At 45.4% G+C, this 144,179-nt stretch overlaps 1 protein-coding gene across 1 annotated transcript; it reads right to left on the bottom strand.

Annotated features, from left to right (window-relative positions):
* Positions 1 to 65,110: 65,110 nt before the first annotated feature.
* On the bottom strand, positions 65,111 to 128,863 carry LOC138568903 (vomeronasal type-2 receptor 26-like; the record flags this gene model as incomplete). The annotated part of the gene is made up of 3 exons (XM_069646682.1): positions 65,111 to 66,018; positions 115,650 to 115,773; positions 128,819 to 128,863. Coding segments are annotated over 3 exons (1,077 nt in total), but the record flags the coding sequence as incomplete, so codon positions are not given.
* Between the last annotated feature and the right edge of the window lie 15,316 nt (positions 128,864 to 144,179).

The following is a 144,179-nucleotide window of genomic DNA, read 5'->3' as shown; positions in this document are numbered from 1 at the left end:
CAATGGAAATTTCACATGTTATGTGAGTAAATAATCAGGCGTTTTCATACCGGGATGAGGGAATGATGTATGGATGCATGGACAGATGATTTAATTGAGAGTTTACCATGTACATGGCTTTTTGGAATCTATCCACTTCCCCTGCGCTATGTGATGCAGAGCTGCCATAGTGGGACCATCGTCTATCTGCCCTTGTTGAACCCTCCCTGTCTCGACGCGCCTTCAAACACTTGTGTCTATGCACGTTACTAATCCCATCTAATGGATTCTGTTTTAACAGACGCATGCACACAAAGACTCGTTTGTAATAGTGTTTTCACCTCGATTTATATAGTTATGATTCGCAAGTGATTTTTGGGTGGGAATAATCCTTTTGAGTGGGCTAACATGCATATGGCTGTAGATTTAGTGTGATCATTGAAGTGAGTAATTCAAATTAAGTTCTGATGCCCATACCATTCTTTTTCATTTCATTTGGGTGACAGGTATCTCCTCCCCTTTTGCCGCTGCCATCTGTATGCCACTCCTGCAGATGGCTTTTACTCCCGACACCTGCTGCTTCGTGTTAATCAGTGGAGCACCATTACGATCTTATGGGACGATCGCCAATGGGCCACATGCCCTTACGCAGTGCTAGTGGCTAGGAGCAACATATCGACCTTTCAGCTGGACTAGTGCCTACCTAATGGGACGGCCCTGCGGTTCTAGGCGCTTCCATGTTGCCTTTTTGAACGTGAATGTAGCCCCTGTTTACCATGAAGGAACAGGGCGTCACACAAGAAGAAGCTGGTCATTTATTGCGGATGCAGCCCACAATAATGAAATATATTTTGGAGTTCATGACCTAATAGCTGTATGGGCTTGGTGATTTTGTTGTGCATTAAATTTCTATTATGATATTAACCGTGTAGCGTTATTCTTTGCAAGTAATGTAGCATATTCCTATTTGTGGAGCGATGTATTGTGAGAAGATCTGCATTGGGTTCCGGCTTCGGAGTATAGTTGCGTGGTACTGTACTTGGCGCGTTTGCCTACGAAGCCCAGTGAGGTCAGGGATAGGGGCTGCCATTATGACTGTTTTAATGATGTCATGCTCAGGGGCGGGGGATTAGCTTTTGTGTAACAGATGCCGGTCAGCCAGGTGGATTGGTGGAATGATGTGATTATCAGAATATGGCTGGTCACAGGTGCCTGTGTTTGCGTGCGTTTCTTGGAGGGAGACTGAGGTCATGTCCATTGGAATAGCTTCTGTATTCGTGCCATCTGTGCCCTGCAGCTCCCATTGGCCCCTCTTGAGATGGGCCTGGCTGCTCAGTCACTCTGCCAACTTGTGTGGTACATGCTTATGCTGATGGTTGGTTTGTTTACTGGCAAGAGTACAGGGCTGGTGCAGTCTCCCTCAGGTTACTGCTTTGAATGTTGCCTTACACTGGTGTCAAGCGATGGGGGCCTGTTGTTGTTTTGTCTCATATTTCAGTTCATATTGCTGTACTTGAACCTTCACGTGCCTGTGCTGCATCAGTACGGCAATGGTGACATGCCAAATATGGATGGCCACTCACAAGGCACTTGGAGCCCCTACATTCATTTGTTCGTTGGCATGCATGGGTGACTTGTACATTTCACTGGTTGCATTGTGTGACTTCATTGCACCTACGAGGAGTTGTGCAATGTGGCCAGGGAGTGGTGCACAGGCACTCAGTAGGGCCATTTACGGTTGGTTCGCGTTGCCGTACTTCTCACCATGGCGGAATAGTACTTTCCGCCATGCTTGATGGCGTTAGGTAAATGTCCGCTAGGGTCAGAATTCGCGTACCGTTGCGCCATGGTGGTAATTACGGTTTCGCATGGCGCGCGTGCGCGTACTTGGTGCAGTTAGCGTTGGCGTTCACTACGGTGTCGCTAATGGCATCGTACTTTACGGTGACGGGTCATAATCGCACCGAGCGCTATTCGATGGCGGTATTGCATTTCCGCCATCGTTTTTCGATTTCTGCCAGGGTCGTTATGAGGGCCATTGCATTTAAGTAAACTAAGCAGTTTTAAATATTTTTTATTTTACATGTCTTTTTACAATTTGCTGGTATAAGTTGATAAATGTTCTTATTGGTTATACTGATTTAGCTTCTGCCTTTGTGCTTGGTTAGTGAGTTAGATGTGCATTGATGTTTACAAATATTTTCCTACTCTACCTCATTTACTCATGCCTGTTAAGCATTATTAATATGTCAAAAAGGAAGACTAACACTGGGAAAGGGTCTAAAAGACTATATAAAATGTATAAACAAATCAATAATGTGAATGTCCTTATCACCGAAATTAAGAGCCTTCTGCAGGACCTGGATGGGGGAGTCCAATCTAAGTTGTTGAAGGGTGACATCTTGGGTCCCCCTAAAACTGTGTGATACAAGGGGGGTGGTCAGGTGATTGAAACTCTCTCAGAAGGTCCTATAACTATCCCAGATGCCACCCAAGGATTGTGCGTACTGCAAGGAAGCCTCAAGACCTACTGAAACCTTATGAAGTGTAGATGCATCCAGTGCAGGAATAAGGGAAGTCCTATCAATTTACCAGCAGGCTTTGTGGGTGCTAATGTTTCTCACTCACTATTGAATAAAGACTTGACCCACCAATACAAACCACATATGCCTCACAATATGGATTCACTCACCCACATCTGGACGGCATGTTGCACGATATAATAGATATAAATTCCTTCAATATTTACCCTCAGCAAGACCTGCAACAAGTTAAATGGAAGTAAGGCAACTCTCCCTCCCAACTACATGTAAAAAGTAATGCCCATGGGCGCCCTACTCACCATCAAAGCATAAAGTGCCCTGTGGGGAAACAGACTGGTGAAACCAGTTGAGTGCACCGCACCCGTAATTTAAGGTAAGATACACCGTATACATCCATATAAGTGTCAGGGAATGCATGGTCACAAGTGGTGGCCATCTTGAATTGGCTGAAATCCCTACATAAATCACTGCGTCAACGTGGGTTATGCCAAACAGGACAAAATTAAAACATAATGTTAGTGATAGACACTTACCAAATGAATGATAGGTGAAATCAGGCCAATATCTAATTTGAAAACATGACGTCATCATTGTTGGTAATGCAGAGGGGGAATTCAACAGCTACTCTTGAAGTTCTGAGACACAAACAAGACACGATGTGTTGTGTAGCCTTCTCCGAGCAGTGGGAGATACTTTTCAGCCTCTCTTGAAAGAGGTTGCGATCAATCAGATTGAATGCCGTGGAGAGGTGCAACCGCATCAGTAGTACTGGCTGACCTTTTCCCACAATGCTTATGATATTAGATTTAAGGTCTTGGAGAGCTGTCTCTGTCCCGTGTTGTGTTCAGAAGCCAGATTGGTAGGTGGCTAGTATGTTATTGTCCTCTATGAACTTCTGTAGCTGCAAGGACACCACTCTATCGATTCAAAGTGGGGGATTGATGTTAGCTGAGGTAGGACTTTTTGAATTATTAGGGATTTTATTGTGTGTTAGGTGGGATTGTTGGTCGGCGATGGTCTACTGGTGGACAGTGGTTTTGTTTGAAACATTTTTAGTATTGTCTGACACCAAGCAGAGTCTTTAATGATAGGTGGGAATGGATTTTTTTTTAATTTAGTTTCTTACAAACTTTTAAAAGGAGATATTTCTTCCATTTCTTATCAGTCTAGAGAAAAATGACAAAATTATTTTATCCTATTACTCTCTTCATAGATTGATAGATATATAAGTATTATTCCCTTAGTCTTTCCCTACTGTAAACTTTTTTTTTCCATTTATTTCAAGAATGAGATTAACGCAAACGTTATTTTGTTAATAGAGCAATCAAAGAAGGCACTCCACCATTCTTCATACTGCCATGTTGTTCTTTTCGTGCTTACAGATCTCAGGATTTTCTGCCTCTCTTCTTCCAGGCCAGGGCAAAACAGGACAAGGTGCTGGAGCGTTTCAATCTGTTGTCTGCAAAGCCTGCAAACTATGTTGTTTTATTTATTATGTTCAGGATTTCTTTTGTTTGAAATTGGTTCATCCTGAACTGTAGAAAGACTTTCCGTAATTATATCTGCATGGACATTTTAGCAGATATTTTGGTAATGTGTTGTAGGCTTTGGCCACAAGAGGCACTATTTGCATACATCTTTGTCGAGACCTTTGTTGTTCTGTTTCCCACCAATCCATCTGCCAAAGTTTCTTCTTGATTTCGTTGGGGTTTGCCCACAGTGTCTCCTTTGTAGTATTTAAAGCCTGTATGGGAGTGAAGGGGTCCCAAGGCCCCCTCGCGCCGTACACTCCTCAGTACAAGGCTTGGACCAGGTGCCACCAGTAGTGGGATTGCCCCTTGCCCTTATGTAAAGTTAACCACGGTTGACTGCTACATCGATGGGACTACTGAGCAGGACACGGGGCATCCATCTTTTGTGCCCCCTTTCGACTCCATCTTGGGTAAACAGGCCTCACTGCAATAGTACAGCAATGCTCAGCTCTCCTTCCACCGCAGCAGCCAAGGACAGAGACAGACACACACAAGGCGCGCAGGCAGCTGGCTGGCCCCCACCCTTGCACTCCCCCTGCGAAGGAAAGCTCTGCGCTCCCATTCTCACGCTGAAGCCGGAGAAAGTTGCAACAACCAATATGCTACAGTTTTCTTCCTCTGAGATCACTGCTAGCATGAGAACCAGCATGTGAACCAGGATGAGCTAAGCACTTTCTGCTCGTTCGTCCCCATAAACGTGCAAGCCACCCACCCCCATTTAGAACAATTTATTGCCATCATGACCCTGCGCTCCCTGTAAGGTATTTCTTTCAAGTGCCAGTGCTGCGAAACCCACCCGACACACCCACTACTAACCTTAAGCATTTTAGTACAATATATGTTTTTTCTCATACTAATAGGTTTGAAGTTTAGGAGATATGTGAAACACAGCTTGATTCTTTTTACATGCACAATAACGGTCAAGGCCTCTAATTAAAGCCACGAATGACCCAATTGTACTGATAATAATTATTATGTGTAACTTGTGTAGAAATATGAAAAGTAGCATAAAATGTTTTAGATAATTTGTTATTTAGTGTTTTTTTCGAATGCAACATATTAGCTTAGGTAGTGACCACAGTGACCGGACCCTGACCTGCATGGAGCACAAGATATTTGACGTCCGTCATCTCATCAGCCACTCAGCCAACCAGAAGGAAGAGATGCCACCCACACCTACAGCACCACACCGCCTGGCCAATCGGGTCCATTTAGCACTTTTTGTTAGAGTTACTTTAATTGATACATATATACAAGTATGATGTAAATGTTGGGTAGGGGTTTTTTGGGTTATTTCCTAGCTGGAGAAATAAACCATCCTTTGAACTCTTGCAGCCGGGTCTCAGTGCCTCCTTCCCCGACAGGGGTGCTTATTTTATTTTCTCTCACACGTAGTAAGCCGGGGAAAGGCACCTACATTTTTGGTGACCCCGCGACGTGATTTAGAGAGGTGCCTCGAGGCCTGCACCGCCCGGCAGCGAGATCCAGGGCGCCCCCAGCAAAACCATCACCTCTGCGGTTGACCAGACTGTGCACACCAAGAATAAAGGGTCAAGGGTTCCCAGTTGACGAATACCCGATCAAAAAGGCTGCTCGCCAAGGCAGGCTACGGCTTGGTTGGGGGATGGACCTGAGTGAGGTCCGGCTGTGAGCGGCGACCCTCGGAGTACCTGACTGAACATGTGGAGTCCCGGTTGCAAAGACCCAAAAGGAAGGTAAGGGGAAATACGGGAAGAAGGGAATTAACAAACAAAGGGAAGGTAGTTAAGAATAGGGTCTGTGTGAGTGACGGTGAGGCTTTTCTGATCTATCCTTTATATGGCCATTAGGTGTTGTGAGAAGTGAGAAGAAGAGAAGTGGTATCCTAGCCCGTACGGGGTAGAAGGCGGCGCCGCATAGCATTTGTCCCGACCAAGTGCAGAATAGAGATAAAGAGAAAAATAGTAGGGGGTCTCGTATATTGAGTAGAGGTAAGAAATCTTGAGACATTATAAAGGTGAAAGGGGTGGGGAGTAAATGCGAAATAGTAGCTAGAATAGGGAAGAAGAAAAGCCAGGGAGAGTAACGGGAATAGGGAAAGAACAAAAGCGCGCAGGCAGTGCATGTGTATGTTGCATGATTATATGTTTGTCAATCTGCTTTGTGTACATGTTTTGTTGAACACGCTAAAGTATTTCAGTACAAGTAACTTTTTTGATTAATAAATAATAGGCAAAGAAATAAATTGTGAGAGGTGACCAGGTAACACCTCTCAGAAAGAACAGCTAATGTGACATTCCATAATTGCGAGCATTGATAAAGAATGTATTTTCACATATTGTAACTGACATATCAAGTGAGAGGTGGGAGGGGACTCAAGGGTACCAGAACACACAAGAAAGGAAAAGAAGCATTGCCATGGGGGGAGTAACGCCACTGGCACATATTTGCCAACATCTTCCACTATATAGCGGCAGGATACAGAAGTATCACGATCAGTGGATCACTGAGATAAAAGGAGATGGGGTTATACCAATTTGGCCAGAAGGAGGATCATTCGACAAAAGAGTGTTGGACCTAGTATCCACACATTTGCTAGCACGATACAAAGGGAAACAGTTACAGAACCAGAGAGAAGTGTTAGATTTATGGCGAATGTTCGAGGAAGTTACCCCCAGGGCAGAGGTAGGTACCAGCCGAATGATAGAAAAGCAGAAAATACCTGAAGAAGTAAGCGGGACACCAAAAGGGGAGTGCTCAACAACTACATCCGAGAACGAAGTAACAAAAATCTATCCCTAATGGCCAGGCCAGCAGTGGGGTTTAGTGAGCCCCTGTATATACCACCCACCCCCACTGCTCAGGGCGGGGCATCAGCCCCCGAGCCTCCACCATATGACAAAGGAGGCCTGTACGGCCCCACAAGTGCGCCTCCTGTGGACATAGCACGTTTAACAGGTGATTTATATCGCCAGCTAGCACACGCACAAATGGAAATAACGCGGTTAAGAGCCCTATGTGACAAAGGGCAAATGTTGCCAGGGGGAGGGGAGGTACCCCCGCTATCACTGGCAGATCTCACACCCCCGATAGGGGCAGTAAGCAATGCAACCCCAGCAGCCTCGGTATCAGGGCAATCTATAGCATTGCAAGGGTCGTCGTCACAGCAAACACAAGAACAAAAGTGGCAGTCAGGACAGTTCCTGTTCCAATTAAATAACAAGCCAGTAAGAATTATACGCCCAAACACACCGGAGAGTCAACAAAGTGGAGATCTGGATGAAAGTCAAGGAAGCGAACCCAAGGAAAACTGGGAGGATAATAACGAGCTAGTGTCAGAAATAGAAGAAGTATGGGATGATTTAGATGAATACGAAGAGGCAGCTGCCGCAGAAGGTTCCCCACTGCCAAACTGCCGTTACCCAGACACACTATCATCACCATTATGGCAAGGTAGATTAAGACAACAAACAGGAAGGACAGGAAACATACTGGTAAGTAAAACGAAAAAAGGGAGAACGAGCAAAACAGGAAAGAAACAGAAACTACAAATGCCACTGATACATAAAGGAGCAGGTAGGCCAAATTATATTCCGTGGGACAAAATGGACAAAAATAACCTGTTAAAACTCCTCCCCCTGCTGACGGGAGGAGCAGGTAAGTGGATACATGTATTTGAGAAGAACACGGCAGGCGTGCCGTTAGCTATAGGTGATGTGAAAAGCTTATTAGTATCAGCAATCAGGGACCAAGCAGACACAATCTGGGAAAGGGCAGGGTTCCCGGGAGTAACAATGAGCTGTGATCGCCACGATGGAATACTATTCAACAATGTTCGAGCACAAGTGTGGGATGCATTGCGGCGTGCATTTCCAGATTTTCCAGATTTACATGCAGTGATGCAGTGCACGATGGAGGAGAACGAGGACCCTGCGCAATTCATTTTGCGAGTGCAAGAGTTATGGAGAAGTGAAACTGTTACGGCATGGAATCAATCAACAGCTTTATTTTATTTTATCATTAAAAAGGGGTTGCCGAAAGAGGTGCAGAAGGCCTTGGATAAAATATCTGGGATCGAAGCCAAAGGGTGGCCTGAAATTCAGAGCATAATTGTACACCATTGGAGGAGCATCAAAGAGAAAGAAAAGGAGGTCACGCAAAAGAGACTGGCCGACGAAGCAAAATTAGTGCAGACGAAATTAGTGAAGGTTGCCGCCATTACTGCCAGTGTAACCGCAGACAGAGGAAACGAAGGAGAGGAAAACGCGAGAGGAAGACCCATTGGGAAAGCAGCACAGTGGGTTGGAGAGGACCAAGGACAGTGGAACGGAGAGGAACAGCCATGCCAAGGATCACAGTGGCAGAACAGGCCGGCCCAAGGAAGAGGTGGGTACCGTGGGCAGAGGGGAAGATACGGAGGAATGGGAAACAGAGGGTATGATGGGCAAGGACCAAGAGCAGGACAAAAGGGGTCATGTTGGAATTTTGGAAGGTGGGGACATTATTCACGAGATTGTAGAATGCGACCATCAGGGTATTTTCAGGGGCAGCAGCAGCCCATGAACAATGAACAGGGGTGGGGCTGCCCACACCCAGGTAGCCCTTGTGGAGCTCCAATGGGGAGAGGGGGACAACAAGATCAGTAGAGCTATGACCCCCAAATGCAACAAAGACAGCCAGCCCCACAACAGCAGCAACAGCAGCAGCAGCAGCCACAACAGCAAAATGCACTACAGCCCATGGCGAGACAAAACTCAGTAGGGAACATAAATAATAACCCTTTTGCAGCTGCCGCAAACGGTGCCCCTGCACCATTCCGTGGCGTAACGGTCGTAGGTAACAACGTTTTTTCAGTGCCAGGTCAGCAAAGATACCAAGACTAGGACAGCCCACAGGGAGCACTTGCGTGTCCAGTCCTATCCATCACACAAAGTGCAAATGAGGGACCACTAGTGGCGGCAGAGATAGGAAACAGGCAGTTTATCTTTATGGTAGACTCTGGAGCAGAAAAATCATGCCTCACAGAAGTGCGGTTTCAGCTCTCGGGAAGAAATTTGGAGACCAGGGGTTCTCCGGGGCTATTTTAAAAGTTCCTTACACAAAAGATCTTGATGTAACAGTAGGGGGAAAAACCGTGCGCGCACCCTTATTGTATTACAAAGAAGCGCCAATCAATTTGATGGGACAAGACTTGCTCAGTAAGTTAAACATGACCATAGCCTTTACTGAAAGAGGGATAGTGTGCTTGACACCAGGGGTATGCCCTGTACGAGCACTCCTGATAATAAGCACGATTACAAAGGAAGTTGCAGTAAGAGGGATCCCCATTGACATGGACATGCTCGTCTATGGAATACAGGTATTAGCCCGAGTAGTGCCTGAAATAACACAAAAAGAGTGGAGAATACCATCCGACTTCATATTCCGCCCAATCACACCAACAGATGTAGTGCCAGGCACAATTATATCTATAGACATTGAGGCAGTTCAAGTTTCCAACAAACACATTGTGGTCTTAGGCCTGGACACGCAGGGACGCAAATGGAGAAGTGTGCTATGTATAGAGCCAAACATAATGCTAAAAGATATAACTGATGAAGAATTGTTTACCGATTATGAGGGGGGATGGAGAAATAATAATGGAAATAAGCATACCATGTGACATTATGATCCAATACAGAGAAATACACAACCCACTCATGGCTAAAATAAAGGCCCCATTGACAATATTTGAGGAAGACATGGCCCGGGTAGCACCTGAATTTTGGACTACAGGGCCACATGATGTGGGATTGTTGCATGAGGTGACTCCCATAAAGATAAAACTGAAGCCAGGTGCCCTCCCACCCAGAGTGAAACAATACCCAATATCCAAAGAAGGATAGGATGGTATTAGAGAAACAGTGAATTCACTCCTAAGCCAAGGTATCTTAGTGCCATCAACTTCCCCATGCAACACAGTGATTTTTCCAATTAAAAAAGCAAAAGGAGGGGCGTGGAGAATGGTCCAGGACCTCTGCCCACTCAATGACGTCATCCAAAAAGAGTTCCCATTAGTGCCTAACCCGGCATCAATATTGTGCAGTATACCAAAAGAGGCAACTTGCTTCACTATCATTGATTTGAAAAATGCCTTTTTCTCTGTGCCACTCGCACCAGAGTCGCAGTACCTTACAGCCTTTACATTAGGAAACAGCAGATATGAACACCGCAGACTCCCACAGGGGTATTGCGAGAGCCCAAGCATTTTTAACAGAGTACTACGAGAAGACATCGGCAACATAGATGTAGGGAGCACCATTATACAGTACGTAGATGATTTACTCGTCTGCAGCAAAACAGAAGAAGAGTGTAGAGAAGACTCGATAACACTGCTTAACATTTTGGCTGCCAAGGGATACAAGATGGACAAAGGAAAGTTACAATACTGCCTTGCAGATGTTGTATATCTTGGTCAGCAAATATCTAAAGATGGAAAAAGAATACTACCAGACAGAGCTGCTGCCATTCGGCACATTATCATACCAAAAACAGTGAAGGACATGCAGAAATTTCTTGGCATATGTAACTATTGCCGAGCATGGATTCTCGATTATGCAGCATTCACACGGCCAATGCTACAAGCACTGAAGGAAGCACAGAAGAACAGGGCCCCATTAAAATGGACAGCTGAGACAATTGCCCAATTCTCTCGATTAAAAGACCTTATTGCAGACGCCCCAGTCCTTGCAAATCCAGATTATGAAAGGGAATTTTTCCTGTTTTCACACAGCAATGGAACATTGATGACAGCAGTATTGACACAAAAGACATCACTCGGCCACAGACCATTAGTGTACTACAGTGGAATATTAGACCCAGTAATCCAGGGACATTTCGCTTGCGAACAGGCCCTCGCTGCAGCGGCCTTCGCCATTGAGAAAAGTGCCACGATCGTAATGGGATTTTCAGTGACGCTATATGCGGAACACTCATTATTTGCTATCTTGGAAAGATTAAAATCTACTCTCACAACGCAGAGAGCATCTGCTTATGAAATAATAATATCCAGTCCAAATGTACATGTGGTCAGATGCAAGACAGTGAACCCAGCCACATTCATTACAGAGCCATGCACAACTGAAGATTTACAGGAACACGATTGTAGCATGTATGAGGGAGAGGGCGATGACATTCCCAAAGCAAGAGAAAATTTCCTTACAGAAGGAGAAATCTATTTCATAGACAGGTCAGCATCCATAAGCTCAGAGACAGGAGAGAAACATGTGGGGATGGCAGTAGTGTGCATGGAAGAAGACACATACGAAGTGATTGTTCAAAAGCGCCTCCCCTCACATTACTCTGCACAAGCAGCCGAACTGACTGCACTAATCAGCGTGTTACACACAACCAAAGATTGTGGCATAACAATATATTCAGACTCAGCTTATGTCACCACCACAGTTCACTCAGGGGTATCACGCTGGCGAAGGAGAGGGTTCAGAAGAGCAGACGGGTCGCCCGTACAACATGCCACATTACTAAATAAACTAATAGAAGCTTTAGCAGAGCCATCGGTAGTGGCAGTGGTTAAATGCCAAGCCCATACCAATAACACAGACGCTGTCTCATTTGGGAACGCGGCAGCCGACACAGCAGCGAAGGAAGCCTCGTACTTCAATAAGACACCCACATCAGAGTACGTTGTAAAAACAGCCACAGCAGAACAACCAGCAGAAGCATACAGTAACATGCCCATAGCACAATTGATAGAACTCCAGAGAAGGGCCCCACCAGAAGAGCAGGAGTTGTGGGGCAAACGAGGGTGTAATCAATCAGCCACAGATCTCATTTGGAAACAGGAAACGACAGGCAAGGTAGTGATGCCTGTAGAATTATTAGAAGTAGCGTTCCAACAACTGCATTTCCCAGCTCACGTTGCAAAACAACACATCGCCTCAGACATTCAGGAGGATTGGTTTGTTCCCAATCTGCACGAATTCTTGTCTAAATTTGTGATTGAATGTATTGCATGCCAAACTTACAATTCAGGAATGAAATTACGAACTCTGCGTGGCACTTTGCCACGCCCTACAGGTCCATTCAGAGAACTACATATCGACTACGCCGATATGGGAGAAAGATGTAATGGAGCCAGATACTTGATTGTGGTGGTATGCCCTTTTTCACGGTGGGTGGAAGCGGGCCCCTGTCCCCATCGTGATGCAAAATGTGCTGCCAAGTTCCTTGTGCGAGAGGGATTCTCGCGGTGGGGAATATGAGACGTGATCCGTTCAGACAACAGCACGCACTTTGTGAATGATCTCTTCAAAGAAGTAACCTCCCTTCGGGGGTGAAACATAAACTATGTTCGATTTATCATCCAATGGACAATGGAGTTGTGGAGAGGATCAATGGGCTGCTCAAAAGCAATTTATCGAAATTATGCAGCACGTTGAAAACAAATTGGGTATATTGTCTGCCCCTAGCACTGTTCCAACTCAGAAATCAACCATGCAAGGATCACCATTTAAGCCCGCACGAAATCGTGACGGGGAGAAGAATACACACGCCGCTCTCTCCTGTTAGGAGGGCGTCTGATGCACACAGGGCTGCCACAGTGCTGGGGGAAGAGTTTAAGGAATACCTAGCACAACTAACGCGCGCAGTACGCAGCATAGCAAAACAAATTGCTCCGCCATTTACTGAAGATGTAGCAACAGACGCCTCCATGCCGGCAGCAGATAGCCCGGAGGGGCCATTAATGCCAGGGGAACACATCTATGTTAGAAGCTTTGTAAGTAGGTGGAATTCATCAAGATTTCTTGGTCCATACACAGTGGTGTACAGCACCCCAACCGCAGTTAAAGTGAAGGGACTGAAATACTGGGTGCACCTATCGGACGTAAGAAGGGCACACAGTGTCGCACTCCCCCAAAATGAAACAGACTGTGTGGATGGCATTGCTAACACGGTCTGAAACGATGAAAACTGCAACTAAGACAGGGAAAGAATAGTGAAAAAGCAAAATGTTTTTTATATATTCTGTCTTTCTCTCTCTCTCTCTCTCTCTCTCTCTCTCTCTCTCTCTCACACTCTCTTCTTTTATCTTTTTAAATCTCATATGAATCGTGTTATTTTTTCTATTTTTCTTCATTGTTTACATGACAAATGGAAAGAAATTGTTAAATGCCTAATTGAGCAAAAAAGTTAAAAAGAATGAACAAATGCAAATATGTTCCTTTTCATGATGACTTAACAAATTTGTCTCGCCCACATAGGTTCAACATGAGCCAATGCGATGAAACGACTGAGCAGGCTGAAATGTTAGATAGAAATAAGGATGCCACTATGGCCAGTAGATTAAGTAATGTGGAATGCGTTATAAAATATGCTGCCATACTATTTGCAATAGTGATGTTTTATTTTATTTGGTATAATGTATAATGTTGTTTTATTTGTGGCAAATGAAATGAACAAAGGGCGGAGTGGGGCTAATATGACAAAACCAGGGTCTAAACTAATATGGACTGGAGTAACAACCATTTGGAAGGACACTTATAACGTTGAATCGAATAGTATACATACAACGTCACCCTATGAACAATTGCATGTAAATAAAACTGCTATTCCATTGTTTAGTAATACTATGGCTAAGGAAATAGAGCTTGGATGGAATATAAATGACGATTACTATTGGTTGACTAACTCCAGAAATACAAGCATACACACACACACGGCACCACTACTGAATACACACATGTCTCCATGAACAACATTGATGATGCATGGTCCAGAATATTCCCGCTGCAATATCAACGAGTTGGTACCCAATTAAAAAACAAAAGAAGGAGGAGAAAAAGGGGGGTGGGAAAAAACAGATATGATATTTATCACAATCTGGGGTTAGATGAAATAGAGGACCCCCGACACCCTGACCAATCAAATAAATGGTATTCAGACATGAGCGCCGCAACAAAGCAAGCAAGTAATGAAAGTTGCTAAGTGTGCTCACTTATTCCTCATGCAACTGGAACCCCAAAAATGTTAGTTCCACAGAAAGTACCCTTGTCTGAGGCCCAATGTTTGATTCATCTGATGCTGTGTAGAATAAAAAAGACATTTCAGGCACACACAGTCACCATGGAAAAATTGGAAAACAAACAAACTTGCACCAGCAGACGACAAGGAGTAATTTGCCTCCAAGAGCCATTTTTCATCATAATAGGGACAAGGTATGCAGACAACAAGTGGCATTATGAAACGATTGAATACAAAGCTGAGGGGCTTCGAGGGCTGCCAGACGAAACATACGAGTGGGCAAAAGAAACGTGCATCCCCATCTGGTCACAGCATATCACCAGGCTGACATGGGTCACACCACTGGAGAGACCCATAAAGATTCAAAGGGAAATACCGCACAAACTTTGCTTCCATGGAGAAGTGAGGTGAATATGGGAACCGCACAGCAGTGCAATAAGACTTTAATAATACCAGATATGAAAAAAGGCACTGCTGCATTAATGGACATATACTGGATCTGTGGCAAACAAGCTTACCTGCATCTCCCAGCATCCTGGAGGGGCACTTGTGCCCTAGCCACACTTCACTCAGCACTAATGGTGATACCAGAGAGCCACGTTCAGTTTACAGCAAGGCCTTCGGCTGACAGATCGACAGCAGGCCAATCGGCTGACATATCGGCAGCAGGGCAATCGGCTGACATATCAGCAGCAGGGCAATCGGCTGAACCATCGACACCACCCGATGAGACAATCACGGAGCCCCCAGCATACAAACTATTGTCAGAAGAAACATTGAGAACCAAGTTGTCACGCAGCAAAAGATCCAATTATATTTCGTCCAAATCGTCAGAACTCCTTGCTGAAATCCCGCAGCAGTACAAGCTTTTCTCATCTGCAGAGACATTTTTTGCATCATTTCTAGCACCAGGCGTTCAAGCAAGGACAAACGCGAAATGGCTGCAGATAACACACTGGGAGCTCATCCAGCTGGCTAACGACACTGAAGAAGGATTCAACATCATAAAAATAGAGCTCCGTGCACTGCGCCTGATGACGATGCAAAACAGATATGTCTTATATCTTATCACGGCGATGGACGGCGGTGTTTGGAAAAAAATTGGGGGGGCGTGTTGCACGTTCGTACCAACTTCAGATGCTGATAATGGGACACTGTCACACGTGATAACAGCAGTGCATAATTTAGGAGAAGTGTTGGCGACATTTCTACAAAAAAAGCTAACCGCATGGGCAAAGGAAATAGATCTACCGGACGTCAGACAAACAGGATTCACTAAAGGCGTCGGTACTGAGAACAACCTAGCCTTGGTGAACCTGTTGAAGCTCGAAGCACTGAACAATAAGGAGCAGCTATTCATGGCCTTCATCGATCTGCAGCAGGCTTTCGACTCAATAAATCGAAACAAATTATGGGAGAAGCTGGAAAAAAGAAACTGCCCAAATGCTTTGTTGTCACCTATAAAGGCAATGCACTCCAATACAACAATTAAAATAAGACTAAATGCAAGTGGAGACCTGTCCAAATCTATCAATACCACCAGAGGGGTGAAACAGGGATGTCCACTTGCTGCCATTTTGTTTAAACTCTATATTGCTGACATCCCCACAGCCCTAGCAAGTGTTAACTGTTTCCCTCCTAAAATCAACGGACATCATATAAGTTATGCAATTTACGCCGACGACATAGTACTGTTCGACAAGACTCGGATAGGGCTACAGCGGCTTCTGTTGAAACTTGAAACTTATATGACTAACAATGACTTGTCAATCAATGTTAAGAAAACAAAAATCATGAAGGTTGGCAGTAGCCAATTTGCTAAAAACAAGAACTTTATATGGCGAATTGATAACAAACCCATTGAGGAAGTTAAAGAAATTCGTTATCTAGGAATACTGATGAACACCTCGATACGTGAGTGGAGTTGGGTTCGAGATCTGTTTCATCGGACCCGCATACTTGCCTTACAAGGAGCGAGACTACACACTCTATATGGAAAATTTTCTGCAATACCGCTCCGTATTTTTTGTTAATCATGCCAACTTGTACTGTTAATTGTTTACTTTTCCATCTTATTGCTCTTATATTTGGTTCATCATTAATGTTCGAGTTTATGATCACACCCAAATATCTACGCTAATGGGACCGTCTTGGTCCAAGGCCCTCAGGCCAACCTTCACCTCTTTGATAGACGCTTCCCTCGCCTCATCAACTTCCTTTCCTCCCCTGCTGTCCCCCCCCTGTCTTCGGCTACCTTGCCTCTACCCTCCCTCCCTGCCCCCTCTCGCACTCCTTCTTCACCTCCTTCTTCTACACCTCCGCAGGGCATACCTCTGATCTGTACCCCTCCCCGGAAGTCCTTCAAGGATGGCAACCTTCTCCACTTTGCCACTCTTAACTCTCGCTCTGCCATCAAGCATTCCTCCGATATCTGTCGCCTTCTTGAGGAACTGGACCTTGACGTCCTTGGTCTCACTGAGACATGGTTCACAGCCAGCTCTGTCACAAGCTTTGACACACTCCTACCTGAAGGTTACAAGATCCTCTCTGTGCCCAGGCCCAACCGTGCAGGGGGGGGTGTTGCCCTTATCTTCCCTAAGTGGATTCCTGCCACTGTCACTCCTACGCAGACCTACTCCTCTTTTGAATGTCTTGTCTGCCGACTCTCTCTCTCTCCTAGCCATTCCCTTACCGTGGCTACTATCTATCGGCCACCTGGTCAAATTTCCTCCTTCCTTTCTGAGTGGGCTGACCTCTCCTCCTCACTCCTGTCCTCTACCACTCAACTCCTCTTTCTTGGTGACTTCAACATCCACCTAGATGCCTCCTGTCCCCCCACTGGACTCTTTCGTGACCTCTGCGACTCTCTCTCACTCTCTATTCTCCCGTCTGGGCCTACTCATTCTGCAGGGCACACTCTTGATGCTCTGATCTCTTCTGACCTTCCCCTCTCTGTCCCTCTCTCCACTCCTCTCTCCTGGAGTGATCACTTTCTCCTATCCTACCACCTCACCCTCCCTACCCGACAGGCAAAGCCACCCTCATCATTGCCACCCACCTTCTTGGTCATCCGACCCATGAAGCGCGTGTCAGTTGCGGCTTTCACTGCCACCTTCTCGCCCCCCCTCCCCCTTCGGCTGACTCCCACCCTGACACAGCCCTCTCCTTGCTCCACTCTGCTATATCTGATACTCTTGATATCCTTGCACCTGTCATGAAAATCCGCCTGAAGCCCAAAGCCAAATGTAACTCCTGGTATGATTCGGATCTCGTCACCCTAAAACGCAAGTCCAGGGTGGCAGAGAGGAAATGGCGTGCTTCATGTTCATCCTCTGACAAGCTGGCCTGCCGCCTGCTCCAAAGGCAATACCGTCTCTCTGTTCTCACCAAGAAGAGAGCCCTTATCCAAGCCCGCATCTCTGCGGCATATAACAACTCGGCTGAACTCTTTAAAATCTGCAAGGAGCTTGCCAACCCTGCTGCAGTCTCTACCTCTCCTGTCCCCTCCCAGGCCCTCTGCACTGCACTGGCCTCCCACTTCATCTCTAAAACTCAGGACATCCTGTCCTCACTCTCCTCCTATCACCTCCCCCCCTCTCTTCCCTGCTCTTCCTCTGGCCCTTCTGCAGCCACCCCTCCTCCCTCCTTCTCTGCCTTTCCCCTTTTTTCTGCTGACGAGGTTTCCAGACAAGTCCGATCCATGAAAGTCTCGTCTAAACAGATTCACCCCTGTTCCTCCAAAACTATCAAGGACCACATCGACTCCCTGGCTCCTGCCCTGGCTGACTTTTGCAACCACTCCTTCGCCTCTGGAGTCTTCCCATCCCCCCTCAAGCACTCCCTTGTGCACCCTCTCCTTAAGAAACCCTCTGCCGACCCCTCCTGTCCGGCTAACTATCGCCCAATCTCCATCACTCCCTTCCTGGGCAAGCTCCTGGAGAAACTGGCCATCTCCCAGCTTAACCTCCATGCTGAAGCTGTTGATAGTCTACATGACCACCAATCTGGCTTCAGAGCGGCCAGAAGCATGGAAACTGCTCTCCTGAACATCCGTGAGGACCTGCTCTTGAACCTCGACTCCAACACTCTGTGTGTTCTCATTCTGCTCGATCTCTCTTCTGCCTTTGACACTGTCAACCATGCCATCCTGCTCAACCGTCTCCGTGATAACCTGGGTATCACTGGTCAGGCTCTGGCGTGGCTGACCTCTTTCCTTTCCAATTGACCCTCCCAGGTCCAACTTGGGTCCTTCCTCTCTGACATCTTTTTCTCCACCTGTGGCATTCCCCAGGGATATAATCTCTCTCCCTGGCTGTTCAACCAGTATCTGGCACTCCTTGCCCACCGCATCGCCGCCCTCTGCCCCAACTTTCAGTGCTATGCGGACGCTACCCAGCTCATTTTCAGGCTACCCTCGGCCTCCTCCTCTCCCTCCCTCATCTCTGACTGTCTGTCTGCTATCCAGGAATAGTGTGCTGCCAATGACCTCTGCCTTAATGCTAGTAAGACTGAGATCCTACTCATCGGCACACCCACTCCCTCCTTCCCTGCAGCTCTCTGGCCGGCCTCTCTTGGCCCTCTTCCTGCTCCTACCTGCAAGGCAAAAAACCTCGGGGTCATCTTCGACTCCACACTCTCCTTCTCTCCTCATATATCTGACGTCTCTAAGAAGTCACATTACCAGCTGTACCTCCTCAGAGGTATTCTTCCCTTCCTCTCCTTCCCCCAGAAGCTCACTGTCTCCCGAGCCCTGGTTCTCTCGAAGCTGGACTACTGTAATAGCCTCTATCTTAATCTGCCTGCCTCCACTCTCCGCCCTCTGCAACTCATCCAGAACAGAACTGCGAGACTTATCCTTGGCCTCAAGCCCAGGGACCGTATCTCTCCAGGACTGAAATCTCTACACTGGCTCCCAGTGGCTGCGAGGATTAAGTTCAAAACCCTCTGCATTGTCCACAAGGCCTTCTGGGGCCTGGGGCCTAAATACCTTCAACTCTCTCTTCCTAAATATCTTCCTTCCCGAGCCCTACGCTCATCCGTCTCCAACTCCCTCAGGGTCAGCCGCTTCTCGAAGCAACGAGCTGGGGGTAGATCTCTCTCCGCGGCAGGGGCCTCCCTCTGGAACAGCCTTCCTGCCTCCCTGAAACTTGAGGAGAACCATCTCCGGTTCCGGAAGCACCTCAAAACCTTCCTCTTCACTTCTGCTTTCTCTCTCCCTCTCCCCTGCTAAATTCTTCACCAAAACTGCACTGATTCTGCAACTGGGACACTCTCACCGACCTCGGTCCTGGGCCCAGTCACTCTTCACTTGCACTGCCTCCCTGGCAACCCCTGCACTGCGGGACTGTCTTTGTATCACTTACGCCCCCCCCCAGCACTTGTCTGCACTTACCTTGCACTTGCCACCCGCTGGCCCTATTTATTTATTATTTTATTTCTATTCTACTTATTTGTACTGCACTCCCCCCCTTCCCCTTGCACTTTTTCCCTTCCCGCTATCCCTGCACTTGCGTGGTCTGAATGACACCTGGCCTAGTAGGATCGTTGTCTGTCTTCCCCTTGTTCCCCCCTCCCTGCCTCGTCGCGCCTTGAAACACTTGTGTATAGGCGCGTTACAAATGCCATATCATATCATATCATAAATATCTGGTCTGAGTTACACTTCTTAATGGCTCATTACCAATTTTCCAGAGAAATTTTTTCTTGGACATTATCCCACTTCCTTGCAGATTCTTAAATTCATAAATCTCGGTATTTGCAATGTTTATTTGGAGGCCATTCATCATGATGTAGTTTTCCAGTGCCTTCAGTTTACGCTGGAGACCAATAGGCGTAAAGTCCAAAAGCACCATGTCGTCGACATAAAGGATCCAATCGATCAGATTTCCATTGATTTTAGGTGGGAAAGTTTGAGTCTCGATCAAGCGTTTGCCAACGTCATTGATGAAAAAGTTGAATAACACGACAGCTAGTGGGCAACGCTGTTTTACGCCTCGTTCAGTTTTAATTGCTTTCGAGAGTGTCCCTTTTTTGCCAAGCCGGATTTTGATAGATGTGCCGGAATAGTTATTTTATCGCTCTTTTTCTCCACAACAAGTTTCGATCTACTGCATCGAATGCATGAGCTAAGTCAATAAAGGCGAGATATATTTTCCTTTTCTTTTTAATTGTCTCCATTTTTATTAGATTAAGTAAAAATAAGTTGAGGTTGCACCCAACGCCCTTTACAAAACCTGTTTGACGGTGATCAAAAGAACCTGATTGCATTATCCATGCTGTTAGTTGGATTTGCAATTGTGTTGCAAAAATCTTCCCAACAACATCTAAAAGCACTATAGGCCTGCAATTCCCCGGTTCAGATCTTATCCCTTTTTTAAAAATTGGGAACTATTATAGCGCTTTTCCAAGAAATGGGAATGGTTTGTTCTCGTATTATGTTTTTGAATAAGATATAGCAAAATTCAGTCCATTCTTTAGGAATTTTTTTTAATATAAAATTCGTCAGTCCGTCCGGGCCGGGTGCTCTCGATGCGCTTAGCTTTTTAATATTTTCTGCTATGTCTACTTTTAGCATTCTGATGCTCCAGACCTCATGTTTATCGTTGTTTTCTTGCGTAGACACTGCCTGTGATTTATATAATGTTGAGTCCACTGCGCCTCACTTACCATATTGGTAGTGAGCGCTGTTTGGTTTGACTCTGTTTTATTCAGAATAGCCCAGAATTCTCTTGTTGTTTTATTACGCAGAGTTTGCATCATTTCTTCAGCATCTTTTTGTTGCATTAAAGAAGCCCTATGGGCCTTTATCCAGTTGTTATATTTTTTTTCAGTTTTTTTTTCTCTCATCTACCAGCTTTTGGACATTCCCCTGTTTTAATGCACAAATATTTCTTCGTAATTCGTGCTTCTTCTCTACTACCGTTAGATCATAACTATGGCAGTGGTGAAATTGACTTTTCCCGTTGTTTTTGGACAGCTCCTTATATTGGTCCAGCAGTGGAACATACTCTGGCTCCAAGTTGTTTTCAATACAGGTTGTCATAGTTTTTATTTTTTTTACTGTTTAGCCATAGTCTGTTTCGACCAGGTTCAATTATAATTTCATTTTGCCATTTGGCTGGGTTTGTAGGGCTCAACTCATGTTTGACTCCAATTGTGACAAGATTATGGTCACTCTGATCCATGTTCAGTACTTTTAAGTACACAATTGCATCTGCAATTCTCTCCGATACAACAAGGTAATCTATAACTGAGGTTAGGGTCCCATTTTTCCAGGTAGGGTTCGGTGGTACGTCTCCTGGTGTATTCCCGTTAAGTATTCTGAGATCCCTGATGATCATATCGTTAAGGAGATGTTATATAATTGAATCCGCTCCATCTGGACGTCTTAATAAGATCTAGGTTCCAATCCCCACATATTATCAGGTTTGCATTGGACTCTTGTGACATTATTTCATCAATTACGTCTCATAGCTCATCCAAGAATGCCCATGTCCCTGTTGATTTTTGTTGCCAGTATAAGTTCATTATTTGTGTTGGATGCTTCAACCAGCCTTTTTCAACGTCCTGGCCAATTTTTACAGTTTGTATATATGGGGTCACATTTCTTGACTCTAAAATCCTAAAACCACTACTAGTTTTTACCAATGTAATTGACCCTGACCTGGGCCTCCCCCTTTTCTGTTTAATAGCTGGATTCATTGCTATCTCATACCCTGGTCCTAGGGGTGCATCTACAAGCCACGTTTCCTGTAGACACAGGATATCCAAGTTCTGTAAGGCAGTGGTAGAGTCGTGGAAAAGATGAACATGCCGTCTTGTATTCCAGGATCCAACTTGGAGTACATCAGTACTTGTTGTCTTATAGCACTAAATTGATTTTCTCAAATTTAAGGAGCGTGCCCGCCAACTCCAGTCTTCCATTAATTCTGTTATTTGCATTGGAGCTTGTTCAGTTTGGCATGTATTCAATCTATTATTCTGTGGGATTGAGATCTTTATTTTCCTTTTTTTGTTTGTTTTATCAGCTAGTTCTGAGATGTGCTTTACTGTCGAGCTTCCAACTAGGTGAATGGGTTCATTACTAGGGAATGTAGCCGATCTTTGATCTTGATACCTGTAGATATTTCCAACTGAGTTCATTTGTTCCTTTCTCAGATTTCTTAACTGGTCCAACAGCTCATTACTGAGCTCTTTTAAGTTGAAGTCAAGCTTACTTAAAGCATTGGTTTGATCCACAATTTGATCCCTTATTTGTCTTTCATGAATATGAAGTAGGACCCGATCAGTCTGAAGTTCATTTACGAATTCAACTATTTGTATATCCTTAGATGACAAAGTTTTCAGCTGTGTTATATGCTGTAGCAAATTTAAGACATTTCTCCTGTTCAGTATTAGCCCATCATTTGTGTTATAAGATTTTTCTAATAGAAGGCAGAAGTTAGGATTGGAGTTATTTTTTGTTTGTGTGACATGTGTGTACTGTTGTGCGGAAGAACCCGCACCAACCGTCAGATTACAGCTCCTTGCAAGATCATCTTGCTTTGTTTACCCTGTTGACTATTCAGAAGAGTCTTCAACACTATCTCTGATTCACGTTGTTCGCTCTTCTGTGGAGTAGATTGTAATAGCTCTAGATTATTTAATGGAGTGGACCTCTCGTGATTCTAATGAAGAAAATGTCTTCTATCTTCAATGGTTTGGACCCTCTGAACCGTGTCTCCATTATTTTTCCATATAATCGGTTCCTTTTCTGTCTCGTCATTTACAGAGGTGTCCATTATGCATACTCTCTCCTCAGGGTTCGTTTTTACAGGCGGCTTCGTTATAATTTAGTTCTTGTTAACTGAAGTAGTTGTTTTTTTAGACGAGCTATGCGTTATGTTTACAGGCGATTCAACATCTACTTCTTCAGTTTCTTGGTCCTCGTCCATTATCTCGTACATTGACAGATTTGTTAGCTCCTCAGTTGGGATTTCATCATCAGTGCTATTCAAACATTTCCTAGTGTCTATATACATTTTATACAATTGTTCTCATAGTTCATTGTTTGGCAGACCTTGTTTCTTTACACTCGCTACTGTGTGTTCTGAGAGATTCAGAGGTTTAAGATTTCTTAAAAATGTTAGTGATCCTCTCCCGTGGCAATGTGTTTGATTTGTCATATTCTTGGTTTTATTTTTGGCTTTGCCTGCCATAAGGGTAAGCTTATTCGTGTGTTTATCAAATATTGAGTATACACGTGGACACACAGTTATCTTGGCCCATGTTCCTGCGATTTTTTGAGTTTCCGTCTCATTGTTTTTTTGCATTTTGTGTGTTGTCTCTCTCATTGATATGTTTGCATATGGCTTCTGCATCATTTTCTGTTACATTTTTAATTACAATACTCAAAGTGGTTGGGACATCCTGATCTTTCAGTTTAGGAGATGGATTTCCTGTTCTTTCTTTATCCACCGTGACACAGCTGTGTAGAATGTAGTTGGCATTCGTGTTGCTTCTCGTAGGTGGGAGCAGTCCTAAGAGAGTTGTCTGATTGTCTATGTTTTTGTTTGCCTCCGAAGTTATACAAATCTCCACTTCATTGAGTTGAATCCCGGTTATACACACCTGGGTGTCTTGTTTGTCATTTTTTGATGTCAGTTTACCCTCAGTCTCTTGTTGATGAGGTGTGATGCCTTGGGTTGGACTTAAGCTGGTCACTAGCTTCCCAGTTTTTATAAGGTTCCTTGACTGTGTTGGTTCTTGTGATCTCGTATTTTCTGCATGGGTTTTTTTCAGGATTTGTAGGGCTTCTCGAGCCACTTGTGTCAGCAACTTGTTATTGCCGGCATTGCACAACATTTGATCCTTAAGAAGAGCACTGGACATTTCAAGTGACTGCAGGTCATTGTGAGATTGAAATTTCATTTCTCTCATCTCAGATTCGATGTTTGTCATCTTTGAATATAGAAGAGCAATTAGCGCATTCTGATCTTTGTAGTTGTAGATAAATTGTTCATACATCTTAGTGAATGGTGCAGTAGCAATAGTTATTGGCGATGATATTTTGGGCACCAATTCAGAGCATAAGATGTCCATTTGGGCTCTATTTTCATCTCAATGTGGGTTTTGTGTTCTTTGCTTCCAGAACGTTGACCTTCTGATTTTCGGGAAGGGTCTTTCAGGAAGTGAAGAGTCAGAAGAGGAATCTTCTGATGATGAGAGACCTGTTTCATCTCTCAAACTCTGATTTTGTAGTGCAGACGTTGGTCCTTTTGTTACTTGTTTTCCAAATTCACATGTCAGTGTTTTCTGAGATCTATGTATTTCTTTTTCGGGACTGGAGTCAATCCTTCTTCTTTTATTTGTTCTTCCATTGTATGTCATAGAGCTCTTGAGTTAATTGTCGTTATTACATTGAGTTCCGATGTTGTCAGAAATATGTTTGTTAACAACTGTTGCGATGGGCAGTTGAGATCTTAATTCACAAATCTTTAACTCAGCCTGTCCATTCAGTTGTATTTGTTCGTTTATGCAGACCAGATCTTTCCATAGTTGATCGGCAACAGCTAGGGAGATGCGCTTTGCAGTCGATCCTGACACTTTCTTGTCAGGAGTAAGGTGCTCAAATTGTACTCCTATGTGATATGATATGATAGGTTATTTATAACTCGCTTAATACCCAGAGGTTTCTAAGCGCGGACCCAGAGATCGAACCTGTGTTGCTTCGTGTCATCTTGTTTCCAAGTCGAGCACGCTGCCACTGAGCTATCCTCCTGTGGAATCTTTCTTCTTTTACATCCTGCTCCTTGGTGGGGATACTTGATAGACATGGATCCAAAACAGATTTAAGAGGAGCTTCATGGCCAAAAACGTCATCTTCACACCATGGTTCTTTCCCTGCACATTCTATTGCTTCGTGGTTTGTTTTCTCAGACATGCTCGCATGGTTGTTTGTAAGATCTTTAGTTCTGTCTATCATGTTTGTTTCATGTTTCTCATGTGCATCTGTCTGATTCACGATGTCTGGTATATAAGTTACATTCACATGTAATTGATTGTGTAAATTGCTTTTGCTTATAGAACTTTCAGTTTCCGGTAAGCAAATTTTTGCTTCGTCCAATTTTTCACAGTTTGATCCATCTATATTCGTGTTGAAGTTTTCCATGAGGCAGCCTACGAGGAGAGAGTCCTCCCGGTCAGAGACCAAGGCTCGTCGAGTGCCGGTCTCGCACGCAGAGCCCAGAGAGATGCACCTCATCCGCAGGGAATGGCCAAGCAGGAAGCAAATAGTGCCACACCTTGCTCACAGGCCTCAGCGGGGCTCACGTCACTATCCCGTGCCATACCAGTGGCTGTGGGGAGCTCCAGACCCGACCGAGGCATCTGAACCTCAGCGGGAGGCGAAGAACATGCCCCACCCATCTCCCCATCAACCGCCCTAGGCACATTGCGAATAGCACGTCGGCTACGAGCAAGTTCTGCAGAAGCCCCATTTATCGCCAGTAAGTGAGAGGGTACAAATTGTAGAGTCGGAGTTTCACCATTGTTCGTTTTTTGAGCGGATTAATACTTCCCCTTTTTTGCATGCTCTGTAGCATTTTTATTACAAGTTAAAGCCTCACTGTGCTGGGTTATACAGCGATCTTGATCAAGATTGCAGCGTTTCGGTTGCGCCCACCTCTTTAGATTTAAGTTCTGTGTGGGGGTAGCCATGTGAGGGGAAGACATGGAATGTTGTGTGGTATGCTTACGCCTTTGAGACCTTCTTTCTGAACGTGTGAGTCCATAACTTGTATCGTGTCAGACTCAATGCTCAAAGTGTTCGAATGCCCACCCTTAACACTCACATAATTAGCTTCAGACCAATCCATTATCTCACTTTGTCCTTGTCTCACCACACAAACACCACAAACACTCTGCTTCACTCTGCTACGCTTCACACCTGCACAGCGGTTTTGAAGCAGGGACTCCGCCTCCAGGCCTCCAGGCAGTGGAAATGGAGGAAAGACTCCATAGCAGCAGCTCCTTAATAGAGAATAGGGAACCACAAACACTCTGCTTCACTCCGCCAAATTCCTTGAGTATTTTAAATAGTTCATTAGAACTGGACTTTGCGCTATTGATCCGAAGGTTGTAGTTTTTCGTTTTGGCTTCCATGATGGTGTTTTTAAATGTGTGCACAGACTCCTTGTATTTACTTAGATTATGAGGGCTGGGCTTCTCACACCACTCTTGTGCTAGTGCTCTTTTGATTGTCCTTGTCGGATGCTGTTATTAAACCATGAATATTTTATGGTTTCAGTTTTGACTTTCCTGATTTTTTGCAGGGCAAGTGTGTCGATGGTGGCATTAGTAGCGTGGGAGAGGTATGACACCTGATCTGTGGCATTATCAAAGGCTTCTATGGAGTCCAGTTTGGAAGCAAGCAAAGTAGAAAAGTTAGCGGGTGAGATATTTTTAAATATTCTACATTCTTTCTTTGTTCTTATTTTACTATCCTGTTTAGGTGGGGCTACATGTAGTTTCATTGTCATGTTGAACATAAAATGATCAGACCATGGACATGCCTGTGTAGTTGTGGGTGTGCTGAGTAGATTGTGAGCCAAAATCCAACACAGCGTGTGACCGCCATTATGGGTCTGGACCTTTATCATTTGAGAGAAACCAGCGTTTCGAGGGTGCAGAGTAAAGATGTTACTTGTGAGTCTGATTTATCTTGAGCCCATAATTGGGCCCCTACCACAAAAATTGGAGATTTGGGTTTTGTGATAGTGTTCCATAGTACAAGTAGCTGCTCTTCAAACAAGGGAAGGTTTTGTGGTGGTATGTGTATTATGAGTATTGTCAAGGAGGAGTTGGGGTTGACATTCATTTTAATGAGGAGGGTTTCGCATCCCTCGAGATTCAGGATGCTTGGGGTGACAGTCAAAGTGCAATTTGGCAATGAGGGCCACTCCTCCTCCTCGTTGTCCAATGCAATCTGTCCTATAGATTTTGTATCCTTTTGGCAATGCATGAGAGACTAAGATCTGGGCGATATTGTGCAGCCACGTCGTTGTTACTGCAAGCATTTGAAGATTATGCGTGGTAATGTGATCTGCGACCTCGATCCCATGCTGGACTAGTGATTGTGTATTGAGAAGAGAAATGGTTCGTAACTTATTGCATTGTGACACCTTAGTGCTAATTGTAGCATCTGGGTTGGTGTGGGGTGACTCAGAAAGGCTGGTAGGAGGCTCATCTCCAAAGATTCTTCATGGAGGTAACGTTAGGTGTCTTGTCTTTATCTCTACATTCCCTTTGGTGCTGGCTGGCATTAATACAAGAGACTGGTCTTTGTTAGGCAAAGTTGAATGTAATTGGGTTGGGGCGTTGTGACAGGAGCTGTTTTCCATGGCACACATGATTGTATTTTCTGTATCGTCAAGGAGAACAGTAGGAGCTTCAGTTGAAGTGTCACCTTCTTACTTTCTTATGGAGGCAGAAAGAAGTTCAAGTGATTGATATTTTGCTAGAATCTCAACCTGTATCAGCTGGTAGCGAGTACTCAGTATGATGGACATTCTGAGAGTGTTCATGGATACTTGTGTGGCATACAACACAAACAGGACAAACTACCTTGCGTGATGGCTAAGATATTTGAGAGAAGAGATTGCTTGTGGCAGAAGGAGGGTGCCGAGTGAGGCGTCTGCCCCTGCCTCACCTTGCGCAAAGCAGCGTTATCCAGCCTTACAAACGCACCAGCACTAACGTGCCACCGACATGGTTACAAGGCCTGGTCAATGCTGGGTAGTGTAGTTCTAAAGGACTACAGATTAGAGGTCAGATGACGGCATAGGAGCTAACAGGATCAGAAGGTAATTGGCAGCTTGTATGTGCTCAAAGGTAAGTTGTAAACTAAGTGGCAATTTAAAGTCTCAAAACAATTAATAGTTATTATATATGTGATCTCCTCTCTACATTATGTTACTAAGTTTGGTTATTTGTCACAGTAGTCATCCTGATTCTGCAGCTGTATCTGGTGCTCCTTCATTTGCTCTGATAACATCTTAAGAGAGTTGGGCCCGGATGGAATGAGTGCTCATGCGTGGCTTCTGAGTCTGCATCATGACTGCCATTACTCTGTTTTATTGTGGAATGGGACCAGAGTGCCCTTCGATTTGTAGATTACAGGGTAAGGAGATTACTTGGATGTGGCCCTAGCCACAAGGGGCTGTGTTCCATGTGACTGGAGGTGTGAGGTGTCTGTGGCAAACACTTCTCAATTATTGAGTAGCTCTCATGTGTGCTGCATTTTGGGGGGCCATTACAAGTACAGAGTGTGAAGTTGGCTGCATAAGAGGGGTTCTAATGCACATTTCATTTGATGATTGTAGGGATGCTGGTAGAGAATGCACTGGATTGCATCATGGCTCACTGAGATTGTCTGCTTAATCAGTGCTGAATGTCTACTACTGTCAGCACAGTACAGTGGGGGCTTGGGACCTTTGCTCAGGATAAGCCAAGGATAACACAACAGCAGCAACCTTGTACTGCAAAAGAAGTCCCAGGAAGCTATGCCACTCTCAAGGAAACACTCTCTGAACTGAGAGCTACACACAGTAATCTGTCCACAAAGAGAGAAGGAGTGGTATTTAGGGGAAATTGTCTGAGTGAGTGTCTCGGGCAGGCAACAAGGTAACATTGTGAAGCATTTGGAGTTGGACTTGAAGCTGTTCTTGAAAAAGATTGAAGATATGGAGAACAGTTCTAGAAGATGCAATGTCCATCTGCTTGGATTGAGAGAGGCTAAGTGGAAGAATTTCTTGAAAAGTTGATTCCTTCTCTACTGCCAGATGTGCCCTTGTCTCGCCATTTTGTAATTGAAGATGCCCATAGAGCACTTGAAGCCTGGCCTCAGCCAGGTGCCCATCCCAGAATAATAATCCTTCCATGTCTGAGTTATATAGATGAAGACACAGTGGTGCGTGCTGAGCAGAGAAAACGGTGTAATTTCATTCAAGAATACTGCTCCACATGTTTACATATAAAATCTCTGAACCAACAAAATAATAAATCCTTATTCCCTGTAACTTCTGGTCGAGCTGTGCTTTGTGGCGAGTGTCAAAGGGCACTTCTTTACAGACCAGAGGCGTTGCTAGGGGGTGGGGGTGCAAAGGGGCTATAGCCCCTGGTCTTTTGGTTGTAGCCCCGGATAGAATCTCAGGAGCTACAACCAAAAGGCTAGCTAGCCCCCAGTCCCGACAGTCCTGACATCAGCATAGCCCCGGGTCTTTTCCAGACCTAGCAACACCCCTGTTACAGACACTGACCATGCACTGAAACCTACAGAAACCATATCCAGGTGGCAATCCCTTGCCAGGAAGCTGGCCTCTAAGCATGCTGGGAAAGACAGCTGAGCTTCTGTACTTCTTCTTTTCAGTATGATGATTGATAAGGGGTCACTGGTGTGAAATTGACTTTTGTATTTAAACCGTATGATGATGTTGATTTGTGTTGAATTACCAGGTTTTAATAGTGCTAGGTTGCCACACACTAATATGGTTTAAGGTATAAATGAGCTGGGATTGATGGGAGTGAGTGTCCATTTTGTTTTGTCAAGATTGACCATGGAAAGGTCCCCGTTTGTTTTTTGTTCATGTTTAATGTTCATGTTATATTTACATTTTAGTATTAGTTGATACTGGGATTCCACAGTGGAATAAGATTCAGTGCAGGGTGATAGTAAAAGAGTGATGTATAAGAGCATGTGCTCATCTCACACTAACCATCACTGAAAGGAAGTAGAGAGGAGGGAGTAAGGAAAAAGAAGCCACACATTGCAATAGAAGTTCCCTTCCCCCATCATTAAGATTACAAATCCAGCCCACAGCCACTTATTGTACAATATATATTTAGTTCACACACTAAGACAATACACACTACATAACATATGTATGAGGCACTCACTAACCATTGTCCTAGCCATGCACACTCTATATACACTAAACTAGCAGACAATTGCAAGCTGGGGGTGCAATGGCATTCACAACTAGCCTAAAAAATAAATATGAGAATTGAAAGCTGAATTGCAGCGTGCTTCACAGTGCAATGTGATAGCAGAATGTGCTTTGTAAAAACAGCTCCTTTGTTCAAACTGAATGCAGGGAGGACATTCGGATGCTCTGTAGCACATTTAATCTGGGATAGATAAGAGTGGTATATAAAGGTAAATGTGGAGAAACGGAAATATGTTGGGAAAATTACTGGGGTGTTGTCTAAAAGGGGAGGTGATTCATTGATTGGTGACCTCACAGCAGAATGCCCAAAAAAAGGTTGTGAAATAATATGGAACTTTATGAAGATATAAACAAAGTGGGGTGGGGGGTCTTAGAAGCCAGAGAAGGAGGCTTGTTGGAGGATGGGCATGTGAAAAGCAAGGGTGAGCAGAAGGAGAGAGAAAAAGAAAGGAAAAGAGTGGAGAGCCGAACAAGTTCTGCTGGGAGCTGAGCTGAGCAGTGCAGAAAGGAGGGAGACAGGCCAGATCCTCGCTGAGCTTCGGCAGGCAGCTGACAGTGGGACGGAGACTGCTTGCTTCGTAGAAGACATCTCTTGCGGAAGCTGTACCCCACGTCATGGGGCTCTTGGTGAAAAGAATAAATGAAACAATTAATCAGGATAACCCCTGATCTGATTTGGGAAGTGCCCAATTGGGATAAAACAAGTATAATGGGAGAACACATTCCTTGTTAGATACTGAAGGGCAGTTGTGTTCTTCCATGCGAAAAGATAGATTTATGAGAAATGGGTATTCTGCAGAAGCACTAATGTCTGTTAGCTTAATTCCAAGGTTACAGATATAACAAATGCATGTCTTCTGCCAATTGTTGTTGTATACATGGTCTCACTAGGAGAAAAGAGAAATCTCTGCTGTGGGTTGGGGCGACCATCAGTCGCGCCTTGAAACAATTGTGTATAGGTGCGTTATAAATGCCTTATCATATCATATCATTTCCACTAAAGGTATAAGAGGGAGGAAATGTGAAATCACATTATTGTTGTTTTTTTTTCCTATTACAACAGGCACATCCAGGTTGATGCATTGATAATTTTTCTTTTTCAGGCTGTTTTCCTAATGTTGTCTCATATATGGTTCATGTACCTGTCTCATTGTGTGCAGGAGTTTTCAAACAAGCATAACGGTACATGATAATGGAAGTCTGTGAACTGGTCTGTTTTAGTGTGGCCTAGTAAATCTTTCATATGTTGTCTCAAGGCTTATCTGCTTATTTATTTAGCAACCCAATATAACGTGTTTGAAAAAGTAGTGTCCCTGGCTTAGCACTAGGTCTGGCATTACCCTAGCCAAGCATTCCATATAAAAGGGTAGAACAGTGAGCTCATTTACCATGCTTTAGTAAACGAAAATCAGAGAAACACATATTTGCCTATACAGTGAACAGGGCCTATATAGATTTCCCTACAGGGCTTGGGACCTTTGCTCAGGATAAACCAAAGATGACACGACAGCAGCAACCTTGTACTACAGAAAATGTCTGTAAGGCAGAATTACATGCAGTACCCTTTGGAAACACTACATACAATTAAGACTGCAGGTGTAAGCACAATCTCACCTCTGGTACAAACCTGTACTACAAAGTTATGTGGTAGCAGTGGCTGAGCAGCCAGACTTATCTCAAGAGGGATGTGAACAGTACAAGGTGTTACACAAAGGACTTGCAATCACAGTAGTTCAAACAAACATTTCCTCAAGGTTTCTTGGTAAAAGATTATATATTTATTTACACATTTAGTTAGTAAGTATTCCCCTAGAAAGAAGCAGCTCAATACCACACTGTAATACACTACAGTACACAACCAATACGTTTCTGAACAAGATAAGCTGCCCTGAAGTGGGAGCAAAATGGCACTTCAGTAACTTTCAAAAGGGGTAGAAAGACAAAGGTTATAAGAATCAAAACACAATTACTTTCAGAGGCAGGGCAAATAGTTTCAGTTCACTACAAGAGGCAATTCAATTCAATAGGCCCGGGCCAAAGGCAATGGTTCAGTGTCTTGGATAGATAGCACAGTTCTGGTAGTAAACGGTTAAGTCTTTGCCAATGTTCTTAGAAGTAGTTTGACAGAAAAAGAGTTATATATCGGATTAGGAGCGAACAAGACTCCAAAGTTGGGAAAGTGTCACAAACTTTCACTGCGGCAGAAAGGATTTCCACATCCCGTTTGCACAGTACCTTATTGATGAAGAAAAGTCCTAGCTGAGGCAGTTGTTCCTGGCAGTTGCTGCAAATCTCGCTGTTCCTGAGCTCCCATCATGGGGACAAGAGAAGGACGTTGGGAGGTTCCTGGACTGCCCAGGGAAGAAGCCACAAGCTTGGCTAAACGTCGGTTTTAAGGTGTGAGTTCCTTAAAGTCACAAACTGGTATCCTCACTGGCTATCCAGTTTTCAACAGCACTCTGAAGAAAATTTGACCAGTATGGAGATGGTGTCCAGGTGGCTTGCAAGTTGGTTGTTCCCACCAGCTCAAGGGATGAAGTCGTCCTTGAAGGGGCTTCTCTGTTGAGGGAGTTTCAGGCAATTCGGACGTGCAGCAAGGCATAACCGGGAAAACCAACAGTCCAGGAGTTGCAGCAGTCATCATCCTTCAGCTCGTCTTCAGTTCTTTCGTGCCAGTGGTCGACTCTGCCTTCCAAGTCCCAGAGACCTGCTTTTAAACAGTTTCCTCCCATTAATGCCAGCCTAGCTGTCACTCATCCAGCAGGGTGGCTGTCCTTGCTGGACAGCCAGCCAGCCAGCCAATCATGCATTCAGGTCTCCTAGGAGACTAAACACAGGGAGTTTCGGGCACCTCCCTGACATCCTGTCCACCCCAGACACTCAGGTGCCAGGGGAGGGCTTCAGCACTGAAGCCCGCCAAAGGCCATCGAACAAGGGCACCAAACCTGGTTTGGCGCACAGAGACAAACACTAGAAGGACCGTTCCTAAAAGTAACGGCAAAAAAAGATGACCGGAGTCTGTTTTTACAGAGGGGTCTTGAGCGGCATATTGAAAAACATGTCTGTCCAGATTTTTAGCTACTGGTGTTTGCGGTCAGGGGAGAAAAATCATGGTAGTTTGTTCTAAAACCACTGCCACCAGCCATTTTAAGAGGAAAGGGTAACATTTGACTGTTATGTGAGTGTTTAGACAGAGGGGATGCGAGGCAACCCCTCCAGCACTCTATGGGAAGATAGTGTGTGCTGGGTCTATGAATTTAAAAAAGACTAGCAAAGTCAATTTAACTTTACATGCTCTGGGAGACAGTAGTCAGTCCCAGAGAAGGTATTTACACCTTGGGGAGTCTGAAACACATCCCTGTGCCACTGCACTGAAGGTGCTGTGTGACACACAAGAAGAAGATGATGCCTATGGAGTTGTCTAAAACTCCATATCCAAAGAACACAAAAGTAAAACACATTGAAAATGAAAAGTTCAAAGTCTCAAAATATGGCAAAAGAGCTGGAGGGCTCCAAGGTAGAGGGAATTAGCATTTGGGTGAGGAAACACTCTCTGAACTGAGAGCTAGTCAGAGTAAAAAGAAAAAGGAGCGGTCTTCAGGGTAAATTGTCTGAGTTAGTGTCTCATGCAAGCAATTGTAAAGCATTCTGAATTGGACTTGAAGCTGTTTGTGGAGAAGGTTGAAGACATGGAGAGTAGTTCTTGAAGATGCAATTTCTGTCAGCTTGCATTTATTATTTTATTTTATTTATTGGATAATACAAAAGGAGTCGGAAGGGAAGTGGAAGTCAGAAGGGAAGTGCAGGTTAAAGACAGAGCAGGGTAAAGAGGAGAGAGTGCAATAGAGGAGAAGGGGTGGAAGGGGCAGAAGGGCAACATGGGCTAGTTGCAAACTAATGGGAGTCCAGGCAGGCAATTGTCAGGGAATTGCATGGGGGCTGCTGATGAATGTCCACATGCTAAGTGCCAGGAGTGGAGTGTACTGGGAGGGGGGCATTATGCCCTGTAGACTCAGATACAATCAGGCAGCCAATCACTGATGTGTTAGCGGGGGGCAGAGCGACAGAAGAAGAAAAAAAGAGGGTCTTGACGAGATTTGAGAACTTAAGGAGATCTGGCTGAAGCCTTTGAGGGACAGGAAAACCATTCCAGAGGGAGGCTCCAGCAGAGGAGAGAGATCTACCCCCACTCTCTGCTTAGCGGAGTGTTTGAAATGCAGAGAGTTAGAGCTAGAAGACCAAAGGTCTCTAGCAGAGAGGTGTTTAGGGAGAGAGAGTTGGATGTAGTGGGGTTCCAAGCCCCAGAAAGCCTTGTGGATAATACAAAGGGTTTTGAATTTGATCCTAGCAGCAACCAGGAGCCAGTGGAGAAATGTTACTGCTGGAGAGATGAGGTCCCTGGGATTGATGCCAAGGATACGTCTTGCAGTCTTATTCTGGATTAGTTGGCGGGGCTAACGGATGATTAAGGACGATTGATGAAGAGGCTATTGCAGAAGTCCATCCTCATGGGGGCGAGAGCTCAAGAGACATTGAGTTTCTGGAGCAAGGTGAGGAAAGGAATAATGCCTCTGAGGATGTGCAGGTAATAGTGGGCCTTCGTGGCAAGGACCGCAATGTGAGGAGAGAAGGAGAGAGGAGTCAAAATGGCACCAAGGTTTTTTGCCTCACAAGAGGGTGGGGAGGGGGCCCAGAGAGGGAGAAGGAGGGAGCAGGATCTCACTCTTACTGGCATTAAGGCAGAGATCATTGACAACACACCAGGCCTGAATATCAGTCAGTTAGGGATGACAGAGGAGGAAGAGGAGGCAGTAGATCGAGGCTTGAAGGAGAGCTGCGCGTCATCTGCATAACACTGGAAGTGAGGAGATAAGGAGGAGATTGGATGGGCAAAAAGGGGTGATATAGATGTTGAAAAGCCATGGCGAGAGAATAGAGCCTTGAGCGATGTCACAGGTGTAGAGTGTGATAGGGGAGGGAAAAGAGCCCAATTGAACCTGGGAACGACACACGGAGAGGAATGAGGTCCACCAGTCAAGTGCCAGGCCTGTGATGTCAAGGGTGTCACAGAGCTGATTAGTCAGGGTCTCATCATTGACTGTGTCAAAGGCAGAAGGATAAGAATGGATGGAGAGTTGGAATCGAGATGTATTTTTTTATTATTTTTATTTTTATTTGTTTGGTTGAGTTAATCAACCTTTCAAAACAGACATGCTTACATATGACAACAAAGATTCAATTATACACAACAATATGTATAAGCCTTAAAATTAGCAAAGGACAAACATTATTACAAGTCGTAAAAAGACAAAAACAAACAAAAGCCAAAGTGATCCTTTTACACTAAATTAAAAAGACTGTAGGGAAGAGGATCACTCTGCCTACCATACAAATCAATCAGCTGACATGCCAAACATCTGTCTCCTATAACCTAGGCTACTTCCAATTTGTCTTCAATGGAATAAAGGTAGTAACAAACTGAACAAGTGCAATTTCTGTTGCTGTTTTTGTGCTTGTTAAGAGAAAACTGCATGTTTCATCTTTGGTGTGCGGACAGAGAACTTTCGAGAATTTGTGAAAGTATCTTTGGCGGATGGCAATCAAAGTGGAGCAATCAACCACCAAATGACAAAGAGTTTCGATTTGAGTCTCATCTTTACAAAACCGACAGGTTGTTTGATCTTTAGGAATCATTTTTCTTCTAGCCATAATCTACCTGGTCAAACTTAAATTTAAACGGATGCGAAGCATTTGAGATCTCACGTAAGTCGATGGACATTTTACCAGATAGGTATCCATGGTGCTATAGGTTTTATGATCAAACATATTAACATTACATTGGTTACGTAGTTTTGCTTTGATATATCTGCATCTTGCAATGCATCTGATACACAGTTGCTTTCGGAAATCTGTGTAACGATGTTAACACATATTTAGCAAGGATGCCCAAAATGTTCGGTGTAGTGGCTCCTCTTAAACATTTCCTGTAAAGATTACTCAGTTTCCAAAGTACTTGGCTATGGATGGAAATGAAACCTAATTCATAACGCAATAATGGTAAGGGTGTACATTTTGGGATTCCCAATACTGATTTCCAGAATTTAGCTTCATAACAATCCCAATAGGATCTGGGTTTTGGTAAACCGGTGTCTGAACCATTTGTGATTATCGGCACGACCTACTGTTGGAAGAAGGTCATGTTGTGAGATGGTGTGAATTTACCATATTTATGAATCAGTATTTTAGCTTGTGAAATCAGCATTCAAATGTTTGCATCAAGAGTCACTGTGTATATAATATCACTCAATGTACTAGTAAATGGGATTCCCAAATACTTATATTGTGTTACATTTGATAATGTGTATTTTGCAAGGTCTATTTGTAATTCACTGTCATATTAGACTTTCTCTTATGACATATGACTATTTGAGTTTTATCAAGATTTATGGTTAGATTATTTTCACAGACATACTCGTTCAGTTTGTTCAGGAGATTTTGCAAACGGATAGGAGTTCGGGCAGTAGAACCATAATGTTGACATAAAGGAGCCAGGTGATTTTTTGGTTTCCCAGTTTGGGTGCATCTGATATTATATCTTCAAACTTGATACCTGTATCCAACAAAATAAAATTAAACAAAGTAGAGGCTAATATGCACCCCTGTTTTAATCCTCAATTAGTTGGGATAATGGCAGATAATAAGCCATCCAGTGTAAGTATAACTTGTATTGTAGTGTTGGAATGTAGTTGTTTAATGAGGGTAAGTGATGAAGGGGGACACCCATATCGTTGTAATTTAAAAAAAGAGCAATTCCCGATCGACAGAGTCAAAGGCTATGGGAAAATCGGCAAATGCTAAATATAGCATTTGGTTTTGATCTAAATATTTGCCTTTAAGCAAATTTAGCGTGAGCATGTTTGGCGATGTGCCCAATCCACTTACAAAACCAGATTGGAAAAGGTCTCTTTTTTTTTCTCGCAATGACCACTCATTAAGATCTTAAAGTGTAATGCGGCTGTATATCTTTCCCGGTGCATCAAGCAATGCCATGGATCTGTAGCTTTCTGGATGACGGCAATCTCCCTAGATTGGTATAATTATGGAGTGTTTCCACGATAGAGGGATGCATTGTGAGCAATTAATATGTCTGTCTAAATTTCGGGATTCTGTTTGAAGAGTTTGTTTGACAACCCGTCTGGCACTGGAGCTTTGGATTGGCATGTTACTGTATATCAGCTTTGGCTATATCTAGATAGAAACGTGCCTCATCTTCAGTTTCTTGATGATCTAAAGAAGTCCATGGCAAAGCATATATTTTTGTTAAATGGTTTATCCATACCAATTCTGAAACATTATGTACCTGGGTCAACATTTGTGGAGTTACTGTAGCTTTGTTTAGAGTTTGCCAAATATGTGCACTGTTTTTATTTTGCATAAAGGCCAACATTTGTTCACCATCTCTCTGACAAAGAGTTATACAGTGTGCACGAGTACAATTTTTATATCTCGTTTTAACTCTAGTCAGAGCAGCAGATCTCAGGTTTATGGGAAGTGTTAGGGCTTTACGCATCTGTGCACGATACTCTGATTTCTTAATTTTGACTTGTATGTCAAAAGCATGGGATCTACGTTCAAACTTCCTTTGTTTTTGCATATTTATAAAGTATTTTTGCATAAGATCGTAATAGGGAATGTTGCATCGTTGGCCACTATGTGTAGAATTAACAGGGACCGAGGACAATGTGTTAGCATAATGTCTTAAAGTCTCCTCTGTCTGCCTGATTCGGGTTAAGTTGTACATTAACAGTTACAACTCCTGGAAGTCATTTTTTGTTGTTGTGCCAAATGCTTACTCAGTGTAGGCTATTGAGTAATTAACATTCAATGGTCACTTCCTGCTACCAATAATATGGGAAAATAAGTTAATCCACAAAATAGCTTATAGTCTACATAAATATTATCAATGGTAGCTTCAGATCGGCCTTGTTCCCGCGTAATGTGAGTCGGGGTATCTTCCGGACTAGTACCATTGAGCATACATAAAGCACGAGAAGACATTAGATGTTTCCATTGTATTAGCTTTCTTTTTTCCTTTACATTCCCATTCTCAAAACAATGCAAATTAAGGTTGTCTGTGCGAACAGTGTGGACAATTCCCGGAACCATAGCTACATGATCTAACATGTTGGTTACATCGTACAAAAACCTTGAGTCATCAATTCCAGAAGGATTCCAGTATAAATTAATCAGAGCAAACAGGACTGACTTGACAGAGACAATGGTAAGTTGTCCATGAGCACTAGGCACATATGAGAGGACAATGCTAAGGCCAGAACTAGTCTTAATACAAGTGAGTAGCCCAGACATTGGCCGACCATTCACTCCTTGTAGAGCTGGGGTCAGATGTATTACATGATCATGCCAAATTGGAGCAGTGGTCAACCAGGTTTCTTGGAGCATAATTAGATCAAATTCCTTTAACTGATGATCTTTACTGTTAAACAAATGACGATGACCACACGTGATCCGTGATACCAATCTGAGCAGTCTTTCCAGGTGCTGTTGCCCTAGTTAACTTATATTCCCACAGTTGCAACCACATTTAGATACAGTTCATTGGTATTTACTAATGGATTATTAGTTTGCATTTGTGGAGTTGATCCTGTTTGGGACACACCTCCCTGTAGAGCATCATTTGGTTGAGAGGGGCCCAGTAAAAGTAGAAACTCCATATCAAATAGTTGTTATTTGGCTCTCCAAATTGTGTTTCGCACCATTCGTGATCACAACCATAAGCGCACTGTACTCACAGTGGTTTCATTGATAAACTGAACTTGTTCAATGTCTATGGTTCCTATGTCTTCTAGTTGATTGATGTCTGAAAACAACTCAAGAACACTGTGCCTATTTGGAGCATATTGTGGGAATGGGGCGGGCCAACAACCAAGTATTAATGCACCAACATTTGTGTCACGTATAGTGAAATTTGGTGGTAACTTCGAGACCTGTTTGGATATCTGTGTGTCTGCTTGATTTTGCAGTGATTTTTTATTGTGTTTATTGGGAAGGAGAGATTGTAGCATTGTCGCTATCTCTGGTCCATGAGTTTTTCAAGACAACTTCAGGTGTTTTTGCCTGACAACTCCACTATTTTTGCACTGGGCATTGGAATCAAGTGGGCATTTGAGGACATCAGGTGGCATCATAATAGGGGCACGCTGTCCAATGGACATTGATAGTGGGGCTCCTATATTCGGTAAATTAGTAGACCTGACCATATAGGCATCAACCTCCTTCCTAATTTCCTGCCACCTAAATGCCTTAATGGCTTGGTCATCGGTTTGGACAGTCATTTCGAGAGCTGGAGCAGAGGAGACTGGGGCTATTTGGGATGTTACGCCAGGAGGTATATTTTGTTGATTTTGAATCGCTTCTACAAGCTCATCCAACAGAGGATAAGATCAACTAGAACTCTCACTTGGAGTTGACATTCTACGTTTGAGTTTACGAGCCTGATTCAATTGCATGTATTTTTTTGAAACAGCTGCAGAAGCCAATTGTGTGTTTTTAAGCGGAACTTTTTGCGCTTTAATGAATTGCTTAGTGGTGCTTGTCGAAGTTATTTTGGTCGTTTTGATGTTCTTAGTTTTTTTGCAATTGGACATGCTTACTTTTTGGTCCCCCTTCTTTGGTTTTGAAAATATAGTGTAAGCCTTTTTGCCAATTTCATCTTGTGAGTTTATTAAAGGAGTAGCAGCCAAGTTCAATTGGACATTCTCTTCGGTGAACATACCTGTGATGTATGGTAAAGAAGACAAGTTTTCTGTGTTTGTTAACTTGGCATGCGTATGCTCAATAGAGCAACACAGATTCACAGGGGATGAGGCTCGATCTACAAGAGTTAAAGAGTGGGTAGAAGGTGGATTTGTTTCAATAGACCACACATGTTTTTCAAGAAACGCCTCGTGCATGGACTGCCAAGCAAGAATAGAGATTCAAGGTTTCAAAGAGTTTCACAATAGTGAGCATGGTCAGGTTCATAGCTTCCAATGCTAGTCCCATAACTTTTCCCATCCCATAAGGAGTGAGTTAGGGTTCTTTTACTGTTATTTGCCAAGGAGTGGCAGCAAGAAAAGAAGAAAATGAGGAAAAAGAAGAAAAAGAAGAAAAGAAGAAACCATATTTTATCTATCAGGACTGGCTTCAAAGTTGACGTTTGGGAAAAAGGATAGCTTTTCAGAGAATAATCAGTCTGCGTCGAATCCAGGTCAATAAGAGCTATGTCGGCCGGGAAATTCACAACATTGCCACCACCTCTTCCCAGGCCAGCCGCTACCGCCTGTCTACACTGTCTCCAAGAGATAGGTTGCAAACGGTTGATGAGCTGTTGAATTAACCGGATTGCACTCGCCCCTCACATGTGCTTCGGCTGGCTTAACAGCTGATAGAAGCCCAGAATGTGGATCAGGGTAAAAGAAGCATATGTCGGCAGCAGTAAGGACCTTCGGGTGGTGTGGGGCGGAGGTTGATGACGGATCGCATAGTTTAGGTGTAGATCATAATGTGCGATATGGATAGCTTTTAGAAAGATCCATTTTTTTTTTTTTTAGAGTACCAGTCTCAGCCTCTCTCAATGCCAGGGAGGGGCATGCCTGTGCAAAGTGTGTTCAGAGATGTTTTCATTTTCAGTAAGAGAACGTAGCTAACACTCGGCGTCAAGCCCTTCAGTAAGATCACAACACCAACCTTCAGTGCTGACACAATATGCCGGCCACGTAAGCAAGAAAACGAAGCACCAAGCAACAGGAAGGGACCGGGCAGACACTGTATAGCCACGCGGTGAAGCAGCAAAGCGGTGCCTCACCATTGCTACCGCTTGGTGTGCATGCGCTGGTGCTTCCACTTGTTGCACGCGCGCTGGTGTGCGCGGGTTCTCCCTTATATAATGTCACAAATAAAAGGGGCAGAGCTTCAATATATACGTTCTAAAAAGGGCAAATAAACAAAGAAAACAAAGGCAAATATGAGTACACTAGGCACTAAATTAGTGTCCACAATGTCCATGAAGCAGTTAAGCTGGTATAAGATCAAATACCAAAGTATTTCAAGTCCAGTAACGAGCAAGGTAACAGCAAGGTAACAGACAGGCAAGGGTCTGAGATTTGAGAGCAGGTTTTCACAGGTGTTAAGCAGAACAGTTTTAGTGCCTCTGGCTGCTCTGAAAACAGACTGGTGGTCATGGAGACAACCAACAGATTCAGTATGTTGAATCAGTTGGGAGATGACCAGCTTCTCCAGGTGTTTTCCCAAGAAGGAGGTAATGGAGCAGTAGTTAGCAGGGCAGGAGGGGTCCGCAGAGGGCTTTTTTAGGAGAGGGGGCACAAGGGAGTGCTTGAGGAGTAACATAAATGAGCCAGATGCAAAGGAGTGATTACAGAAATCAGGCAAGGCTGGCACAAGGGAGGGAATGTTGTCCTTGGTGGTTCTAGAAGAAGCAGGGGAGCACCCGTTTGGAGGAGACTTTCATAGAGAGGACTTGCCTAGAAATCTCATTCGGTGCTATGGGTGAGAAAGAGGAACGTTGGAGGTAAGGGAAGAAGGGAGGCAAGGAGGGCTGCAAGCAGAGGACATAGGTGGGAGGGGAGTAGCAGAGAGTGATAACTCCCTCTGTTAAGTAGTGGGAGGCCAATTAAGTACAGAGGGACAGGGATGGCAAGGAGGCTCACTGGAAGAATATCTTGGAAAGTTGATTGTTTCTCTATGGCCAGATGTGCCCTTGTCTCACCATTTTGCGATTGAAGGAGCCCATAGACCACTTGAAGCCCGGCTTCCACCATGTGCAAAATCCCAGAATCCTTACGTGTTTGCGTTACATAGATCGAGACACAGTATTGAGCGCTGAGCAGGGAAAACATAGCAATTTCATTCAAGTATACATCTCTACAAGTTTACAGATAAAATCTGTGAACTGACACATATATTGTTTATTCTCTGTTACTCCTGGCCAAGCTCTACATCATTGCAAATGTCAAGAAGCACTTCTTTACAGACCCTGACCATGCACTGACATTTTCAGAAGCCAAATCCAGCTGGAAATACTCTGCCGGGGAAGCTGGCCTCTAAGCATGCTGGGAAAGACAGCTGAGCTTCTGTACTTCTTCTTTTCAGTATGTTGATTGATATGGGGTCGCTGATGTAAAATTCACTTTTGGATTTACTATCTGGGATTGCTGGAAGTGAATGTCAATTTTGTTTTGTCAAGATTGACCATGGAAAGGTCCCCTTTTGTTTTTTGTTTATGTTTAATTGTCTTTTGTGTACACACAGTAATCTGTCCACAAAGAGAGAAGGAGTGGTATTTAGGGGAAATTGTCTGAGTGAGTGTCTCGTGCAAGCAACAAGGTAACATTGTGAAGCATTTGGAGTTGGACTTGAATCTGTTCTTGAAAAAGATTGAAGATATGGAGAACAGTTCTAGAAGATGCAATGTCCATCTGCTTGGATTGAGAGAGGCTAACTGGAAGAATTTCTTGAAAAGTTGATTCCTTCTCTACTGCCAGATGTGCCCTTGTCTCGCCATCTTGTAATTGAAGATGCCCATAGAGCCCTTGAAGCCTGGCCTCATCCAGGTGCCCATCCCAGAATAATAATCCTTCCATGTCTGAGTTATATAGATGAAGACACAGTGGTGCGTGCTGAGCAGAGAAAACGGTGTAATTTCATTCAAGAATACTGCTCCACATGTTTACATATAAAATCTCTGAACCAACAAAATAATAAATCCTTATTCCCTGTAACTTCTGGTCGAGCTGTGCTTTGTGGCGAGTGTCAAAGGGCACTTCTTTACAGACCAGAGGCGTTGCTAGGGGTGGGGGTGCAAAGGGGCTATAGCCCCTGGTCTTTTGGTTGTAGCCCCGGATAGAATCTCAGGAACTACAACCAAAAGGCTAGCTAGCCCCCAGTCCCGACAGTCCCGACATCAGCATAGCCCCGGGTCTTTTCCAGACCTAGCAACACCCCTGTTACAGACACTGACCATGCACTGAAATCTACAGAAACCATATCCAGGTGGCAATCCCTTGCCAGGATGCTGGCCTCTAAGCATGCTGGGAAAGACAGCTGAGCTTCTGTACTTCTTCTTTTCAGTATGATGATTGATAAGGGGTCATTGGTGTGAAATTGGCTTTTGTATTTAAACCGTATGATGATGTTGATTTGTGTTGAATTACCAGGTTTTAATAGTGCTAAGTTGCCCACACTAATATGGTTTAAGGTATAAATGAGCTGGGATTGATGGGAGTGAGTGTCCATTTTGTTTTGTCAAGATTGACCATGGAAAGGTCCCCATTTGTGTTTTGTTCATGTTTAATGTTCATGTTATATTTACATTTTAGTATTAGTTTATACTGGGATTCCACAGTGGAATAAGATTCAGTGCAGGGTGATAGTAAAAGAGTGATGTGTAAGAGCATGTGCTCATCTCACACTAACCATCACTGAAAGGAAGCAGAGAGGAGGGAGTAAGGAAAAAGAAGCCACACATTGCAATAGAAGTTCCCTTCCCCCATCATTAAGATTGCAGATCCAGCCCACAGCCACTTATTCTACAATATATATGTATTCCGCTCACTAAGACCATACACACACCATATACACACAATATCAGGGAGTAACATATTTATAAGGCACTCATGAACCATTGTCCTAGGCATGCACACTCTATATACATTAAACCAGTTTGCAGTCAAGCAAATGTACATATGTCAGGGCTCACATTCCTTCCAGTGCACGTGGTGTATATCAAGCTCATTTGTCTACTTATGCTATCAGGTCAGGCCGCCAATATTAAAATAATAGTGCTTTGAATTTGTCCACTTAATAGTTTATACAATTAAAAGTTGTTCTTATTAAACTAGCACAAGCAGACAGCCTAGGCTGAGATGGGATCTTCTGGAAAGGCCAAATTCCGGGGGATCCTGCCTGTTCTGTTCTGTTTCCATGTAATATGTGATCGCACCGACTCTATTTACTATGTTTTGATGAAATGTGGTGATGGACTGTCACATCTGTTGAAATAGCAACTTCTTGTTGCCCTTAAAATCCAGCTGACTCAATCACTGGAGAATTAAGTGCCTACATTTGGATATAAATCCTCTCCAGTATACACAGTGGATGTGGAAGAAATAGTAACAGTTTGAATGATTTTAACTTGTTCTCAGCCAAGTTGCATTATAACTGGATGAGGAGATTATCCATCACATGTAACCCATGTCACAGGGGTCATGTGGGTTTTAGAAGCAAAGGGAGCTTTGACTGGGTATGATCTCTGGTTGAAGGGAATTCTCTTTTGCTATTGGACGAACAGCATCCAAATCATTGTTGCTATTGCACGACTGCAGACTGATGTCAGCTCTGAAGGAACCTTGCCCTGAGTTTCCCAGAATGCCTTGCAACCAACAAGGGGGAAGATGCAGTGCTGGGGTCACACTTCACAATGGACTGATATACAGTGCAATCCACTCCTTTGGGATCCTAGGACTCTCATGTATTTAGATCCATGTGTTTCAAAGAGTGTTGAGAGGTAAAATAGGAAATAATCCATGGTGGTTAAAATAAGAACATTGGATAATTCAGCAGTTAGTAAATTCCTAATGGTATGGCAATTTTCTCTGTTCTCTTTGAGTTTAACTTTTCTTAGATGTTATACATGTGTTTTAATATGTTGGTAAATAATTGTTGGGTTTCCACACACACTCATTGGGTGTTAGGTTCAGATCCTAAAAAAACATATACAAATGTAAACAGGGTACATTTTGCTTCCTCAATATGCATTGGGCCAATAGGTGAGGCTGAGCCTTATGATTTCATGATTCTGCTTTGGAGCACCTTGTATAATCTTTGGAGATGTTATACAAGGCTTTTCCTATTAATAGTCAATTTTATGGCGTGTATTGAGGGATGAATTGATGTAAAATATGGATTGCATTCCAACAATCTAGTTTGTGAAGCACTACACTCTTTGGAACTGTATAAGGCACTACAAATGACATGTATAGGAAGTGTATATTTGCAAATTTAGGTAGACTACAAGTATGCACTTTACTAGCCAATAAGGCATGAGAATAGATATGGAAATGAAGTTTGCAATTTTGTATTTCAGGTGTCCTAGAACTATGCACTTTAAAACCAAGCAAGGCATTTTGATTGATATCAACATGCACAATGCACTTTTTGCAGATTATATGGCAATCAGAATGATATCCTTAGTCACCACGTCTCGATCAAACTGATATATCACATACGAACAGTGACAACGTGACTAGTCAATTCTCATGCCCAGGTAATCAGAATGTCGTATCATCTGAATATTACAACTCACGATTTGAAGGTATGTTTGTGCGAAAAAGAGTTAAAGCGCTATTAAGCTGAAGCTGCAAAACATTTTCATATCCAAATAACGGATCATGTCAAATACTGAGTGTTTTTGTGCTAATGTGTTGTTAGTGGCAATAACGATCGGTGGGCCACATTACAACTAAAAGATGGTGGCACCCCTGTAAGTACATTTTGTGTTAATTATCTAACAGGAACTGATAGAGAAGAGGAACAGTCCTCTCTCAATGGTAACTGTTGGTTGTGTGTGTGATTACTTAACGAGGAAAGTCACTAATGAAAAAACGAAGTGATCAAGCCACCAGAAGTGGCGATACGTGTCCGTTTTTTTTTCCTCCTGTTGAATTTTTTCTGGGTACTGGCAGTAATGATTTTTTAATGATGTATTGATGAAATAAAGAAACCTTTTCAATTGAAAAGTACTCTGGACCATGATGCTTTTGTTGCAAAGAACTGACATTACGTCTCAAAAACTGTGCGCTATCTGGCTCTGCTACGTGGACCCATTTCCCTGTTCGCTCCACGGACAGAAGTCTCATTGGCTTGGAGTACGCCATGATTTTGCCAAACTTTGGATGCAGCCGGTGGTTGGCTGGAGGGAAGCGTGCTGTGCGTCAACGTTTTTGGGAAATGCTGCCATGGTGTATCGGAGGACAGTGCAATGCCGAAAGGGACTGACAAACATAATATAAGGCATGTGGTAGTGGGAAGAAGGTACGGAAAGCATGGGGGAGAGAGAAGTGGAAAATATGATATATTTGTTCAGGTCGAAGAAGACGTGGTGTGCGAGTGGTATACAGGAGCACTGCAGCAATGTTGCCGCACCGGAAGGGGTTGTAAAACATGCTTTGCAGGTTCGGGTGGGTGAAGGAGGGGACGAAAAGTTTTGGGGAGGGAAAAGTGGAAAATATGAAACATTTGTTCAGGTCAAAGAAGACGGTGGAGTGCGAGAGGTGTAGGCGAACAATGCAGCAATTTTCGTGTAGCTCCTCAGGCGACAACATTCTGTGGTGACTGCAAGGACGCTCCATTGGAAACGCAGATGTAATTTAAAAAGTAATTGGCAACAGCTGAAAAGAGTTGGAGACTCGAAAGTACTTGGAGGAGCAGAAGTACTGTGCATTTGAACTGGCAGTTGGGATTTAACCCTGGTATATTTTTTGAACATTTTGGGAGAAGCAGAACAACTGTGCATTTGAACTGGCATTTGTGATTTAACCCTGGTATCTTTTTTTAACATTTTGTCAGATTTAACCCTGTTACCACTCATATTTGTGATTTAACCCTGTTTTTTTTAACATTGCTGGGTTCAAACCCTGTTATTTCTAGTTTAAGGATTAAATGACTGGGAACTAAAGTGTGTGCCTGACCTTTTCTTTTTTATTAAATGTTGCAGGAAGCCCGGTGCTGGAGACAGCAGCTCCAGGGGTTGTCATGCCCTCACTTTGGAGAGCCATAATCATGGTTTTCCCCCTCCATCAATTTTGGGTAAGATGTGTGTGTTTGGAGGGGAGTTAGTTCCTGGTCTCTTTAACAAAACATTGTGCCATCACTACAAAGACCATAATTCCTTGAGACTAATTAAAAAAGTAATTGGAACAGCTGAAAAGAAACACAGACTCCCTGAAGAGAGTTGGAGACTCGAAAGTACTTGGAGGAGCAGAACTACTGTGCATTTGAACTGGTAGTTTGGGATTTAACCCTGGTATATATTTGTAACATTTTGGGAGAAGCAGAACTACTGTGCATTTGAACTGGCTGTTGGGCTTTAACCCTGGTATATTTGTTGAACATTTTGTGGGATTTAACCCTGTTACCACTCACATTTGGGATTTAACCCTGTTATTTTTTTAACATTGCTGGGATCAAACCCTGTTATTACTAGTTTAAGGATTAAATGACTGGGAACTAGAGTGCACGCCTGACCATTTTTTTTTTTTGCATTGCAGATGATGCAAAGAAATTGACAATGTGTTGTGCTTTTGCCTAGGGGTGCCAGTGCTTATGTTGACTTTGTGGGTTGGGCTGTTGGTGGCAGTGGTACATTTGTGAAGTATGGTACGTGGCCAAATGTTCCTATGCATGCCTGCATTGCCTCATAGTGGTTGTGGGCAAGGCCTAGGCTTTTGGGTGCATCAGGCGACTACCTTCTGTGTCGACTGCCTGGACGCTCCCTTGGGAATGGGGACTGCTTTGCAGATGATGTAAAGAAAGTGAGAATGGGTGACAATGCCACATGGAAGGATGTTTTACCATCACAGTTTTGCGATATGGACCATTCACGCAGCTACTCACATATCCTTCATTGGCGGGTAGCTGCACAGATGACTATTATTGTTTGGTGAGTGCAGGCAGACTCCATTGAGGATGGGGAGTGCTTTGGTTAAAATATGAGGATATTTCCATTCGGTGTACTATGTTGTGTTGTGCCTGCAAAGCCCCTACTGCCTTGTGTGCATTGCTAGGGCCCTTGGAGCAGAAAGTCTGGCCAATGGTTGGAAGTAGGTTTGAGAATGTTGCCTTGTTCGGGTCCGTTACTATACCCATGCATACCTGTAGTCGGGAAAGCTACATGGCCACATGTTCCCGTGCGTGGCTCCAGTGCCTTTTAGTGGGTGTGTGTAAGGTCTAGCCTCTTGGGTGCATGGGCAGAGGCCGTAGGATGTTGTGGGTTCCCATTGTGTTGTGGTGGTGGTTAGAGGTGTCGGTGGCAGTGGTACGTTGGTCAAGTATGGTATGTGGCACCATGTTCCCATGCATGCCTCCATTGCCATCTAGTGGTTGTGGGCAAGGCCTAGGCTTTTGGGTGCATTGAGGCTAGGGCTTCTCCACAGCCTTGCTTCAGGAAGGGCAGTAAGACATTGTCACATTCAAGGCTACTCACATATAGTTCATTGGCGGGTAGCTGCACAGGCGACTATCCTTTTTTGGTGAGTGCAGGCAGCATGCATTGGGGATGGGGAATGAATGGAGACACTATGAGGACTTTGTTGTGTTGTGCCTGCAAAGCCCCTACCTGTAGTCAGGAACGCTACGTGGCCAATGCTCCCATGCATGGCTTTATTGGCTTCTAGTCGGAGTGTCCAAGGACTAGGCTCTTGGGTGCTTGGGCAGAGGTCTACCCAAGAGCCTAGGCCTTGGTCACAAGTCCTGCAACAGAATGCAACCATGTATGGGACTACTGTGATATTGGTATGTGGATTGCACACATATGTATAACGAGTGCATTCTCTTTGCCTTAGCTCATTTGGATAAGTTATTATAACCATACCTTGTTCCATCCCACACGCTTTTCAATATGTGAATGTCCTATGGTACTCGCCTTTGTAGAATCCTTGTGGAGGACATGTTAGACTTGCTACAGCAGCAGTAGTGAGACATGCCACCATTTGCGTTTGGAACCGTGTGGCCGTGAACAGAGCCTTGCTTCAGAGAGTGCAGTAAGACAGTGGGACATGAAAAGATATTTTTACCGTCACACTTTTGCGCCATGGGACATGTACGCGCTACTGACATATAATGAATTGTCGGGTAGCTGCACAGGTGACTACCTTCCGAGCCCATTGGGAATGGGGAGAGTATTGCATAAGATATCAGGGTATTTCCATACAGTGTAATATGTTGTGTTGGGAGTGGCAAGCCTCTACAGCCTTTTATGCATGGCTAGGGCCCTTTGAAGTAACATTCTGGACACTGGTTGGAAGTAGGTTTCAGAATATTGCCTTCTTGGGGCCCATTCCTGTAGTGATATGTAACGCCAGCGTACATTCTTGGAAATATGCATGTCTCCTGTGGGTGCTGACCATTACAGAATGGTTGTGGAAGACATTTTGCAGTTGGTACACCACCAGAGGTGGCGTGAAGTGCCTGCACTTGCATATGGTGTACATCATTGGACTTGTTGCCATTCACAGACTGACATGCGACCATTTGTGTTTGGTATGGTGTGCCCCGGATAATACTCTGTGCTTTGAGAGTGAAGGAAGATATTGCAACATGACACAAGTTACTAAGCATTACACATTTAAAGTGTGGATAATGTACAGAGTGACCCACATACATTTGCACCGGACAAAATCATCAAAAGCATTATGTCCCACCATATACAGGATGGCAGGCCATTTTACTGTTAGTTTTATTTTTGCGAACTTGGTGAGATGGCCAATAAACGCGGTTGGCATTCCTATTGTGTGCAGTTGTAATGTGTGCATCGCTTCCATTACCTATACGTGTGGGCAGCATACATCATCGCAACAGTCACTGGCATAGTTGACTTTAGTTGTGGAGAGTCGTTGCTCATAGCGAGCACTCCTGGTATTTTTGTTACATGTGTGTCAAGCGTAGGGCACTCTGTCATGTGAGCACCTACCTCTGGAAAGGAACAACATAAACAAAAGCAAAAGCAGACATGCGCACCCAGAAAATTCTCATACTTTACCAACAACACTGTGAATTGCTGCAAGTGCTTTATTTTGTCACAGAATATTCATGAGAATGTGTAAGGTGGCAGCAATCACTGGTCTTCTTTTGCAAAACAATGCAGTGTGCAAGGTCGTCTGTGCACTTCTGTAGTTCTTTTGTCATCTAGCAAAGTGGAAAAAATATTACTTTGTGGTCCTTGGTGGGCCATGTGGAAGAACACCTTTTCTTTGCAAGGTAGACAGGGTAGCTGCTTTTGCCTCTGTAATGCCTTACATAATGAACATTTGCAGGTTGGTTCGTATTGCCGAAACCGCAAATGGACATACAGGCCCATATCGAGCTGGCCCAGATAACAACGACAGAAAACACATCGCTTCTGGTAATCTTGCAATGCTTGGTCCACCACCCGTCTGTTGGTTGTGGAAGGGGTGTGACGCACAGTAAGGTGCAAGGTAGCTGAGAAGAAATCGGACTAAGAATAGATGTAAGTAGCTGTTATTAGTGGCAGAGTACAGGCCAAGAGTTTGCGGGAAGGATGTCGTAATAGGTGGCTGCCTCATGGACCATGTAGTGTGTGTTATTGAGCGGCGTCATATGTTAACCCACTGCTTAACCCACGGCATAATGTCTCTGTGTGTGACCAAAGAAAAAAAAGAAAAAAATCTTCATGGGGTCCCCTCGGATTACAGGCGAATGCAGGAGCTGGTTTGCTAAAAAATGCAACATGGAAATGTGAGCTGTTGATGCTGCATGCACCTGTGGCCGTTATTACTTTCAATACAATGAGGGTGCGTATAACTGGTAATTGTTTGAGCGGGCACAGTAAGGGCAAAACAGGGAATGTAGCACTGCACGAGTGAGCATAAGGTGTGCTGTTTCACTGCACGAATTGCGTTCCTTTTTCATCTTGTCCTTTATGTCTGGATTTCAGGGGCTGGGGAAGAATGGCAACAAAAGGAAGTACAATCACAGTTGCAATTTACAGGGAATGGTGGAGAAATGGCACTGTAATGGCGCATGATTACTGCCATCACAAACCTCTGTACAAAGCACACAGAGAAAGTATGCAGTAAAGTAGGTTAATAATTATGCATAAAGAACTGCAGCTGAATACATTTTAATCGTAATACTCATGTGTTGTACTTACATACTTCGGCAAATTCCATGCTTGTATTGGGTGGGCGACAAATTGCATTGTGTTGCATATGAAATCGTTGCAGACTACCTTTGGGGCACATGGGCAGATAAAATGCACTGTAAGTTATGTATCCTTTTTTTCTACAATTCCATACACTGTCTTCCCTTGGAGCTAATCATGCTTCCCACTCAAGGCTTTTTTACAATGAACATTTGTCCTGTGGAAGGAGAGATATGTTAGGTTTCACTTTCCGGAGAGGATGCTAAAAAAAAAAAGGATTCAGCCGGCAACGTGTTTCGATTGTTGGTAGTATCATTATGGTGAAATGTGAAAACTTTCATTTATGAGTATATTTTTCCTTTCCAGTATTTGTAGTAAGAACATTAGAAAATCGTGTGGATCTTCTTGTCGGTTTAACATGAATTCTACCATTCCAGCATAGTATTGCAATTGTTGTCTTACGCCTGAGACACTGTAAATGTTGTTTGGATCACTTACTGCATTTCTATGAAGGACAAGCATTTGCAAACACAACTGGTCTGCGCCATTTAAATAAATGTGTTCCACAATTGCTGGCATTTTGAATAGAACATTAATTGTTATATTAGCATAGCAATTAACACCTGTTGTATTAGAAAATGTGAATGGACCAGGTCCTTCTGTGTCTGAGTACTTTAATGAAAGGGTCCGAAGTGTGTTTGAAGAGGCACGTTTTTATGCATGGAGTTGGGTAGGTCTTGTCTCTTTTACTCCTGTTGTCTGTGTTTTTGGTAGTTGATGTAGTATGAGTTGATTTTAATTTCTTTGGTGGTACTGTTGGGAAGTTATTTAGCACTTTTGATGGAATACACTTTCTTTTCAAAACTTTGGGTTTGTGAAGAACAAGGTACATTTTCAGATGGGGTGTGTAGAGTGCACATAGTCTATTGTACTCTATGATGCAAGGAATGTCTGTGCTGACTGCAGCTGCATCAAATTTCACTAGGTATAGTCCCTCCAGTGTACGTAGCCATGAAAGTGCTACGTAACTCATGCCTTCTTTAAAGACTGTGCTGCCAATATCAATCAATGCTTGATCTAAGGTCAGACCTTGCTATTTATGAATTGTTACTGCATAAGCTAGCGACAGAGAAAACTGTTCTCTGCGTACATACATGTCTTTGAAAAGAAGGAATCAAGCCATTGTACGTCCTATCTTTTTAACTTCTGAAAGTTTGTCAAACTGGATGTTGACAAACTGAATGCTGTCATCCCGTGGGTATGTGTGGAAGCCAACAACTGCCGGCCTCCTCTTCTCCTTCCCTCATCTCTGACTGTCTTTCTGCTATCCAGAAATGGTGTGCCGCCAACGATCTCTGCCTTAATGCCAGTAAAACCGAGATTCTACTCATCGGCACACCCACTCCCTCCTTCCCTGCAGCTCTCTGGCCGGCCTCTCTTGGCCCTATTCCTGTTCCTACCTGCAAGGCAAAAAACCTCGGGGTCATCTTCGACTCCACACTCTCCTTCTCTCCTCACATTTCTGACGTTTCTAAGAAGTCACACTACCAGCTGCACCTCCTCAGAGGTATCCTTCCTTTCCTCTCCTTCCCCCAGAAGCTCACTGTCTCCAGAGCCCTGGTTCTCTCGAAGCTGGACTACTGTAACAGCCTCTATCAAATCTTCCTGCCTCTACTCTCTGCCCTCTGCAACTCATCCAGAACAGGACTACGAGACTTGTCCTTGGCTTCAAGCCCAGGTACCGTATCTCTCCAGGACTGAAATCGCTACACTGGCTCCCTGTGGCTGTGAGGATTAAGTTCAAAACCCTCTGCATTGTCCACAAGGCCTTCTGGGGTCTGGGGCCAAAATACCTTCAACTCTCCCTTCCTAAATATCTTCCTTCTCGAGCACTTTGCTCATCCGCCTCCAACTCCCTCAGGGTTAGCCGCTTCTCCAAGCAACGAGTTGGGGGGAGATCTCTCTCCGCAGCAGGGGCCTCCCTCTGGAACAGCCTTCCTGCCTCCCTGAAACTTGAGGAGAACCATTTCCAGTTCCGGAAGCACCTCAAAACCTTCCTCTTTGCTTCTGCTTTCTCTCCCCCTCTCCCCTGCTAAATCACGGAAACGGTACTGAATCAGCAACTGGGCCACTCACCAATCTCGGTCCTTGGCCCAGCCACTCTCCCCTGCACTGCCTTCCTGGCAGCCCCTGCACTGCGGCACTGTCTCTGTATCCCTACAGCCCTCCTTCCCAGCACTTGTCTGCACTTATCTTGCACTTGCCACCAGCTGGCCCTTATTATTTATCTTGTTTGTTACTAACACTGTACTGCACTTTCCCCTCTCCCTTTCCCCCTCGCACTTTTCCCGTCCCCCTTACCCATGCACTTGCGCGATCTGAATGACACTAGGCCTAGTAGGATCGTTGTCTGTCTCCCCTTGTTCCCCCCTCCCTGCCTCGTCGCGCCTTGAAACACTTGTGTATAGACGCGTTACAAATGCCATATCATACCATACCAAGTGCTCTATTAGCTAAACCTTGCTCAACGTCAAGGTTACGCTTTAGCATTACTCTACAGTTCACACATGTTAAAATTTTGTCCAAACCAGCTTTGTTGGAGGTAGAGTTTTCTAAGGTATTTAGTCATGCTATGGCTTGTTGACACATAGGTATTGTCATCCCGTGTATGTCTAGTTTGTCTGTGGCATGGATTTTCAGTAGTGGATGGTTTACATGGTTTCCTGTTTGGGAACTGATTGGCTCTTCACGAATGGGTCCGTGCTTTGTGAACTTTTCAAAACCTAATTTTCAGCTATTTAGGAAGTTTCAAGTTGAAAATGTACCCTTGTACAGCTCCTAGACCTAGTCTTCCTCATTTTCAATCTGCAAACCACAAGAAAGCACATGCCTGGAACAATATTAGCACAACTATTATTTAACTTAAAAAATGCCATCCGCCATGCCCATCCCACCGCCCCAGAAGCCACCACCACCTGGAGGGTCTCCACAACGGAAAAAGTGCAATCATGCACGAAACAATCAAGACGAACAGGAAGAGAATGTAGAGGAATTGCCGACCACCAGCACCCAGAGAGAATCCTTGGCGTGGCACTTTTTTACCACTGTTGGGGATGTACCGAAAGCTAAGCTACAAAGGTTAAATTCACTGAGTGCAACATTGTACTGGGCAGTACTCCTATGGGACCAACTCCCTGCAATGCCACACAAAATCCAGCCACTGAGATGCTCTCAGAAAAGCTGTTCCTTTCTCAGGACGTAGTCGGCTCTCTCCCTCTACCTCATCTTCCTCAAGCGTTACTGCCACCACAAAGGCCACTCCTGTGGGGCAGAAGATACAAACAGCTACCTTGCAAATCATAAAAGACGCTGTCGATGCATATATTTCCAAGACATGAGTACTCTCTCTATATATATATATATATACATATATATATTCAGTAAAAAAAAACTTTGTTAAACGGATGTTATGGTTAAGTTGCGCTGCAAAAAACCTATGAAATTCAGTAAAAAAATGTTGTTAAAGGGGCGTTATGGTTCCAAGTAAAACCGGAAAACCCCTGTAATTTGCTAGTTATGGTAAACTAAGCAACCATAACTCGTGCCACCACCGTGCATTGCTAAGACTAACACCCAGGACATCAAAGATGACATCACAAATGACATTGATGACATTTTAAAAGCACTTTTTTGGACAATCCAAAATATTTTACAGTAAAAGTTCACCATTGCACATGTTCCAGACAATGTGCCTGGCGATCTACATACTTTTTGGAACTTGTTGAGCCTTTTTTTGGTGTTTGAAGTGTCCGCGGACAGCGCAATGGTTCGCGGAGCACTCACCTGCACCCCTATAAAAGGCCACACCCCCGAGCTCATCCTCATTCTGTCTTTCTACTATTTGCAGATTTACCTGCTTTTGCTGCCTTTGCTGCTCTTGCTGCGATTGCTTCATCAAACCTGATGGCCTCCATGGCTGCTGCTGCTCCTGTTGGTGCTACTTCTGCCTCAGTACCATCCCCACCCCCTCCACCACCACCAACTCCCCAAGGGCATGCAGAGGAGAACATGCATGAGGATGTAGAGGAAGTGGATGAGGTAGTGGAAGTCCCTAATACCAGCACTCGCCGTGAGTCTTGGGTGTGGCGGTTGTTTACCACTCTTGAAGGAGTGCCAAAAGCACGTGTGAATAAGGTCACCTGCAATCAGCGCCACATGGTGCTGAGTCGTGGGAGGACTGTTTCATACAGCTTTGGTACGACATCAATGAAGCGACACCTAAGGTCGATCCACAGTGGGACTATTTGCAAGGTTGTACCTTGTGATAAACGTAGTAGGTTGAGTTCCTCTAGAGACACTCCTGTGGGACAGCGCATCCCTCCAGTTGCCTCACAGGCCATTCATGATGCTGCTGACTCTTACCTTCTGAGGGTCACAATATTGTGTATGTACTGCGATGCAGTACTCTGCAGGGGGGGAGAATCTTTGGAGTGCTTTCGAGACTGCGGTCAAGGAGCACAAGAAGGTCTGCCCACTTCCTGAATAAGGCCAGCCCTACATCTTCCTCTCTCCACCTGGCCTTTCTTATCCCCATGGTTGGTGTCCATTCCTTCCCCTCCTTTCCCCTCCTTTCCCCTCCTTTCCTTGTGTGTCTTTATTTAAAAAAAAACAAAAAATAAAACAACAAAAAACAAAAAATAAAAGGCTCTTTTAAGAGCCGCCTTTCACAGTTTAAAAATAGAAGTGACAAATAAATAGTGCAGGGCCCTGTGCATTTTTTGGGAGTCCGCGGACAGTCCGTGGACATTTATTTTTTTGGGGGTGCTGCCATATTATCACCATTGTACTTTTCTATGGGAGGAAGTGGTAGCTCTGAAAAGAGCCTTTTGGTGGTGTTTTTTGTATTTAAAAACTTCAAATGATTAACACCTACTAGAAAATGTATTCATATAATTACAAAAAAGGTTGCAATGCATTTTGTATATTTCACAGAAAAATCTGATTGCCAGCATAAGTAAGATGTACTCCATCTCTGCGAAAAATGTATGTGCTACGAAACATAATATTTTCATTGTGAAAAGAGGACATGCCAACATCTCTTAAAAAGGCACAAACAGCCTTATTGATATTGCGTCTCTCTTTCTCATGTTTTTGGACCAAATGTAGAAGAACACAGCCACATTTTTCTCTGCGCAATACGAGAAAAAATTACTTGGGAATTTGGAAACATGTCCATGACCTTCCCAAGTCCTTCTTTCATTGCAAATTGCAAAGAAATTCCAGACACATGTCCTAAACTTTTCCCTCCACAATGAATTATAATTATGTCTGGATGACGTTGTGTCTCCAAAGTAGCACAGAGAGGTACCAAATCCAGCCACTTCATTCCACGCACTCCATGCCAGTGCACTTCTACATGAGGGAATCTAAGATGTGAAGCCACATACAAAGCATACAAACAAAAGCAAACAAACACAATTGCCATACATAGCAGTGGACGAGGGTATGAAAAACTTAATAAAACCATAATGGAACAAGAAATGCTGCTTACAAAAATATCCCCAGCAAACTCAGTATCACCTCTCCATCCGACTGAACCAAAATGTCCAGTGTACAAATGGCTGTGCAGGTCAATGTGTAACATTGACAAAAAATCTTTCAAATCTTTACGCCAGTTCCTCAATCAGTATGTGGAAGGCAAAGACAAATTCAAAATGGAACTACTACAAAATATGGATACCTGTCCAGTGCGCAAATATACAGTACTACAAGGACATTCATTAGTCTGCATTTCAGGACCTATTTGCAAAAGCACCTTCCATCATATCAAAATTATATCAACACATCATTCAAGTGTAAGTAATCTAGTCCATAAGCTGTACTATGCACAAAGTCCAGCTTTAGCAATAGACAATTTAAATAATAATCTTCTTTCTACATGGTACAGCCAACAACCTACTCGAAGAAATAGAGCATATCCAGAGAAAATATTTTGGAAGTGAAAGCCACTTACAAAATGCAATAGCTTTACAACAGATTAGGAACAATTCTACAAATGGCAACCTTCTACTACACACATACAAAAAAGAAATACTAAAATTTAAAAGTACATCTGCTGAAGTGATTTTTCTATTTGTAGACAAAATAAAATCGAACGCATCCACATTTGTCTCTAAGCAATCCAAGAAAACATAATTTTCGAATTTGAAACATTTTTGTCAACTTTGCAAATGTATCCTTCATTGCAAACTGCAATGAAATTCTGGCAAAGTGCCCTAAACTGTCACCTCCATAATGAAAAACAATAATGTCCACATGTTTTAAAAGAACCATATTCTTACAAAATGGGAGTAAGTCAGTCCACTTCATTTCTCGCACTCCATACAGTGACACTTCAAATTTATAATCCACGATTTTCAGCCAATCCACAGTGCTCAGAATAGACCTTCAGCCAAAAGATCCAAGAGTCCCCCAAAATTCATGCTCTGGGCCTTCTCAAACACACAGCCATAGCCATCTTCAGTACTCTCACCAAACAAAACTACTGCTATCCCCTCTTCCTGTACACTGCACCCAAAAAACCTTATTGGCTGATCCCCTGATGTCCGCGGATATAAACGATTGTCCACAATCTATGCAGTCCCTTTCCATGCCTGGCATCCTTAGACCCAGATGTGGCAGGTGCCATCCGCGGCCTACCAAGATATCCACAGACAACGCAGCACAGGCTGTAACTATAATTACTATACACATATTCCTATAAAGGTTGTGGCCAGTGGCAAGGTTATTGGGTCCATGGCCTTCAGCCATGCCCCCAACAATCTGGCCAATCGCCACAACTCTATAATAAGTATATAACAAAACTTGCCCATAACCCCCTGCTATTCATATGATGTCTGCGAACACCAATAGTACTGCGGACAGTATGGCATCTGCACACCCTTTTTATATTTATAAAAACAGCCCAATATCATCAGTATTGCACTCCCCACCCTTTCCAAACCCTCCTTCAGGCACCAAATAACCCAAAATGTGTTTTCCATACTTTTTCCCCACCGCACTGTCGGAGGACACTGACCGCTGTCCATGGACCCAACATGGCAACTGTTAAGAAAAATATGACACATGTCACGCTTTTCACCACCCAATCAGGGGCATGTCCAATGTCTGTGGACATCACGCCTCCTTCTGATTTCCCCTGGATAGTGTTCATGGACCGAAAAGGGAAGTAAGTCTGTGGACTGTTCCCAGATATCACTCATTTTGTTTTACCAACTGTTTGCCCATTTTTAGATAACTATTAGATGGATTTACACCAAATTTACAAAAGCATGCTTTGAGGACCAAGCCACCACTCCCGCGCACCTTTGGTGAACATCCGTCAAGGGGTTTGGGCTGTAGGCATGAGCAAAACATTTTTTCCATTGAGTCTATGAGGAAAACCACACATATAGGAAGACCTCCCTATGACTTTGCCCCCCACACCCTGGATGAAACCACACCTAACTTTGCAGAATCAATCAGAAGAGGCCATATACTTCTTTTGCAAAGTTTGGTGAGGAATTGTCCAGGGCGGGCCAAGTTTTAATCTGCCTAAAAAGTATTCTTTCTATGAGTTGAGCAACTTAACCATAACGACAGTGCCGCTACCACAGGCCCTGTAATATATACATATTCAATAAAAAAACTTTGTTAAAGGTATGTATGGTTAATTATTGTTTGTGTGTTTTCAGTTTATATTCGTTAAGAACAAACTTTTGCACATTTAATAAAGAAAGTTATAACATCACATTTATCAATCTAAATAATAAAAGTAAAACAACAGAATGTCAAAGTTGAAAGCAAGAAAAACAAATACTATTGTCTTTGATTAAGGATGTGACAGAGGCCAAGGGGCAGGGAAGGTTGTGGAGGGCTGAAAAGGGTTTTTCGGGGATGGGTTTAGGGGTTTGAGCACAACTGTTGATGTGGGGTCATATCCCTTGTGTCCTTGTTTTTTCCTTTGCGTCTGGTGCCTCAAATACCACAACCCTGATGAGGCAACCAGAGGCTGACCAATCCTTTTTTGTTTTATTGTTACACTTGATAATGATAAAAATAATCAACCTTTCAAATATTAACATACATCTTTTGCATAGAATTTGTAAAACTTTAACAAATAAAATAAAATGCAAGATAATAAAAATTAAAAGAACATAATGGGACTTACACTGAAAGTAATGTTCAGGGGAAGTTAGCATTTTAGAACCAATGTTAGGAAAGTCACTCAATTTGACGATCTGCCAGGCACAGAGTTTTGAAAGTTAACCCAAGTTTACAGACATAAGAAATTTCACAATTACAATTCTCACTTGCAATAACCTTGTGTCAAACTATTGGTTCCACAGTGTGTCTGGTGTTAGTGTTCTAACATTTTTGAGATAGGGTTTAAAATAATAATTTTGCTTCTCCAGTAATGTAGGACAACCAGTCAGCAAATGTTTTATATCTTCACATTATCTACATGACAACCAAATCTGCATGCATTATGACCATCCTGAGTTTGTTTGTATCTGCATAAAACTTCTTTTGATAGCCAAAAGTTCAGTCTAAAATGTAGAAAGGCGCTTCTGTACACTGGGTTTGGAAATTTCAGTAAATATGATTCTGTTGTCCGCATTTTCTTAGGAGTGAACGTATTATTGTTAAATGACTTGTATTGTGAGCAATGTTTGATTGTAAATATACAGTCATGCTCCCAGAGTTTGTGCTTTGCACAACTTGAAACAGCTAACCATATGTGTTGTGAGATGTCTGCACTGTCCATGATAGTTCCAATTTGATTCCTCCATTTGGTTGCCAAAACATTGTTTGAACATCCTCGATAGTTTGAAAGTGTCTGAAACAACCAGTCTTGTTTCTCACTAAGAAATATACAAGGTTAACAGCTTCCAACTATACATTCTAGAAACTGATAGCAGGCCGAGTTTGTATCTGAGAATACACATCGGTTGTGATTTAGGCAGAGTTAATACATGTTTCCAAAATGCACCCTCAAGTTTTAGCCAGTGTGATTGAGGTTTAAAGCCTTTAGTCTCCGACCCATACAAGACAAATGGTATAACCTTCGGAGTGTAGAATGTTAGTAAGGATGAGCAAGAGAATTTCCCATATTTGTAGTTACCGTTTTGATTTTGAGATCTTTTAAGTTGGGTTGATCAGAAATGTGGTCATTAATATTAACTCCCAGATACTTATATTCTTTAACTACCTCAATTGCGTTCCCATTCAGATATCATTTTTGAGACTTGTTGAGTGTTTGACGAGGGCCACATTTTATGATTTTTGTTTTATCTATATGTATTGCCAAATAATTGGTGGTTGCATATACTTCAAAGGCTGTCAGTCTGACCATTGGGCGATTTTGACAAAAGGACAGGCTCGTCAGCGTAGAGTAACCACGCAATGGGTTCTCGGCCCAGCCTTGGAGGATCGGAGACAACACCATTACATTTATTTTTCATGTCTGATATAAAAAAATTGAATACTGCTGAAGCTAATACGCATCCCTGTTTTAAGCCGCGGTAAGTGTTGATGGGCGTTGTCAGTTTGCCTTCTGATGTTGATCTGATTGATTTGAATTGAGGTGTGAGTGTGTAGCTGTTGGATTAAAGCTACGATGGAATCCGAGAAATCTGCTTCGATGACTTTGGAGATAAGAAGATGTTGTGATACTGAGTCGAATGCAGCTTTGAAATCTATGTAGGCTATGTAAAGCGGTTGTTTTGTCTGAATAGCTTGCGCATTGATGGTGGATAATACTATCAGATTAATGGATGTGTCAAGTTCAGCCACAAATCCTGTCTGATGAGGATCCTGCAATTGGTTGGTTAGTATCCATCCATTAAGATCTCTGAGTAAAAGTTGCACAACCATTTTACCTGGCACATCCATTAAGGCTATAGGACGATAGTTGGACGCCATTTGTTGGTTGCCCTTTTTGAATATCGGTATGATAATAGAGTTTTGCCGTGATGATGGAATCATTTGTAACCTCAGTATGTGCTTAAATACTGTGCATAGAATCTTGGCCCACTGTTCTGGGTGCGCTTTGAGCATCACGTTTGTGAGACCATCTGGGCCTGGAGCTCTGGAGGAGCTAAGTTTAGAAATATAAAATTGGATGTCATCTTGATCAAGGTGTAATACAATAGGAAAGGAAGATGTAAGGATTTTCAGAGGCTCATCTGTTTGAAGTTGTGCATATAGAGCTGTAAAATGCTGTATCTAAGTTTGCTCCGCAACTGCGTTTAACTGGAGAGACGCTTGATGGAGATGAGTGGTTTGATTGAGCAGATGCCGAATGTTGCTTGAACATTTTTAATGAAATGAAATTCATCATTTCTTTACCATCTTTCTGATATATGAGAGCTTTGCGTGATGTTATCCAATTCTTATATTTGGTATTGAGCGACTTCAATTGGGCAAGTCTAGTTGGTAGAGGTAAGCTGTTGGCTAGCTTCCTAGCTCTGCGAAGAATAGCGTTATGCTGTTGGATTGTGCCATCATATGCATGAGCGTGCCTAAAGGTTGGTTTTGATATTTTGAGTGAAGTCTCCTTGAAAAGTTGGAGAGCTTTAAGATAGCATCCCCCGACCCAATTAATTGGGAGATTGGTCTAGTCATGTGGGATGATATTTTGGAGATTTGTGAGTAGGTCAGGGGACCACCGGAGGCGATTCCGTCCTCCCGTGGCAATTAGGTTGGTTCTGTATTCATCTACTTGGACAGATTAAGGTGAAACTTGCCAAGTGCATGTCACAGATATTTGATCATGATCGCTGAGTGATTGTCGTATGATTTAAACATGTCAAATGACAGAAAATAAAGATATGTCTACATAAATGTAGTCTATGATTGCTTCGTATATTTGATATCTCCATGTACTATTCGGAGGGATGTCTCCATGTATAGCTCCATTCGGCATAATTAGGTCATGACTAGCCATGAATGCAATCCATTGTTTTGTATGTGCATTATAATTTGAAGCAGCTTTGGTCAGGCAATGAATATTTCGATCACCAGTCTCAATGGTGTGCTCTATTGAGGGCTCTAGCATGAGTAGAATTAGTATCAATTCCATGGCTTTAAAAAAGGAATCAGCTGAAAGAGCTATGTGGTTCCAGTATAAATTGACTAGGGCTAATATTTTATCAGATGTAGTTATCTCAACTAATTGTATGTAACTATTAGGTGTAGCCCAAGCCTTTATCTTTAGGCTTGTCGAGTTCTTGACAGCTGGTAAAGATCCAGCCATTGGTCTACCTTTGGCCTGGGTTATTGCTGGAATGACTAAAATCGTGCGATCTTCCCAGATTGGGCAGCCAATAAGCCAGGCCGCTTGAAGAGAAATTATGTCATATAAGTTAAGTCATTAGTACTTGAGTTCATGAGGTGCTTTTAGCCTCTTGTGTTCCAGCTAAGAAGTCAGTACGACTGTGACTCAAGGTTCTTTGATTGCTACTGTTCATCAAATGGTCATAAGCACGAAAGCTGATGTCCCTGCTCGTTGACTCGGATTAGACAGTGATGAGTCAAAGCTTGTTGAGAGCACATCACAGTGATAGTTTGAGAGTGATGTATCTAGTTTATAGGTTGGGATTGAGTATTGAATAGACCTGTGGGGAATTCTGTGTTAGTGTACAATTCATGACCAAGAGAGAATCCCAGGTCAAAGAGTGAGTGCCTAGTTTAACATATGGTATTAAAAAAACAATACCAGATTTTAACCAGAGTCTAGCTGTAGATACATCAGAATCGTCAGCAAATTCTACACAGGTAATATCTGAAGTAGAGAGATCATCTAAGGATGGAATGTCATAAAAAATATTCAGGCCACAGGTCCTGTTGAGGTCATAGGCGGGTAGGGTCTCGATCTACAGTATATTATCTATTCATACCAATACACTGAATGGAGCCTTTTTTTGCCAAATTTGAATCAAAGGTAGTAATATTAGATGGAGGTTGATTCTGGTTTGTCGTATGTGGTTCATAGGATATGGATGCGGACCAGGAACTCGTTGTCTGGTCTTGAGATGCAGAGATTCCCGTAGCGCCTTTTGTTTATATTCAGTGACTTGTCGATATTGTGCCACAGAGTTGGCTATGGAGTCTCTTCTCTGTTCGAGAGTAAGATATTGATTTTCAGTTGCCGAGCTATTATTTTGTTGAAGTTTGGAGGTTTGTGAGAAATCATTTGAAGGTTCCTTATGAGATTTCAAGGCAATGATTTGCAATAAATCATCAGTTGGTTCTTTGGTACCGTTAACTTCAACAGTCTGTGCTATTTGAAGACATTTCAATTTATTGCTTAGGACTAGATTTGTGTATTTTTTGGTGATTGCTGCACTAGCATTTTGTAGTTGTTTCTTGGGTAGAGACAGCGCTCGTCTGAACTGTTTCAAACTTGACTGGTTTTGTATGGCAGCTGAGTTTATGTTTTTTGGTTTTTTTTGTTATACAGATTTTAAAGTTCCTTTCTATTAAAATTTTTCGGAAAATTGTGAAATTGTATTTTTGTAATGCTATGGAAGAAGTTGCGCAGGAGCAAGCAGGGGCTTCAGAACTGTCTGAATCAAGATTGTAATTTGATTGCTTTTCAATTAACATTACAGAAGACTGAGTGTCTGGTAATTCCACCGTAAGCGGTTGGCTAAGGGATGCAGAGTTTATGAGAGGTTTTCCAGATATGAAGGCAACGCCTTCCAGATCAACATTGATGGATTTCACGTGGTTCATTGCTTTTGCATGGACCTCTGTGGTTGTTAGATCGACCGTATTGTTTCGTACGGAGCCGCTAGAGCACACAGCAGCTAGGTTTGTTATGCAATAGGCTTTCAAGGTTTGTGTTATGATTCTCTAGCTTCACGTCTATCTATCCGCACAAAGTGGTTTCATGACTGTAAGTGTGATGGGGCGTAGTGGAATTATTCACTGTTAATAGTTTCTGAAGCATGCCGGTTTGGCTTGAGGCTTAGTGACTCATACAGTTTTGCAAATGACAGCAAAGTTATGTTCATCACTGTTAGTGTTGATTCTAATAGCGGCGGCACTTGTGATCCTACAGCCAAGTGCTGTTGGGAGGAGCGACTCTCTGTTTGCTTTCTGGGAGTTGGTTGTGCAATGGGCCGATCCTCAGGCCTCTGTACAATCTCTTTGCATATAGATCATGACTGGATTCTCATGGAGTGTGAGGGCCATTACAATGAGTGTAGAACAGTTGTAAGGCTTGTGGAAGCATTCCCAAAGGTCATACAAATTCAAGGTTACAAAGGATCCTTTTGAGTCTCAAAAGAATAATTGCAAGGTGCATGGCGCACTTGTGTCCCACAGGACAAAGCCACGATTATATGGAAAATTCAGAGATATTATCTTGGATTTCAAGAGTCATGGGTGACGGGCACTTGAACTTCTGGTAATAACTGGGAATCGGCTCATGTATGATTTTCTTTTTGGTTAAGAAATACTCACTGTAGGCAGGAAAATATATGCTTTGGGGCAAATTCCAAAGTGAATTATAAGTGATCTGGAGTGGATTTTGACTCTGCTTCTTTATTGACATGTGGGCCATTGTGAACATCACTTTCTGCACGCACTGTAAAGTCTGCTCCTCTACGTCCAGAAAATATTGAAGCCTGTGACATTGATGCCACAGCAAGTCTTGAATCCCTATGGATTCCACCTGTTCTTCCACCTGTTAGAACCATGTGGAATCCATTGGTATAGTGGCAATGCCAAATGATGTGCATGTACATGGCCGCCAGCATTACCTCTTCTCTTGCATTAGGAGTGTAAAAAGCTACTAGAACTCGGGATGGTGCAAATTGCTATGCGTTTTTCGCAACGCATGCACAAAAGAGTCAAAAATTCATGCAAATTTCATGCAAGTGTTAACAGCTGTTGTCTATCCAGCTAGATAAGGTGTCATTTAAAATAACCCTGTTAGTTTATCAATATGCTGGCTGTTCAAAAATAACTAAAGAAATGTAATGAAAAAGGAGCCTTGTGGAATGATGCTCTGCTCTAAATAGGGTGCTTGGTCATTAATCAGCTGGGTCATATCATATAGTACTCGCAGAGGTCTCAAGTCTTTGTGTGTTTCCCCATTAGGTACTGTTTGGTGTTCCGCTCAGGCCTCAGGATAATGACATAGCACTTGGGGATGAAGATACAGCCCAGGAGCCCAGCACTGGAACTCAGGATGGCAAAGATCTCCATGGCCACCATGTACCTACCCTTGGTGTTCATGTACGCTGGGATGAAGGCGATCCAGACACTGCAGAACACCAGCAAGCTGAAGGTGATAAGCTGGGCCTCGTTAAAACTATCTGGTAACTTTCTAGCTATGGAGGCAACAACAAAGCTCAGAAGAGCCAGCACTCCCATATAGCCAACCACAGAATAGAACCCAATGACGGAGCCTTCGTTGCACTGTAAGATCATCTTCCCAGTCTCTGATGTGGTGTCAATGTCTGGGAACGGGGCAGCGTGAATGAGCCACATGGTGCAGATCAACACCTGCACCAGCGTGCAGAGGAGCAGCAGACAGCTCGACACTCGGGTGCCCACCCACTTCCTGAACTTGCTGCCGGGCTTTGTTGCTTTAAAGGCGATGATGAGGGTTATGGTTTTTCCAAGAACCGTAGATACAGCAATTGTGAAGATGATGCCAAAGGATGTTTGTTGGAGGAGGCAGGATATCTTTGAAGGGCGACCCATAAACAGAAAAGAGCAGAGGAAGCACAGCATGAGGGAGAGGAGGAGAGTGTAGCTGAGATCCCGGTTATTGGCTTTAACAAGAGGGGTCTTGCGGTATTTTATAAAGATTCCCAGCACACCAGCAGTGAGGATGAAGAAGAAACTTGCAATGGAAGATAATGCCACACCCAGAGGATCCTCATAGGCCAGAAACTCTGTGATCCGTTGAATGCAAGCATCTCGTCTCTCATTTGACCACTGGTCTCTTGGGCACGGTATGCAGTTTGCCATATCTACATAGAAAAGAATACAGTTCAGTGTCAGAAACGCTTATTACAATAAAGAGTAAGGTAAACAGGAAGAAAACAAGCGCTGAAATGGAAAAAATTAAGATGTTCTGTAACAGCCTGTCAAGGAAATCTTTACCTCTCTGAAATCTTTAGCCTTGGCATCTACTCAATGATTAAATATGTCCACATAGAAAGTGTCTGGTTCCAGCATGCTCAGAGCCATGAGAGAGAACCACGTCCCTTAGGTGTTCATGGAAAACCCTTTGATGAGGAGTTTTAAAGTGTGCCCCAGCTTTTAATATTTGCAGTACCCTGACCCGGACCTTTGTGACTTAGAAAACTTCAGAGTACTCCATAAAAATGTGATTTCTCCTATTTTTAATTTCTTTAACAACTCTTCTAAATGTGCAAGAGCTGGTGATATTTGCTTCGTGTGTTATGATGATGTGCAAATCCAGTTCTGCTCGGACGCTGCTTGCCCAGGGCTCAAATCATAGATATGTAAATAAAACTGGGCAGCTGGACATATGGTTAGCGCCCAGGTGCTCTATATTGGACTGCTGCGTGAGTAAGATACTGACTAAGATACTGTGATTATGCCCTAAATCACTGATGTAAATAGAAATAACAGGTGTCCCACACTCAAACACACTCTTTTATATTCAATTTCTGTTTTATAAATCAATGTTATGTATCTTATGTAGCCTTGAGAGAAAACGCAATGTATATGTTTTGCGAATTTGATTTAATGGTTTGATGATTAAAGATTTTACAGTTTCTCTCAAACCACTTATTTGGTTCAATTGCAGTTTGGGTAAAAGACTAATTGAGTCATAACACAGAAATTGAATGTAATACAACACGCTTGAGTATAGGAAACCACATTGAGAGTTCACAGGCATCTGCTTTTTCCTCACTGCACCTTTCACAGATGGGAAATATACATTTGCATATCAATCTTTGTGCCGCCCAAAAGGGCAGTCCAGCACCGATATGCTATGACAATTCCTCTCTGAACAAGAGTACCAAAAGCAACCCCATACACGTGTTTCAGGCTTGTTGGGCCTCATCAGTGAGGTGAAGCTTTGTCTCTCTGAGCACAGTGAGCAGGGAGTCCACGTCTGCTTGCCCCCAGGTAACCTAGGGTGACCAACCCCAAGTTCCTTTCAAAAATACAACAAAGGTAGCAGGCGCTCCTCTCTAGAAAGAACATGGCATGATAACCTGTTCTGAGATGAGAGTTTGCAGCACACGCTTTTTGCTCACTGTACCTTTCACAGATAGGAAATATCCATTTGCATATCAGTCTTTGTCCCGTCCACATGGGCAGTCCAGCACCGAAATGCTATGGCAATTCCTTTCTGAACAAGAGTACCAAAAGCAACCCCATACACGTGTTTCAGCCTTGTTGGGCCTCATCAGTGAGGTGAAGCTTTGCCTCTGAGCACAGTGAGCAGGGAGTCCACGTCTGGTTGCCCCCAGGTAAATCAGGGTGACCAACCCCAAGTTCCTTGCAAATATTTCAAAAAAGGTAGTCAATCCCTCTGAACTAAACCAGTACACCCTATCTTAATATGGAAGTACTGGAAGGGGTTAACAGTTTTTCCCCTATGTTCAATTTCGAGAGGGTACCTTAAAGTCCCCATCTACAAAGTTTCTGGCTGGTGGCAGTGGTTACTACCTTTTATATTCGACCGCAAATATTTTCCTATGGGATTTTCCCATTGTTCGAGGCTTATACTTTTACTGACAGCCTCTAACATACCGCCGGTATATTTTACTATTAACTTTACTCCGGTAGGTTTTATTTGCCAGAACTTTGATAAAACTTCTTTCTCGTTCTTACTCTATTTGTCTAACCCAGGTCGGGGATCCTTTGTTCGCTCTTTTGGCGGGCTTCTGCCCAGAAGCCCTCCTTTCGGCGCCTCTGAGTCTGGGGTGGGTCTGTTGTTTGGGAGGAGGAGTAGAACCCCTGGACAGAGTTGCCACAGCAACTCAGGTGTCACTCTAACCTGATAGGCTGGAGGGTCTCCCGCAAAGATGACCACTCCACTGCTTGAGTGACAGCTAGGCTGTATGCATGGGTCTCTTTCTGCATAAAAGCAGGGTCCGGAGGACTGGAAGAGCAATACATCGCCACTGGAACTATGGAACCCGAAGGGGAGAGAAGCCAGAGACATCTTCAGCATCTACACCACCGGTGAAGCCCTGCTGGATCATCTCACCACTTTTCTTCCTGATGACGAGAGGAGATCTTCAGCGAAAGAGCCTCCTTCCCTTGAGCTAGTGGGGTCAACCAGTTCACTAATCGCTTCCTCGGACCTGCCTTGGTCGAATCGACAGTGCACAGCACTTGGAGACCAGATAGTCAGGCAGCTCAATCCGAAACGCGATTAAAAGGAGCGTACCTTTTAAACTTTGTTTGGCAGCACCGCGGCTGGTTTCATCCCTGGGTAGTGCAGCGACTCGAACCTTCCTCCATGATGAGAGCCTCTCTTCCTCTGTTGGATCCCTCGACCTGCAGGAACTACCAGGAACAACCGCCACCGCAGGAGCCACTTCTTCACGTTTAAGGTACATTGTTCCGCCAGGCCGCCCTTTTTCTGTGGTAGCCCTAAACGTGTTTTAAATCCTTTAACTACTTGTGGGGTCGGCCGCCCTCTCTCTTAACATTGTCTTTTGCCTCGCATCTACCTCTTCAACAATTTTCTACTAAAGACTTGACTGCAGCTACAAGAACATTTTTGCTCCTAAGCTCCTGGTCCTGTACCAATGACTCTGGCTCAGGCCTATGGACTCTGGCTGATTTGTTAGATCTGCTCTCACTAGGTTAGTTTTCAATGAGAAATGTGTGGATGCACCTAAATCTTCTAAACCCCTTCCTTCCTACGGTTTTAACTTGTGGAGTGCCATTTTGCTCAGTTTTCATTCACTTATCTTTTGGCTAAAGTGTTACTGTTCATTACTTGTTCACAAAACTTCAGGGAAGTGTTGCTAGGGGGTGTCTGAAAGTATTTTGGTTTAACTTGTGCTTTCCCTCCCTTTCGGTACATTGTTAGAGTGCCATTTGTAGTTGGTTTTCACTGTGCCATTTTGCTCAGTTTTCACTCTGCCGCAAACGTATCTATCATTGAAAAGGGAGTTGTATATGCTTTTCTTTTGACTAAACTTAACTTACTTTATTAACTGTGATCTAGGTGTTGACTTAGAAGTGTATAAAATAAATATATATTCTCTTTTTAATACAAAACTTTGGTTAGTGTTTCCTTGCTCCATAGTACTGTACTACCTATTGTGTCAACCTGAATACTGCTCATCTCCCTCTTCAGATAAGTCTGACTGCTCAGCCACAGCTACCACCAACTAAATCTTTGTGGTACAGACTGATACCAAAGGGTATTTATTGCTCTCACCTATAGTCCTAACCTGGGGTAGTGCCCCGTAAGGGAACTGCCCTGGATTCTGCCTAACACTGAGCTTAGGTACATGTGAAAGAAAAGAAAGCCATACTAGCTGGGAAATAGGTATGTCAGACGAAGAAAGGGAAACCTTCCATCGAGAAGAGAGAGGAGGTTCATGCAGTCCAGAGGAATGTATGAAGACAGAGAAGGAAGTACGATGGTCTGATCTAGAACAGCCTAAGGATCGAATGCTAGATCCTATAGCATGTCCAGAGTGATCTAAAGGACAACCATGTTGAGAGAGGGGCATTCATCGCAGGTTAATGTCCTTGCTAGGTAGAAGGCGATCAGGAACCATTGTGCCTACTATGGATAGGCAGACGATGGGAGCAGATTGTGGTATAGGGTTTACGCAGTTCCCTTTATTGGAGGAAGGAGGGGCCAGACCACAGTATATTCCATAGCCACAAATGGATAAGGACAATGTAAGGTGTAAACTGCCCAGTTTAACGGCAGGTGCGCCGAAATGGATCTATGAGCTTGAGAAAATGACAGGGGGAAATACTGTAGAAATAGGGGGACATTAAGGGTCTCCTAGCAGCCATTCTTGAGGAAAAGGCTGATGACATTTGGACGAGAGCAGGATACTCATGTGTTACAGCACAGAACACAGGACATGATGGGGCACCATTTAATAATTGTAGAGCTGATGTCTGGAGAGTGCTCAAGGTTCTGTAATCTGATACGTCACAAATTGGTGCAATCACAGCATGTAAAATGAAAGATGACGAATATCTGCTTGCTTATATTCAAAGCATTCAGGAACGGTGGACTCTTAAAATGAGGGAGCTGTCAGAATATCAGTGGCAGTATTTTACCATGACTTGTGTCAGGGATTGCTTGAGCTGGTACAGAGGGAACTTAAGAAATTAGTGGGAATGGAAGTGAAGCCATGGGCAGAAATACAATTGACTAATCTGCATCACTGTCGATTGTTGCAAGAGAAAAATAAGAAGAAGGAAGATGCTAGAAAATTTGAGGAAGCCAAGTTAGTTTTTTAGAAATTGTCAAAGTATGCCATAGAAGGGGCGGTTTTGACAAGCCGATAAGGATAGGGAATGCAGCAAGCAGTGGGTACATAACAGATAAATAATCAACGCCAAAATGATCAAGGAGGGAATGGGTTTAGGGCACAACCCAGAGGCTACGGAGGAAGAGGTGGCTTTAAGAATAACCAAGGTGGGTTTCAGAATATGCAGAATGATAAGCAGAATATGCAAGGGGGACAAATCAGGAGATTCCCTCTTGTATGTTGGACATGTGGAATGACAGGACACATTGCGTGAACATGTGGGACCCAAATGTATGTACAGAATTGGCAGTACTTAAGAGGGGGGACAGCTTATCCTCCAGCATATAGCTCACAAGTTAGGGATGGGATCGCCAAAGATCAGACAGTGTATCAAGCACAAGCACTGCATATACAACAGGCATTGCAACCACAGCAAGCACCATTGAATCTGCCACAAGGGCAGTCACAGTACACACCCATGCAGATACAGCAGAATGCAAATAAGGGACAGTTAATGAAACCTAGTTGTGGGAGGAAGTCCTTTCAAAGGTACAGGGATAGGTATGTATGCACAATAGGACAGCTCAAAGGGGGACTTGATGTGTTCAGTACTATCAGTGACACCCGACGCCCAAGAGGAACCAAGGGTTGATATAACAATAGGAGGCCAATCATTTTCTTTTATACTAGACTCTAGAGCTACTTGTTCATGTATACAAGAGGAAATATCCAATGTCGGGAAATACCATGAATGCACAAGGATTCTCTGGAGCTACAAGTAGAGATCCTTTACCTGATGAATTACCAGTCTCCATAGGAGAGTGTGATATGTCTGTTTCATTATTGTATTCAAGGCAGACACAGGTTAAAATTCTCTGATGCGATTCAATAACGAAATTAAATATGTCAATTTCTTTCACTGATGAAGGCATAATGCGTTCTACTCCAGGGATACATTATATACATGTAGGTGAGTTTATATTGGTGTTTACAGGGCAAATGGCTCTGCGGGGGATGCCACTGGAACCAAAGGTTTTTCATTATGGGGTACGCATTTTGTTGACTTGGATACCTGGCTTAGTGGGAAAGATTATGAGAATCCCTGATGAGTTTTTGTTCAGCCACAGGTACTTATGGTCAATCAGGAGGGACAGATTATTCCCATAGAGTTAGATGCACCCATAGTGTGAGGGGTAATGGCCTTGCTTGAAGGCACCGATGATGATTGCAGGCTATGGAGAACAGTGATTGCCATTACGTCACAGATGAGGACATATTTTAGATGATACGTCAGACGATGAGGTAGTATTCGAGATGAGAATTACCTATTGGATCAGGATAGAGAAAAGAGAGATTCCACAGCAAATGGTGATTGTGCGACTGTAAAGGATTGCAGGGGGTTTATCTGTACACCTGCTCTCTATATGGCAGAGTCGAAGCACAGAGCACCCCAGCCAAGATACTCTATTGTTGGTAACAATGGACGAGCAATCAAGGTTTAGCTCTCGGGAGGTGATGCGGGCTGGTTCTTAAGTACAGTGTCATCCCCAAGCACCCACAAAGGAATGTCCACACACTATGTTAGTGAAAACACAGTCGTTATATAAATAGGGTTCACATTAACACACGTTGTATTCTGACAAAATTATAGTGGCAAATATATACAGGTTTACGTGGTACCACTCTTAACTATTGATTCCTTTGAAATGCATCAACTGCTATCAGTTAAAATGACATACAAATCAGATTACAAGATGAATCAACGATAAACCACAGAAAGAAAGCAAGTTAAATCAAGCAATGGCTGAACAGTCTATCCCACTACAATTAGATTGTTCTATGTGAGGTTCCCCCCACCTGGGCAAATGCAAACAGTAAATAAAGGGTATTGACAAGCCCAGTTAGATATGCATAATATAGTCTTTATTCCTTCTAAACTTTCTACAACGCCAATGTACTTGGTTTCATAGAGTTCTTCGATGAGTCGTCTACGGGCCCTTCTTGAGTGAACTCCCTTTAAGGCAGGAGCCATGGGTCATCGAGATTCCAAGTGAAGAAAAGGCGAATGCTGTTGTCAGGGAAGTCGCTTCGATCCTGATGGTGCTCATTGACAAATGCTTGTGAATGTCCTGTGAAGATGAGGCATGTGGGATGCCTCGACATTGATAGTTCGTTGCGCAAAGAGTCTATGAAAGATGTTGGCCCCGCAAGGGCGTCGGGTCAACAGCCTTTGGTGTCTGCAATTGGGACGTGCCCATGTCTGGCTCTCAGTGCTCCGTCAGTGTCTCTGAGTTCTCTGGGTGGTGGGAAACTCACCGGTGAATTCTCCTCAGTCATCGACGACCATGACTTTCTCCAGCCAGACAAAGCGGTCGACGATGATGAACAAGGGAGTCCTTGAATCAAATGTCTTAGACAAAGATGGAGCATAGCAGCTCCAGTCGTTGAGCAGCATGACGTCAAGTTGTCCCCACGTCTGGGCAACACAAGTGGACGGCCTTCCAGTGGTTATAGCAAACCTACAAACCCTGGTCAACGATGATGGACGGATATCCGGGTGCTTCACTTTGGATTCCGCGGCAGTCCTCTACTCCGGTCGGCAGCCTTTCGAGGGTCTGCCTTCCGGAGAGCTTTGATAAAGATCAGCTGGTGCACGATGGTCCCGCGTAGCTGTAACGCTCACCTGATTCCCGCAGAGGCGCCGGTCTTAACTGGGTGAATGCCGTATCTTCAAAGGTGATGTGTAACACACGGTTGGCTCTTTGGGCTGGACCTCTGTGCACTGTATGTCTGACTCGAAGAGTAATATGTCTGCAGATAGAAAATATGGGATTAATGAACTGGGGTTATTGGGTGCCTCTCTCCTCTTCCCTTTCTCTTCTCCTGTAGAACCCCAAAGGTTAACACCCTCACCTTAGGTAAATGAACGCCGAGCTCTCCATCTGCCTCGGGGCAGGGTGCCGTAACCAGTTTCTTCACTGGATAAGGGTGCAGGCCTCTTGACCTCAGAGGACTACTGTCCGTCGTTAACTGCACAAACGGTAAGTTCTGGGCACTTCAAATGTCTTAAAAGTCTTTTGTAATGATATCTCTTGTTTTGCAGGGTTCCGGCGATGGCGGATGGCGAGCTGATGAGAGTTGAGGATCGAACCCGCATGAGGAATAGAAGCGCCTGGAAGCACGTAAGTAAGCGCTTGTAGCCTGCTTCACGATGCGCACTAACTGTCCCTTTTATCTTGCAGGTACAAGTTCGGAGCTTTAGAGAAGCTGAAGGGTGCTGGAATACCCACTGGATTCGGCGTGGGCAGGAGTAATGGCACGTGAGTAATAAAGTTGCCCAATGTCTTTAAATGCACCTTCTTTTGTCTTTCAGATGCGGGATGCAGCGCCGAAGGCCTCCGGAGCGTGCGAAGAGCTGGTAAGCTTTTGTCTTTCAGATGCCGGAATGCAGTGCGAAGACCTCCGGAGCATGCGAAGAGTAGGTAAGCCTTTGTCTTTCAGATGCCGGAATGCAGCGCGAGGCGTTGGTGACAGCCGATGGACCAGGTAAGAGATGCGCTGCCACTGAAGACCGTAGTGCTAACCTGTTCTTTCTTTGTCTTTACAGGTGCTGCTGAAGACTGGGTTCCAGGATGGTAAGCCTTTGTTCCCTTAGGCCCAGGATCAGAAGCAGAAGACACGATGAGCGTTCTGCTGCAGAGAATGCAGAATAACGCAAAGCAAGATTCATCCATCGGGTGTGGTTTAAATAGCCTCCTGTAGTGCTTAGGTGTCTCCTTCCACAGCCACGCCTAGGTAAGAAAAGAGTTCCTGCTTTCCAGAAGAGTTCCAGTGTTCTGAACCTAGGGAGTGGCTCCTGCCCCACCCAACAGGAAAAGTAGTCCCAAACAGAAGAGGATCAGGGGTTTAACTGGCAGGTAAGTAAGCAGCATGGTCTGCTGCAGGTAAGTCCACCCAAGCATTATGAGCCCGGCGCTTCCAGCGCTGGGACTGGGCATCTTTATGAGCCTGGTGCCACTGGCGCCAGGACAGGGTCCAAAAGGTCCCAATTGGGACTGGCTGGCACTCGGAACCGGGGTTATGGGTCTGCTTCCAAGGGAGTCGGGCAAGTCCTGATCTTTTGGAAGCAGAGATCATGACAGTAGCTCAGGAAGAGGTCTCTGAGCCAGGTCCTCTCTTGGATCGGTTTCTTGAAGGCACAGCAGCTTTCAGTTTACGTTGAAGGGAACAGCGGTTCACCTTCTTCTTCCGGCTCGGCTTTGAGAGTATGCATCAAGTATCGACATCAACTTCTGAATAATTTCCAGCAGTGAGAGATACACAGATATACTGTTGGTCTCCCATTCACTCTGCTGGGTCGTACTCAGGCAAGCAATCATTCAGAACAGCATTTTTAAGGCTGACTTCCAGGGTGCTTCTGCGAAGGTTAGCGGTGCATGATGGTCACTCATAACTGGGGAAGAGGTCTCCTAGCCAGGTCCTCTCTTGGATCAGTATCGAAGGCACGGCAGCTTTCAGATTGTGGTGAAGGTAACAGCAGTCAACCTTCTTCTTCGGGCTCGGCTTCGAGATTAAGCATCACTTCCATCTTCAGCTTCTGAATGAATTCTAGCAGTCAGAGGCCCCAGATATGCTGTTCTGTCTCTTATTCATTCTGCTGGATCACACTCAGGCAACCAATCATTCAGAAGGGCATTCAGGCAGGCAGGCAGCCAATCAGGCTCATAGTGCATTCAGGCCATTTCTTCTCCATCCAGACACTCACAACACGGAAGGTGGATTCGGAAAGCACCCAGCCATTCAGCACTCCACACTGCATTCATACCAGTTTTGCCCAGGGCTTTCTCAGTCATTGTGTCACACACCAGATACTAGACACCCATAACATGAAATGCGTATTCGTCACACACTCCATTCACCCAGGTCCCACCCCATGGGTGTACCCACAACATACAGTCATTGGGAAGGCTCCAGCCAGTCTGGCCCGGACTTCCCCATAATACCATATATGTAACTTCCACCCAACAGCCAGTCAGGGGAAGGGACAGAGGCAGGGCTTCCCGGGACTTCGGGAAAACAAGGTAAGTGGCGATCGAAAGCAAGAGGCCAGAGGGGCCATCTTGTCTCCTATCAGGAATCAACTGATTGCAATGGCAAGGCCTGGGCATCCCAAAATGGAGGATACTCAGAGCACCTGTCAAATTCAGCATGGAGCTGCCAACAGCCCATACACTGCTCTCTGGGCCACACACAGGTGCCCAAAAACATACACTAGGAGTACAGGGTTGTACCCCAACCCATGGGTGCCACAGGGGTATCCCAAGGGTCTGTTCACCACGACCAAAAAGAGGAAGAGCTGCATCGCCAGGGGTCCCACATGAACTCCTGCACAGAAAACAAGACAGAACACATGTTAAAAAGGAATAATATGTAACTGCTTTAAAACTGAAAGTACACACATGTTTGTATACTATATGTGCCCTAGAATGATCATATAGGCTGAACCCTAGATGAAACAGTATACCCTGCTTCTGACCTAACCTAACCATTTCTGCCTGTTGTACTCATGCTAAAATGGAGTCACGCTAAGAAAAAGACCTATATAGCCGAGAAAACGGTAAATGTTGGCTATTCTTTTTTGCACGTAAATGTATCCATGTGGGCCCAGTATTTAAGATAATTAAGATATACTTATGAATTATAAGCTATGCTCTTTAAGAAATGGTTATGTTTTAATATTTTATTGATATATATTTATGAATTTTGTAATGTTATTGTAAAAGTTTTGGAAAATATCTGTTGATTTTGCAAAATTGTAAAGGTTTAAACAAACCAAAACAATAAATATAATAATAATAATAATAATAAAAGGAATAAAGGACACGGATATGGAGGCCCTGTGCCTCTGATGCATTTCCAGCATCACAGCGACAGCGCTCAGCATTTTTTGATGAAGACTTGGAAAAAGTGACATAGGCCTGTTGAAAGGGGTGGGAGAGATTACAATTAAACCGAAGCCAGGAGCAATTTTACCTCAAGCAAGACAGTACCCCATGTCTTGAAAGGCGGGTGAGGGTATTTTTAAGACTTAAGAAGTATTTTAGTGACGTCAGAGTCACTGTGTAATAGTGTGGTGTATCCTGTGAAAAAATCAACGGGAGGGTTTTGGAGATTCATACCATATATATGAGGCTGATCAACCAGATTTTAGAGGCAGAATTTATTTTAGTTCCGAATCCTACAACGGTACTATGTAGTATCCCAGCAGAGGCACAATATTTCATGGTAAATGACTTGAAAATTTCATTTTTCTCAATCCTGTTGCATAAGGACTCCCAAGACCTGATGTAATTTACATGGACTTAAGCAATATTGATTTGCAAAAGATTGTGATTCAGTACATATATGATATTTTGATTTGTCGAACAACAGAAAATGAGTGCAGACAGACTCGATTCAGTTAATGACTATTCTAGCAGACAAGGGATACAAGGTAGAAAAAGAGAAGTTGCAGTATTGTCGAGAAGAAGTGTTGTACATAGGCCAGGTGATCTCACATGAGGGTAAGAGGGTCACTCCTGAAAGAGCTTTGGTGATTATGAAAACAGCAAAACCGCACGCGATAAAACAAATGCAGTAGTTTTTGGGATTGTGCAACTATGGTAGAGCATGAGTGTTTGGTTATAGTTCATATACAAGACCCCTTTTGAAGGCTCTAAAGAAAGCACAGGCGAATAAGGAAAAAAAAGAATGTACTGAGGAAATGGAGGAAGGGTTTGAAAAAGCAATTAGTACAGCTCCAGTTTTACGGATTCACTACTATACCTAGGAGTTCTTTTTGTTTTCACACACAAATGGGACAGTCATGACAGCAGTGCTAATACAGAGGACTACATTGCATATTACAGTAGGATTCTAAACCCTTTTATGAGAGGGCACTTTTCTTGCGGGCAGTCGCTGGCTGCAGCCACATTTGCAATAGAGAAATCTACCAGTATTGTGATGGGGTGTTCCATGACAATGTTTGTTGATCATGCTTTGTTTGCCATTTAGGAAAAACCTAATGGTACATTGACATCCCAGAGAGCTTCTGCATATGAGATGTTCATATCGAATCCAGCAATTAAAATAGTCAGGTGTAAAATAGTGAACCCTGCCACTTTTGTAGCCGAGCCTGTGGTAGAAGGTGAGCATGTGCATGATTGCTCTAACTATGAAGAGTTCTATGATGACATCCCATGCATAAAGGAAAATGTGTTATCACTGGGAGATTCTCTTTATTGATGGGTCTTAAAAAAATGATCAAACCAGTGGGGAAAGCCATTCTGGTTCACCTGTGGTAAGACACAGAGCAAACAGGGAATTTTAAGTGGTAGCAAGTGCAAGACAACCGTCTCACTTTTGAGCACAAGCAGCAGAATTGGTGGTGCTTTTTGTCGTGCTCGGAAAACATGAAGTGCAGGAATTATTTGTGTACAGTTACTCTGCCTATATGACATCAACAGTGCACGCAGGGTTAGCATGTTGGAAAAGGAGGGGCTACCTATGAGCAGATGGCACTCCAGTGCAGCACGCAGCATTATTGGACAGGCTTATTAAGGCATTACAACTCTGAGTAGCCACAGCAATAGTTAAATGTGCAGCACATACTAAGCGAACAGACTTTATTTCACGCGGGAACGAAGCCACAGAGAAAGAGGCCGAAAGGGTTGCATATTCACCAGACATTTCAAGTTTCAATAGTCCAGATGTAAAAGAAACAGTAGTCACAAGTATGATTGTAAATGAAGGGTTTAATCATTTGTCCAGAACACAGTTGATGGAAGTTCAAGGCAACGCGCCACAGGAAGAGCAGGAATTGTGGAAACGGAGGGAGTGTTCTTTGTCCCTCAGCAAAGCATTTTGGCGACAAGACAGCACTGGAAAGCCGGTGATGCCTGTAACCTTGTTAACAGTAGCGCTTGAACAGCTGCACTACCCTGCGCATGTAACTAGGTAGAGCCTCCCAGCATCTATTGCGGAGGACTGGTTCGTACCGAACCTGTTAGAACACGCTGCATTTTATGTAGTTAATTGCATCGTATGTCAAAAGTTTACCACTGGGCACACACTGCAAACAATCAGAGGAGTGATTCCTTGACCTATTGGTCCTTTTCAGCATTTACTTATCGACTATGTTGATGTGCTGCAAGTTTTTAATGGATACAGGTATATGATAGAGGTGGTGTGTCTCTTTTCTAGGTGGATTGAAGCAGGTGTTTCTACACACCCTGATGCCACTTGTGCAGTGAAGTTTTTAGTTCGAGAAGTCTTTCCCAGATGGGGAGTATGTGAGGTGATGAGATCCGACAATGGGCTCCATTTTGATAATGAAGTGTTCAAACAGATTAGCTTATTGCTTAGTATAAAACATATGGTTTCTTCTGCTTATCACCCGCAAGCGAACAGGAAATGTAAGAGACTCAACAGTCTCCTTAAAGAGAGAATTTCAAAACTAAAATTGACACTGAAGAAGGGATGGCTATATTCCCTGCCCCTTGCTTTACATGCATTAAGGAATCAGCCTGGGTCGGACCACCACCTCACACCCCATGAGTTAGTTATAGGGAGACGAATGAGAATGCCTTTGTCTCTTCCATCAAGTAGCAGAAGTGGTTCTCAGAAGACTGCAGAAATGTTACAAAGTGACGTAAGTGCTTATTTGACATGTATGACCACTATATCTGTGTCATTTCAGATCAATCATGAATAAGGGGGTCGGTCTCAGGACACAGCTGAACACCTTTCAGCAACCAGACTTCAAGAAATACTTCCTGTACCTAAATGATTTGTCAGTGATTCAGTTCTAGTGTATAACTTCACAAGGAAGTTGCACAAGCCCTGTTTTGGAATGTCACTCCTTCAGCAGTAAAAGTCCAAGAAAGACGCACCTGGATACACTTAGGTGATGTAAAGCTGTATGCTGGGGAGACCGACACAGCCCCACCCAAAGATTCGAAAGCAAGACAAGGAGAAGAAGTTCAGAATGTGCAGACTCGATCGATGACAAGGGAAAAGGACGCTAAGGTTGCTGATTAAATAAGTGCAAGTGTGCATTTGGACTGTGGCTCACCCCGGACACTCTAAAGTTATTTTAGCAAGGGTGCGCTTCAAGTTCTGTCACCACAGCAATCTTTGAATTGGACTTTAGAAAGTGTTGATGTCCTAAAAACATGCCAAATCTAGAGTTCCAATTTGATGACTGGAAAAGTGAGCAGATTCATTCCTCACTGAGTTTCTTTTTGGTCATTCCAATGGTTTTAACCGATACTAATGCCCATAGGCTACTTCTCGCTGTTTGGGCGCAGTACTAATATATGTGCTTTTCTGCAAGATCCTAAACATTTCCCTGGAATCAGGAGGCTGCTTGTGGCAATAGTTGAGCAGATTCTGCAACTACCTGATCATTTAACAAGGTTGCCTGATTAAAAAGGTTTTTTCCTTCCTTAAAGCAGTATACAGGCATAATGAGGAATGTCGAGAATGATACCATTTTGGGAAATGCGCAAAACTCAACGATGTCTGGAAAGTTGCAAATGGTGGAGATTGATTTATCGGTACATAATATACGCATGTTCAGCATTTATTATTGTTTTCCTGATTCTGTTGATCAATACTGTTTACTTTATTGGTCCTAGCAAAATAAAGGTACCTGGGACTCTTCCAATTTGAATGACACTTGTGAGGTCACTGATTTCCATGACAAGTGTTCCTATGATTCCCCTGTAGGAAGAACCGTCTTTCATATACTTCAGGAGAATCATTCACGAGATTACTTTGCAAGAGGGAGACACAAGAGAAGCGCAATAGAAAATGATTATGAGTTAAATAATTATCTAGATAGCACAGCACACTTGTACAGGGGAGAGAACCGCTAAGGAGACTTTCTCTGTTTGTACTCTCTTACCTGATGCTGTAGGGAAAGATATCTATATCTATAGAAGTAGAAGTCCAGAAAACTCATTGCCTGGCACACCTTGCACTCTGGCATGCAAGAGGTCAGTTCCAGGGTCAGTTCCAGGGTCAGTTCCAGGGTCGAACAGCATCCTTGGTATGGGTGAATGAGAAGACAGCTCCAGAAGAAGATGATTATGTGCAAGATTTAAAGACAAGAAAGAGTCCACACACCAGAGAGCAGATGCAGAGAGAGAGGTCAAATGCAAAGGGAACAGTACACTCGCAAGACAGCTGGGAAGAAGGCCTGGTTGTGTGCAGAGCAGTAGCAATAACAGGATTTTTGTTAACTATTTTTGTATGGGGTGGAAGGGATGCAAACATCTTTGGCTGGCAAAGTTGCCTAAATGGGTTGAAGCAAAGGAGGTCTGCTGCAGATAGTACCTCTGGCTAGTGCAGAGCTATGCTTCAGAAATAATAGCACAAGAAAAGTTTGAGAGAATCAGCGGTGAGGTCGAATTTCCGATGTTCCAGGGATAAAGGATGGGACAGTTGTGATGATGGACATCTACTGGCCTGCGGATCCAGAGCATATAGGAAGTTGCCCAAGGACTGGGGAGAGCTTTGTTCTATAGTGATTGTCCATGTTCCAGCATTTGTGATTCCAAAGAGTAACCTGAACATTGGAGAGTTCCCAAAATCATATCCTCATATGAGAAAGAGGAAAGCAGTTCAATTCCTCAATCGAACAAGGAGGGAGAATTACTTCTCAGCTAAATCAATAGAAGCTTTTGATGCTATTCGGTATGAACACAGGTTGCTCAGTCAGACTTCAGCAGTGTTCGCGACAATCTTCATGCCAGGGATACCACTTTTGATGGTGATATGAGGCAAGCAGAATCTCTTGATCCTCAAGTACTCAGCCTTGACAGACAAGCCTGGGTTTCCCTAAGACAAAGCCTCCTCACATGAGGGAACTATTTTCTATGATGTACCCCTCTGCTGTGATAACAGAACAGACAGAGGGGTAGATCAAATAAAAGAGCGGGGCACACACACCGCCATGGTACCAGACTAAAAGGGAAACGAACAGGTTAAATGGTGTCAATGAATCGCTCCCCAAATACTCAACCAACACTAATATCCACCTGTTTCCCTTCCTGGATTCAAGCTCACAGATTTAAGCTGGGGAATAACTTTCTGAACACAGGTTCCTAAGAATCACAAGATAACAAGATAACAAAGACAATCTATGTTAGCTATGCTATTGTACTATTAGAATAACATTAGTCTTACCAGTTCATAGGAAAGCAAGAACAGAAGTTTGAATAATGTTTGTAGCAGAAGGACTGTAATTATGGCAGCAGAGCGTCTCTTGGTGCACTGTCTGAGTTCAATGTTCAAGAGCAGATTTTCCAGTCCTTAAGGATTTCAGGTGAGTGCATTTTCAGATCAGAAAGTAAACGAAAGAACATTCTTTGTGAGCCCCATGAGCAGTTAACTACAGGGGATTATGCAGAGGCAGTATGGAAGCAGTATTACATTCTTTGCAGGAGTAAATGCAGGTGATGTCAGAGTAGCGTTACATGACGGAACTCATGCGAGGCTCCGGTGGGCAATCATAATTACTACGTTGGGCGCGATCGCACTCCAGTCGCCTAGTAACTGGGAAACAAGAGCGGACCGTATGGAGGCAAGCTTGGCAACAGTTAGATCAAGCAGATACCTGGGAGAAGACAAATAGAAGTCTGTTTGAACAGGCAAAGGTCAGCAAAAGCGGATCCAATTATACCAAGTAGGAGGCAAAAAGAAGTCCGTAAAAAGAAAGGATGTTCAAGAGTAAATTGAAATAACGGACAAACGGATTCCACGTGGTAGGCAAGATAACTACAATCAGAAGCAGCATTCGCTGGGATAACGCAGATTTTACGCTTTCATTGAGGGCAGAACGTACGAGAGCCAGCAGCTGCCGTGATCACCTGATGCTGTGAGGTAGCCATGGCAACAGCTCTCCCTACACGGAAAGATGCCGCCGCTTGCCTCCAAGGCAATTGCCAATGCCTAAGGAAAGGAGAAACGAAGTGACAATTCCTGATGGTGAAACGAGGCTTTGAAGCCATAAACTGAGCACGGAGATCCCGAGCCACAACAGCATCCACCCCCAAAGGCAGCAGCAACCCCTTGGAGACAGGGAAGTTCTGCAGAAGCTCTGGGGCATGCAGGTAGGCCAATGGCTCCCAGGTTCTGTCCTCATGGCCCTATCCGTTCCAGTCCACCAAATAATATGGGCAACCATCCTGCAGTTGGTAGTCCAGAATCCTAGCCACCTTGTATTCCTCCTCACCATCCACCAGGATAGGAGCCAGACGAGTAGGGAGGCGAGAATCAGGACGACAAGGCTTGAGCAACAAGACATGAAATACCGGTTCCACTCACCAGGAGGCAGGAAGAGACAAGTGTACTGCCACAGGATAATTGAGTATGGTTATCCTGTATGATCCCACACAACGAGGGAGAAGCAATCTTTTCCCAGGATAGTCAGGTACAGGGTGGAGAGAATTCCCACCTGATAATCTGGGGGTGGAGAACGATGAGCATCTACAAACAGTTTGGGCCTGACATCAGGGCCTTCCAACATCGTAATGTGAACTGGGTGCCCCTATCCCTCACGATGATGGTCGGTAACCCAATGAAGCAAAAAATGGGCTTCAGGAAAAGAACATATAGCAAGATAATCAATGACATCCTGGGACATGAAAGGCCACCATGACCAGCGGTGCAACAAATCCAAGGTTTTCTGCCGGCCAGGGTGTGCAGCAATGAAGGAGTCGTGCGACCAGAGAAGTGCACGATCACAGGCCTCCCCGGGAGGGATATACAACCTTCCCTGATATAGGGCAGACCTTGGACAACATCCAGGTCCAAACCCAGAACGTCCTCGGGATGCAACAATACCCAATCAGTGATGATCGACCATAGCAACAACTGAGGGGAACAGCCACATGCCACCCTACTGGGTAGAGGCAAAGGGGTGTTCCCCCTGTCCGCATTGGTATTGGAGTGCAAAAGGGAAAGATAATCTGCACATGCACGTGGAAGGTCTGGACGATAAGTGATTGTGAAGGTGCCAGCGCGCCTATCTGGCCACGAGACACTTCATAGACTTGAAAGACAGGATGCTACGATGGTCCGAATAAACCGTGACCATATGGCGGTCCCCCAACAGGTGATGTCTCCATTCTGTGAATGCATCCTTGATGGCCAACAATTCCTGTTCCGAAATGGTGTAATTCCACTAGCAAACCGTTAGTGTTAGGACAGTTTTTCTGAAGTCCAACTAAGCGCTTAGTAAAACCATTTAACGGAGACAGTACAAGACACCACTCTTAGTATAAGGCTGTACCACCTGAGTCAATGGTAGCTTAGAAAGAGCAGCCAGGATTATCTTAGGAGGGAGAGAAGGCTGTAGAATCAGTACAAATGAAATTGCAATACAAATGTCCCAAAGAAACAGTGAAACAGTATGTATGTGAAAATAAAGGATTCTTTTAAAATACAAGTAGGCCCAGATAAATCTAGAGTTGAATAAGTATTAAAACATGACATGAAATCACAATTATGAAAACACAACACTATACTTGAAGGTACACAGACCACAGCATACACCTCATTTGGAACATCTAACAGTAGTTCTAGGGAAGTCAAAACCTTTTCATACACATTCAGTATAGGTCACACCTATTCTTGGGGAGTAAAAACCAATGGTTACTTTCACAATTACATTTAGTAATGCAAGGACAGTAGACCCTACCAGTTGTACAGGGACCCTCAGTACAAATCACATAATCAGTCTACTGGACGCTATACATGTTGTGAATAGTAAAAACCTATGCTACTTGTGTGATAACTGTTAGGCAGCATCCACTGCAGTTCCCTTGGGGAGCACTACAGCAGATTAAGACTACAGGTATATGCAATAAATTCCCTTTGGTAGCAGTCTGTACCACAAATATTTAGTGGGTAGCTGTGGCTGAGCAGTCAGTGGAAGATGAGCAGTATTCAGGGTTTACACATTAGGATTACAGTACTATGGTACAAGGAAACACTGACCAAAGCGTTGTATTAAAAAGAACATATACTTATTTTACACACTGCTAGTTCAACATGTGAATCACATTTATCAAAGCAAGTTAAAACAGTCAAGAAAAGTATACACAACTCCCTATTTAAATTATAGACAAGTTTGAGCCTGAGTGAAAACTGAGCAAAATGGCACAGGATCAACCAAGCAGAAATTGCACTCCAGTAATTTCTCAAAAGGGAGGGAAAGGAAAAGTTATACAGAGTTAACCTCTTAAACACACGAGCAACACTTCCCAAGTGGATTGTGAACATGTTAGGCAAGGTAGCACTTTAGCAATAGTCATTACATAGGTGAAAATCGAGCAAAATGGCACTTCAGCAATACTTAAGAGGGAAGAAAAGGTGGTTATAAGAGTTTTTGGTGCACCAACACAATTGAGGATGAAAAGCAATCTAGTGAAGGCAGTTGTAACAGGTTTAGCCAAAGTCAATAGGCCTGTGTCAGAGTTAGTGGTACAAGGCAATGTGCCCAGGATCAAACTGTTCTAGTAGCTGCAGTCAAGTCTTTGCTTTAATTCAAACGGAGGGTGCAGAAGGTAAAAGCTAATGTTAGATGATAGGGGTGGCCTACCCATGAGGTAGGTAAAAGAATTCATACACCTTTAGCAGTACCCCTTGAAACCGGAGGCCTGGCGGAACAATGTACCTGAAAATGTGGAAGTGGCTCCTGCGGTGGCGGTGGTTCCTGGCAGTTCCTGCAGTTTGTGTTGTCCAGCAGGCCTTTGGAGACAGTAGTCAGTCCCAGGGTATGGAGTCTTTGTTTTGGCGTCACTACGACACCCCTGTGGTAGGGCACGGAGGGTGCTGTGTACCACACATGTAAAAAAGATGATTCCTATGAGGGTGAGAAAAACCCAAAGACCATAAGCACAAAAGATAGCCTAAAACACCACTAGCAATCTGTCTAAGAGTGGGAAAAAAAGCCTCATTCTTAGCAAGAGAAAACAATAAACCCTTCAAATCCAGCAAAGCTGCTGGGGGACTCTATAGGTAAGGGAAATCAGCCATACAATGAGAATTCTCCCTAACAATAACACACAGTTATACTAGGTGAGTACAACCTAAGGACAACCTAAGGATGTAATATTCAATTACAGTTGGTTTTGAGATCAGTGAAACACAGACTGAGATAAGCAGTAACTCGTAACGTATTTTTGGATGGCGCAAAGCAAAGCTAACTCAAGGTAAGTATAACCCGTATACTTTTTTAATCTCACAAATAATCCAGGTTAGATCTTTCCCAGCTATACACATACATTATGTATGACTTATGGGGACAGTTGTGTCTGTCTAAACAGCACAGGGAAAGCAAAATCCCATGTTACACTTTACTGAATGACTCAAAGTTCTTCTAGGGAGGCAACAACCTAAGGCAGACTTATTCTGGACAGGCTAGCAGCAAGTCAGGGGAAGCAAGACCCAGTTGGGTAACACTCATACAATTATCCTAACAGGAATAATCTGGTAGCACCAACACATTACTTTTGGGAAGAGGCACAACCTAATCACAGGAGAGTAATATACCCTTACATCTACTTTCTATTAGAATGGCAAAAGGGTTTCTAAAAAAATAAAGAGATTAACCATACTTTTAAGAATAGTGCATCACACATCCAAGGTAAGTAATAACATTTGTAATTGTTCACTCTTAGAGTTACAGTTACCAACCTACTGTTTTGCAAGTAAGTCATTTTTAAACACGTATTTTATTTTCTAGGCGAAAGTCCCAATCCCTTAAAAGTATTTCCCGTATTCTTGGAGCATGAATGTTTTCAGTGGCAGAAGGGGGGTCACTAGGATCTAGCGACTAACAGTGACAGAAATGGTTCTTAAGTGGCAGAGTTCCTCAAGAAAACTGGGCAAACAAGTGAGTAAATTACCTTAGAGTTAGAAGAGTGTCCAGGGGCTTGGCAGAAGACACCCTAGCAGGATTCTAGCAGTGGGACTGGGTGCACTGGATGACAGGCCCCATCACAGAAAAGAACCCACAGCTACACAGAAATCCCAAGAGACTTAAGGTAAGTAAGTACATACCCAAGCCTACACAGTACCTCAGCATTGAAGAAGATTTTGCAGCAGGAGGACTTCAGGATCGTCAGCCAAATACCCAGTGAGTGGATTCCTTGTCGTGGTGACTGAAAACAAGACCTTAGAAGGAACTTTGCAGCAGGGATCAATGAAGAAGGCTCTAGGCAAGGTTTTCCTTGCAGCTGAATGTGGTTCTAGGAGCACAGAAGAAGATAGAACATCACGGTTGAATTCACGTAGTTACAATGGTCATTCACTCCGGTGAGGGAATTTTCAGACTTGTTTGGTGTCTCTGGAGATCCACCAGGATTCCCACAAAGTTTCAGCAGGATTCAGAATTCGGAAGACTGTGCACCGCACAGTGGCTTAAGTTCCCAGGGTATTGGGGTATTGTAACAATGCAAGGTCTCAGCAATGTGTGGGATGGTTCAAAGTGCAGGTCGTCTTGAGTGGGTCTCACCAGACTCTAAGTCAGAGTTGTTGTTTTCAAAGTCCCCAGGTCGATTGAAGGAAGGGCTACAGCAGTCTCCGGTTACACAACAGGCTTTTCAGTCACTGGAAATTGTCTCAGACGCTTCTCCTTCATCATCCTCTTTGGTTTTGGTTTCAGTGGTTGACTTTTCTTCAGCTTCCAGGTTTGCAGTATTTAATTGGAACTACAGAACAACTTCTGCATTCCCTCCCTGCATTTTACAACAAGGGGCAGTCTGGTTGTCCAATCAGGACTGCCAGCCCCCCACTGGGCTGTGTCCCCATTCAAGCAAAGAGGAAGACAAAGGGCTGTGGAGCTTTGGACTGCTACCTCGCTTCCCGCCCTCACATACAGACTAGAGCTTGGGTGGGGAGTCCAGGGGACTCCCGACGAAGATAAAAATCACACAAAGGAATTTCCTACCCTGGATGTCAGGGGAAGAAACAAGAAAGGACAAGAAAAACTAAAATGGCGAAGAAAGAAGACAGGGACCATTTTGGTAAAATTAGCACCCTTAGGTGCCTTTACTGAAGCTGTGAACACAGCCCACGGGAGGTCGCTGGGACATTGCATAAGCCAAAATGCATGACCAAGTATTCGAACAACCCGTTATGGCTTTTGAAATCAGTTTTCCACTCATCGCCTTCTCTTATGCGCACCAAGCTATACACACTCCGGAGATCAAGTTTTGTGAACACCACCGATGAACCTAACTGGTCAATAAGGATCGTTATTAAAGGCAACAGGTACTGGTTCTTGACCATAATGGCTTTTAAGGCCCAGTAGTCTATGCAGAGTCTGAGGTTGCCTTCCATCTTTGGAACGAAGAAGAGCGGCGAGGCAGCTGGTGGCTTGGATGGCCAGATAAACCCCATGGCGAGAGCCTTATCAATGTAGTCCTTGAGGACCCGATCCTCCCAAATCATGTAGGGAATTAATATTCTGGTGTAAAGCATCATGTGCTGTGGATATATCTGTCCGGAGATCAGTAACCATCTGCATCAGGGTAGCCAGGGTGTCGGATGATTCCATGGTTTCTGATTTTGTTACTCACCATTTTAGTTGGTGAGATGGGGCAAGCAGAATCTCTTAATCCTCATGTTCTCAGCCTTGGCAGACGAGCCTGGGTTTACCTAAACCCAAGCCTCCTCACTTGAGGGGACTCTTTTCTATGATGCACTCCTCTGCTGTGGGAACAGAACAGACAGATGGGCAGATCAAATAAAAGAGCAGGGCACACTCACCGCCACGGTACCAGGCTGAAAGGGAAAAAGAACAAGTTAAACAGTGTCAATGAATCGTTCCCCAAATACTCAGCCAACACTAATAACGACTTGTTTCCCTTCCTGGATTCAAGCTCACAGTTTGAAGCTGTAGAATGACTGTTTGAACACAGGTTCCTAAGAATGACAAGATAACGAGATAACCAAGACAGTATACTTTGGCTATGCTATTATACTCTTAGAATATCAAGTGGGGTAACATTAGTTTTAATAGTGCATATGAAAGCAAGAACAGAAGGCATTTCTGTTCCTTCCTTTCTTCCCACTGACCCAGCGCTGCTCATGCTCACCCTTTCTTCAGGACTTGTTGTGTCCCATGGCCTGTGGTCCTAGCGCTTGTGCGCGCATCTTTAACTTTGTATCAGCTGTTTCATCCAACATCAGCTTGTGCGCGTTCTTTTTAAATCAGGATCAGATGTTTTTTGCCTTTGCCTTGGACCACGTGCTGTTTGGCGTACCTCTCCATCTGGATCAGATGAGTGTGCTAATGTCTCTGGACCTCGCGTGCACCTTTCTTCAGGAAATCAGCCATTTGTGATTTCCACCAAGCACGCATCCAGCAGCAGCTGGTCCCTTTAATTAGGTAAGCCTGTGGCACCCATTCTTCTGCCACTGCTCCCACTCACTCTGTGAATGTGAGTCAAGAAAATGCACTTAGTTGTTATTAGTGGAAAAAAGAAAGAAAGCAAGAAAAGAAACATACGTTTTGAAGAAGTGAAAGTGCTTTTCTGTTTGTGCATCTAATTGCAGTTCACGTTTAAGAGGAACACGTATGCAGAAACACATGTTTTTCACATAGCATATTACTGCATTGTGCTCCTGATTTGGTCTGTTGAGAGCCTTTGACCTCCATTTTGCTTTATCCTGAAAGCATTCCATTAACCAATTCCAGCATGGTTGCATGATTTTTCTTGCATTCTGGGCTGGCTGCCTTTGGCCCTGATGATTGGCTGCCTACATCTTTAATTCAGATTGGTGGCACCGGGAGGCATGGAGCCAGACTGTTGTTCTAAGGCCCACTTCTAAAGCCCCTGTCCTCTTACTGGGATGCTACATGATGCTACTATAACAGCCTGACCCTCCCTGGGGCTGCAATCTCCCTCAACTATGAACCTTGATTTCCAAGACTCTCTCACTTACCCCTCTATTGGTTAGTCTCCCTCCTTCTGCCTACCCTTTCGATTTCACTTCACTGACCTTCACTCTACTTTCTTCTTGTTTTCAACTGGTCTTCCCTTCATGCTCTCGTCCAAGCACTCACCTATAATCCTACCTCATTTCTTTTACCTATTGGTGCCTTAGCAATTGTCTTGAAATTCAAATTTGGGTGTGTTTAGGAAAGTCAAATTTGGGTGTGTTTAGGAAAGTCAAATTTGGGTGTTTGGAAAGTCAAATTTGGATGTGTTTGGGAAAGTCAAATGTGGGTCTATTTAGGAAAGTCAAATGTGGGCGTGTTTGGGAAAGTCAAAGTTGGGTGTGTTTAGGAAAGTCAAATTTGGGTGGGTTTCAGAACGTCAAATTTGGGTGTGTTCGGGAAAGTCAAATTTGGGTGTTTTTCTGTAAATCATATTTGGGCGTGTTTCTGTAAATCAAAATTGGCTGTGTTTTTTGCATTTTTTGTATTTTTATTTTTTACAATTTTATCACCTTACTTTGGCCCTCCATTGTAACCTGCTAGCCCAGTGACCGTTCCATATCTCTGATCTTGTATATTTCTCCTACTGCCTCCTCGCTCTACCTGCCCATGGCATTATCTGTTTCTCCTATCTTTTCCAAATGTTCCTCTATCAACTTTCCTTCTCTTCTCACTAAGTCTGGTAAGAAGAAATTCAAAAAGGATATCTTGGTTTCCAGCCAGGTTTCCCCATCGCTGATACCTATTCCAGCGCCTCTGCCAGACAAACCCTCACTGACATCCTCTTTGTGTTCCCTCTCCAGATCTCTGGACTCCTCATATGATCTCTATGCTCTGTCCTGTCTCCTCCTCTTCCATTAATGGTCGCACCCGCTGGGAAGTACGCATGGATCTCTTTGACTCCTTCAGAGTCTTTATTAACGTCTATCTAAACGGTACTGTCATGGTGCAAGGCCCTCAGGCTAATCTCCTCCTCTTTGATAGGTGATTCCCTCGCCTCATCAACTTCCACTCATCTCCAGCTGTCCCCTACTCTCTTCCCCTGGCTACTTTGCCCTCCTCCACTTTCTGCTTTGCCCAATCTCAAGCTCCTTCCACACCTTCCGCTGGGCGTACCTCTTATCTGTACCCCTCCCAGGAAGGTCTTTAAGGCTGGCAACCTTCTTCATCTCACCACACTCAATTCTCACTCAGCTGTTAAACACTCCTCTGACATCTGTCACCTCCTAGAAGAACTCAACCTTGATGCTCTCTGTCTCACCGAGACATAGTTCATGGCCAGCTCTATCACAAGTTTTGACACTCTCCTCCCGATGGCTACTAGATCTTCTCAGCCCCCAGATCCAAACGGCCTGGAGGGGGTGTAGCCCTTATCTTCCCTGAGTGGATTCCTGCCTCTCTCATTCCCACTCAAACTTACTCCTCTTTTGAAAGTCTAGTCTGCAGGCTCAATCTCTCTCTCCTAGCAAGTCTTTTACTGTTGCTGCTCTCTAACGGCCCCTTGTTCAAATCACCTCTTTTCTCTCTGAGTGGGCTGACCTCTCCTCCTCCCTCTTGGCCTCAACTACTAACTTCTCCTCCTTGGCGACCTCAACATCCATCTTGATTCTGCCTGTCCCTCATCTGCACTCTTTTGCGACATCTGCAATTCACTCTCCCTCTCTAGCTTTCCCTCTGGCCCGACTCACTCGGCTGGGCACACATTTGATGTCTTGATATCATCCAGCCTCCCCCTCTCTATCCCCTTACCACTCCTCTCTCCTGGAGTGATCACTGCCTCCTCTCCTCTCATCTTCAATCTCCTCCCGCCAAGCAAAGTCCACTCCTAGATTGCCACCCACCTTTTCAGATATCTGGCCCATGAAGCGTGTGTCAGTTGAGGCCTTCGCTGCAACCTCCCCCACCTTCCTCCACTCCATGCTGACTCACACACTGACACAGCCCTCTCTCTTCTCGACTCCTCTTTTTCTACTCTTGATACTCTTGTCCCTGTCTTAAGGATCCATTTCAAGTCCAAAGCCAAGTGCAAATCTTGGTATCATTCTGACCTAGCTGCACTTAAATGGAAGTGTAGGGCGGTGGAGAGGAAATTGAGGGCTTCTTGCTCATCCTCCTGCCACCTGCTCCAAAGGCAATACTGACTCGCTGTCCACACTAAGAACTGAATCCACATACAATCCTGTGTCTGTGCGTCCTCTAACAATTCATCCAATCTCTTCAAAATCTGCAAGGAGCTGGCCAAACCTGCTGCAGCCTCCACCCCGCCTCTCGCCTTCCAGGCTCTTTACAATGCCCTTGCCTCTCACTTTATATCTAAAACCCAGGACATCCTGTCCACCCTCTCCTCCACTCCCCCTCCTCCTCCCTCTCCTTCTCGGCTTGCTGACCCTCCCTCAGCTACCCCCTCTCCACCTTACTCCTCCTTACCTCTTTTCTCCCCTGACGAGGTAGCTAGACAAGTCCAATCTATGAAAACCTCATCAAAACAGGTTCATCCCTGTTCCTCTAAAATCATTAAGGACCACATCGACACCCTTGCACCAGCCCTTGCCTATTTCTGCAACCTCTCCTTTGCCGCTGGCTCTTTCCCCTCCCCTCGTAAGCACTCCCTTATGCATCCTCTCCTCAACAAATCCACTGCTGATCCATCATGTCCGGCAAACTACCACCCAATTTCCATTACTCCCTTTTTGGGTAAGATCCTGGAAAAGCTGGCCATCTCTCAGATTAATCTCCATTCCAACTCTTTTGGCTCCCTCCATTACCACCAATCTGGCTTCAGAGCTGCCAGAAGCACAGAAACTGCTCTCCTGAACATCCGTGAGACCTGATCTCCATACTCGATTCTAACATTCCCTCTGTCCTCATCCTACTTGATCTCTCCTCTGCGTTCGACTTGGTCAACCAAACCACTCTGCTCAATCGTCTCTGTGACAACCTGGGTATCACTGATCAGGCTCTGGCCTGGCTGACCTCTTTTCTCTCTGATCGACCCTCCCAGGTACAACTTGGGTCCTTCCTATCTTCTATCTCCCTCTCAACATGTGGTGTCCCCCAGGGCTCTAACATCTCACCCTGGATTTTCAACCAATATCTGACAACTCTCACTTACTGCATCTCTATTTTCTGCTCAACTTTCCAGTGCTATGCTGACAACACCCAACTCATTTTCAGGCATCCTTCAGCCTCCTTCTCTCCTTTTCGCATCTCTGATTGTCTAATCGTCATTCAAAATTGATGTGCCGCCAACGATCTATGTCTAAATGCCAACTCCTCCTTATTGGTACATCATCTAAATCTTTTCCTCTCATTCTCTCGCCGGCCCCCCTTGGCCCTCCTCTTAACCCCACCTGTGGAGCTAAGAACCTCTGGGTTATCTTTGACTCTACACTTTCTTTCTCAGCACACATCTCTGATGTCTCCAAAAAGTCAAACATTTTACTTCACCACCTTAGAGGTACTCTGCCTTCCCTCTCCTTCCCTCAAAAGCTCACTGTCTCCCAAGTGCTGGTCTTACCAGACTGGACTACTGTAACAGACTCTTTCTAAATCTACCTGCCTCCACTCTCCACCCTCTACAACTAATAGAGAACAGGACTGCAAGACTTGTCCTTGGCCTCAAGCCCTATGATTGTATGTAGCCATCCCTGAAATCCCTTCATTGGCTCCCAGTGGATGCAAGGATTACATTTTAAACCCTCTGCATTGTCCACAAGGCTTTATGGGGCCTGGGTCCAAAACACCTTCAACTACCCCTCTGTAAATACCTCCCCTCTTGAAGCCCTTCACTCCTCTACTGCTAACTCCCTGTTACGCTCACCTTGTATCCACAGGGACGCCACCCAGCCAGGTTACTCGCTGGTATGCTTCTCAGCTTTGCCCTGATGTGGTCTGCGGGGAAGGTTCTGACTGAAAATACAGGAGGACTGTATTCAAGACTGACTGACTGGAGTAAATATCCTCCCTCCACCCCTGTATTATTTCAGTCCCTCTGGCGCCCTCTCCTCACTTTGTGGTAGAAATAGGCGTGCTCTCTGTCCTGCCTTCTTTGCAGGGGTGCGTTGTCTTTCATGGGAGAGTGCGGTCCAGTTACTTCACTGACGCCGGCCCGTTTGATATTGTTCAGGTAGGTCTTATTGCTGTCTTTAGTATTGTTGCTATCCTGCATGCCTTTCTTTGTTTAAAATGTCTCTTTTTTCTCCCTTAGGTATGCAGAGCTTCAGTGCGGCGAACTGGCTTGGTTGAGCCCCGCTGGTAAATGATGGCGCATTAAGAGTGCTATGATGCGGTAAGTAAGTGCGATGCGAAGCGCTGCAAAGTCTTGCCTTTGCTAACCTGTGTTTTCCTTCCTTGTAGGTCGCGGTGTTCTTCAGCATAGGTGGAATGTCCGGAATGGTGCCAGCCAAGAGGCGACCAGCCAGGTAAGCCTTTTGAGCAGTTCGTAATTTGTAAATGTCTCTACTGCTTTCTTTAATGTTGCCTTCCTCTTTCAGGTCGTTCTGTCCGGGAGGCGTGCAGATTCGTGGAAGCTGTTCTCAGTAGCTGCAAGTGTTTAAAGATGAAGACTGCAGGTAAGATGCTGCTGCTAATGATGTTCCTTTTGTTCCTTGCAGGTTCTGCTTCTCCGAGGTTCGAGGGAATAGCTGGACATGGTGAGCGTCACGTTGCAAGCTGCAAAGTAACGTGAAGCGTGTTGTCTTGCTTGGGTGTGGTTTAAATAGCCCCAACAAAATAGTCCAGTAAAGTAGTCCCTAGGCTGCTACACCCAAAGCACTATACCGCATAGCTTGGTTCTTAGGAACCAAGCTATGTGGATGCCTCCATGTTGGCTGACAATACAATAAAGTAGTTTCCAAGCACATTATTTTTCATGGTGTAGGAGCCTGGTGCAATAGGCGCCAGGACTGGCCCCATGAGGGCTTTTGAAGAGGATGCCAGGCTCTAGAGGCCCGAGTCCAGACTCCAACTGGCTAATGGGTTTGCCAGAGGGGGTTTTGGGCGAGGGCCGTGACACTCCCTCAGGGTTAGACGTTTTGCAAAGAAACGGGCTGGGGGTAGATCTCTGTCTTCGGCTGGTGCCTCCCTTTGGAACATGCTCCCGGCCAGCTTGAAACTTGAGGAAAACCATCTCTGGTTCCGCAAGCATCTCAAAACCTTCCTCTTTGCCTCTGTCTTTGCCCCGTTCTCCCCTGTTGATCTGTTGCTTTGCTTGGCATCGTGCATCTGGCCACCCACTGTAATTCAGGGCCAGGTACCTGCTCACCCTGCCACCCTCCTGCACTCCTCCAGGCCACCCAATGCACTAGGGTCCTGTATCTGTACCCATACAGTCCCCCTCTCACTTTTCTTCTGCACTTATCAGACATGCCTTTCAGACTAACTGTCAACTGCCACTTGCTGGCTGCACTACCATGGTTTATTGCCCTTATTTATTATTTATTTTATTTAATATTTATTTATGTTTTCTCTCCTCTGCTTCACACTTTTTACCCCCCCCTTCCATGCACTTTCCCCCACTTCCCTTTCCCATGCACTGGCACTTTCTTAAATGTCACTGGGCCTAGTAAGATCAGTGTTTTCTTTTTTTGTTCTCCCTTGTTCTCCTCCCTTTTTGCCTGGTCACTCTCTGAAACACTTGTGTACGAGCACAAAATAAATAAAATATCATTTCATTTAATTTCATTTCAAGGTTGAATGCTGTTTGTTACAGGAGGACTGTAATTAGTTCACCACAACGAAACAGGAACATTTTTTAAAAAGGAGAGATTAGTAAGGTACTCAACCCGGGCGACACGAGGGTCGCACTAGAGCCGAGATGGTGCACTGTGGCAGCAGAGCATCTCTTAATGCACTGTCTGAGTTCAATGTTCAAGTGCGTATTTTCGCAGTCCTTGAGGATTTCAGATTAGTGCGTGTTCAAATCAGAAAGTAAAAGAAAGAACAGTGCTTGTAAGTCCCTTCAGCAGGTAATTTCAGGAGATTGCGCAGAGGCAGGAGGAATGCAGTATTACATTGTTTGGGGGAGTAAATTCAGGTGATGTCAGAGTAGCGTTACGTGATGGAACCCGTGCAAGGTACCGTTGGACAATCACAATTACTGCACTTGAGTGCTATCACACTATGGTTACCCAGTAACAGGGAAACAAAAGAAGTCAGTATGGAGGCAATGTCGGCAAGAGTTAGATCGAGCAGGTAACTGGGCGAGGACAAATAGAAGTCTGTTTGAACAGGTGAAGGTCGGCAACAGCAGATGCAATGATACCAAGTCAGAGGCAAAAAGATGTCTGTAAAAAGAAACAAGTTCAAGAGTAACTTGAAGTAGCAGACAAACGGATTCCACCGAGTAGGCAAGCTAACTACAATCAGAAGCAGCATCCACAGGGCAAACACAGTATTTACGCTTTCGTTGAGGGTGGAACCTATGCGAGCCAACAGCAGCTGTTATCACCTGACTCTGTGTGGTAGCCATGGCAATGACTCTCCCTGCATGGAGAGATACCACAGCTCGACACCAAGGCAATTTCCAATGCCTAAGGAAAGGAGCAACGAAGCAATGATTCCTGATGGTAAAATGAGGCTTTGAAGCCTTAAACCAGGCAATGGGACCCCGAACCGTAACATCCAGATGATGGCAAATGCCAAATGGCTGTAGATTACCAGATGGGAACTTCTGCAGATGATCAATACGACATAAAGGGATTAAACCTTATCAAGGAAGAACTGAGAGCCATTAGACTGTTGACTCTCCAGAATAGATATGTCCTGTATATGATTACAGCTATGGATGGAGATGTTTGTGCCAAAATCGGAGAATCATGTTACGCATTCATACCTTCTCTTGATGACGAGAATGGGACCTTGACAGAGGCCATAACGTATGCTGACGAACCGGCACATCAAAATGGAAGATGAAACAGAAGATATTGTAGACGACAGCTGGTTTGCATCAATCTTTTCATGGTTCCGCAATGGATGGCAAATATTTTCAAGTTCTTAGGAGCACTACTGGTGATGATCCTGTTTGGATTATGTGTGATCAGGATGATAATCACACGGTGAAAGAAGAAAGCAAAGAAAGCAGTTGGAATGAAGATCATGATAAATGTCATGTCAGGGTTTCGACCCAAAGAATTGTCTGATGAAGAAAACAGAGACTACATAAAGGCCAGTATTCTAGCACCTGAAAGAATGAAGTTCCTGTATCCACGACTCCATAAGAAGTACGTGGGAAGATGGATCTACTGCTGTCCGAATGGGCAATGTGGTCTCATGACCTGGACTGTTGATGAACATGTTAAATCAGCTGGAACTTTGAAAGGAGTAATGAAGACATGGACTCCAAAGAAGCATTTTTTCAGACAAGGATGCCTAGATGTGAAGACTGATGGGAAAGTGGTCGATGAGTCAAGACAAGGGGGAAGTGCAGAGGAGGAGCCGAATGCCTCTACCAGAAGTCCCGCCCCTATTCTTCCTATATGTTGGAAGCCGGAAATAGCGACATGCACAATGCCAGTAGTGGTATCTATCCCACGAAGAGTCTTTGAGGCAAGATATCCATTGAGAAGACCCTATGAGATGTAGCCTCGAAGAACAAATGGGCTCTTAGGAGAAGCGCCTGAAGAAGTGTGAAGTAACGAAGACAAGAGACTGGTGACGTCATATGAAGCAGAAATGATGCACCAAAGAAGAAAGTACAAAGACGTTGTAGATTCTGATGACGAAGTAAAGAGTTAAGTGACATTGCTTGTGCAAGGAATGAAGAATGCACTTACGAAAAGCACTGAATAAAATGCAAATCGCTTTATAACTGTACAGATGCTGACATGCAAGTAGGCCAAGTAATCATGAAGTGAAACGCTCACCTGGCTGCCACGGAGGCGCTGGTCTAGTCTGGGTTGCTGTGGCCTCTTCAAGCGTGATGCGCAGAACTCGGACCAGCGATTGAACAGGACCCCCAAATCTTGCTTGTCTGGCCCGTAGGAATATCCTTCTGCAGATGAGAAAGGGGATTAACTGTCTGCAGAATAGTGTGCTTGCTCCCCACTTTCCCCCTTCGTTCTTCTCTGACTTCCTCCAAAACCCCTGGTTTAAGCTCACCTTATGGTTTGGAAGGATGAACTCTCCATCCTGCTTCTGGTGCAGGGGAGCGCGTTCGTCCAGTTACTTCACTGGTTTTCAGAATGGCGCTGGCAAAATCCACTTGACTTTTCTGAGTGATACGCCGTAAGTATGAAGATTCAAAAGTTCAAGTGTGAGCCTCTTTTTATGTTGTCTTCCTAACCTGTGATCTGTCCTTTATTTCAGGTGCAGAACGAAGGCGATGCATTGAGGGGTTAAATTGCCAATGGTAAAATCAGGTGAGTTACTGATGAGGGCGACCCCTCTAAATATCTTTATAATTCCCCAGTAATGTCTTTTGTCCTTTCCCCGTAGGGGCCAGGGTGCGGTACCTGCCAACGAAGCGGCGCCGGCCCGAAATGTGGAATGGTTCACCAAGAAAAGCCAGTAAGTATTATGGCTGAAAATTCGGTTTTCCTCCTGTGTTCCCTCTGCTCACCTTTTGTCTCTTCTTCTCTCCCCTAGGTGCAGAGATGTGGCGACCGGTGCTGACAGCCGCGATGGAGCCGGGAGATGTCTCGAGGACAGGTGAGTGAAGCGCGGCGCTGCAGCGAGCAACGCAATGCTTTTAAATGGAAGTCTTTCTTCAAGAATGCTGGCGTGAAGATTCCAGATGCAGGTAAGAAGTTTGAATAAGTTCTTGGTTTTCACCTTTCTCTTCTCTTCTTTCCTTACAGGTGTTCCAGGTTCGAGGCGGGCGTGGCTGGAGTCCAGGTGCAGGAGCAGACACGGTGAGCGTTCAGCTGCTGGGATGCAGAACAACGCGAAGCACGTGTGGCTGTCCGGACGTGGCTTAAATAGCCTTGGAAGAAGTCCTAGGTAAGTATTCTTCCACAGCCCCACCCAAGTAACAAAATTGTCCCTTCAGTAAAATAGTCCCTCCTATGCCTCATTTGGCTTGGATCTTCTTGCAGCATGGTCTGCATCAGGTGAGTATGCAGCATGGTCCGCATCAGGTAAGTGCACCAAACACTTTCCTTTATGAGCCTGGCACCTATGGCGCCAGGACTGATGTCCAACATGAGCCTGGCGCTAAAGGCGCCAGGACAGAGTCCAAAGAGCCCCTATAAGGGGCCGCTGGGCTTTCACCCGGGGGCATGATGCCTGCTCCCGGGGGTGCTGGGCCTGGCCTGGTGCTCCGGGGGTAGGCATCATGACAGCACTCCCCCCCAAGGCCCCTCCCAAGGTCGTTCCCTCTGGAGGTTTCGGTTTGTTTGGGAAATTCCGATGGAACCTTTTTACTAGCCGAGGTGCATGTACGTGGTCGCTGGGTTCCCAAGACCTTTCCTGAGGCCCATACCCCTTCCAATCAATTAGATAGAAAAGTTTTGATTTTGAGATCTTAGAATCCAAAATGTTCTTCACCTCGAATTCAGGCTCCCCATCTATCTGGATTGGTTCTGGTGGCTTTATTAATCTGGTTCCTGGTTGCACTGGTTTCAAAAGTGACACATGAAAAACGGGGTTAATCCGCATGTTAGCTGGTAGATCTAGCTTGACTGCCACTGGGTTAATTATAGCTTTGATCGAGTAAGGGCCTAAATACCTTGGACTAAAAGTCTGAGGTCCATTGAGCGATAAGTGTTTGGTAGCCAACCATACTTGATCCCCTATTTGGTATGGAGGCGCCTCTCTTCGATGCAGCTCCGCATTCTTTTTTGTATTTCCCTTTCGCATGTTGTAAGTGTGCATTTGCATCCTTGAAGGCTTGAGTAATCGTAAAATGCAAATGGTCCACTGCGGGCATTTCAAGGCTCAAAGGTGAGTCCAAGTCTGAGGTACAAGGGTGATGTCCATATAGGGTATAAAAGGGGCTCTGACCAGTTCCAGAGTGTATCGAGTTATTGTATGCATATTCAGCCACCCATAAAATATCCTTCCAATTACCCTCCGATTGGTGCAACATACATCGTAGATATTGTTCAAGGGTCTGGTTCGTTCTCTCCGTCTGACCATCGGTCTGTGGGTGGTGGCTGGTTGAGAGTCTTACGTCAATTTGTGCCAGTTGACAACACTTTTTCCAAAAATGAGAAATAAACTGGCTTCCCCGATCGGAGACTAGTATGGACGGGAATCCATGCAAACAGATGATATTTTCGAGGAATTCCTTGGCAAGAACAAAAGCTGAAGGTGATCCTTTCAACGGAATAAAATGGGCCATCTTGGAAAATAAATCCACCACAACCAGAATAGTATTGTATCCATTACAAGAGGGCAGGTCCGTGATAAAATCTAGTGACAAGGTGTGCCAAGGTGCTGGTGGAATGTCTAAGGGTTGAAGAAGACCGGTGGGTTTTGTTTTTTGACCTTTGTTTTGGGCGCAAACTCCACAGGACATCACGAACGATTTAATATCCTTTCGCCAGGAAGGCCACCAGAATTGTCGTTTAATTTTTTCCTCTGTTTTGGCAATGCCAGGATGTCCTTCCATCAGAGTATCATGATGACGGGAAATAACCAGTTCTTGCAATTCCTTTTCTGGCAAAAATAAGCGTCCTTGGAAGTTAGGTAAGCCATCATTGACTGAAAAGTAAGACCCCTTTTTGATCCAATCCTGCAAGGCTGAAGAGTCCAGGAATTGTTTTACCCGTGCTTGAATGTCTTCAAGGGTTTGTAAAGTGGTTATCCCCAAAATTCTTTGTTCGGGAATTATCGGCACAGGTTCTGAGTTTGTGTCCATTTCTCCCATTCCAATTTGAGATAGCTGGTACGCTTTGCCATTCTTACAGCTGGGACGGTAAGTGATTACAAAATCGAACTCAACAAAGAACAAAGCCCATCGGAGCTGTCGTGAAGACTGAGCCTTGGCAGTTTTTAAATATTGTAAATTTCGGTGATCAGTGATCACGGTGATGGTATGCCTGGCGTCAAGAAGATAATGCTGCCAAGCCTTAAAGGCGGACTTAATGGCTAATAATTCCTTACCGGTGATTGCATAATTTATCTCAGGCGGCGAGAACTTTCTGGACCAAAATGCTACGGGGTGCAGTTGGTTGGTTTCGGGGTCTCTCTGAGACAGGACAGCTCCCATGGCTAAGCTGGACGCGTCGGTTTTGACTATATATGGGAGATCGGGATGCGGGTGTTTCAAAATAGGTGCAGACGTAAATTTAGCTTTCAATTCCTGAAAGGCCTGTTCAGCTTCCTCGGTCCATTCAAAACGTTTATTTTTCCGCAAGAGTGCAGTGATGGGTTGCACCACACGTGAAAATTCCGGGATAAACCTGCAATAAAAATTGGCAAAACCAAGCATGCTTTGGACACCTTTCACCGAACTAGGTGATGGCCATTTGAGGATGGCATCCACTTTCCGTGAGTCCATTCGGACCCCTTTAGGTGTCAGGATGAATCCAAGAAACTCAACCTCGGTGGTATGGAAAACGCATTTTTCCAGCTTTGCAAACAGTTTGTGCTGGCGCAATTTCTCTAGGACGGCCCTGACATGTTTTCTGTGATCTGATTCCGAAGAGGAGTACACCAGAATGTCATCGATATACAGGAAAACACAGACATCGATGAGTTCCCGAAGGACATCGTTCATGAAGAATTGGAAGGCAGCAGGCGCGTTGCACAACCCGAAAGGCATCACCTGGTATTCGAATAGTCCATATTTTGTTTACTCGTACCAGATGATAAGCCCCCCGGAGATCTAACTTGGTGTATACGCAAGCGTCCTTCACCTGGTCAAGGAGTTCAGGGATCAAAGGCAGAGGGTAACGATTTTTAACAGTTATCTGGTTCAATGCGCGGAAATCGATACAAGTTCTAAGGTCGCCTTCTTTTTTTGGCACGAAGAACAAAGCCGAGGATGCCGGAGACTTTGACGGGCGAATGAAACCATTGGCTAGGTATTGATCTAAATATTGTCTCAAATGCAGATTCTTCGGTTCAGTAAGGGCATAAATCCTGCTACAAGGGGGTTGTGCACCGGGCACCAGATCGATTTGGCAATCGTACGATCTGTGAGGAGGTAACGTGTTGGCCTGTTCCTTTTGGAAGACGTCCTGAAAGTCTTGGTATTCCGGAGGTAGTTGCATGGAGACAGAGGTTACTGATGCTAGACTGATCTTCAGATTTTCTGGGTAGCAGGTTTGTGCACAATCCGGGAAGGTTATTCTCTTCGCTCGCCAATCAATTCGAGGATTATGTGTCTCTAACCAAGGGATTCCGAGAATAACCTGAAACTGTGGAGCCTTGATTACATCAAACACAACTGCCTCCCGATGGCCGTCCGGACCTGCAAGTGTCACCTCAGCTGTGGAATGTGTTACCGGTCCAGAGGCAATTTCGGTTCCATCAACTGTGGTGATGACATCTTTGCTGGTTTTAGGACGCAGAGGGAGGTTAATCCTGGAGACCAATTCACGATCCACATAGTTTCCTATAGCCCCACTATCGATGTATGCCTTTATTGCATGCAACCGCTTAGGCTGTTCCGGATCTACGAGGACCATTGGCACAATGAAATGCGAGGTCTGAGAGTTAGTTTTCAAGCTCGGCAAGCGGACCCCTATGCTTGTCGGGCGTGGTTGTTTCCCGATACAGAGTTTTCATGGATTTTATCAGCGGCTCCTACCACCTTCTTGGGCGGCTTTGCCGGGCAATCTCGTAGAAAGTGTCCAGAGGACCCACAATAAAGACATAATTGCATCTGCTGTCTTCTTTCATGTTCCTTTTGAGTTAGAGGTCCTTTAACCCCTCCAATTTGCATTGGCTCAGAGGCTTCAGCCCCCTTGAGGTTAGCGTGGGTCTTGACTAACACCCGGGTCTCAAACTTGGACCGATCTGCTTTTCTGTTTTGCAGTCTGTGATCCAATTGGATCACTAAGTCTATATATTCAGAGCATTCTTGGGGCGGATTTACAACTTGGGCCAGGACATCTTTAAGTTCTCCGCGTAGACCTCGATAAAATTACGTGATTCTTTTATCCTCTGGCCACCCAGTTTCCACAATTAGTCTATTAAAGGTTGCAATGTAGGATAGGAGGTCTTGATTGCCCTGTTGCAGAGATATAAGTTTGTCATCCAAAGCCTGCCCCTGGGAGTGACGAGCAAATAACCTTTCCATGCTTGCTTGAAATCCTTGAAAATCACGAAGAATCGGGTCATCTTGAGTTACCAGTGGAACTGACCAATCGGCAGCACTGCCGCTGAGATATGACAATACAATTGGAAGGCAGCAGGCGCGTTGCACAACCCGAAAGGCATCACCTGGTATTCGAATAGTCCATATTTTGTTTACTCGTACCAGATGATAAGCCCCCCGGAGACAATACAAAGGCTACCTTGGTCTGGTCATTAGGGAAGGCCCCAGGTCTGCATAGGAAATGCAAACGATACTGATTCATGAATACGGCAAATCGTTTGGGGTCCCCAGCAAAGCGTTCGGGTGGGGCCAGCGGCATGTTTCCAGGTAGATTAATCTGCACCGGGTTACTGGAAAGCACAGGAGCGGGGTTCTCCCCGGAACCGGGTAAAGGAGTTTGTCCAGCTTGACCTTGCAAAAGCTGTCTAGCCAGGTCATCAGCTCTTTCCTTTGTTACAATCACTTCCCTCCTGAGAGCATTAGTCTCTTGACGAGCGGCGTGTACTTCGGCCCGTAATTCCCCCAGTAGTTGGGCCAACTGGTCAGTCTCAGAAGTTTCCATAGCGCCTGGGTTCTGTAACGCTCACCTGGCTCCCACGGAGGCGCTGGTCTAGTCTGGGTTGCTGTGGCCTCTTCAAGCGTGATGCGCAGAACTCGGACCACCGATTGAACAGGACCCCCAAATCTTGCTTGTCTGGCCCGTAGGAATATCCTTCTGCAGATGAGAAAGGGGATTAACTGTCTGCAGAATAGTGTGCTTGCTCCCCACTTTCCCCCTTCGTTCTTCTCTGACTTCCTCCAAAACCCCTGGTTTAAGCTCACCTTATGGTTTGGAAGGATGAACTCTCCATCCTGCTTCTGGTGCAGGGGCGCGCGTTCGTCCAGTTACTTCACTGGTTTTCAGAATGGCGCTGGCAAAATCCACTTGACTTTTCTGAGCGATACGCCGTAAGTATGAAGATTCAAAAGTTCAAGTGTGAGCCTCTTTTATGTTGTCTTCCTAACCTGTGATCTGTCCTTTATTTCAGGTGCAGAACGAAGGCGGTGCGTTGAGGGGTTAAATTGCCAATGGTAAAATCAGGTGAGTTAGTGATGAGGGCGACCCCTCTAAATGTCTTTATAATTCCCCAGTAATGTCTTTTGTCCTTTCCCCGTAGGTGCCGGGGTGCGGTACCTGCCAACGAAGTGGCGCCGACCAGAAATGTGGAATGGTTCACCAAGAAAAGCCGGTAAGAATTATGGCTGAAAATTCGGTTTTCCTCCTGTGTTCCCTCTGCTCACCTTTTGTCTCTTCTTCTCTCCCCTAGGTGCAGAGATGTGGCGACCGGTGCTGACAGCCGCGATGGAGCCGGGAGATGTCTCGAGGACAGGTGAGTGAAGCGCGGCGCTGCAGCGAGCAACGCAATGCTTTTAAATGGAATCTTTGTTCAAGAAATCTGGCGTGAAGATTCCGGATGCAGGTAAGAAGTTTGAATAAGTTCTTGGTTTTCACCTTTCTCTTCTCTTCTTTCCTTACAGGTGTTCCAGGTTCGAGGCGGGCGTGGCTGGAGTCCAGGTGCAGGAGCAGACACGGTGAGTGTTCAGCTGCTGGGATGCAGAACAACGCGAAGCACGTGTGGCTGTCCGGGCATGGCTTAAATAGCCTTGGAAGAAGTCCTAGGTAAGTATTCTTCCACAGCCCCACCCAAGTAACAAAATAGTCCCTTCAGTAAAATAGTCCCTCCTATGCCTCATTTGGCTTGGGTCTTCATGCAGCATGGTCTGCATCAGGTGAGTATGCAGCATGGTCTGCATCAGGTAAGTGCACCAAACACTTTCCTTTATGAGCCTGGCGCCTATGGCGCCAGGACTGATGTCCAACATGAGCCTGGCGCCAAAGGCGCCAGGACAGAGTCCAAAGAGCCCCTATAAGGGGCCGCTGGGCTTTTACCCGGGGGCATGATGCCTGCTCCCGGGGGTGCTGGGCCTGGCCTGGTGCTCCGGGGGTAGGCATCATGATATGAAGGCTGGCTATATGTAGTGAATAGACTGCAGGCGGTGCCACCATTATATACATCTATACAGAATCTGGATGTTCCACGTCGTGTTTTGCAAACTGGGACCCCATGAGCAAAAAGGGCTGAAAGTGTGGTGCATCAAAGAAAGACGGCTGACAATGGAGGAAGAATCGCAAAGGTTTGTCTTTTTCTGGCCCAGTATCAAGAGCCGAAGGCAGCAAAGAAACTAGTTATCTATTCGAGAAGATACAAAGAACATGAGAAGCAAGATGATCTCCTGTTTGAGGTGCGATGGAAAAACACTATGAGTGCCAAGTCTTATTCATTTAATGGTATTAAATACAAAGAAAGGAGCTCGGACACAGTCCCCTGTCACATGGTCAAGATGGAAATAGACTTTGGGAAAGCTAAATCGAGACTGGCGATAAGGCTGAGCTCACACGCCCTTTAATTCTCAGGCACAGTGAACATTGCAAGACCGAGTTCAAAGACTAATTCGAATGGCAGACAGCAGAGTGATGAGGATGATGGGTTAATTGGGTGGGAAGGTATGACCAGGCCAACCCAGAAGCACCTGGGCTACCAGCTTGCGTGTTGCTAGCGAGTAGAATATTCCATAAGGGTAAAAGCATGCCAACCAATTGTAGAGGGCCGCGTAGCCGAGAGCCCAATAGTTTGAGAAGCCAATGAAACAGTGTGTCTTCTATGACAGCGAAGATGACTTGCACTAGGGGTGGGAATAAGTTGTGCATCTGATGTTAGAGATCCAACCATGATCCTACCACCCATAGAAAGTATATTTAGATGTTCCCCTTAAGCCTATCATAACCCCAAGTAGATGTTCTAATTTTGCCACGTAGTATGACATAATTTGTTATAAATATGTGTTTTTTCTTATGAAGCATTGAGAGCTTGAGCGAACGTCCGTTGATGTCTGTTGTAACCTCCCTGTTTTAGATAATTGCAAATAAAACAGTTACAGTTTACCAAACATCCTCAGTCGGTCTTGTTATTGGTGTCAGAGTAAATTCTGAATCCCTATCCATCCAGTATATTGTTACCTCGCTTAAAGGGCCTATGGGTTCACTGGCATTGTTTAATCTATATATCTCTGATATGGGGGAGTCCCAGTATTTAATATTTTCCCCCACCATGGAATGGTTTTGCTATTCCTTGGGCATCACCGTAGGCTAAATCAATGCATGGCCAACATTTCCATGACTGAGTTGAAAATGAATGCCAAAAAGTCAAGAAATGTCATTTTTTCAGCAGGGGAGGGTTAAGCATGATTATAACTGGGTGATAGGCGAAGAATAACTCTTGCTAGTCGACACAAACACATGTTTGGCCATGTTGGTAAATAGACGTATACATGAAAGGGCATTCTATACAATACTTAGATCTAAGGTGAAGAGACTGGCGACCCAGCGGGTGGCCCTACACACATTTTATGGGAAATACACCGTACTCCCACTTCTAATTTTTATAAACAAAAGTTTATACACATTTTAACTTATGGTGCAGAGGTGATGCTAAATCTTGCCTGGCAAACATGGGGGATTCTGGAGGGATTCTTCTTGAGGAGGGTTTTGAGACTTCCTAAATATCTGCTGGTCGCCTCGATTAGATTTGAATTGGGCCTAAATCTATGGAATCCATTATTCTGTGGATGTCGATTTCTCTCCTTGTAAAGTGTCTTGCCTCACATTATTTTCCCGCTTTTGAGATTTTGAGGAATGTGATCAATACTAAACCATATTGTCTTCTGAAAAAATGACAAAGGAAAAGTATTGCTCGTTTAAAAAATGCTTGTGAAATTATGGTTGAGATGCTGATGGTGAACCCGGGAAGGGTTAAAAACACATCACGAGCTCAGGATTGGAAAGATACACCGGCTATTAGAAATAAATTCAATTTATCGCTACAATGCCTCTGGGAAAGGAGCACGATTGGCAAAGTGCCTGCATATCTGTCCAAGTTTCCTTCGGCTCACTACAGAGATCTGTTCATGAGATTTCGGCTGAATATACTCCCGACTTACAAAGATTTCATCCTTCCTGTCCAAAGGGAGTAGTCGTTCCAGCACTGAAGCAATTTCCACCTTGATGTTCTCTTTTTCTGGTTTATCAGGAGATGAAATGCAAAACATTCTCATATCTATGAGCCCTACATCCTGCCTTGGTAATATCTTGCCATCTAAACTTGTCCTAGGACACCCTTGACATCTTTGTTCCTTTTTTGGAGCACTTTGTGAATTCCTCTTTTACTTATTGGAATGAACCGGACGCCATTAAACATGTGGTAGTCACTCTACTGCCAAAAAGATTCAGCCTAAGGACCCCAGCAACATACGCCCCATTACAAACACGCTCTTCCTCTTGAAAACTATAGATACAGTGGCGACACTGCAGCTACAAAGACATCTTGAAAACTCCAATGTCTTTCATCCGAAACAATCTGGATGTTGTGTCCAGCATATTACTGAAAGTGGCTTGCTGGACCTTCAGACGCACATGCCCCATATCGTAGATAAAAGCACAAGTGGCCTGCTGAAACTTTTGGACTTGTCTGCATTGTTTGACCTGCTAGACCACCAGCACCTACACAGTCCCTGTCTACCCATGGCGGGTGCTCATGTGAAGCAACCGATTGCATTTGCTCCTTTCTGAGCAACAGGAAGTCACATGTGTGTTGAGGTGGTGCTTCTTCAAACACTGAGTCGATACTTTGCGCTGAGCCTCAGGGTGCCTGACTGTCCCCTATCTTATTTAACGTATGCATGAGCCCGCTTTGTGATCTCCTGACTTCCTTGGACATCTGCTTTACCAACTACTCAGATGACGCTTGGCTCCTTATGGAGTTGGCTGGTAACTACGCAGTTGATTCTGCTCGGGTTGATTACATCTATGGCCTTGTGAAAAACTGGATGTTGCAGAATTGGATGTGTCTAAATTCTAAATACGGCCAAAACAGAACTAATGTGCTCAGCACGATAAAATAATGTGCTCTTTGCAGCAAGTGATGCAACCTTGGCATGTTGTAAATAAAGGGAAGTGGGGATATGGGATGTATTATATTTATTTTATTTTGTATAAAGTGTGTTCTTAGCTCAAGAGAAGTGGAGCTCTGTACAGAGTGTGGGTAGCAATAGTTAGGGCTGCCATCTTTTAACAGTAACTTAGTAGTGTGTGTTGAGGTCTGTACGTCAGTATGCAGTCTGTTGGAATTAGTCCTTGGTCAGGTGTTGTTGAAAGAGCCATATTTTGATATATTGACAGCGTGACTGATGTGATTCCATTAACAGACATCTGCAGGATTAAGAAGTGATAGATTAAAAGACATGGATGAGCAGGGAGAGGAATACGTTGAACATATCAGTACCTGGACAAATACCTTTTTAAACATTGAATCATGTTCTCATTTTTGAGTACACCCCAAAAACATATTCCCCAGGATATAATAGCTGCGAAGGGACTGACAAGGGCAGTCAGCAGTGTGAGCAGTGAGCGCTGTTCGAGAGCACTGTATTTCCTTACTTTCCTTTGGAGGCGTGTGCTCTGGTGAGCTTCTGGTACATAATCATTACCCTCCGCGAAGCGGACCGAGAAGGGACTGACAAGGGCAGTCAGCAGTGTGAGCAGTGAGCGCTGTTCGAGAGCGCTGTATTTCCTTACTTTCCTTTGGAGGCGTGTGCTGAGAGGCGTGTGCTCTGGTGAGCCTCTGGTACATAATCATTACCCTCCGCGAAGCGGACCGCGATTGGACTGACAAGGGCAGTCAGCAGTCCGCGGTCGGCGGGAGGAGGAAGGAGTGCTCTTCTAACAGCGCGTCTCAAGGGAGGGGCCCTCTACACCATGACTGATCTGGCGCTAAGAGCCAAAAGGAAACCTTCAGTGAACGAACTCGAGCCGAGAAACTTACGGAGCACGAAGCTGCGGTGCCCAGAGTTTCCAAATAGCAGCTCTACCGATGCAGCTGAGCAGGTAACTGAACATGGTCCTTCGTTGGACCTGCATCTTAACCTCCCCCTAAAAACATTTCCCAATAACGTAAAGAACCAATCACAACATTCAGAGTGTGTTTTCAATTTCCCTACGATCGAGAGGAGTGAATACCTGGGGGGAGAAACAATCACCTTGGGCAAGGGCGCCACAGACTTTTCCATGACTAGCGAAACACCCACGCCCAAAACTTTACCCCATGCGACAAAAGGGGGAAGCAGGGAACCCCAAGCGTCATCTAAGATAAATCCAGTGCCACGGATAGAACCCCCCCCATCAGACTTGAGAACTACCCATGCCCGCTCGCTTTGGAGAGAGAGCCAGTGGACGCCAACCCGAGGAAGGGGATCTAGGGGGCGGGTCTATCCTATACGCCCACAACGGGGGGGGAACAAGTGAACATCATGATACATTCGATGGGGGAAACGGATGACCTGCGAACACCGCCGGGCGGCGAGGAGATCTCCCCTCCCACACCACCAACCGGCCCAGAGGCAAGCCCCGTAGTTATAGAGTTTACTCCTCCTACCTCCCCGAAGAGACTGGTGCCAGTAGATAGGGCGAGATCATTGTCGCCTCAAGGAGAGGTTAGGTTAATGGGCTCTCCAAGTTCCCAAGACTACATTGCCTCGGCTATCACAGCGTCCCTCAGCCCGGTAGCGCTGTCTCAGTCTAATGCAGGTTCTTTGCCCAACGCTCCTCCAGTGAACACCCTACCATCGAGTCCTCTATCTGACAAAAGGAGGACGGACCCCTCCGTTCATTCAAAGACACAGGGGAACATACAGAAAATGCTCCCCAAAAGGCCAGCGTGTTTAAAAGCTCCGTATAAGAGAGGGGGAGTAGGAGGGAAAAGAACTCAGCACCAGAACCCTACAAACGCAATGATCACCCTTAAAGACTTTTTTGGTAAGAAATCGCGCCGTGAAGGTCGTGGACAGCAGGACTTCTCTGATGCGGAGCTGCTGGCCATAATGGAGGACACGGCCCTACATCTCTCAAATCTAATTCTACCTTCAAAACCTAAGTCTCATGGGGAAGAGGTTAACAACAAGACGGTGCCAGCGAAGTTACCCACCGGGCCTGCAAACGACCCATCCAGCAATACGCTACCAGGGTTGGAGGTTGGGTTTGGTTATGAAGGAGACATTCAGGCTGGCACAGATGTGCGGAGTAATCCTTCAGAGATAAGCGACGCTCTTGAAGTGGCACGCAGAGAAAAAGAGCGTCTTTTAGCTGCCGAAACCCAGGACCCCCGTCGGCAGCCCCAGGAAGACCAGAACAAGGACAGGAGGGGCTTGCGGGAGAGGAAGTGTCAGATCTCTTTTCAATCTGACCCTGAAGAGGGGGTAGCCTCCTCGTTCAAACCAATGCTCCCTCCGACTCCTCTTGACTCGATCTCCCCCTTCCCCTAAGGGAGTCAAGGAGATAGGGTTAGGAATTGGCCTAGACAAAAGCATCGGGAACGATCAGTACGTGAACTCCCCTGTGCTTCCTAGTCGGATGAGCGAACTCACTGCCAAACCGATGCCAGAAACACCTGTCAAAAAGTTAGATCCAATGACGATCTTGTCCACCGTCACGATAGCATTGGCTCCGTTTGGGAAGCTGTACGAATCGATCCATGAGACGCTCAAAGATCAAAACACTCTAATAGCATTTATGCACTCTAAACTCACCTATCTAGAAGGTTTTGTGTTGGCCCACAGGACTTGCGGGCACGACTCTCAAAATGCTTCAGGTAACAAGAGACCTCAGCATGTGGATGGGGGCTTGAACGACAACTCGATGGCGCCCAAACTGGTTTCCTTAAGTAACCAGGAATCTCAAACATCGGAGAATGTCTGCAGTTTAGCAGATCTGAGGGCCACAAGTGGAAATTCCATCTTCCCCCAGCCTCCCAGGACCGAGGTGGGCCTAACTGACCTGCAAACAAAGAGCTTAGCAGGCACGAAAAATGGTGCAACAGTCCTTAACCTCCCGGAAGACGGTCAGATTCAACCTGCAGTGACGGGTACCAATTTTGCAGCAATTAGGGTCCCGTCAACCTTTGAAATCTTTAAGCACGTAGGTGCTCCTTATCCGGCCCAAGGAAGAAAAAAGGCTCAGAGAGTGGTCAAACCAGCGTCAATTGACCTGAGGAAAACAGCAACGCTGAAACCGAATAACACAAGAGAGTCAAAGATGGCAAATGACTCGTCACCTGTGCAAAACAGAAAAGTGTTTAAATTAAAGCCAGCCGATCAAAATCAGGAGGACCCCCCTGACATGGAGTCCGTGAGCGACTTAGACTCAATTGATCTAATCGACCTCAGTACATACTCGGTGGAAGAGGACGAGATAGACCCGCTGCCCCCAATCCAGCAAAAACGAAAAATTCCAGAGACTCGCGAAAACAGAGCCGCGGAAGAACCAAAAACAAAAGCCCTCCTCATGGACTCGCCATCAATTATACCTCGGACCAAGAACAAGAGGAATTTGAGCCAGCCCTCCATGGCAGGTCCCGAGGGATCGAGATCCAAGAAGGATAATATTACACACAAATCCAGGGAAGACAGGCGTTCTCCCCGGCTTAACACCAAGAAAAAGTGTTACAGCGACAACAAAAGTGCTTCCATAGATCCAGGAGTCAGGTCGCTGAAGGAAAAAAGAGACCGTAAGGAGAGATCAAAGGCTGGAAGAGCCTCCCCAGCAGTCCTAAATCCGCACTATAAATCACGAGTCCACGAGCAGAGGTGGCATGAAAGGGGAGCTGTGTTGGAGGGGCTCCCGCGAAAGGCAGCTGTGGATCAAGAATTTCAAGAAAAAAAAGAAAATACTACCAGGATTTTCAAACTCCAAAGGGTCCATGAAAAACAGGACAGTTGGATCCTGAACCGTAGAGCCCTGGCAAAATTATTTAGCGAGTCTCATCTCTCGCAAATTAATATCATAAAGGAGATCAACATCCTCGAGCCAAACCCCAATGGAAGAAAAGACAGCTTGTATCTCCACATTGATTCAAACTATATACAGCAACAGATTTGGGGGGAAAGGTCAAACCTTTTCAAATTGGGATTCGAGCTGTTCTACGTCGCAGACGGAATCCTGGGGCCTAAGCCACCCCAAGAGGGGGCGTCACGAAATGCAACAAATTACAAGGCGAACAAACAAAATTACGGACGCCAAAGGCCGATCCTGCAAAACAGACGAAGACACGAACTGCGAAGTGAAGAGGGCGGTTTCATTAACATTGGTAAGATGGAGGATGCCCCTTCAGTAAGAAGGAGCAACCAGCAACTATCCACCGGAAGAGGCATAAATGAGAGGGAATGGGCCCCCGATGAGAAGCCGATACCTTCTACTCGTCGAATTTTCCAACTAGTTGAACAACAATTGAGTCACAGAGGGTCTTGCAGGGCGCCTCTTCGTGATCTAAAGCCCTCGAATTTCATCGATCAAAATGGAGACAAGCCGGAATCCAGCAGAGGTCCCCAAAGAAGCAAGTAGCCACCACAAGGATTAATTACTGACTTCTTTGAGGATGCCAAGGCGCCTCCGACATGTGATCCTCCCTCTTTAAAGCTAGGGTCTTGGAACACCAGGGGCTTCAAACACCTGACTGTTGAGTCAGATGTCGACCTCACAAGTTTCAATGTGCTGTGCTTACAAGAAACTTGGCTGAGGGAGAAACCTATTTTGGACGGTTACCACCTGATTCACTCGCCGGCTCTTAAAGAAAATAAGGGCAGACCCAGATCAGGGCTTATTATCGCCATCAGATCGGGAAGTGGCCTCTACCTGAAAAAGGTACTCAAAACAACAGAGTTTATATTGGCAGTAATTATCACTTGGAACACTTCCCGTAATGGTGGTGACAAGGCCCCGCAGTTTGAGATACTACTGGTGAATACCTATTGGAACCCAAAACGGGTGACCTGTGACAACTACATCAATCAAATGGAGACGATCATCGACGATCACCTAACTTCGAGCACCACCAATTACACCATCCTGGTGGGGGATTTGAACGTTGACTTAACTAAAGGATTTAACTCTCCGACGGGAAGAGCCCGGAGATGGACAAACCTAATAAAGGCAAGAGATATACATAATCTGCTACAAAGAGTAGCCCCTAATGCAGAGGTTATCCCAACTTGGGAGAGAAACAATCAAACCGCCATCATTGACTACATCCAGGTATCAAGGAGCTTTTTAACAATAAAAGAATCCTTTGAAGTGACCAGGACTAAACATAGCGACCATAATATCGTGAGTTTTTCTTGGGCCTCACCAAGATCAGAAGCCCGCTACACAAATGCAAACCTGGAAGTCAACCAAAGTGGCACACGGTTGAAGATGTCCGTATCCGCAATCGCCCAGTTGACACAGCTGTATAAGGAGGAGAAAAACGGGAATCTTACTGGGGCTAATGCATCGACAGACTATGCCTCAGTTCTCTCGATATTCGCCTCTAATAAGGGAAAGAAGCAGCCAACTGCAATGCCATTTAATCACGTATTCAACCTACAACTAGTAGAACGCAGAAAATGGGTGAGAAAACTGAAGCGAGCAGCAGCTACTTCTGAGTCTCTACAGAAAAAAGAAGAAGCAATTTTGGCAGCGATTAATTATAAATCATGGTTAAGGACATCGAAATACCAGCGTGCTCAAGATGACGCTGAGCTCATGCTACGAACCATTTGAGGTAAGAACGCGCGAGACTTCTGGTCCCTAATTAAGGGGGATTCGAAAGTCCTGAATCAAGCCCTTCAAAACTCAATAAGCGATGCAAGTTGGGAATCTCACTTTTCCGATCTCTATGGAGTCCCATCATCATCTAAAAACCTATTATCACCAGATCAGCGGACAAAAAAGATCGTTTGGGCTGTTCCAACTGATATCGAGACGATCGAATGGAAAATCAATAAACTTAATGGCTCTAGAGCAGCCGGCCCTGATGGCATCACGAACTATGATCTGAAAAAAAATCTGAAAGCGTGGTCACTTTTCATCAAAGAGGTTTTCAGGACGTGTGTTAAGCTCTCAGAGATTCCACTGTCATGGAAAAAGGCTTTAGTGGTGCCTATTTTCAAAAAGGGCTCAAAAGACATTCCCTCGAACTATCGCCCAATAGCGCTGCTAGACTCCATAGGCAAACTTTTTGGAGCCCTATTGTTAGACAATTTTCAATCCTGGATACCAACATCAGCCCTGTTTGATCCTCTGCAGGGAGGCTTTGTGAAAAACATTGGCACGACGGCAAACATATTGGCTTTGAGCACACTGAAAGCTAAGGTATCAGAGGGACGGCCCAAAATATACATGGCTTTTATTGATTTGGTCCAGGCCTTTGACAGTGTCGATCGAGGGCTACTATGGGAGAAACTACATCATCACGCTTGCCCCTTACAGATTCTGGATCCAATAAAAGCCCTGTACTCAGAAACCTCAATGTGTGTACAGTTAAATAATTTGGGTCGCCTCTCTTCCGGGATCAAGACCGAGAGAGACGTCAAACAAGGTTGCCCACTGGCCCCGGCCTTGTACAACGCCTATATAGCGGATTACAAGGACTACGAGGAGAGAGTCCGTAGTTTCCCCCCGACATTGGGAACAAGCAAAATATCACGCCTGCTATACGCAGATGACATTATCCTCATGGACCTCACACCTATAGGCCTGCAGAGACAGATTAACAATCTTAACGCCTATCTTAAAGAAAACCATCTTCAGATGAATTTCGATAAAACCAAAATAATGACGTTTGGAAAGTCGCCCCGTGATGCGGAGAAATTCGGCTGGGCAGTGGACAACAAACAGCTGGAAATTGTGACCAACTTCAAGTACCTTGGGATTATCTTAAATAAAAGCATAAAAGAAGTCCCAATGCAAGACAACATAATGACTAAAACTCGCCTACTCACAGCCCAGGCAAGAGCAGTTGCGACTAAATTTGGCCGTTTCACATTAGTGCCATTCCTGACCTTCTACAGAGCGAAGGTAGTGCCTACCCTGACTTATGGAGTTGAAGCCTTACCTAATTTACCATCGAACTTCTGGGAAAAAGTGGAGGGACTCTTTTGGAAAAAACTGCTCAATTTGCCACAGTCGCTTCCAATTGCATTAATAAGGAGAGAGCTGTCGCTTCAATCGTTGAGCTCCATCGTGGCTCGAAATGAAATCATGCTATACCGAAAAACGCTGCTACCCTCTCCGCCGCTGATACTAAAGGAAATACACCAGGAAATAATATCAGGGTCGTGCAAAATGCTGTCCGATTGGTCACTAAGAATGATAACTCTCCTAGACTGGGCGAGTAGTTCCAGTGACGAACTCATTAACAATCCGGTAAAGGTGAAAGCGCGCATTATGGAAAAAGATTGGATTGACACATTGGAGAAGGCATCGACTTTGAAATTGATACCCGACCTGCCTTTGATCTGGCAGAAAGTCAATTCTACAAAACAGTACCTGTCGAAATGTCCTGACAAGACAGTACGAGAGTCTTTCCTGAGAATTCGGCTGAACATTATTCACACTAAGGAAGTTCTGTCAAGAAGGAATAAGTCAGAAGAAAAAGGGTGCAGATTCTGCGAAATTGGGGATGAGGTGGAAACTATCAAACACCTGCTAATGATTTGCCCGGCTGTGCTGGCTGCACGTACACTACATCTCGGTCCTCTTTTCAGAAATTTGCAGTTCTATGATGAAGAGGAATGGTGGTGTTGTTTAATCAGCGGAGAAAAGACGTCTTGGGTAATAGCAGTGGTGGGCTTTTTTCGTGATATTGGTCTAATAACTCAATGAGGAGGGGAAAGTAAATGTAAACCACGGCTTGAAATTTTCTCTCTACTACTCTTGCGGGAGGTAAGGAGAACTTGTAAAAATTGTTTTAAACAATTAAATCAAGTAATAATAAAAAAAAAATAGCTGTATTTTCCACTTTTTTCATATTAATAAGTGTATCAGATGTTATCACATACCGCTAAAGTCAGTAATTTCTCCATCAGGGCATGGGGTGCAGTCATAGCAGCAGATTGGCCGATCCTTCTGAAGGACTTTGCGGTATCCAGGAGGACAGCTCTCACTGCACACAGAGCGAGGAATCTGAGGAGAGAAGATGAAGGACACAAGTGATGATAAACAGAGTGAGTGGTCTGAGTAGGAGATGATGGTGAACACAGCTGATAATAATAACATGAGGGGTCAGAGGAGGAGAAGATAGAGCACATGTGATAATAACACAGAGCAAGGAATCAGTGGAAGGGGAAGATGGAGGACACAGCCGATAATCACACAGAGCAGTGGTCTGAGGAGCAAGCAATGGGATAATCAGTTGAGGGTTTCATCCGGAGGAAAGGATGGAGGACTCGGGGGGATCTTCAGAGAAGATTGAGAACACTGATGGTAAAAACATACAGCGAAGCAACTGAGAAGGATAAAATGGAGTAAAAGGTAATAATACCAAAGTGTGTGTGGTCTGAGGAGGATGTGATGGAGGACACAGATGCATATAATGCAGAAGAGAAGATAAGGGGCCCAGGGGATATATATACAATGAGCTAGTGGTATGGGCCGTGGGCCTGGAGGATACAGCTCATAATACCACAGAGTGTGGGGTCTGAGGAGGAAGTGATGGAGAACACAGATGCATATAATGCGGAGGAGAAGCTAAGGGACCCAGGGGATTATAACAATGAGCTAGTGGTATGGGCTGAGGGCCTTGAGGATAAAGCTCATAATACCAAAGCGTGTGAGGTCTGAGGAGGACGTAATGGAGGACCAGATGCATATAATGTGGAGGAGAAGATAAGGGACCCAGGTGATAATCACAATGAGGTAGTGGTAAGGGCTGGGGGCATGGAGGTTGAAGCTCATAATACCACAGTGTGTGGGGTCTGAGGAGGAAGTGATGGAGGACACAGATGCATATAATGCAGGGTATAAGATAAGGGGCCAAGGCGATAACACTGAGCTAGTGGTATGGGCTGGGGGCCTGGAGGATAATGCTCATAATACCACATGTTGTGGGGTCGGAGGAGGAAGTGATGGAGGACACAGATGCATATAATGCAGAGGAGAAGATAAGGGACCCAGGGGATTATAACAATGAGCTTGTGGTATGGGCCGGGGGCCTGGAGGATGAAGCTCATAATACCACAGAGTGTGTGGTCTGAGGAAGACGTGATGGAGGACACAGATGCATATAATGCCGAGGAGAAGATAAGGGACACACGTGATAATCACACTGAGCTAGTGGTATGGCTGGGGGCCCTCTGCCCACTCACAGGGATGCGTGGATATAGCAGAGATTCTTTAATTGTTCCTTAGGGAAAAATGAACAGTGCCCAAGATGTATGCCCTTCTTGGATAGGTCAGGACTTTTTCCCTGGTGGAAACCAACAAACAAAGATCCATGTGAAAAAGAGTGATTCTCAACAACAAACACGTGGAAGAAAAGGTGTCCTTCTTCTCAAGGTTCTTAAGTTCTAGAGGATTCCCCTTCTCGAGCACTCATAGGGGCCGATTCATGGAAAAAACGTGCGCCGAAAATCCTGGCGTAAGCGTGAAAAAACAGGCGCATGCGATTCATGGCAGTCCCTGTGCATGTTTTCCTCGGGATTTGCGCCAAACCCATGCGTGGCGCACACAGGCGCACACGTCATTGCAACATCCCGAACGCCGTGCGCGACGTGCACAGGGAAAGCGCACAACGTCAGTGCGCACACCAAAAAGGGGGCGGGACACGGGGAGTAACACACGGAATGAGGAACAACGCATGAAAAAGAAGATGTAACTGGGGAAGTACTGCAGGGAAATACACGGAACGCCCACACGCACGCAAACAACACATATTCTAGGAATCGAATACGGGAAACCCGCGCATGCTGAAAGACGTACATAGGAGTCAACACGTCCGCCACGCGAAGGCAGGCGGAAGCGTCCCCGCCCACAGTATAAAAGTGCACGCAAATAACAAACACCTATATACAGCTATGATGAATGCCCCATTTGTCGCAGCACTGATTGTGGAAAACCGCAAGAGGAGGAGAATAGCCAGGGCCCGCATTTTCTTTCTCCGGACTAGCCTTTTTGGGATGCCTGACGACCAGGTCTATGGCAGGTATAGGTTTCCTATAGGTCGTATCATCCTAGACCTGGTCAGGGAGTGGGAAGATGACCTTACATACCCCACCCTGTGCTCCCAAGCATTGAGCCCCTTGGAGAAGGGGCTCAATGTCCTGCATTTTTTGGCCACTGGGTCATTTCAGCGGACAACTGCCATAGTGGGGGGGGTCTCACAGGCCACGCAGTCACGCTGCCTACACCAGGTTTTGGCAATCATGACTGCGGGCCCCTCAGTCCGCAAGCACATATACATGCCCAGAACACCTGCAGAAAGGCAGGCCGTGGTCCAGGACTTTTACAGGGTGGCACACTTCCCCAAAGTGCTTGGTGCCATAGATTGCACCCAAGTGGCCCTACGTCCACCTAGGGCCACTGAGCACAACTATCGAAACCGCCAGCACTGGCATTCCATCAACGTGCAGGTTATATGCAATGCAAAGGGAATCATCACCTCTGTCTATGCAAACTACCCTGTCTCTACCCATGACAGTTTCATATACAGAATGTCCGCCCTGAGCCGGGCCCTGGAAGCTGGGCAGCATGGCGACATATGGCTCTTAGGTGAGTACAAATGCCTGTGCACATGCATGCATGTCACACACAGACAAATACACAAACCCCAATAATCACAACCATTATCACCGCCCCAGGGGACAGTGCCTACCCTCTGAGCAACCACATGATGACGCCAATCCGGAACCCCACCACACAACCCCAGGTAAGATACAATGCTGCCCATATTGCAACCAGGGGCATAGTGGAGCGCACATTCGGATTGCTCAAGTCACGCTTCCGCTCCCTTGACTGCTCTGCCGGCCAGCTACTATATGCACCCCCAGTAGTGTGCAGGATCATTGTGGCAGCATGTATCCTGCACAATGTTGCAACATGGCGGGACGTACCGGTGGACATGGTGGTGCCCCCACATCCCAAACCACAGGCACAGGCGCTGCCCATGGGAAGGGATAGGGCACGTGGCGAGGCAGCCCGGACCCAGCTTGTGGCCACATTTTTCACCTAAACTCGCACCCCTGCAGAGTGCACACAGGCCTGGCACATACCAGGTGACAATCGATGATGACAAAGAGACAGTCAACTGTCACAACCTTACCACCCTGAGAATGTTGCCACAGAAGTGCTACATTGTGTTCATCCCTAGCTACTTAAACATAACCAATCCTGTGTCACCAAAAGGAACACATGCAAGGTGTGTATCACATCCCCCACCCCCTGCAAAACAGGCCATGACAATCCCTGGTATGTCACCCAAACCCTCCCAGCCCACATCACCCTTGTCTGCCACACCATGACATGGCATGCAATAGCAAAAGCCCAACACATGACCAATAAGATACAAAGTGACATGTCATAAATGGAAAGTGTCTCGAGACAATGACGCCTGACATGGAATCAGATGAAATGACTGACCAACAACCTCCCACACATACCACGTCATAAACAAATGCTTTCCACCAGTCGTAGCATGAACACAACACTGAATGCCTGTTCACATGCACATTGGGCAAGGCAAAATCCCTACTCCCGAACCCGTGTGCTGTGTGTGTCTCCTGCAACACACTGCTCAGCACACAGCACAGTGAGCAGCCATTGTGTTGCAGATACACCTCGAGCATCACATGAACAAGACTAATCACATCCACAACCAAATGACACATGTACATGATACACGAATGATAATAGATCATGTGCTGCAGGGACACCGCGGGCCTGAGAATGCAATCTGTGTGCACCTGTGGCCATGGAAGGGTGGTTGTACATGTGGTGGATCATTGTGCAACTGTGTGTGTCGTTAGGGACATGCACTCAATACATGCATGTGAAATCAAGTGACCCTCAGTGTCCTCTGCACATCACATGTGAACATTGCCCATGTGAACACCCCAGCATGTCAAACCACACCAATCCCCTGACACCTGAAAAGTAAAGACAACACAGGAACAGGCATTGACCAGCAGAACACATCATGTACATAGTACCCCACAATTACAATGTCAGAGTGCTCAAAACACTGTAGCCCAAGCCAACTGTCCAACAACAAAAGGCCCTCCCCCATTTACACATCACTGTGACCTTCTGAGCAACTGTCTCTGGGTTATGTAGCCTTCTTCCTTCAAGTCTACCTGGCTACAGGATCGCCCTACCCCTTGGGCTCCATGTTCCAGCTTTCGTGTAAATAGGGTCCAGCCCCCTCAGAGGCCACCTTGACTGCTAAAAATACCAAATCGCATAGAACTCCAAGTAGGCAAACCCACAAACCAGGGAAAAAGGCTGTAAGCACCATAAAACCCTGGAAGAGTCTCCAGTAGATGACTTGAAGTAGCAGAAAATGTCAAAGCACATGTCCAAGCACAATGATAGAACAACAAAGGTCGCACAGTACAACAATGGTCCAACAGGATGGTTACCATTTTTCGGTACCTACCATACAATGAGGATGCAACAACTGAGGGGCTGTGTCACAGCTCCGGTGTCCAAGTACAGATGTGGCATGAACCAACCACCCCCTCCGTGGTCTGGGTGCCTGCAAGGTCAAACTTACACAGGCCTCTGAGACCCCGGCGGGGAAGGAGGGTCAGGGATATGTTGTTTGGACACTCATTGGTATGATATGATATGATATGGCATTTGTAACGCGCCTATACACAAGTGTTTCAAGGCGCGACGAGGCAGGGGGGAACAAGGGGAAGACAGACAACGATCCTACTAGGCCAGGTATCATTCAGACCGCGCAAGTGCAGGGGTAGGGGAAGGGAAAAGTGCAAGGGGAAGGGGAGGGGGAAGTGCAGTACAAGTAAGTAGAATAAAAATAAATAAATAAATAGGCCAGCTGGTGGCAAGTGCAAGGTAAGTGCAGGCAAGTGCTGGGAAGGGGGGGCTGTAGGGATACAGAGACAGTCCCGCAGTGCAGGGGATGCGATGCCAGGGAGGCAGTGCAAGTGGAGAGTGGCTGGGCCCAGGACCCAGTTGCAGATTCAGTGCAATTTCAGTGTAGAATTTAGCAGGGGAGAGGGACAGAGAAGGCAGAGGCAAAGAGGAATGTTTTGAGGTGCTTCCGGAACCGGAGATGGTTCTCCTCAAGTTTCAGGGAGGCAGGAAGGCTGTTCCAGAGGGAGGCCCCTGCCGCGGAGAGAGATATCCAGAGAGATATCCAGGAGAGAGGTATCCAGAATAACTGGAAAGAGGGGCAGGAGAGGGGAGTTGGATTGGCAAGGGAAAGTAGTTAAAATGCAAAAAACAACAATAACACATACTCAATCAGAGACATGTTCATCATGCACATTGTACCAAATGAGTCAAATGCAAGCCAAAGAGAGACTTATCTGTGGGGTGAGTGCTGGCCTCCTACCTGCACACTCTCAGGTCCGGTAACAGGAGCAGTTCAATGTTGCAAAGAGAGCGTGAGTTACTAATCTGAATGTGTGTTTACAACACACACACAACACCATCCATGCCCCAAAGTAAGTGACTTCTCCACAAACAAACACTCTTGTCTGCTGCTTTGTAAACATGCGTTAGCTTGCCCCATGATGGTTCATACACTGTCAATGCAGTAAGGCAGGCACATGTGGGCGCGCAGGCAATGAAAGACCAATGCGTCAAGAATCACACATGATACAATGGTCCCTGGGTGAGCTGCTACACGCGTATAGCGAGGTGCAACTTCAGCACAAGTCGTGTTCTGGCAGCCACGGATTTCAATAGGTAGTGCACGTGGCAATTTGCTCATGCAAATTATATGCACTGCACATGAGTCTGTGCCTCGCTGGGTGTCATTGTGGGCTGTATCAGTTACTGGCTAGGAACGCTACTGCCCTAATAACTCTGCTTCAATGGAGCAGGGTGTACTCAAGGATATGTTTGATGGCCCCTGCGTGTGCCCCTGACAACTTGTAAAGGTACTTTGCATTTGGCCCTCAACGCATCTTAGCTGAACTGTGTGCTTCTCCAACAATGCCTAGCAAAGCACCCCAGCACTGGTGCTACTTAGCATACATGTGCAAGTGGCCTGGTGGAAGGTTGGCTGCGGTGTGGCCCCTTGTGCCGCTCACCTTGCTTGGAGCTCCTGCAAAACACGTCTGCTTCTGTCGGATGTCTGAGCACAAGCCCTGTGCTTCTGCTTGCGCACACATGCACACGTCTGCACCACCGAACGTGGCCTGATTTCAGGATAACTCGTCACTGTGTGTGCTGGCAAAGCTAGTGTGGAGGCTTATTTTCCTGCAGAAATTGCATAAAAGATATTAATAATGCTGGAAAGTTCTCTGTGTTTGTGTCTTCATGCTGGTTGTCACTGGGCCAGGTTACAGACCTACATCCAAACTCCTCCCACCATCAGTGTGACTTTGACAGGCAAAGGGTGCATGCTTCTGTCTACCCCCACTAGGGGTGTTAACACAAGTAGTACAGCAGCAGACAGGCCACAGTTATGAGGAAAGTCAAAAGGCCTTGTGTACATTTTTGTTACACCGAACCATCCTAGCGAGCCCATGGATAAGAGAAGCAGGAGTGGCCTATGTGAGTCAGGACCCCAAGCTGCAAACACATACATGAGACAAGCTTGAAGGGCCTAGCTGGAACAGACAGTGGATGCTTTCAAAAGCCACAAAGAACCACACCGTCACATGAATGTCTAATAGACAAACAATATTAAACTATATTAACTAATTAAACTAACTATGAAAAACAATATTAACTAACTAAACTAAAATCAAAAATGGCCACATACAACCCGGGGGGAGGCACCCAGGAGGGGGAGGTACAGGGTGCACCTCAACACCCACATGCAATGATGTTGAGACAAAATAAAAACCTCCATGGGCTCAACGCCTGCACAGCCCGACCTGTGTGGGAGATATCTCGTCGTCTGAGTCTGCCTCTTCCTGAAAAGGAGGACGTGGCACAGGAGCTTGACCACGCCTAGGTGCAGCTTGCCCCTCGTCGGCAGCAAGTCTGCCAGATGGGTGAGCCTGGTTCTGTGCGGCAATGACACATAGGTCAGCATGCTGAACCTCCTGTGATACGCTTGCTTCCTCTTGCAAGGTAACACATGTAACACGGAATTCTTCCTGCGTGGCCTGGCTGGACAACTGATGCACCTCCCGGCAAGCACGTAGCTCAGCCGAGATGGTACGCTCAAGCTGCGCAAACCTCTCCTCTGACCACTCCCTCTGGGACATCATGAGCACACCCAGAGTGGATCTGAGGGATTCATACTCAACCCTCAGGGCCTCCATGTGTGCCTTTGCGTGAGCATCAATTGCTTGACGCAAAGACAACATTTCAGCCTGGCGTGCCCTGTCTGAGGCCGCCGTGCCCAGCCTGAGCGAGCGGGCCGTGGACTGCACCACCTGCCGCTGGAGAAGCACCTGCCTAAAAGGTGGGAGCACGGATTGGGCCACATGTTCCATGCTCACAGCAATGTTATCAATTACTGCCCCCTGCTGTTTTGAATTGGCCACTATGTCTTGCACCCACTCAGTATACCTCGGTTGCGTGCGGCCACCGCGTTGCAGGGCTCGACACCTGCGGTGCCCAAGGACCGGCCGTCCTTGTTGGGTTGGCACCGCCCGCGGCTGCAGGACTATATGCCCCTGTCAACGTGATGCCCCAGGCACATCAGCGACTGGTGTGAAGGGTGACCTTGCATCCCGATCCACCACAGGCGGAGGTGCCGCCACCGTCTGGCCCCTCAGTGCAGGCGTCACGGACAGAGGAGCGTCCACATGAGAATCACTCACCCCTGACGAATGGACCCGATGCACATCCAACTCGACATGGACGTCAGAGTGGTCATCTGGACTTGACTCATTGCCAGCCAATGGCAAGATGGTCTGTAGCACATGTGGGTTCTTGTGGCCTACCACCCCACAATCCCTACTTGTGCCGGGTTGCTGCTGTGATAACAACCCTGTGCCTGGCATGACAACTCAATCCTCTGGCTCCATTGCGTCATCATCTGAAAAGTAGAGAAAAAAAACATTAGTACACATGTCAGAAGCACATGACACACACACACACATAGACATCACACAGACAGCCAACACATGAAGCAGACATGTCACACACAAATGAGAACCTGCCATGCATGCCAGGTCACTTTGACATTGCATCAGTGAGTAGGCATGTAGAACGTTGTTACATGGCTCATAAGTGGGTTGATGCAGTGCAGAACATGTGTACGTTACCCACTATCTACATAAACTAGTACATCTTGATGTGTATCAAAAAATGTGAAGGCAGTGCAAGGGAAAATTCAGGCATCATGTGCAATGTGCATGCAATGGGTTGCATGGCTACAAGCAAACCCCCCCCAAGTGAAAATGCAGGGATGCTTTGCATGGTAGCTAAAGGGTGACCAGAGACCTGTGTATTGGCAGACAGTGTTGACTAGCATCAATTGCATCATCTGTGTCAACTGAAACACAGCAGATGACAATGGGACAGTAAGCAGGACACATGATGAACCCTCAGTAGTACACCCATATGTGAAGAAGCCACTACATCAGTTGGACAGAGTCAGTGGGCCTGACACAGGGGGAGGTCTGTGCCCCACACAAAATGTGACACCCTAAACATGTGTGTGATGCAGGACAGAGCCAGAGTGGGCATGGGATGGATGGCTGATGAAATGCCATGAAATGTAGGTCATCCTGGACACGTACTACAATGATCATCCAGTCAAGGACACATAGGGGCATGCATGGAATGCACATGGAACATGAATGGGCACTCATGTCCCAATCGGAGCATTGGCCATCTGCACAGTCCAAGTGAGACACCCTGCATGAAGGACAGAGTATGTACCCCACTGCATGTGTCTGGCAGATTGGCTGTTGGATGTTAGCACGTACACAGGAGGCTTGAACAGGCAATTGCAGTACGCCAAAATGATGCACACCAGTGCAATGGTGAAATTGGGGTGAAGGAGGGTGGAGGGGCAAGGGGGCATGCCTACGTGGATTACCCACATGCAGGCAGAGGACACATGCACATCAGTAATACAATGACATAGTCCCAGTGCTAAGAGGAAAGACACCCCTGGCTAAATGCAGAAGGGCCAGTGAACTAGAATATGGACCAGAGGGGCATCCAGGTGACTAGTATGTGAGTAGGGTGCAAGTGTGGTGATGAGGACAGTCCCCGTCTGCTCTTCATGTCCACCACCCTGCACAGCATGCACGCATCAGTGAAGCATTGCATGATTTACACATGACAACCATGTACACATGACATGTAGTGGCAGTCATGCACAACACATCACACAAGTAAAACACACATGGCCAAGACTAACACGCAACAACACTCACTGGATGGGGCATCAAAATCCTGCATCTCTCCCACTCCTTCGACCAATTCTACCGGTATGAACTCTGCAATGACTGACTCGTGTGGAGTGAGGTCATCCTCCTCAGGTGCTGGCCCACTGCCAGTCACCAGAGTCATGTTGTAATTAGAGGCACGCTTGGCTTTAGCGCTGCGTTTGAGGTCATCCCAACGCTTCTTGCACTCGGTAGCTGTGCGCACCTCATGGCCGAATGCACTCACATTATCCGCAACATGCTTCCAGTGGGTATTCCAATGGGCAGCCGTAGTTTGACAATTCGGCCCCACTAGCATCTCACGGCTATGGTCCTGCACATAGTCCACAAGGGAGTCCAGTTCCTGCGCACAGAAAGGCTTCTTACTTGACATGCTGGAGGCCGTGGCTGTGTCTGGGGTCCCAGCCTGTGCTGCAGGTGCAACCTTCCTCCTCTTGGAAGGTGGTGCGGACCCTGGCTGGCGAATGCCACCCTGATCAGCATGGCCAGTGACACTGGTGGATTGAACCAAGGGAGTGGCAGGTGGAAAGAGGACCGAAGGCCTGACTTGCGTCAGTGGCTGCTGGGTGCTCTGGACTGGACCCTGCGCTGCAACATCCGCTGTTCCAGAGCCATTGACCGTGACTGTCCCAGTTGGTAGACTCACAACAGGGTTGGCTGCATCTGCCCCTGCACTTGCCAACACCCGGCTGTTCGGGGCAGCAGATGACATTACTGCCCAAGGGACCCGTGTCTAGGTCACGGCAGCCCTGCGTTCACCTACGGTGTGCCTCCTGACCTGCTGGAAATCTTCCATGGACTCTTCAAGTGTCAACGCAGCCTTCACTGGCAGACCCTGAGCCTGGGTGGTGGTGTCCACAGCTGCACCTGCAGCTACCACTACCCTTGGGCCCGTGGCAGTCGATGAAACGGACTGCCGGGTCACATGGGCGCCAGTGCCAGATGCAAGAACTGCATCTCCCAGAGCCGCAGGGGGTGGTGGCATGACTGCACCAACATGTGGCACTACATCGTCCCGGGCTGCCGCACCCCTGCCTCTTCCCCCTCTGCAGCCACCCTGGACACCCTGGAGTCCCCCTACTCCCTGGTCACCTCGGCCATGTCCCTGACCATGCCCGCCACATGGAGTACACCCAGCTGAGGTGCCCCTCACCTTTTGTGGCCTCCGAGCCATACAGATGTAGTAGTGCCAATGGGAGGTGTACACGACAATTGTCCTGGGCAATTGAGGTGAAGGGGGTGGGATACAAGATGTTAAAAGCACCCCTGCACCTGCAAGGCTGTATGTGACCCCGGTGATGAAGTGATGGGTCACGCAACGCTCAGGCACCCCAAAACTGCAGTAAAACCGTGCACGCAACCCCCGGTAGCCCACGTGTGTGGAATTAATCTCCCACAGTATGCGGTGGCACCCAGGGACACGAAGAACACATATGTGTGGGACACGCAGGCTACTATGACCTTGAAAACAGGTACGTGATACACAGGGGCACCCGCAGTGGGAAAAATAGCGTGCGCGACTCTCCGTCAGACTAGCGTCATAATGAAAAACACGCATAGCCAATACCCCCGACAGAAGAAGAGATATGTCCGTGATCCGCTGTGAAGTTTTGATGGTGCGCGAAACAACACAAAGTAGCAAAACACACGTCGGTCTCCACGAAAGGCACGTACACCGAACTGCTGGTCCCACTCACCTTTAACCCGTACTGAGGGAAACGCCCGCGCGTGTCATGTCACTTACGCGTTTAGGCCCTTTCCTCGGATTACACGCTTTAACACGCGGACGTGCTGGCTTTTCACATGCTGCATCGCTATGCACCCATCACGAGGGAAACGCCCGCGCGTAACGTCACAGATGCGCTTACGCCCTAAGGGCCTTTCCTCGAATTACACACTGACGTGCAGTTTTTTCACGTGCCAAATCACTCCGTATCAAGCTGGACACGCGACAACACATGGAAGACCACGCTCCTGCACAGAAGCCCATTTTGCTGCCCCCCAGAGCCCCGAGCACGCTCCCACCTGCCACCTGCTGCTGCCTGCCTGCCTGCTGCCCACGTGCCCTGCTATTTGGTGCCTGTACATCAGCCATCTGCAGGGGTCCAGTTGCTCTGACCACCCCTGCTGGAATAGAAGACTCCCGACTGGTATACCATCGCTCCTCAGCCCAGCCCCAGGACCCAGTTGCCCACCCGCACCTGCCTCGGGGGTCGCCATGTCGGTACAAACACCATCACAGGCCACTGGCGACCCCCAGCCAGAGAGGCAGAGGGCTACCAGCTTCAGCAATAAGGAAGTTGGTATCTTGGTGGAGCAAGTTCTGGGGCATTATGATGCCCTCTTCACACCATTGCGTGCCAACAAGGAAGGACGGGAGAGGATCTGGGAGGACGTAGTGGGTGCCATCAGTGCGGAGGGGGTGCCACCCCGCAACATCAAACCCGTCCGGAAGCGCTGGGAGGACTTCAGGTCCAGGACCCTCAGCAAGGCCCAGTGCCTCTTGAAGGCAGAGGATGCAGAGGGGTGCCGGGTCAGCCCGACCAACATCCAGACGATGGACCGGAACGCATAAACCCAGCGCTCCACGTCCAGATCCTTCAGAGGCAGACCCGTCTGGAGTTGAGCGGTAAGTGGCCATGCATTGCTGTGTGAAACAGGGCATGTAGCAGTGTGCTGGTAGTCATCTACTTGCCTGTATATGTGACATAGGCCATGAATGGATGTGTCTGTGCAGGGACATCATGGTGCTGCATGTGAGACCAGTCATGCGTGAACCACATGGATAGTGCATGTGTTACAATGCAACATGAGGAGCAGCATGCGTAATGCACACATGAATGCATGCCTGTCTCTGTTCTTGGACATGGATGGGGTGTGAGAGATGGGTGATGCTGTCATGGACATGTATGGTGTACATGTATGTGTGTCTGAGTAGCGTGTGTGTGACTTTGAAACATCATGGATGCATGACACATGTCCGTGATGATGCAGTCTAGTCATCCTTGTATCCACTGTGTCTGTGGTGTACAAGGCCAGATGCATGAGCCTCCGGTGATGTGTGTGCATGGGATCAGTATGACCCATGATGCATGTGAGTTTAAAGACAACATTGTATGTTAATAGAGGCCCTTGGACATGGATGCAAATGTTGACTGGATGCGCTGTGCCTGTTTCTGTATGTGTGTTGCCTGCATTGACCCACGTGTTGTGGAGGGACATGATGGAAGTGACGTTTGACAGTGCCACTAATGTGCTATTGCTTCCTGTCTAGGGGACTATTGTACAGTACCCTGATGCTTGTGTTCTATGTCTCCCTCTACACAGCGTCGATTGAAGAATAGGGTGGAGACGGCGCTGTGGAGCATAGCGGCAGGGATGCCTCCACCGGCCGGCAACGCAAGGCCCAGCCATCCTCCCAGGAATTACCATCATCCAGGAGCGAGGGAATTCGTGCTGCGTCTGCCACTATGGCTGCAGCGGAAGGGGCAGGTGAGCCCCCACAGGGGCTTGCGATGGCGGAAGACGGTGCAGATCCATCCAGGTTGGTGGTGTACGCAGAGGAGGAGGAGGCCGCTACTGAGCTGCACATGGGGCCTGGTGGGGTGGACCCACTGGTGCAAGTGGTGCAGTCCAGGGCCAGGAGGCAGCATAGGTCACCGCGGAGGGGCCTGTGCATGCACTGTCCCTGACCCTGTGACTGCACCACCATGCACCAGCAGGGAAGCCCCGTCCCAGGCCCGTCCGCAGGTAGGGTGGAGGCCCACGTCATCTGGCACTCCACTACCTATGGATGAGGAGACCCGTGACCGTATGGGGTCCGTCCTGATTGGTGTTGCACTGCGCACGCGTGACATTCGTGATGACGTGCATGCCTCCTGGGGGGACAACGCATGCCATCACGAAGAGCTGCATGGCAACGTGGCCCAGATGGGAGGGGCCCTGGTCAGAGGGTTCCTACATGTGTCGAGCACTCTGGCGGAACTCTCCTCCTCTGTGCAGACTATGCGCCAGTCGTCTCCCTGCTGTCTTCTGGCCCAGATTCCACCAGGGCCCCTTGTGGACCTGTCGCAACCAACGCAGCCAGCTGGTGGAGATCACATCCCTGACACAGTTGGGAGTCGGAGGGCCAGCAGGGGTGGACACCCCACCAACTGGAGACCAGCAGATGGAGGATGTGCCGGCATCATCGGGCAGGGCACATGGACAGCAGCAGCAGGCTCAAGGTGGGAGCGATGATGGCTCGGGGCCATCAGCATCAGAGGGGCAGGGATCGGCCGGAGGGCAGGAGGTCCCTGGAATGGGAGTGTCTTCCGCATGGCAGCAATTGGGCCAGCGGATAGATGCAGAGTGGCGGCGGGCGGAAGAGGCACGGCTCACTATGGTCAGGACGGAGTTCTCCATGCACAGGGCATTGAGGCGGGCTGAGTGCCTGGAGACAACTCGCAGGGAGTTGTAACAGGCCATGACTGCATCCCTGCGAGACCTCGGGGCCAGGACAGAGTCCCGCCTCCGGGACATCGAAATGGAGTTCGATGATGCCCTGGCCCGGGACATCACAGAGTGAGCCTTAGGACTTGCCCGCCACCATTGTATATAGTTAATTAGTGTTAGGTTTCCTTTCCGTTTTCATTTCTGTTGGGGCGCTTGGACAATGCCCCACCTTTTTGTATATAGTTGTTCATTAGGTAAGGTTTTTTGTAGGGTTCCTTTCAATGGTTGGGCTCATGGGCCCTGGATTTGTACTTTGTATATAGTTCAACACTGGATTTCACTTCTTTTTATTTATTTTTTTTCATGGATCAATGGTTTTGTCTTATTTTTTCACTTTGGATTTGTTTTGACGGACAGACACTTTGGACACGTGCTTTTGGATTGATTTGGATTCTGCGTTCGTACATTTTTATTTTACATTTTGGACATGCAGGTTTTTCTTTATTATTTCCATTATTGTGTGTTTCATTTCATTCCCTTGCTTTTGTGTTTAATACATTTTTATTTCATACTTCAATGTGTGGTATTCTCTCTTTGGTTTCATGAATGTCACGATGTGTGTTTTCGCGATCACTTGCACGCATTGTGTGTGTGTGACGGAAATGTGTTGATGTGCATACTTGCCATTTGGGATGTATCATGTGATGGAGATTTCAATGTGGGGTGGATGTAATACTTGGTTGTGTGTTTGGACTGCGGTGGCGTGGGATGTGATCTGGGTGGCCATACGGCCCATGATTGTGGATCATGATGAAGTGTTGGAGGGGGCATGAGTCAGGGGCTGCTGGCAGGTGCCTGTCACTGCTGGGTCAGTGGGGGTGCAGGAAGACATGAGTCGGGCCTGGTGGCAGGTGCCTGTCACTGCTGGGTGGGTGGGCGTGCAGGGGGACATGTGTCAGTGCTCACTTGTGCATGGTGACATGTGGGCTGGCTGGGGGGCATGGCCAGGGTGGATGGGCTGCCTGCGGGGCATGGCCAGGGGTGCAGGGTAGTACCCTGTGTTGTGGGCTGCCTGCAGGGCCTGGGGAGGGGGGAGAGGACACACCTGAGAGGACACACACTGCCAATTTGCATTGGGGCACCCCAGGAATAAATGAACCCCGCTCGCCCAGCGAAATCGCGTGTGGAACTCCCGGACACCCCTCAGAATACACGTACCCCGCTGGCCCAAGGCCTATCACGTGTAAAACTTCCAGCGCACCCCCAAAACACACATACCCCGCTCGCCCAAGGCCTTTCGTATGTACAACTTCCCGCGCACCCCCCAAATACACCTACCCCACTCGCCCAAGCCCTATCGCGTGTAAGACTTCCTGCGCACCCCCAGAATACATGTACCCCGCTCGCACAAGGCCTATCGCATGTGCAACCCCCGTGCACTCCCGAAATACACGTACCCTGCTCGCCCAAGGCCTATCACGTGTAAAACTTCCCACGCGCCCCCAAGATACATGTACCCCGCTACACAAGGCCTATCGCGTGTGCAACACCCCGCGCACTGTCGAAATACACATACCCCGCTCACACAAGGCCTATCACGTGTGATACTTCCCACGCACCCCCAAATACACGTAGGCACCCCATCTACCCTGGGCATGCCCCACAGGCAGCCCACACCATGGGGGTGCTTTTTCTGTGCTATTTACGGGGTATGTGTATTCAGAGGGGTGCTTAGGGAGTTTTACACGCGTTTTCGCTGCCGCGGGAGGGGTACGTGTATTCTGAGGCGTGCACAAGAAGTTTTACATGTATTTTCGTGGTTGGGGGGCTGTATGCTGGTCCACTGGCCTTTGCACCATGTACTGGATTTGTGCGCTGCTCATGGTGCACTGGGCGGGGTTGGGGTCGTAACTGGTGCTGCTGCAGGGTTGCTGCATCACTCTGCGCCACGGCTGGTTATGGATGTTGAAATCCATGAGCCGCGTGTGCCACTTGTGCGCCAAATTCTATGAATTACCCCCATAGTCTCTACGCCAATTGTCTCTTCTCTTCTCCTGTATAATTTGTGCTATTTTAGTGGGCACAGAAAACTCATGTGTAAACATAAGTAGCTGAGTCAGCATTGCATCCCCTCTAGTGAGTAGAGAGACCACTGGAGTGTCCTTCATATTCCATAGTGGCAACAAACAGATTTACTTCGCTAGGATTATCTCAACAGGCTCCTGAGTGATTCTTCAGCTTTAGTGTCCAGGCTTGCCATCACTGCAACATCTCTATACATCTGAACTTCTCCTGCTACTCCTCAATGCTACACTGCATGCTCATTCCTCCTACCACTCTATGTGCAACACTGTCAAATGGGGTCTCACCCCTTCCTCTTGCCTTTAGAAAGATATTGCGTCTTAAACCCGCCTACTAGCCTCTGCCTTTCTAGCATCAGGGAGGAATACTGGGTAAGTCCCGTTTTTTGTTTAAGGGGGATTGAGTTGTAAGGGGACCAAAGATGCAATGCACAAAGAAAGAACAAACAACTCAGTTACCCCTCCCTCAGTCCACCTCGATAGCTTGTCAGGAAGAGCATATGGATATATTATCTATTTCACATATCCTATACGAATCATGAATTGCCAGATTATTTATACATAATTAATACACAAGTTATGCAATACAAAGGAAGAAGTAGTAGGTGCTTTCCTCAAGGCACTTAGTACAGCCTAATTAAAAAAAAAAGGTCCAAACAATATTCAATACTCAATGATATTGGTGACTGTGGTTAATAGGTGACATAGATGATACATCACACATATTTTGGGGGAATCATTCAGTCTAAAGTCCTTCTTTGGTACAAAGACACAGTTGTTGAAAAGTCTTAAGGATGTCTACATATGTTTCGGCTGACGGGTTACATCAACACCATCCCTGGTGTTCTGCTCGTCTTAGTGTAGTCCTCTTCAGGATGAGTAATTTCTTAATTTGTCGACAAGATGTTCAAAAAAGGTTCCCCAATAGATCACAGTTTGTTGAAAACTATGGAATAAATAACATAGTGTACAGGTTGTGTTTCAGTAATTGTTCTCAAAAGACCTCTTCTTGTTAAAGAAAATTAAAAAAACATATTCATGGCAAAAGTTCGTAGAATCTGAAACTATTCAGTTCATATGCATACATTCCACTGACCTTGTTAGTATCTTGTGATTGGACTGGAGCGTTATTGACTATTGCAGGAGATTTTCTTCTTTCCTGTAGGGTTGCGTAAAGCAAATCTTTTTATAAATTCTGCCCTCCAAGTGTTTTAGAAGGTAAGTGATTTTCAGGTTGTTGGGATGTCTTCCTCAATTTTCTGTTTTCTATTTGCTGTGACTGCTTTTTAATGTTATTCTTGATGGCAGTGATACCTATTTGTACGGAAACCTCATATTACTTTTAGTTGTTCATCTATTACTGGGTTGCACAACATTAACCTGCATTTTTCTTGAGGGATTAGGCAGGTGTAGTACTGTGTTTCCAATTGTAGCCGGCATTGTGCCTTAAATATTAAGATCCACCTTTTATTTTATTTTCGTTTTCCCGATTTTTCGCCCCCTCACTGTGAAACATAAGGAAGTGATGTCAGTGATACACTTTGTTGAGCCGAAATTCTATCACAATACTGGTGTATTCTTTGCGTGTTCTTTGCGTGTTCTTTGCGTGTTCAAAAGGGCTGTTACAGCCTCTGAGTGGACCAAAAAAGGACTCTGTGCTCGGTCATTAGCTACTTGATGAACGATCATTCGTTCTCGCCTGACGTCGGAAGGGAAACTCCTATCTTCTCGCGTCTTCTGCAATGTCGGGTGTGATTCTTCCATTTGTTTTGGACCCGGGATGTATATTTCTTCAACATGCCATCTCGTACGAGTATGAAATCACGTGATCAAACACTCGACTGGCTGCCTCTGTTCAGTTTAATCATTAAATGTCTGCCATGTTGGTAGTGTACGTGGCTGCGGTTTTAGCATTGTTTTTCATTATACCCTCTGTGATGGTTTACGGGTAGCATGATGTTTAGTGGCATGATTAATTTTTTTCTGCAGAAAAACTTAATTGTTTGTTTGGAAACTTAATGTTCTTCGTATAACAATATTTGCATGTAGATTTTATTGTGTCAATATTGAGCATTGTTATTCATTGTTGCACCATGAGCTGACTCATATGTTTTCCGGAGATAAAAAAAAACACTTTTTCCTTTTTTTTTCTTTTTTTCTTTTATAAATGGAAGCAGAATCGAATACCAGTTCTCAAATTGTGGTGATTCTATCAACTTGTTTTTTTTTTTCGATTTAGACTTATGATGCATAGACCAACAAAGATAAATACAGACCAATATCACTGCACACATGGGTAGATTAATGTAGATGGGTGTGACAATATGTCTTTATGTGGAATGTGTCCCAGTTGTTCTTACTTACTTCAGAAAAAGTTCTGCGTGTTTTTTAGAGGTACTTTAAAAAGATATTTTAAAAGAAAATTATTTTTGGAAGAAAATTCTTTTTAGCAGAGAATGCCCCATTCGACTGCTGAATTCAAACCGTGTTTGACGGTATCTAGATCAAAAATCCATTTTTGTTCGCATTTGCGGAGCGCTAGATCTCTGTCGCCTCCTCTCCTTGAAATCTGTACTGTTTGAATTATAAACCAAAACATTTCGGTGGATTTGTGTTTTAGGTGGATGTGATATGCCACAATTGGTTTATTAGGGATCTGATTTCTGATGCTAGATCTGTGTTCTCCTATCCGTTGTTTGATTTGCCTTTTTATTTTTCCAATGTACAACAATTGACAGGGGCACATGATTGCATATACACCCCATTGGGAAGAGCAGTTGGTAAATGATCTGAGTTGCCAAACTTTCCCTTTGAGGGTGATCTCTTTGAGATTCTTTGTGAGGGAGCAGACGGAGCAGTTGCCGCATTTAAAATGTCCAGTCACTGGTGGTAATTCCCATAGTGTTCTTTGTGTATCCGGTTTCTGGATTTCTTTTGGGTAAGTATGGACTAGGCTTTTTTTTAATTTTTTTTTATTGTGTTTAACTGTTGTTAGCAGTTTTTACAAAAATGGAAGTAAAATGTGTTTTTCCCAGATTCTCATCAAAAACGGGCTAAGTCTTTTAAGGGCTCTCTGAACCTTCACCAATGGCGTCCAGCTTCAGACTGTGTATAAAGTTTACCACAGCGATGACCGGTCTTCGACTTAGCCCGTTCATCGAGTGCGCCCACCAATAGTCCTCGTCCATCTTTGAAAAGTTTGAATAGAGGTGGTCCAGGTGGATTTTCCGTTTGCTAGCTGTTCCTGGGCAATGGATAATCAGGTGTCTTAGGCTTTCTTTTAGCTCGGAATTCCGGCAGAATCTACAGCCATCTGATTTGGATTTTCCTCTAATTTTCAGTACCCCATTGGTCTTTAGAATGTTCAATCTTGCTCTTAGGAAGGTAGCTCGGAAGATCTTATTCGGAAATTGAAGTAGGTAGCCGATGGGCTCGTTCAGTTTTTAGGCAAACGCCGGCAAGTGGGCCACTGATTTATAGTTTGCTGATGTTTGTTGGGTCTCACACCAATCTAAGTCTTTGAGTTTTTTTGCCGTTCTTTTCGGGTTTGCCAAAAGCTCCTTGTCTGAGCTTCCGATTGTAACAAGGAGCGTTTGATTTTTTTCCCACCAGGTTTTGAGAGTTTTGTTAGACTCGAATCAGTGCATATATTTTCTCCGCCAATGATCTGACTTCTCTGTAAAACATCAAGGTATTGATGGATAGTGTTCCTTGTAGAGAAGTGAGACCCAATTCCCTTCTTATCAAGGCTATTGGAGTCGAGGGAGGTAAACGGAGCACTTTTTTCCAGATTGCGCCTTCCAATTTGGGCCACGTTAAATCAGGAATAACAAAAAATGCAGCTGTCCCATAGGTGAGTGCTGGAACCACTTTCATCTTGTAAAAATTTGTCGCCGCTTTTACTGAGAAGCGACCAAATTTTTCGTCCATTATAATCAGTTGGTTTAGTAGAGTTTTCTTTTTGTTGGTCAGTAGGTCTAGCATTGGTTGCTCATTCCCTTTGTTACTGAACATCGTACCCAGGTATCTAAAGTTGTCTACTTCTTCCAGACGGATGTTATTTAAGAACCAAGCCTTTGAAGTTTTGCGTTTGGCCGCTTTCATTAGTTGCATCACTTTAGTTTTTGTTGTATTGCTCTCAAGGTCGTTGATGTCGAGGTATTCGTTCAGATTGTCTAGCTTTCGCTGTAACCCTATCATTGTCTGGTCAATAAGGATTATATCGTCCGCATAGAGTAGTCTGCTGACTTTCTCAGATCCTATGGAGGGCGGGAAGGCTTTGACGTTCTTTTCGGTTTGTTGGTAATCACCAGTGTAGGCGTTGTAAAGTGCCGGTGCCAGAGGACATCCCTGCTTAACTCCGCTAGATGTTCCTATCACTGCCGAAAGTAGCCCAGTACCGTTCAGTCTGACTCTCATGGATGTTTCTGAGTAAAGTTCTTGAATTGGGTCTAAGAGGTTCTGGGGGCAGTGCCAGTTGGCAAGTTTTATCCAAAGTCTTTCTCTATTTACCTTATCAAAGGCTTTGGATAAGTCAATAAAAGCCATGCAAAGGGGAGGGGCTCCTTCCTGAACTCTGGCTTTCAAGATGTTAATGGTGAAAATGTTCGCCATAGTGTTCAAGTTTTTCCTGAACCCTGTTTGAAAGTTATCCCATCCTTCAGAGGACACTACCCAGGTTTTGAATTTGTCCAATAAGAATGAACCGAAGAGTTTGCCAATGCAGTCCAACAGCGCTATTGGGCAATAGTTGTTGGGATCGCTTCTGTCTCCAGACTTGTAGATGGGGACTACATTGGCTGTTTTCCAGGACTTCGGAATAGATGTAGAGTTTGTACAGGATTCAAAAATTTCAGCTATTAAAGTTGACCAGACTTTTGGGTTAGATTTTAAGTCCATGTTCGACAAACCATCAGGACCCGGAGCTCGTGATGATTTGAGGCTCTTGATTTTATCTTCAATGCTAAGTGGGTCAGGTTCTATTGCCCATCGGTTAGGTCTGCTTTTCCTGGGTTTCGTCTCATTGCCCACTGGGCCGAAAAGGGTAGCGAAGTGTGTTATCCACGCTTCTTCTGTTACGCTTGATGTTAAGGCGTCCTTGCTTGATGAGCTGTTAGAGTTGACCAGTGACCAGAATGATTTTGTTTGCTTGCCGGCCAGCACTCGCAGCATTTGTTCTGAGTCGTCTTGGTAAAGTTGTAATCTAAAGCCTTTCAACCAGTTCTTATAGGCTTTAGTGACTTTTGAAGCTGCTTCAATGTTAACACGTGATCGCGAGCTTCTGGCCTTTCTCACAGCTCTTCTCATCTCCAGCCTTTTATTCCTGAGGGTTTCGTTGTTATGGTGGTTGGTCTTTGCTTTTTTCCCATTTCCCGTCTTTTTGATGTAATATGGTTGGAGTAATGGGCAATAGTCCATAAGGTGTTTCTCTTCTTTTGAATTTACCCGCGCTTTTATTTGGCGGTAGTTAAGAGTTAGTGTCGTTACTGCTGAGGTGTTCATCCTTAAGCGTGTGGAGTTTGCGTAGGTCTCCATGTTGGTCGATCTCAGCGCCAAATCACTTTCGTGCATTTTAAGGCGGGAAGCTGACCATGTCAATTTCAGGAGATTGTGGTCACTATTAAGTGTTCTGGTGATGTCAAAGCCGGTGACCAGCGGGAGGAGATTTCTGGACAGATAGATGTGGTCTAAGGTGGCGCTCCTTCCGGCTAATTCCCAGGTCGGGATAGTCGGTTACGATGCTTTTCCCAAGAAGTGGGCTTTGTGTAGATCGTAGTTGTCCATCAGATTTGACCATTTGTTTCCTCTGTCTTGCGAGTTTTCCGGCAATTGTGGCCGATTTGGTTTTGTTTGACAAAACTCCTGCCCATTCTTCTTGATATTGACATTTAGGTCTCCGCAGATAACTATACTTTCCACTAGGTCGTTTAGTAAGGCATCTTTTAGAAGGTTTTCAATTTTCAGTAGGAAGGTGTCTGTTACACATTCTACCGGGTTCCAGTATAAGTTAATCAGAAGGTATGTCGTTTTTTTTCCTTTGTTAAGAATGTTTTGGTTGTTACTTCTCTGTATCAGAGTTGCCAGGATGTGCGGCTCTGTCTTTAACACTTTGAGAAGGTGAAGGTCGGCTCCGATTCTTATTGCTGTGAGTAAACCTGCTCTTGGTCTCCCTGCTGTTCCTTTCAAGGCTGGTGAGAAGGCGATCGTATAACCTTCTATCGACGGTTTGCGTTGGATCCAGGTTTCTTGGAGACACCAAATATCTACGGCTCCTAGGTTGATGTCTGAGGAGTTCGTCAAATGGGAGAAACCTCGGGTGTTCCACGAACCTAGGGTTATGTTGATCTCCGAATCCATGTTCAGTAGCTGGCCTGAGCACGTCTTGTTTAGCTGCTTTTGTTTAATTGCTAGTAATTGTGGTTTGTTGATAATGCTTTGGGCAGCCATGCCCGATGATTGATTTCTTCCTTTGTACTTTGTTGCTTCTTGTCCCAGTTTGGCTTCTCTTTTCCTTTTAGCGGAATATCTTGCTCAATTGTGATGTTCCAATTTTTTTGGGGACCCGGAGGTACCCTTTCCAGTTCTAGGGAGCTTGCCGGTGGGCCTCTGTCTGCTTTCGTGTAGTCGATCTTGGAAGGTGTTTGTCGTTCGCTACCAGAGCCTGGTCATTCCGATGTATAGGTTCGCTCTTTACATGGTCTTTCGTCTTCTTTTCCTGGGGGCGTCTCTCCGGGTAGTTCGATGAGTCTTGTTTAGATTCAGTGCGCTCTTTGGGTCTTATGTAATCTGTAAGGTCATAACCCAGCGCTCTCAGTTTATTTTTTTCTTTAGTTAAAGCCGATTTGATGGTTTCAGATTGAATGTGTAAATAGACACTATCCACTCGTTTTTTTTCCCTGAATTCCACAATTGTGAGATCTTCTGTGGATAGAGTTTTTAGAGCTGGGACTAGATGTAATATTTTTAGAATCGTTTTTCTATTTAGGATGAATGATGAATCTTCCTTCCAGATGCTTTTCAGAGTGAAGGAGCGAGTCTTTGTAGACCCTACCAGTCGGGTTATGAGGTCTCTTCTTCCTCGGTGGTCCTTACTTTTTCCCCTCTGTGTAGGAGGGTGCCTCTGATTTCTGCGTCCTCTGGACCTTGACGTTCGGCGGTGGTTTAATGGGGATGGAGATCTCGCTCTGTGCTCTAGTTTATGAGATCTTTTTGGACTTCTTGTTTTTGAGAGTGGTCGCTCCTCTTTATGTGGGCTTTTGTGCAGTCTGGAACGCCAACGGGAAGTAGGCGCTGATGGTCGTTCCTGTGGTGTTTTTTTGGCGTCATAACTCGACGGTTGCGTCCTCCTAGGAGGAGGTGGTCTAAGGTTGTCCCGTACTGGGGGCATTTCCATTTTCTTTGTTGGCGAGTGCTGAGAAGTTACTCTCTGTTTGTTTTTTTCCAGAAGTTTTAGTTTTTTTCGCTCCAATGTCAGAAAAATTGGGCTTGCTGACTCTTGAGCAGATGGTTTGTTATTTCTTTTAGTTTTTCTGTTTTCGTTTTTTTGTTTCTCGTCCAAAGGGTCAACCGGAGTCAATGGGGATTGACTATTTGCATTTCTCTTTCTTTTTTTTACAGGCGTCTGGTCGTCCTCTTCCCAATCCTCCCACTTTTCTCTTGCGTTTAGAGCTGCGTCCATCAGCTCGCTTTCCGTGATTGAGCACACGGTATCTTCTAAAGCCCTCTTTTCCTCGCTTGATTTTAGTGAGGACTTCGGTGGTAGAAGAGTAGTGTGATCAATCAGTTTTGGGCTCGAAAGGTAGGTAAGATTGTTTGATGGAAGATGGCTGGTTTCTTTCATTGATTTTTAGTATAGTTGAGGGCTTGCTCGTTTTTCTCTTTGCGGGGCCTCTCAGTGTGGGGTCATCTTTTTGAATGGATAGGTCAGCTGACCAAGATGCACATCCATTTTTTGAGTGGAGGTCGGGCCTTTTTTAGATAATTTTATTCGACTTGTTTTCATGGTCTAGCTGTAGTTTAGTGTTCGAGGAGTTTGTTTTTTCTTTTTGCTTCGTTACCCGAGATAATCTAGTAGTGCCTTTTCATCACTATTAGTGTGGTCTATCGCTGTTGGTTTGGCCGGGGCCTCTGTGAAGTTAAAGGTTTTGAAAACTGGTGCCTCAGTTTGGGTAGATCTCGAGCACTTTGGACAATCTGCAAGGTGGTTTGGCTGCTGTAGAGGTTGCTCTAGCGGTGGGTGGGTGCGGTCCTTTGCTGTGATATATCCTTCAATGAAGGTGAGTCTCGTTTGTATGTGCGCCAGCACAGCTGCTTGGTCTTTTGTTGCATCGTTCAGCGCTTTGTATAGTTTAGTGAACGGCGCGAGTGCTATTGTTAAGGATGACATAAGGACTAAGAGGTCTGTTTTCTTTTCTGGTGATGGAGATGGGAGTCCAGTTGTAGCTTTGGTGGTTAAAGATTGGTTTGAGATTGTATCGTTTGCTGAGTATTGACAGGCGTTAATTATGAGACAGCCACTCGGGAGGTTCTCTTGTTGGGGCTTCTCAGCAGTTGGGATCTCTTTCCTTACTTCTTGGATGATAGAGTTTTTTTGCGCTTTGTTCAGGGATTCCTCTTGGTGTCTCTGCTTTTCGTGATCATCCAAGTCTCGTAGCGCCCGAACGTCGTCAGTTTTACTGGCGATCGGGTCAAGTGGACCCTGAGGTTGCTCCGAGGAGGCGGGGCCATTTCTCATTTTCCGATTAAGATCTCTGATTATAGGAGAGTCTCCTGAATGAGGTCTTTCTGCTTTTATGTGCCATCTTTTCAGGAAGGCAAGCTTGCGTAGGGAGTCTTTGTCATTTTCTAAGTTCTGATCTAAATAGGTTCCCTCAAGTAGTTCTGCGTCTGATATTTCGACTGTGTCTTCCTCACGTGGAACTTTGTTTTTTGTTGCAAAAAAGTTGGATATAGATCCTTTTGTGAGTATTTTTTTTCCTTTGTAGGTCCGTGGGGGTGTTTTTCCTTTTATCGGTAGTTTCCTGCACGGTGGCTCTACAGTAAAGTTGGAGGCTGACGTTAAACTTGACTGAGGCTTAGGTTTGGTGTTACTTGTATTCATAGAATTTGGACATTTTGTGCGATTTGCTGGGATCGGAGTTGAGTGAGTTTCTGAAAAGTTAACTCTTAGTTGAATTGTAGGGGATTAAGTAGCCTCATCCAGCTCGTCTTCCGAATAGTCGACAGTCGAGTACGAATTGTCGCTATTGCTGTTTTCCGTCGGTCTGTTGATTACTGTGCTGGTGGCTTCTTCATAACTTGGCGGGCAATGGATTTGTGCTTTGACTGTCTCTTTCTTCTCATGGGCAACTATTTTTTTTGACGACATGATGATTGACAGTGGTTTCTGCAGAGTTGGTGCTTTCAAGGGGGTGGTTTTGAAGTCAAGCACCCCCCGATCTTGGGTTTCCTTTGGCTTAAGTACTTTCTTGAGCTCCCCCTTAGGGGAGCCCAGTTTTGTGCTCCTTGTGGGTGTGGTACTTTGAGAGGGCTCTCTGTCTTTCTCGTAGGCCTGTTCCAAAATTGCTGACGTCCGGATCTGTAGAGGATCCGAGGGCCGAGAGGTCCACGGGGTAGGCTCATTGACCGCGGTTGTCCACTTTGTGCTTTCCCCCTCTCTCCGCTCCCGACTCGGCTCTTCAACGCTTTCCGCATTTTCTCCCTCTCTCTGTTCTCGGCGCGGCTCATCGGCAGCAGGGCTCGTCGCCTCCGCGACGGGCTCCCGGCCAGAGACAGCTCCCGGTTGAAAAGGAGGGAGAACTCCGCTCTGGGCGGTCTGGCGGTCTCCAAGGCATAAGCCGGCGTCCTCACTCGCAGGCTCACCAGCCGACCTCTCCACGACGACACCACCTGGAGACCGAGTGGACTGGTCCTTCTTCTCGTGGGCCTGCGGACTGGTAAGTCTCCGTGTTGACTTTTCTCCGGAGCGTGGTGAGACGAGTGTTGATGGATTGTGGCTCGGAGGAATCTGTTGCATAGACGGTGCCTCCAATACTTGTTTTGGCGGCTGGTTGTTCACTTCCCTCTTTAGTGGTTCAATGTCCTCCGCTGATTCCGAGGGTGAAAGTTTCAGGTCAGTTGGATTTGTTTTTGAGCCGTCTTTGCTTTTGTTTTGAGGCATTTGGAAGGGCACCCTAGGTGCTTTAGATTTTGCCATGACTGCCGCGTCTTTCAGTGAGTGAGGTTTTCTCGGGCTGTTCGCCCGCTTCAAGGGGCTTCGTCTCTCTAGGCCACTGTCTTTGCTTCTCGTTCTCTGGCTTCGCAGCCAGTGTCCTTCCCCGCTGGCCTCACCCTCGTGCATTGAGACGTTGGATGGACCGCGGAGCGGCCGCGGACTTCCGTAGACTGCGAGCACCTCAGCGAGCAGCTCCGCGGCCGCTTCGCGGCCAAGTTGATTATTTGAAGTCTGTGTGGCTCCTCCTCCACGCTGTGCAGCCACTGTAAACAGACTGGAGTCAGGCAGGAAAGGAAAGGAAAATGCCGATGGACTGCCGTAGACTGCGAGCACCTCAGCGAGCAGCTCCGCGGCCGCTTTGCGGCCAAGTTTATTATTTGAAGTCTGTGTGGCTCCTCCTCCATGCTGTGCAGCCACTGTAAACAGACTGGAGTTAGGCAGGAAAGGAAAGGAAAATGCTGATGGACTGCCATAGACTGCGAGCACCTCAGCGAGCAGCTCCGCGGCCTCTTCGCGGCCAAGTTGATTATTTGAAGTCTGTGTGGCTCCTCCTCCACGCTGTGCAGCCACTGTAAACAGACTGGAGTCAGGCAGGAAAGGAAAGGAAAATGCCGATGGACTGCCGTAGACTGCGAGCACCTCAGCGAGCAGCTCCGCGGCCGCTTCGTGGCCAAGTTGATTATTTGAAGTCTGTGTGGCTCCTCCTCCACGCTGTGCAGCCACTGTAAAGAGACTGGAGTCAGGCAGGAAAGGAAAGGAAAATGCCGATGGACTGCCGTAGACTGCGAGCACCTCAGCGAGCAGCTCCGCGGCCGCTTCGCGGCCAAGTTGATTATTTGAAGTCTGTGTGGCTCCTCCTCCACGCTGTGCAGCCACTGTAAACACTAGGCTATCTCCCAAGTTCTTTTGTCTTTTGAAGGCGAACCTCTGTGTTACTGGATTAAAGTCTTCAGTTTTAATTATATGCCAGTTTTTTTTATCACCAGCTTTCACAGGCTGTGGCTAATGGGGCTCAATGTGGTTACACCTGTTATTTTCTCCGTTGTTGTTCTATTTATTGGATTTAGAAATAAATCACGATTTCTATTTTTTGCCCTCTTGTATGCCATCTTTATTTGTAGTTTTTTCTCTAGGCGTTGTTCTAGTTTTTTCCCGTGGATCTTACAGTCTTCCAGGAGTGTGCAGTTCCGTCGGACTCTGAGGAGTTGGCCTATTGGGAGATTGGCTTTTAAACTGGCCGGATGGTAACTTTGATACTCCAGAAGGGTATTTGTATCCGTTGTCTTTCTGAAGAGTTTCGTGATCAGTGTTCCATCGCCATGGAGTTGAATTTCCAAATTCAAAAATGGTATGGTTTCCATATTGTGTGTCTTCGTGAAACTGATGTTGGTGTTCCGTTGGTTTAGCCATTGGTGAAAATCCGTGAGTTGATTCACTGTGCCTCTCCATTTTAAAAAACAGTCGTCTATATACCGGTGCCAGGCGCCTATGTTGTTTTCGTATGGATTGGACGTGTGGTAGATGGAATTGCTTTCCACATAGTCCATGTACAAATTTGCAATATCTGGGACAAATGTAGCACCCATACTCATCCCGTGTTTCTGATTGTATAACACGTCTTCGTAAAGAAAATAGTTTTCCATTAGAACCAACCTAGCACACTCCAAAATGAAGGCGGTTGGGACTGTTTTTTCATTGAAGTTTCGTTGATTTAGATATTGTTCAAAGACATTTAGACATTCTAATTGGGGAATGCTAGTATACAAAGCCACCACATCCAAGGTTACCAAAATGTCACCTGGTTGTATGGGAATAGTATCTAAGATTTTTATCATACTCGTAGTGTCTTTAATGTATGATCTCATTTTTAGAACAACAGGTCTCAGGAACCAGTCTACATAAATGGACAAAGGTTCCAAGATGGAATCTATTGCTGAGACGATTGGTCTACCTGGTGGTGTGACACTGTTTTTATGAACTTTAGGTTACAGATAAAATGCTGGTATCATTGGATTGGTTTTGGTTAGGAACATCTTTTCATCATGGTCAATCCACCCCTCTTCATGGGCACGTGTCATGAGGCTGGATATTTCTTCCTTTAGTCGCACAGTTGGATCACCTTGTAGTTGTTGGTAAAATTTTTGGTCTGATATTTGGGATTTAACTTCTTTATTGTATGCATCTTTATTCCACAGGACGATGCCCCCTCGCTTGTCTGCAGGTTTAATAACAAACAAGTCATTATTTTGGAGATCTTTTAAAGCTTGTTGTTCAGTTGGCCCTAAATTGTCCTTGGAGAAGTTTTTGATGTTTAAA

This window comes from Ambystoma mexicanum, chromosome 2q, assembly GCF_040938575.1.
Source record: "Ambystoma mexicanum isolate Mex_15411 chromosome 2q, UKY_AmexF1_1, whole genome shotgun sequence".
In the NCBI taxonomy this organism is placed as follows: domain Eukaryota; kingdom Metazoa; phylum Chordata; class Amphibia; order Caudata; family Ambystomatidae; genus Ambystoma; species Ambystoma mexicanum.
The sequence above is the reverse complement of the archived record's forward strand: the minus strand, read 5'-3'. Positions and strand labels throughout refer to the sequence as shown.